Source organism: Corylus avellana, chromosome 8 (assembly GCF_965113065.1).
Source record: "Corylus avellana chromosome 8, dhCorAvel1.hap1.2, whole genome shotgun sequence".
Lineage (NCBI taxonomy): Eukaryota > Viridiplantae > Streptophyta > Magnoliopsida > Fagales > Betulaceae > Corylus > Corylus avellana.
In genome coordinates, this window is record NC_142497.1 from 4,404,320 (window position 1) to 4,511,500 (window position 107,181).

Below are 107,181 nucleotides of genomic sequence, written 5' to 3' on the forward strand. Positions count from 1 at the left end.
CAACCCTCATCGAACATAGGCTCAAATTGAGAGAGTTAGGGAGAGTTGAGCGAGACAGAGAAAGTGAGATGGTTTTGTCAGAAACAGAGGGAGCGTAAGAAAGAGATTGAGAGACAAAGGCAATGAGGGAGAGAGGATCAGAGAGAGAGAGAGGGACAAAGAGATGAGAGATTGAGAGAGAGTTACAGAGAAGGAGAGACAGAACAGAGAAGAGTGACGATGAGATTCAGAGAGATTGGAGAGTGAAAGGGAGTTGTAGAGAGAAAGAGAGACGAAGGGCGGCGCCGTGGGGCTGTGTGGAGCGGCTGATTTTAGCCCAATCCGATGGTGATCAGAATTGTAGATGGGCTCCGATTTAATTATTATTTTTTTTTTTTTTAGGAGAAGCCACCCAGGGGGTGGCGCGAGGCCACCCATGGGTGGCTGGGGTGGCCACCCCCATGGCCTAGGGGTGGCCTTGCGCCAGCCCAACCACCCATGGCCATGGAGGTGGCCTCGCGCCACCCCCAGTGGGAGGGTGTGGTGGCTCGCCGCCCTCTGGGTGGCTTCTCCTTTAAAAAAAGGCCGATTTTAAAAAATAAAAAATAAAAAGGCTGATTAACTCAGGTTGGGTTAACCAACCTCGGTTTCTTTTCATAAGAGACCGACAAGGAGAGGGCATTGCAATTCTTTTCATTTTAAAATTCTTGCCACATAGATTTTGATGGGAAAATGTGATCTTTTGATTGCATTGTAGCATTTCTTGACCAAAATGCTACTCAACAACCAAAATAATATTAAAAAATAAATAGCTTTTGCTTTTGGTGTCTTTATATTTGTAGAAAAGTTTAAGCAAATGCTAAATTTAAATTTTGATAAAGAGTTTGATAAATTATGTTTTTTGTGGATTTTATTAAAATTTTAGATAAATGTTAACTATGAAGAGCTTGATGGAGATGCTTTTAACGGGAAGAAAATGCAGAGAGAAGAAGAAGAAGAAGAAGAAGAAAGAGGTGGCATGTTGTTGGCCTTGTATGTCAAAATTGCTAGCCAAACCTAACGAATAACTGGATAAGGTAGATTCGTCAAATTAAAAGTTTGAAAAATAAAATTAAGAGTTTTTGAATTTTGATGGATGTTCTCCAAACAGTAGAAAGTTTCCTAAAAATTGAATAAACAAGGTTGTAAATTTTACATGATGTAAAAGAGCATTTACAATAGACTCTTTAAATAAAAGTTAAATTTGAAAAGAAAATTTTACTTTATCAAATTTAAAGAGCCACTTTTAAAATGAGACAAATTTCTTCCAAACTGATTGGGAGGAAATTTCATTCAACCTATTCTAATAAGAGCATCTTCAAAAGAATAGTCAAATTCCTAATAATAATAAGATCTAACTATTATGAGTGCTTTTTCGTCTTCAGCAGAATAGGCAACTTAACTTTTTCTCATTTAGTGTCTAAGAGCATCTCCATCAATAGTAGTCCGAATACCTACTGAAAAATTACAACTATCTACTTTAGCTACTACTTTTTCTCTATGATCTCTCCAACAAATTATCTATTTCTTTCACTACTTGCATTTAAATATTATTTCTCATTCTTATATCCTTGCATTTAAATGTTATATTCTTTTTTTTTTAAGTATACGTTGACATTGAAGTCATTAAATTTTTCTTCCCAAATATTATATTGAAAAATATGGAATCAATTTCAAGTATTCAATTGCCATTGAAATCATGAAGTTATTCTCAAGCATTTAAAAATAAAAAATAAAAACGTGTAATCAATAGAGGACCATGTAAACTAACAAATACAAAGCCATAAGTGTGATCAACAATAAGTATCAGAAAAGCAAAGCAACATAAAACAACCGACCAAAGCAAAAAAAAAATGAAACTAAATGGAAATATCTAAAAAAACAAAGGAATACAAGAGAAACAGGAATATCAATAAACAAAGGAACCCATTGATTTTTCGTCCATTGTTTATTATCTAGTGCGTGAAAACCTATTCACTGTTCACACTAGGTGAAAAATCTGCAACTTAGCTATTCGGTTAGAAACCAAAAATGACTCAAAATAGTCAAATCTGACTATTTTAAGTCATTTGGCTACTCTTTTGGAGATGCTTTAAATAGGTTGATTAGTTTATTCACTATTCACACTATAAACTTTTGTTATTATTTGTTCTCTCTCACTTTCTTTATTTTACTCTCTCTCTCTCCTCATCTTTTTTTTTACTTTTTCTCACACAAAATAATATTTAAAGAAAGTAAATAGTATAATAGTGAATCTGTTGAAGTGTGTATAAAAAAATGAGTAGCTAAAGTAAAAATTTGTACTTTTTCAGTAGTTATTTTGCCTACTTCAACATATTTGGGTTTCTAAAAAATTAATGTTTGAATTCTACAATAAATGACTATTAAGAATATTAAAAAAAAAAAAAAATTGTAAGAGATGACATTCGGCACTTATTAAGTTGGTTGGAAGAAATTTCCTTCAAACTGGTTTGGAGAAAATTTCCATACCTTTTAATATGAGTTAAATATTAAACTTTCTATATCTTTTTCTACTTCAGTTAAAAATTATTATTTTATTAGTTTTAAACCAATCAAGAGAGAGAAGGGTAAAAAATAAGCTGAAAAAATTATATAACTTTAGATATTTTACTCTTGAAATGTAGGGAGCATCTATGACAAGAGTTAAATATAAAGTGGAGAAGGAAGCTTGTTAAATTGACGTTTTCATTAGTTTTGTTATATATATAATTCTTTACCCACTTCAAAACATTGGAAAAATAAATTGGATTTTCTAAATAAATGACCCCGGGACGTAATCGACTTTCAAAAGGCCCATTAAGAAAAGAAAAATCACATGTTATATTATTTTTCCTATTGATTGTATCATTCAGTGAATGGTGGTTATAAAAATGTTTTCCATAGTTGATTCTACTTGATCTATAGGATTCTATGCTATTCTAATTTCTAAAGTAAAAAGAATGGTATTTTCCTTTTCAAATTTCTTTCACTTGAAAAGTAATTTGATAAATCAAAACCCAATTATATTCCTATGAATACTATAATTTTTATTACAATTTTTTTATTTTATAAATTAACGTGACATTTTACATGGCATTTATCACGTCAGTTACTAAAATGTGAACTTTCACATGACAGTCCATATAATATTTACCACATTTACAAATTAACATGATATATTTCTCTATCTCACATTCATATCTATCCATTTTTTTTCTTCAAATTTACCGTTAGATCCGTAAGACCAAAAAGATGAATGTGAGATGGATGAGAGATGAAAAATAATAGTATGTCTCATTTTCATAACGGTCTATGGACGTCAAATATTGACTTGACTACTTACAAATAAGTATACGTGTCAAAACAATTCAAACGGGTCGTATTTGAACAACTCAATACAAGTTGTTTATTAAACAGGTTATTTGAGCCACATCAATTAACTACTTATTTAAATGAGTTGTATTATAATTGATAGATTTAGGATCCGTTTGAGTTTGTACTTTCAAAAAGTGTAATTTGAAAACGTAATTTTTAAAAACAGAATTAAGCGTTTGGCAAAATCATAGTTTTGCCTTTAAAATCACATTTTAGCTTTTAAAATTTTGTATTTAAAAAAAAAAAAAACTCAAATCGAAATTTTTTAGAAACGTAATTCCAAACAAGCCTTTTTCTGCAATTTAGCTTCAAATCTGCACTTTTTACTTATGAAATCGCAATGCAAAATACCCTTTAACCCATTTAACTAAATTGATTGAACTTTAAGTTAAATAATCGAGGGGGGGTTTAATCAAAGTTAAAGATGGATTTCCTAACATCAATGAAGAAATGATTTGGCCAAAAGTGAGGGACTCAATTATTAGTGCTGGAAATTGACTAGTCGACCGGGGACAATAAGGGTAGGGGCAAGCCAAAGGCATTGGCCCGTGGCCAACGATCTTGGCAAAAATAGACAAAAGAAAAAGGAGACATTGATGCCCACAAGAACTCTCTCCTATCTCAAATTTGTCTAGCATATCTACACTCTAGCCCAACATCTTCCCCACCTTTGTTTGGCTCTCAATGTGATTGTAACTCCCACTCATCTAAGCCTCATCGCTTCGATTCAAATTCCAACATAAATAGTCTGACTTTAGTCACCTAAATAATTTTTAAAAAAAAAGAAAAAAAAGAAAGAAGTTAATTGAACCACCCTTTACGTCGTCAACCACCCCGTTGTCGTAAGGTTGGAGCGGCCTGACCACCATTTCAAAAGGTGAGGAATTTTAGTCAGCAACCCCCTTAAAGCAATTGGCCTCTAACAACTATATTTATCGAAGAGAAAGGGCATGTTTGGGTGTGCATTTTAGGAGCATAAAAATGCGTTTAACACTCAAAAAATCAGTTCAAAGAAAAAAAATATTCGTTTGGTAAAAAATTAAAAGCGTTTTTAAGCATTCAAAAAGCTTAATAAGACAAAAGCTTAAAAAATTAATAATTTTTTTTTTTAAAAAAAAGGTATTTTTTGACTTAAAGACTATTTCTCAAACGCAATTCCAAAAATATACTCTAAGAGAGTGGTCGATCATCTTCTTAAGGTAAAAGGGGTTGTTCGTCCACCCAATCATATTTATAGGGTGGCCATCCACCTTAAAAGCATAGTCCGACCACCCTTTCAAATTAAAGACCCCCTCTGGATTTCTTTCTTAAAACTAGGGCAGCAATCAAGACGTATTGTAGGGTCTACATAACATTATAACGACAATAATTTTCTCCATTCCTCAAACGTCTTACCGTTGGGCAATCACTTTGTGCCAGTAAGATCAATCACAAGAAGTACAATATCAATTTTACTGGAAAACAAAAGAAAAATAAAAAAACAATGACAATTTAAGAATCTTTTCAAACTGCATGTCACTCCTCTACCATGCATACCCACCCTTTAAATGGTGTCCAACCTACCTACATGTATATTATTGGCCTCTCTTTTTTTCTTTTTCTTTTTTTTTTTTTAAAATCAAATAAATAAGAAACTTGGGTCGAGAAAAAACTGAGATCGAATAGAAAAGAAACTTGGGTTGAGGTGAATGAAAATTAGAAAGAAAATGATAACCATTGGGAAAATACGATTTTTTTTAAATATGATTGTTAGAACAGACAAATTTTAAAAAATATGACCATTAGAAAAAGATTAAATTTTAAAAATATGGCGGTTAAGAAAAAAAAATTAAAAAAGTATGATTATTGAGTGAAAATGAATAGCTAAAATAGATGGTGAAATATAGATACTTTAAAAAAGTGAGTAGTTTCTAAGCTAAATTTGAGAGTAAATTTGCTGAGCCTGATATGAATACTTTGCCTTGAGGATAAACACGGGTGAATGTAAAGACTCTCCAACACGCAACATACTATATTATGATCTCGCTGAAAGACTCTCCGAGTATCACTCTCCCGGTCACCCTGGAGGTCTACTTTTCTCTCATTGAATTCTCAAATAAATCAAAACCATTTTCAGATTCCCCTAATCAACATTCTCTAATCACTCAAAAGAAACTCATGGAATTCTTGTACACATAAAATACGACTTTGATTAACATCCAACTTAATTAGAATGAAGATTTTCCTCTAATGAAGGCTACAAAGAACACACTACAAGTGAAAACATACTGCAAAATTCAGGTACCCTTGGCATATAGCAAGCTTTGTACAGATGAATTGAGCTAGGTCCGTACAACTTAATTCGTATGAGAAGATATTTACATTTTTGCTTTCTATATATCGGCAATTCATCAAGACAAACAGATGAGCTATGAGGATGCTTTGAATGCCTTCAAGAACACGCAAGCAATGCATATATAGGTCAGATGAGCCATGAAGAAAATAATAATCGAGAAATGTTTATTGTGTCGAACTAGTTTAAGTCTGGCATCCGCTGGCCTCTTGTTCCTGCTACATCTGGCTTCAAATCATCTCCCTGCAACACCATTGAACTTTCCCAAGCATCATTTCCAGGATCTTGAAAAGGCAAGGATCTTGTGAAAGCTATTTTTGAACCAGATAAAATGCGGTCACTAAGACCCAAAAGAGATCTAGATCTTCTAATTTCATCATCATGATCTTGTTGTGTTTGAGCTTGTGAAAGCATCTCAGATAATCTTTCCTGATCAAACCTGTCTGAATTTTCCCGAGATTTTGAACCAAAGTCATCCCCATTGGAAGTTCCCCTGTTAAAGCAAATGCTTCCCCATTGAATTTTCTCAGAAAGAGACTTCCGCCCTTTTGATTCTTTATCAACTGAAACCTTTCTTGAATCATCTTGAGCATCATCTTCATGAACATAACACCATTTATAGCTCTTGCTGGTATTGTCCATGTTTAATTCAATGGAATGAAGATCGCTTTCACCTGAGTCTTCTCCATCTGCCACTTCCCCTTCATCCTCTTCTTTCTCTGCATTTTGAGATGACCCAAAATTGATCTTCTTCAAGTAAGCCTCAAGCTCCTTGATCTTTTCAAACTTTGGAGAGGCATCAGAATTTTCTTTACCTCCTTTGGTTTTCAAGTACACCTCAAGCTCATTTCTAAGCTTTTCTACGGCAGCATTCTTCTCCTCAAATTGATACTTAGCTTCTGAGAGCTTCATCTGGACTCTCTCTTCGCGCAACACATCAGCTAGCTGAAGCATTTCCCTTTCCTTTTCCACTTCTTCCCGAACTTTTGCCGACTCTCTCTTTAGTTCTTCTACTTGAGCCCTGTCTTCACCAATACCTCTGGCTAACTCATCACAAATTTGCTCCAAAATCTCCCTTGCCCGCTTCTCCCTCTTAACCTCCTTCATTGCCTTCGACAGGGATGCTTTTGTATCTGCAAGTTCTTTACCAAGCTTCTTGTTCAATCTCTCTGTCTGTCTTCTTAGCTTCTTCTCAACCTCAAGCTCTTCTGCCATGCATGCTATGGCATCAAGAATCCTATCTCTTTCCTTCATCTTCCAGGCTGCCTTTTCTTCTGCAAAATGTTTCATGAGGTACTCAATCTCATTACGGTTAGACCTTTGTTCGCGGATCAACTGGTCCACCTGGTTGCGTGCTCGATCGAGCTCGATTCGCAGGGCCGAGAGCACCGATATTCCTGATGAAGTCTGCTCTTGAAGACCCCAAACATGATTCAGAACTTTTAGAAGCTCCTTAGATGTGTTTAGGCCATTGCTGACCTCTTTTAAACGGGTTTGGATTCCAGCTGAACATTTACGGTGAGTCTTCCCCAGAGAATGGCTTTCCATCTGCATTTGTGAAGCATATCCTTCTTACTAACAACAATCAAAGACTATTCATCCTAACATGTTATCAAGATTCAATACATATACCTCACAAATAACAAATATTGAAAGTAAGCTCTAAAATGTCACACATGTCAACATAATCAGAGAAAATTATAGAGAAAAAAAGCTTTAGAAATTGAAATGGTGGTGATACCAACTATTTCCTCTCTCTCTCTCTCTCTCTCTCTCTCTCTTTCTCTCTGCGGCTACTTTTTTCACTTCACCAGGAAAACGGTTGAAAATGACAATGCGGAGATCTGTTCAAATGGACCACTCTTAAGGAAAAAGTTTGGAGACTGACTTTGATATCTCTGTCACTTTCGTATTTATTTTCTCCAAAAAAAAAAAAAAAACAAAGAAAAAAAAAGGGCTTTTCAAAATGACACCCAACATGTCATAAATGAACAGTGTTGGTCTACCTCGATCAAACTAGCATGGCTGGTGGAGTCCAATCCTGCCAAACAATAGTCAGTCAGCTGGAGCTTGTGAGAAATGGCGGATATTCTTCTCTGCTGACTACCTCCTCCAGATCGCTCCATCCTCTGCAGAGTTTCCACAAATAGGTAAACAACAAAAGTTACTTCAATGCAACCACTGTTAAACTTCCCCAACTAATGCATTTACAAGATCCAATTGAATGGGAGAGAAAAAGAAATTAAATGCAAATCTTAATGCCAATTCCTAAATCTAAAAATCAAAGTCCAAAAGTGAAACAAAATCAACCTCTGAAATAGGACTACGACATGGATCTGACAACTGGTGGGACAATTTAGCCGCTCTCTCTCGGCTTGTAACTTCTTTCTTATGATTCTTCTCTTGCAGGGAAGGAACCTCGTTGATTTCCCACAAGGTGGCCGCCAGTTTCCTCGCGGACACCGACACTTCCTTCCCTCTGCCACCGCCACCTTTAGAAGCCGGAAGCTTGGGAAATTCTGCGTTTTCCATAGCCAACGAAGGCGATCTCGATCTCGATCTCGCGCTTGTCTTCCACGTCGGCACCTGCGTGCTCGACCCGCCTCGCTTCCCGACCAGAATCGCCCGCTTGAATCGGTATTTACGCACCAACGAAGACGACGACGACGACGAACAGCCTCGCTTTCTGATCTTGCACACCCTCCCTGTCTTTCCCTCCAAGTTGTGGTTTTGCCAAGACATTATAGGACAAAAAACAAAAAAAAAACAAAATCGTACGAGAATGTTCACCGAGAATCTTGAAGACCCAATTGTGGGATTTTCAAGATTTTCAAGATTTGGGCTGCTATTAAAAGCTTCATGGAGGGTACATTGATGCTGATCCCTTTTATGTTTGGTAAGTTCGGGGCTGTTGGTCTTGAGTTTAGCAAAGAAAAGTGGCTGTCAAAGATTCCCCCTCTGGAGCATTCGGAAGTCTTTAAAAGATCTGATGACCTTTTAACAAGTGTCAAAAATGGAATGTGGACTCGGATTTGATTGCAATGGAGGAACTTTTGCTTTGTTTCAGAAATCTTGAGAGGGAAAATACAGTGAAAAGCAGAGTGTGATGGAAAGAGAGAAAGAGATAGGTGGGGGAGGATGAGAGTCTCAGAAGCCTTCTTCTCTTCTATATACGTTCAACGTTGTTGGGTTGGTTTTAAAAGACGATAAGACGACGTGGCAGACACGTGAGCCAAAGTGCAATCAATCAGGGACGTGCATGTGATCCATGGAATTGGACGGTCAGAATCTTGACTAGGTTCTGCGTATTTTTTCTTCTTAATTAATTAATTAATTATTTATTTTGTCATGGTTTATTAATTTATTAATCCCCCTAATCTGTCACCTGGAATGTTCTTTTGGTTTTCGCCACCGCATATCTTGCAGTATTTTAATTAATAACTTGATTATTCACAAATTGGAAGAACCCCACGTTCTCATTACAACTTTACAAGGGTGAGGGAAACAGCATGGATCATACAAGTACAACGTTGAATTGTAAGAGTTTTAATGCTCTTGATTCCTCTATTAATGAGATAAGAATAATTTTCCTTCAAAAAAAAAGAACGTTAAATTGTAAAAATCAGGCAATAGAAATCAATTCATTTGTGTGCGTTACGAGACATGAACATAAGATTAAACAAATTACATTCGTCAACTTTAACTCTTTAATTTTGTACTAAGAAATTTCTTATAATTTATTTTAAATTTTAAATTTTTAAATTCAGAAATCTCAATCATTTATCTCATTTAATCGTCTAAAATAAATTATATTTCATAATTTAATGAGAAAATTATTCTCACGTTGAATTTGCATTTCGTATAACGTGCCAGGCCTTATTTTGGTAGAAAAAAAAAATATACAAATAGAGACATAATTAAGTTTCACTGTATTCATTGGTAGCCTGACAGGGATTCGGTACCAAAGCATTTATTATCGTTAAATGATACCTAACAATACGTTGAAAAAGGAAGAAGAAAAAAAAAGGACCAAAGTATATATATTGTTAATTAACTTTTTGAGTGATGAATTGGGCCAACCCGTTTTCATCTTTCTTAAACTTTAATTGCCGGGTCAAGTATGATTGCATAATGATTTAAAAGCTGAAAAGAATTATTCAAACTATATATTATAATATATACAGGAAGTTGTCTCCTAGCATATCATATCATGGTAACTCCAAGCATACAGTCAATTGTTGTCTTAAAACAAGAACAAAACAAAAACAATTAAGTACTGATACATACTTGGACGATGTTTCATCTTTCTAATTTGGTCTCATGAGTTGCATTAATTCATAATTACATTTAGATTTGGAACTTCTTTTTTTTTTTTGGTAAGTCGAACAGCATATTCTCGATTGAAAAACAAAAAGCAGTAAATTCGACGATATATCTTATATAAATATTTTAAGATTCATTTTAGATAAAATAGAGAGGATTTATTTTATGATTTAAAGTAAATTTCATATACGTAATAGTATATATGTTGCCACGCATTTAAAATTTTAATGACGTGACACCATATATACTATTAGATACAATTTATACAACAAAACAAAATATTGACCATAATGACATGACACTGTGTCATAAAACATATATAATTAGATCTAATATTTTGTGTCCTTTCAAAATCATGGTTTAACCCTATGATGTAACACCCCGCTCGAACAAGTAGCAATTGAAAATAAATCAACACAATTTAACAATTAGGAGAAGCAAGATTAGGGCAAAAAAATGTGTAGGGTCTATGATTAAGGAGAGATTAGGCATGATGAGATTGGAACGTAAAGAAAAGAAACAAAGTTTAAAACACGTAGGAAAATTTGGATAAGGTTTCACATTCAAATGTCTCGAGTCATGTTCAGACAAGACAACTCATTCGAACGAGACAACACGTTTGAATGCTATTTGAATGTGCCACGTCTTAAATAATTTTAAACTCTTGTTCGAACGAGACACAAACCGTTCAAACACAAACATTCCTCCATGCGACTTAGATGCATTCAAAATACAGAAACATGAAGGCTAGGGCTTAAAAACCCTAGCCAACCTTTTGCCCTCATTTCACACTCATCCTCTAGAGAGAGAAAGAAGAAAAGAGAAAAAAAAGGAGGAGAAATGTAACTTGGAATATCCTTGGAGCTCAAGGGGTAAGAATCTTAAACCTTTCTCTTGTTTTCATTATTGTGTGTGCATTTCTCATGTTTGGTTGTGATTATTTCCAAAATGTAGTATGTGAGTGGTTACTACTTATAGTGGTTGGGTAGAAATTTTTTTTTTTTTTAAACAAAAAAGCCAAATTTTTTACTCATCTTTCGTTCCATGATCTAGGTTATTTTATCAGAGGCGTTCATAAAAACTCATCTATGTATTTAGAGATTTGAATTGCTAATAATTTGAACCGTTCCTAAAAACGGAGGCTACAAGGTTCACCTGCTCGAAAACAACTTGTCCACCCACCCAAAACGAGTCCCTCTCAACGTCCTCCATCTTACAAATTATGGGTTTGGAGGAGTCTTAAAGTAGGGAGTAAATAAAAGTGGACCATCTTAGTGGATGCCCAATGAATCTCACTCCTTTAACTCAATCAATCAATCTCTTAGCACGAGGTGGGGCCATTGAAACCAGCTCAATCTTAGGGATTGGTTGGGGGTATCTCGTATCATCGCTGGATTTGGAACTTTTCCATAGAAACACCCACGTCCTGCTACATCCAGGCCCTACCACCTGCAATTCTTTTCCATTTGGTCACATGATCCTCCCCCTTTGCCCTTAAAAAATACACACAGAAATAGGGTGATCCATGGGCCACCCATCGTATTCAGTGTTGTTGCATTCTCTTGGATTCATGGTGGTCCATGGATCACTTGGATTTTGAGCCCTAAACAAACCCCTCAATTTCATAGCTTCTATTCAATGCATATCAAGCTGAAAATGAAAAAGGCTATGAGGAGAAAAAAAAGTTGTAGTCTTCCAGCCCCAGGTGCTCTAAAAGTGTGGTTTTAATATCTAAGTGAATGATTGAATTGTTTAAACTGTTGAGAGGTGCGGGTACCTAATTCTAACATAATTTACTCTCTATTTCAATTAAAATATTTTTTATACTGTTTGATTTCACCCGTGATTGAAATATGTCACGTATTGTTTGATCCTACAAGTGAGAAAAAATGTTAACTTTTGGAAGAATTGATGTTACATACAACAACATATAATGCATGTAATGATATTTAGTATCTTGTTATACGACTGTCATACAATTTGATAACGTAGTAGTGAAAATTAATTTTTGGACCAGCATTTGTAAAAAAAAATAAATAAATAAATAAACTCAATTGTATAACAGTTTACTAAATAATATTATTAATTCGTTTTATTGTTAAACATAATTCTAACTGATCATTTCAATAGATGTCCAAAGTGTTCAAACTCTATCTAGATCTAATTTCTACTGTGTAGTTCTCGAGTATGCCAATGCATGTGTGTACTAGACACATGTTTTTTATTTTCTCATGCAGACTTTAGATTCTTACTTTTATTTTTGAGGGACTGCTTTCGAAAAAAACGTTTTGAAATTTTATTTTTCGTTATAATTAGGATGGTAATTCATATTTGCATGTTGAATTCGAGTCGTATCAAGACATATATATAAGGCTATATAGGTTAACCATACCACGACCCATTTAATTAAATGGGTCAAATTCTTAAACTATAATTCGCTCATTGTATGTCGAATTTGTGAGTTGTGTTAAAAATTGTCAGCCGTAAATGTCGCGTATCAAGTTCAGGTCATGATAAGACATGGGTAAAAGACAATATAAATCAACATTAACTTGACCCATTTAATTAAACGATCAAACTCACCAATTCTAAGTCACTAATTTCGTGTTCGATTCGTCAAATTTGTGGGTTTTGATTACACTCGGGTTTAATAAGCAAATGTTTGTCCTCCTTCCTATTTCTTTGGCGTTCAAAGAAAAGCATTGTTTTGGTTGATCATTCATTCATGCCTCAATCATCCTTCTCCGTTCATAAATTAATCCTTTTGAAAGGCACAAAAGCAGTAAAATTGTTTGAAGAATTCAAATGAGAAGTGAGCGGGAATGGATTAATTGTTTTAGTAAAGGTGGAAAGAAGATGCATATATATATATATATATATATATATATAAATGGTAGAAACAAACAATAGACAGTTTTTCTTATGAACAGAGGGAAGAAAGTGAAAAGGTCGTTGAAATCATAAATAGATTAGACAGGTTTGGTGGGTACACAGAGAGAGAGACTTCAAAAGTACTCATCGGTCCTTCCCTTGAACCCAATTTGCCCAAAAGTAAGCACGACGAACAGTCCAAAGTGCCACGTAATCAACCACAACCTGCACACAAAACCCGATGGGTTAGATTTTTGTCAAATCAAGATAATTAATATCAATTTGGATTAGGTGTCGGAAGAAAACGATTTATATTTAATTTTTAATTTCCATAAAAAATTAAATAATAGTCGGCACAACATTGTGAGCCTTCAACCATAGTTCTAAAAGAAAAATCTCTAAATAAGTTCCACAGCGGTCCCATGGTCTAGTGGTCAGGACATTGGACTCTGAATCCAGTAACCCGAGTTCAAATCTCGGTGGGACCTTTTTTTTGTTTTCTTCTTTTTACTTTTTTCTATTTTTGGTCATTAACCAGCTTTTGTTCCCAACTTCCAAAACACTACAGCATTCAAGCCCGACCCAGCTTGACCTAGCCAATACTGGGTCGGGCTTTAATTAGCACACGTTTGGTATCTAGGAATAGGCTCAGGAATGTTCGAGTTGGGCCAATCTAGCTGCCTCAAGCCCCAACCAGAAAAAGAAAAAGCACTTTCGAAGCAAACTCTTCCTTCCTTGTAATTTGAGATATTTAAGGCATCTTTAAGCTTGCGTTTGAGAGGCTTAAAAGTACTTTTAATTTTCAAATAGTCATTTTTTTTTAAAAAAAAATACTCGTTTAATAAAAAAAATAAAAAGCTTTAAGGGTCAAAAAAACTTAAAAATGGCTAAAAAACACTTTTGGCAAAAGTTATTTTTGACTTAAAAGCTCTATTTTTCAAACATAATCTCAAATGACTTAAAAACTCTATTTTTTAAACATAATTCCAAACATGATCTTAAAAAGTTTTGGGTTTAGTTTCTTCAGCAAATTGGTAGCAAATACAAGTCTGCTCAGCAATTATCATTCAAAACTTGATCCGACATCCAACTAATTAATCGACTAGGACTCATCTTACAAATCAACCATTATATTTGCGGACTTATGTGGGGTCTACATAAGTTAATGGTGGACCATAAAAATTTATTGGTTCATCTATTATATTTATAGGAAAATATGAACAAAACATGAGAAACTTATTGGTCTTTAGCATTTCTCTTTATATTTCTCCGAAATCATTGTTCCAGTGCACCAAACCTACCCTAAATTCCACATGGCACACTTGGAAATCAATTCTTATTCTTAAGAAAATTAATACAAGCATAGAATAGTACAAATAAAATAAATAAAAAAATTAAACATAAAAAATGAAAGATTTCTATAAATTAAAAATTTAAAAGATTTAAAACAGAAGTAAAATGGAATGGTACGGCTCACCAGAACTGAGAAGTGAGAGCAGGAGGGGTGGGAAAGTGGGCGAGCTCCGTTCCAATGCTTTCAAAGAAAAGCCCCGTCAAACTCTTGCCGTCGATTGCAGGAATGCTGGATGGCGCTAACCATCCGATTAACCCAAATCCAATTACATTCAGATCCGTGCGCAGCCAATCCCTCTCAAAACTTCCCCAAATAATACAACCCAACAAAAAGTCAACCATCATCATCATCATCAAGAAAAGCCAACGGTCTTGATCAGTTAAAACCAAATCAGATTCACCCCCAGTACTACTTACCAAGTAAACTTTCCTCCCGATGCACCAGCCTGCCTCAGAGGATTCCTAACACCCACAGAAGACCTCACAAAACCTTCAAAAAAAAAAAAAAAAAAAAACTATATGTTTATACAATAAATAATAAGAATAATAATAATAATAACAATAATTATATATATATATATATATAGCACCTGAAGTGAGGCGTGTGGTCTTAGCGGCGGAGAGCCGAGAAGGGGATGACAAGGACGAGGTGCCAAGGCCTACGACGGTTGAAGCGGTGGCAAAGGTTGCAGCCATTTTTAGTAGGAGGGTTTTGGTGAAGCTGAAGAGAGTGGGGTGCTCGGAAATGTAATTGCATGGTGGTAGCTAGCCATTGGCTTTGTGGATTGTGATGGAGATTTTGTGGAGATAGATTGCATGGATGGGCTGCAGTTCAATCACATTGTGCCACGTCGGAGTTCTATGGATAAAGTGGGGTCTGCGTTTGATCTTCATACTGAGATAATGAGGGGAATATTAAGTTCACATGCCAGCGTGGCCGTGACTACTTGTAGTTAGAGTAGGGTTGAAGATATTTTTTTGAAATACTTATTTATAAAATACAAAAATTAAAAAGAAAAAAGAAAAAGAAAAAGAAAGGAATAGTGAACTTAATCTCATGAATTGTCACATTTTTTGTAATTTTCTTTAATGTCATCCGTTCCGTTAAATTCCAAAAAGATTTCCAAATACTCATTTTTTTAAAGAAAAAATATTTAAATTTTTTTGCAAAGGTTGAGGCATGATTATTTTTCCAAATACCGTTAAATTTTGACTAACAGCTTCATCTTTGCAATTTTATTTTTTTTCTTCCTAAAACAAATGGAGGTATTTTGGGAAAAGTTAACGGAGGATGAGATAACAAACAATTGAAAGATGAATACACTAAATTGAGAGAAATTGAATTTTAGATGAGACATTACAAAAGTGATGACAATTCGGGTTTAAGTGAAATTTTCTCTACTATCTTTCATCTTGATGCTCGTCTTTTTGTACTGCGGTGTAGAGATCCTCAAGAGCTTCTACCACATTTTCGACAAGCAAAATTAAATCTCCTCTAAACACCACTGTATTTCTACATAACCATATCCGTAGGTGCAATTGTGGCTACCACTTTAATATTTTTCATTTCAAGCTTTTTCCAAAGGTCCCCTATCTTTGTTTTTCTTTTCTTTTCTTTTCTTTTTTTTCTTTTTTTTCTTTTTTCTTGTAAACCGACTTTCAATAAAAACCAGACAAACCAACAAACTACAACAAGGAAGTAAACAGAAAATTACTTCAAAAAAAAAAAAACAAAAAAAAAACAAGGAAACAGAAAACTGAAATTAAGGGGGAGGTGGATCTTTGCCAATGGGGAGAGATGATTGAGAAAAAAGTAAGTGGGAATGCAGCCAGAATGAGGTCTGACCATAGCCCAATACACGACATAATAAGCGCAGAAGTTGACATTTCTCTGTATTTTTCGAGTCTCCCAATTGGAGGAGACTGGCCGGGATGAGAGAGACGGAATCAACAATGACATTTGCAGTCTCCCCTATCAACTACTAGAGAGAGTCTTCCCCCATCGATATCACATTTATTTAGTGCCTTAAAGGAAATCAGTGTCTACTATTCTAAATTCAATAGAGGTTGATATCTAATTAAAATAATTGCAGATTGTATTATAATTTCATAAAATTGCAAACAAATAAATAAATAAAAATCTATGTTTCTAGATAAGGCTATTTTGTTATTTTACTTTATGAAAGTTTCAACCAAAAGCCAATATATATTTCTCAATTGGACCAGTCTAATATTTCCCATTCATTTTTTTCTCCCATGGTCCAACTAGCTAGTTGCATGCTACAATCCGAAAAGTATCTCGTCTCACACCTTTTCTCTTAATTAGGGGCCACCTAGTCAATTCGAATAATAAATAAACAACATAAAATAAATTTTGAATGAGAAAATGTCGGATGATAACACAAATTAATGATATCTCATGTCATATTTACTCATTAGATCCCACAAAAATTCAGTGGTATATTCACCCGTTCACTGTACGGCCGGAGATAATTGAAAGATAGTTAAGAGAATAATTTTTATCATTTCTCTTTTTGGAGAAATGCCACGTACCGCATATTTATTTTATAACTATTGCATAAGACTGATCTGAAAGTCTCAATCAATATTTATTTTTTAATATTGACTAATTCAAAAATTAATTGGGACTGCTATATCAACATTGTGAGATATTTGTACAATAAAATTAGATTTCATCTCAACATATTAATACTAGAAATTCTAAATTGTATCTATGGTATTGTAATCAGTGAACAACCTGGTCTTGTCTGATATATTTTATCAATGAAGAAGATTCTGTTAATACTAGAAATTAACAGACTCAATAGTGTCAATATTTCTTCTATAATTTCAAGAACCTTATTGAAAAAATGCTCAAATTTTTGGGTATAAAATGTTAACACGTAACATATATTTAGGGTGGACTAATTCAAAGTCCAATACCCTGGTAACAATTGTCCTGGATTAGACTCGAGAGTCATCACTATATATCCTTATCCTTTATCCAAATTAAGCATTAATCTGCTGATTTTGCAGTAATTAACTACATATTGAAAAGGATATATATTGTGACTCATTAACTAATGACTCGCATATATTAATGGGTCGTGATACAGACAATGCCGGCGTGCTAAACACGCCAGGCAAAATTTATTTATTTATTAAAATATTAAAAATAAAAAAAAATTTGCCCAGCATTCTGTTTTACTTCACGCATATATTAATACATATCCTTTTCAATATGTTTTAATCAAATAATGCATGGATGTGTCTAACGAAGAAATAAACATGTACGTTTTAATTAATCAAGGGGCATGACGTTAAACAAGAAGAAGAAAGAAGAAAAATAAATTGTATGAAGTATGAAGTAAAATCAGATTTTTTTTAAAATTTTTTTTTTTTTTTTTCACAATATTTGATATTGGTTTAAGAAAATAATAAAAATTTATTATACTCTTTCTATCTAGAAATTCCAGTTCTATGCTTATAATTAATGGCTTGAAACTTAAACTTTCCCCTCGATCTACAAGAAAGACTAGTATTATTATTATACAACACTATTTTGATTAATATTTGGTAGTTGGAAGCAATAGGATTAATTCTAGGAAGTGTAATTATTATTATTTTTGTTGTGAATTACTTTGAATGTGATTCGATTCAGGGCCAGTTGGGGTTTTCAATTTTAAAATGTAAAAAAAAATTTTAATTCAATTAAACATTTAGCAAAATTACAGTTTTACCTTTAAAATTGTAGTTTATCATCAAGCAGATTTTATACGTATGGCATCTTCCAGTAAACTCAAATCCCTTTTACAGTCCAATCCACAATGAAATACTACAAATTAAATAAACTAATAAAATGGTTTATTAAATTAATGATACAATTAATGGTGAGAAAATCACCAAATGTCATCAAGATATATCTTACAATTACTGCATTAATGCATGCACTTAATAATCATTTTTCGTGAATAAATTTAATCAAATAATGAATATACTTTTTCTTTGCTGTACGTACGTACTGATATCAACTGTAATGACTGTAGAACTAACGGGTTTCCTTATCTGAACAAAACGAAGGACCAGAAGGCCACGAAAATGGTAATCCCAGTGAAAATGCATAACAAGTCCAAAGCCCTCTCGCTCTTCTGCCTTCTCTCCCTTCTCTCCCTCTTCATCTCCAAATACTCTTCGAACCTCTCTTTCCCTTCACCTCTCCTCTCCTTCTTTCTCTTCCCGGTTTCCATGGCGGCCTGCAAAATTACTAAACTGTCCCTTCCGTTCATATACTTCCCCTCCATGTCCTCCATCTGCAAGCTCACCTCCCTCACCTGCAGCTCCCCTCCCACCTTCCCCCCGCACGTGACCACCATCCCGCACTGCACCAACTCCGACGAAGTCGGGGTCATTTCGCCCGCCATGATCGTCGCGAACCGGAGCTGTATCTCGCCGGTCAACCAGTGCCGTTTCACCGACACGGGTCTCCGGCTGGACACATTCGCCGCGCAATTTCGGGCCGGGTCGATGACGATCCAGCTCAGGGTCAAGTTCTCCTCAAGGTGCTTCAGCCACGCTTCGCTCTCTCCGGCGTGTCGTATCGGCGTTCGAACGGATTCTTTCTCGTCGAGTAGGTCGACCCGGAAAGGCGAGCAGAGGAACCACTCGGTCTCGGCGTCGGACTCTTGGACTTTGGAGAAGATAAGCTCGTGCTTGTAGTGAATATCGACGGCGGATATTAGCTCCGACGGGAGAGATTGACGGTGGGAATTCTTCGGCGCCGGAGACCGGTGATCGAGGGCTGGAAATGAATCCGAGAAAAAGGAGCGGTGTCCGGATGGGAACGAGGAGATGACGTTGCAGACACGCGGGTGGTCGATAGAGGGCCACGTGGCGAAACAGATGTCCCGCCAGAGTTTTTCTTCGGTGGAGAGGGCGTGCAGTTGGGACGACGCGCACGCGACGGACGCGAGAGTGGGGCCGTCGAGTCGGGTGAGGATATGGGTCTGGATGATGTCGGGATGGACGGTCGAGATCGCAGTGCCACCGCCTTGATCGACGGTTGTGAGAGGCGCGGCTGTCGAACAAGAAGCCATAGCTGATAACTCTATTTCCAGAAATGCTTGTTTTGATTCTTTGTTTAAAGCAAACAGAGGATTTTATAGAGAGAGTCAAACTACGAAAAATAAAATGGTGTATGGATAGGAAGGAAACAGTCAAACCATGTAAGAGTCAACAATGGCTTCTACCAATTGTGCTTCAACCAACCTTTTTCTTTTCTTTTGTTAGGAAACATCCACTTTTTTTAAAAAAAAATTAATTAATTAATTATTATTTGTTTATAATTAAGTAGGAAACATCCACTTAATTTCATGCAACGATATATAACTATCAGTTTGACTTTCTAAAATTAGGAAATAAAGATATCGAGTGGAAAATAAATATAGGCTCCGTTTGTGAATTTACTTATTGGATCATCCAATATTATATTACATGGAACTTAATTAGGCTATAGCCTATTAATCTATGAAGGGAAAACAGATCTAATCGAGTACTAAAGAAGAAGAAGAAGAAGAAAAACAAATGAGGTAGGTGCACTAATATATATATATATATATATATATATATATATAAGTCGTTAGATATATATATATAATTTATTCAACATCATATCTTTATTACTAGCTAGAATCTTAGACCAAATTGCTTGAAATGAAAGGTTATAGGAGGCTATTTTTGACGATCATATAACCTTATTAAAGTAAGGCCTCTAGTCTTCTTTGGCTTAATTTCTGGAGTTTTTTTTGGGAGTTAAAAGGTGGTCCTGCTAGATTAACGTTTTCAAAATGGCTTTTTCTACTCAGGCTCAGGCTCAGGCTCAGGCCGGTAAGACAAAAAGTCGGTCGGGTTATCAATTAACTTGAGCCGCCTGCATGTGCATCCTATTATCAACTTTATTTTAGGAAGAAATTTTGTTATTATCATAATTAAAGTGACTTTAATTATCAGCTAATATATATATATGCGTGGGGCCAAGGATTTGGGATAGAGGCGACGAAAGATGTCACGTTTATTAATGCTTGGCCACAAGGTTCAACGACACAAGCAAAAAGACAGATTTTTCATGTGACAAAATAGCTAGCCGTATATTGCATCACAAAAAATGACCATGTTCATGCATGTTTCTGTCATTAACATTGGCTGCTGTGACTATAATATTAATTAATGAGTTGCTTTTATGTGACTCCCTTAATTATCTCTTAATCGATGATTAATCTATTTTGAATCTTTCTGCTGTCATGGAGAGCTAGATTGCTACGCCACGCATTATCATATCACATATATATCTCATGGCACTACCGACATAGGGTGTTAATAATTCTTGTCTTTTAATGCGTGAATAGTCTAAAATGGAGAATATTTATTTTATGGTATAAATTAAATTTTATACATCGGAGATAAAAGTCTTAAAAGAGTAGATATCAAGGGAGTCACCAATATTCTTCCACCCAAATCCAATGGTAGCCACCATGTATGGCCGGATCTTAGCGTCACCCACCATGTAAATAGGCCTAGAAACCCGTCTAGGTGTGTGTGTTCCGTTCAATTTCTCTTGGTTTCCTTTGATTTTGCAATTTCGGAGAAAAAATTAGTTTTTTTTTTTTTGGGGTTAAATCTTTGGTGTATGCGTGGTTGATGGGCTTTGAGATTGGTTGTGAGAATATGCATTCACTACAAAAAAAAACAATTTTTTTCTCACCGGAGTTTTTTGACGTGGCACTCCTAACGTGTGTTGAATGTCAGAGGCATAAGTGTCAGGAAATTTTTTTTCCTGACGTGTTACTGTTTAGCACGTCAGAATTTTCTGATGTGTCAATTTTGGCACGTCAAAAATTTCCTGACGTGTCAAAATTGACACGTCAGGAAATTTAAAAATTAATTAAAAATAATAATTTTTTTTTAATTTTTTCTGGAATTTTTTTTTTTCCAATTAAAAAATGTATTTTTTTTTTTTGGTGTAATTTATTGAGTGGTGGTTTCTCTGCACCACTCGTTTCTCTGCAGAGAAGATTTTAAAACCAAATCTGAAAAATCAAAAACCTAACAAACCCAACAAATCTTCAAAAACATAAAAAAATCTTCTTCTCTTCTCTTCTCTTCTCCTTTTTTTTTTTTTCCTTCTGCTTCTCTTCTTCTTCTCTTCTCCCTTCTTTTTCTTCTGCTTCTCTTCTTCTTCTCTTCTCCCTTTCTTTTTCTTCTTCTTTTCTCCTTTTCTTTTTCTTCTCCTTCTTCTGCTTTCTTTGATCTGCCGTGGAGAGAGAGAGGAGAGGAGAGAGAGAGTGTAGGGAAAATAAATGAGGAGAGAAGAATAAAAAGAGGAAAAAAATTGAGGGAAAATAAGGAGGAAAAAATTTCAAAAATCCACCCCTTTTTTTTTTTTTTTTTTGACGCACTATTTTTAGCACGTCAGAAAATTCTAACGTGCCAGTTGGACACGTCAGAATTTTCTGACGCGCCAAATTAGTGTGTCAGAAAATTCTGATGCACTAAATTTAGTGCGTCAGAAATTTCTTAGGCGCCAAATTTGGCGCGTCAAAAAATAGTGATTTTTTTGTAGTGATTAGGTTACTTAGGACTTCATTGCCAATTTGCCATGCATCACATTATGCATTTTATGCCCCAAAACGTACGGAAATCCCCTTTCTCACCCTCATAAATTTTGGGTTACCCGTAAAATTCATAGTGTTTTGTTAAATTTCATGCATTTGGTTGGTTGATTGATGAGAAGTGTTGTTGTTGTGGCAATGTGTGTATTTAGGCATGAAATGCCTCGATGTAGTACCATTCATGAATGGTACATTCATGTACCGTTGATTTTCTTTAATTAAGGGCTGTGATTTTGTTATTTGAGTGAGATATACCATTCATGTACTAGTTTATATAGTTTACATTAATATTTTTTCCTCAATGGTGTGATATGTTTGCTCTTGTAACTGTTGTTAAATGTACTACTTCCAGTTAATTACAAGTTAATTAAATTGAAAGTACTACAACTAACACTCTAAATTAATTACCATATTTAGTTCATATTGGTGGCATTATAGGTTACTTGCAAAAAATAACTTTGGGGTTACTCAAACCACCTCTACAATCGCAACTGTACCTACACCCCTAAGATCCCTTAGGTGGTGGCCAAACCATCCCTTGAAGCTGAGGCATAGTTTAGTCATTAAAAAAAGAGTTTGGAGGTGGTCCAACCATTCTTGCAGCTATAGGGAATGTTTCGATTATCCCATAAAACCCGTAACAAGATAGCGGAACCACCCCATCAGGGGTGATTCGACCACTCTTAGAAAAATGACATTGGGGGTGGTCAAATTGTCCCCATAGCCCTCTGGGGTGGGCCAACCATTTCTCCAACCTTGTTTTTTTTATATATATATATATATATTGTTTCCTTAGTTGGAGTATAAATTTGACATTTCAAGTATAAAAAATCGCATGTTTAAGTCACGTGCACAACATTCTGTCAATTTTAACGTCGAATATTAAAGGATCATGGAAATTGGAAGAAAAATGGTAGTTTATAGGGGTCAAATGTCACAAATAATAATTTGGGGGACTATCTGCAAATGGCTTGTTAGTTCATTGATCAGGTGTATTTCCCGGCCCTAAAATTTTATATGCTTACAATTGAGAATTGCAAAAGGCACTATATTGGCATATTGAAGCATGCATATTGAAAATGAATGATCATTCTATAATTCAAAGATGATCATTCTATAATCATTTTAGATTTAACATAAAATTTTTAATAAAGGTTTTGGATTTATCAGATATCTAATATGTAAAAGTAATTTTACATACTCAACTCATTCCATTGGGTTAATATGGCGGTAACCATCATCCATTGTATTAGACTTTATTAAAAAATGAAAAAATTCAATGGCGGATGAGCACTGCCACCAGGGACGGAGTCATAAACTATTATGGGTAGGGACCAGGAGTTAAAAAAAATTGCTGTTAGGGGCCGGTTGGCTAAATTTTTTTTTTTCTACCTTATAATATATATATTTTTTCACCTTAAAATTTTTTTTGTTGTTAGGAATTGGAGGGGGGCCATGACCAATACCAATCCCCCCTCCTTTGTCCCTGACTGCCACATCAACCCAATAGGATAAAGGTAGAAAAAGAGTTAAGCATTAAGAATTACTCAATGTGTAAGGGGTAAACTGTTCAAATTGAAAGTGAAGAGATTAAATTGACAATTACGTCAAAGTGTAATGGTAATATTTATTATTTCCTAATATGTTAATATGAAGCAACCTAATGGAAGCTTCCATGACTATCTTTTTGTTACAACTATGGGTGAAAAGGTGGGCAGTTATTAATCACCCACTAACCACTAGCGGATAACCGCTTTTGAAGGCGATTAGGAAAAATCGCTAACTGCTTAGGTGGTTACGGTTAGCGGTTTTAAGTTTTTAAAAAACCGCTCACCACCTTTATTTATATTATATAATATATATTATATTTATATATATATAAAAATACATGAAACGATATCGTTTTGGTTTTTTTCAATTTTTTTTAACTTTTTAAATTTCTTTATAAAATTTTTTCTTTAAAAAGTGGTTAGTGGTTATTACGCTAACCACCGATTAACCGTATATGCAGTTAGCGATGGTGGTTAATAAATTTTACTAACCACTTAGGTGGTTACGGTTAGCGGTTTAGCCAATACTCATTGCCTTTTCACCCATAGTTACGACTATTATCAGTAATCATTGTTCTTTTTAATGCAAATACCACCATTTTTTTATGTAGCTTCAAATATTGTCATGTAATTTTTTCTTTAAGACCTTGTTGCATGTGAATTTGTTTCTATTGATTTCAAATTCCTCTTCATAATATACAAAAATTAATTCGTTTGTTCTTTTGTTCGTTCTCTTTTAAAATAGATGTTGGTTTTTGACATGTAATTTCCACTTGTAATTTTTACCATGTATAGCCCTTCGCATAAATGAATAAAGTGATTATTTACCAATATAATACACTCCAATATTGCATGCTTATAACTTCTTTTAAACCAATAATTTCTTTTAAAATACTATTTAAATGTAGGTTATGATTAAATATGTTGTGCATTTTGGATGATACCTCTTCACTTATACTTTTACATTACTTTTTCAAGGAGTCACATATTAATTATGTAAAAAAAAACTCTTGTAAGACTTTTTGGTCCTAGCTAAAGACATTTTTTGAATAAAAAAAATATTTTCAAAAGCTACATTTCTTAAACAATTAATTTTTGAATAAGTCTTGTAAAAATAAATCCACGTACCAACTATTCATGCTATTCAATTGCGATAATGATTAAAGTATTTAATCTCAGTAAATAGTTTTTGTATTTTAGGTCCAAATAAGAGCATTTCTAGAGCAGGAGTTGAAATCTAATGGCTAGAAAATGTACCAAAAAACTTATGTTAGTGATAATGGAGTTGATTATCCTCGTAATAGTCGAAGTGCATGGCAATGACCCTGTCCCTTTCTCTCCCGACTCCCCCTCACTTCCTACCAACCTTCATGGCTTCAAATATGAAAGCTATAATCATGGGTGCCTTGAAAGCACAATTGAAAGAAGGGAAATATTACCGAGAAAAAGTGAAATGGAGGAGTGTATTACTTTTTATCTTTTTGAGTGCCTTTTTAAAAATGAAAAACATCGTAAAATTCCTGAAATCAAACGGCTCAATATAATGGGAAACTGCATAAAATTTTGTTTCAATGTATCGAAACTTGAAGGCATTCGTGTTGCACCGTGTTTATTAGATTGCTTTGAAAAGGCCACAGACATGTATTAAATGCCTATATCTAGAATTGATGAGCTTTGAGGATGGTAAAAGGTATGCAACTAGTTCTCTAGCTCTCTTTAAATAGATATGAATGCACACGTACACTTATGAAGAAAATATTGTTCTACAAAACATGCATAGAAATTTTTGGAAAGAGTTCGCATACTTATCTTAAACTACTATCTGATTATCAAGTCCCTCATAAACTATGGATTACTATTAAAAATTGTCATGTACCCATTTTGATTAGCATAAAGACAAAAATGCCCTTAACAATTTTTTAAAAAGACAAAAATACTCCTTTAAATTAAGAAGAAAAAAAAACTCGTGGGCAAGGGCAGAGGGAGGGGGGTTCGAGAGGGGTCAAATGCCCCTCATCAACTTTTAAAAACTTTTCTTACCATGGTAGAAAATCCCCTGATGCCCTAGTTGCCCACTCTCAACTGTAGATCAGGAACAATCAACACTCACTCATCAGACATTAGGAGCAAACGATTCGTATAGTGTTGGGATGTTTTAGGTTTATGTTAGATGAAAAGAGGAAGAAGACGCTGACAAATTGACAATCATATCATTTTATTTAACACACCGTTAAAATAACTCTTGCTATTTGGACTGTTTGTGGACCACAACAAATTGGAGCTTTTTTTTTTTTTACACTTGAATGGGCTTAGGAAAGAAAGAAAGAAAAAAGAAAAAGAAAAAAAAGGTCAGTGGGTTTGGTTGAGACACCAAACTCAAAATTTTTTATAAAAATCCAAATCACTAAACACTTCAAAGTTTCAAACAGCACAACACAAAATGATTAAAAACAAAAGCTTTTCTTGAAAAAAAAAAAAAAAAGGCCAAAAGTTTAGTGAATAGAAAAATTGTGAATTGCAATTTAGACTTAAATAAAATTTTATAAATATATATTTTTTGTCGCCTATTTTAATTATATGAAATATATAATTGTAATTACTTAAGATTATGAAGAAAAACAATAATTTTATTAATTAAGCTTCAATCAAATTCTAAACGAGCTTGTGTCGATGTAAATTTAACAAATATGCTAGTAGATCTTTGCTTTTAATATATATATATATATATATATATATATATATATATATATTGATTACCATCCTAGTGATAGAGATGACCAAGTCCGAAATGCACTTCTAAAAAAAGACATTGTCAACTAATTATGAATACTCGTCGAAGATAATTGAATAAAATAAAGTGTATGTTACATTTATATATTTAACAATAATTAAATTTTGTTAGTTATATTTTTTAATATTTTTCATCAATTTTTTGTTCAACTTTAATTTATTTTTCATTCATAAAAAGATTAAAAAAAAAAAATTTAACCCCTCAACTAAAATTCTAGCTCCGTCGCTAATCGTGGGTAGCTTTTCTCGATTGTAATTACATGTTTTTGGGAAACCAATCACACTTACCCATTGAGAATATACTCAAGCACTTAAGTTGGCACAAATTAAGAGATCGACACATATGGTGGCAACGTCTCACACCTTCATACAGATTCTCCAATAGAAGCTCTAGGAACGATCTTCTGACTGTCTCGAAAGTAAATCTTCCAGTCACATCAAGATCAAATCTCCTATTACTCACCATTTTGTTTTTAAATTTTTATTAAGGCCATTTTCGGCATTAGGAGGATCAACTACAATTTTCGATAATGTACAAAGATCATTAACAATAAGATAATAAGATAATAGTTTGAAAGACTTATATGTGCTTCCCCAAAATTGTCTCATACAATGCGAAAGAATACTTCATTTTTATATATTTTCATGATGGCAGTAGAAGGTTCAAAAGCAGTTTTTTTTTTTTTTTTTGGGTAAATATATTATTAGTCCCTGAGTCAATCCACCAAAACTAAAAAATCCCTAAGTTTTTTTTTTTAGACTTTTTACTCCATGCGTTAATCGAAATGCCAAATAAATCACCATCGTTAAATTTTTGTAACGCCCGTTAGTTTCAATCAAAACGTACCCTTTTTTTAAATTTAATTAATAAAAAAATTATTATGCTGAAGTGGTAAAATGATGCGTTTTGATTGAGACTAACGGGCATTACAAAAATTTAATGGTTGTAATTTATTTGGCATTTCGATTAATCCAAAAAAAAAACCTATGAATTTTTCAGTTTTGACGGGTTGACTCAGTGACTTATGATATATTTACCTTCTTTTTTTTTTTTAATTGTCCACCACATTATGACTTGCTCCCCACTCCATTTCTTGTATATTTTATACACACCAAGCTTTTCTGACTTGTTGAATTTGTATTGGTTGTTTCAAGGTGAGTAAGATGGCATTACGTGTTGGTGCACTGGATCTTGGATAGTTCGATGAATAACAACTCCTAGCGTTATTGCACATTTTATTTATGTATCGTTTGAATTATACAAATGTGTAGATGTAAAGATACTTTTACTTGATGTTTTGTTTGCATTATGGTCGTGGGCGTGATCAACTCCAAGATTGTGCTATTTTGGAGTTGTTTATGTTACTTGATTGTGTGTGGGGTGATTGAGATAATTTAAATTTTTTCTTATGTGTTTTTAGATATTGAATATTGAGACCAACGCTTATCACTTGAAATATGTATGCCTTACTATTGAAAAAACTTAACAGAAGTTATAAACACCACAAATACATAAACTTTTATCCATAAAAAATAAATAATAATAATAATAATAATTAGCTATTTAGGGTGTGTTTGAGATTGTGATTTCATAGATAAAAGTGCGATTTTAAAACAAATCGCAAAAAATGAATTATTTTGGATTACATTTTAAAAAACTTGAGATTTGAAAACCCAAATTTTAAATGCTAAATTGCAATTTTAAAGGTCAAACCGCGATTTTGCCAAACATTTAATTGTATTTTTGAAAATCACATTTTGAAATCGCTCATTTTAAAATAGTTATTTTTAAATTACACTTTTTAAAATTGCAAACCCAAACGGACCCTTAGTTTTCCTCAAAAATGTATTATATACTTTTTGTACATTATTCTCTTAAGATTTTAACTGAAATATTATCATATTTCAGTTATGATAATGTATTATAACTTATGGTCCTAGCCGAAAACAAAAGTTATTTAACTGAAATATTATCATATTTTCAAAAGCTACAATTCTTAGACAGTAAATCTTGGAAGACTAATTAATTAATGTCCCAACTATTCAAGATATTCAATTGCGATAATGATTAAAATATTTAATATCAGTAAATGATTTTTGTATTTAAAGACCAAATTAATAAGAGAATTTCTACACTTCAAAAAAAAAATACAGGAGAATTTCTAGAGTAAGAGTTGAAACCAGATGGCTATAAAATGTTTCAAAAGAGTTAGGTCGGTGATGATGGGGTTAATTATCCTCATAATAAACGAAGTGCATTGCGATAACCCGACCCCTTTCTCTCCCAATCCCCACTCACTCCCTACCAACTAATATTGGTTTGGAGTTATGTATTAGTTGTAATATTTTGTCATGCCTTTATTTAAAAGCAAAGTATATTGAAGTTAATAGAAAGGAATTTATCCATCTTACGGAAAAATGCGTAAGATTTTGTTTCGACGAAAAGGAACTTGAAGGCATCCAGATTGCACACTGTTTACTTGATTGCTTTGAAAATGACGAGAAGTGGAATAATTAAATGTCTAAATATAGAATCGATGAACTCCATGGATGGTAAAAGGTACACAACTACTTTTCTAGTGCTCTCTAAACAGCTAAGAATACATACATCCACATAAATTTTCTCATACATTGTAAAAGAACACAACATTTTTATACATTTACGGGATGATAACGTGTCAATTTCTGACACGTCATCAATTTTTATTAGTAACTTTCAATTTGTTAACCCACCACACATGTTGCTAATGACACGTTATTAATCATTATTGAAGTGTCAAGAGGCTTGACACGTCACTAACGGGCCGTTACCAAAAAATAAAAATTTTGTAGTGTGTTTAAATTTTATTTTATTTTTTTATTATTTTTTTTTTTTAATTCTCCACCACATTACGAATTGCTTCCCACTCATTTTGTTGTATAATTCATATACACCAAGCTTGACTCACTTGGATTTTATTGATGGTTTCAGGGCGAATAAGATGGCATTACATGATGGTGCGCAAGATATTGGATAGTTGGATGGATAACAACTCCTAGTCTTTGTTATAAGAATAGAGTTTTATACGAAACAATTAGTAATATTAGAATATATTAGAATATATTATATTTTATTGTGTTTATTTTTATTTAGTATTGTCTTTATTTTATTTCTTATAAGAGTTTTGATGACTCAGCTTTAGTTTATATTCCAATAATAGCTTATGACTATTGGAATTATAGTTTGCCTATTTAAAAGCCATTACGTTATGAATAAAGTAAGCAGAAAATTATTTCAAACATTGTATTTGAAAATGTTTTAGGTACTTTTCAATGAATATAAAGGGTCTAGGTTCTCTCAAAACCTAACAATTTATCTCGTTATGTGTGTGTAAAAGTATTCACGTAACATTCACGCTTTATCTAAAAATATAGTTTTTAGCATTATTCTTGAGAAAATTATGAAGGATTACCATTGCCTAAAAATAAAACAACTAGTACAATAAAAGCATGGTGTTCAAGCTTGTACCATAATTAATGATAATGAGCATAATTCTAATCACATGAAATCGAGGAGAATTCAATCATGCGATTCGAGGTAAAACTAGGTAAATCCTTTGTAAGATACATAAATTTTCCTCTCAACAACCAACGATATATTCTAACTTCATATCAGATTTTTCCTTTAAGATCCCTTCTCATCCCAATGCCCTCGATTTTTCCTCTATCAAACCCTAGTAGTCAAGGCTTTTTCCTTTGTTCATAAGTTGGTATTGGTCGTTCCAAGCACGGCAAATGGAGCGTTGATGATATTATTGACATAATATAATTGAATCTTCATCATGAATAGTAACATCAACATTTACTGAAGTAAATTTTGCCAAATACCCTTTGTGTTTATCATCATTTCCAGTCCATTCATTTTTAATTTTGTTATTGAAATCCTTGTACTAAAATATTTTCAAATAGCTTCTTCTACCATACTTCTCGTCCAATTGTTAAACTTAAAACATGCATGCATGTTTTATAAGTCCTGGTGCTAAGTAGGGGAGGATGCAGTACTATTAATTAATTATCAACAATTATGGACATCTTTGTTCTTTTATGATGATTGATCATTTAACCAATAGTGTAACGGTCCTTTAGCCACATCATATAGGTCCTCTATTATGATTGGTTAAGCTTAACTACGTCTTCTATGTTTTCTCAAAGTGTACTTTAAGCTAAAAATCAATAGGTTTTCTTGTATCTTTATTAAACACATGAAAACACTAAAACAACACAAAATCAAATAGATGACAATGCTAAGGAATTAACATATGCAAGTTAAGGGGCTTGAATGTGCAACATTTGGCGCTAATTATCAGCGACATTACACTATAGACGCTATTAAGCATCATAAGCGGCGACATGTAGCGTTGCCACTAATAATTTCTAAAAAAATCCCCAAAAAGTTTTTAGCAGCAACTTATTAGCATCGCCTCAAAAAGCGACGCTAATATTAATGTTTTACTCAATTTTTAGCGTTTAATATTAGTGGCGATTAGCGGCGACATGAAAGTCGCCGCTAATATACTATTATTAGCAGCGACAACTAGGAGTCGCCGCTAATAAATTGGCCGCTAATGAGCCAAATGCTTGTAGTGCTAGTTACAAAAAGAAAATGCTTGTGATACTACAACTTTTACAACAATTTCCTTTAAACTATCTTAATGGTAACAAAGTTAAACAAAATTTAACATGTAAATTTAATTGTTTCGGCTCTATATATTCACTTTCCAATCAAAACAAGAAAAGAAATCCTAGAATGGTTTGAAATTGCTGACAAATGGCTGCAGGCAAAGATGGTCAAAGCAGAAAGGAAGCCCCGGCAAGATAAGCAGGGATTCAAAGCTCCCCCAGCGAATCTAAAGGAGAGTAACCAAACTCCATGAAGCCAAATCTTGGAAGAGAGATTATTTAATCAAAATACCACTTATTTAAGCGAAGTGTTACACTTGTATATGCTTACCATTGAGAATTTGCAAAAGGCAATTAATATATTGGCATATTGAAGCTTATATATTGAAAAAGAATGGCTATTCAATAATCTAATATGTTTAATTTTTTTAGCATAGCCAACTTTTCCAAGCTACGAGTCACATATTAATTGTGTAAAAAACTCTTGTAAAAACTTACGGCCAAAAACAAAAGTTATTTAACGGAATATTATCATATTTTCAAAAGTTACAATTCCTAAACAATGAATTTTTTAGTAAGTCTTGGGAAGAATAAATCAATGTACCAACTATTCAAGATATTCAATTGCTATAAGGATTAAAATATTCAATATCAGTAAATAATTTTTGTATTTAAGGATCAAATAAGAGAATTTCTAGAGTTGAAATCAAATGGATAGAAAATGTTTCGAAAAGGTTATGCTGATGATGATGGAGTTGATTATCCTCGTAATAATCGAAGTGAATCGCGATAACTCGACCCCTTCGTCTCTCGATCCCCCTTCACTGCCTACCAGCTTTCGGGCCCTTGATTATGAAAGTATTTATAATCAAAACTTCCTTAAAAGCACACTTGAAAAATGTGAAAAAATGGGAGAAAAATTTCATTTGGAGATGTGTATGAGTAGTCATATTTTATACTGCCTTTATATGAAAGCAAAAGATACTGGAGTTCGTAAAAGAGAATTTACCCGTGTTACGAAAATATGCGTACACTTTTGTTTCGACAAAAAGGAACTTGAAGGCGCCCATATTGCACATTGTTTACTTGAATGCTTTGAAAAGGACAAGAAGTGGCATTAAATGTCTAAATATAGAATCGACGAGCTCCGAGGATGGTAAAAGGTACACAACTACTTCTCTAGCGCTCCCTAAATGGCCATGTATGTACATACTTACGAAGAATATATTGTTCTACGTACAATACATACATGCAAGTAAATTTTCTCATGGGTTAAATTCATTTTATCCCTTAAAGTTTCAAGAGTTTTTTAATTCGAACCTCAATGTTTAAAAATTGGTAATGTACCCCTCTAATGTTTCAAAAAATTTTAATTCAGACTTTATGTTACTAATTTCCGTCAAATTTGACTGAAATCTATGAAATTACGTAATTACCCTCAATGCTTTTTTTTAAAAAAAAAATTCCGTCCAATTAGACCTAAATTAGCAGCAGGGTCTGAATTAAAATTTTTTAAAACATTAGGAAGGCACATTGCCGATTTTTAAATATTGGGGTTTGAATTAAAAAACTTCTGAAACTTAGGGGGTAAAATGAATTTAATCCTTTTCTTGTATATTCTAAAAGAACACAACATTTTTATACATTTTCAGGATGGCAATAAAAGGAAATTCAAAATCATTTTTTTATTTTAATTCTCCACCATATTAGGACTTGCTCCCCACTCCCTTTGTTGCAAAATTTATATACACCGAGCTTATCTCACTTGTTGAATTTGTGTTGGTGGTTTCAAGGTGAACAAGAAGGCATTACATGATGGTGTGCAAGATCTTGGATAGTTGGATGGATAACAACTTTCTAGTCTTATTGCTCATTTTCTTTATTTATGTATCGCTTGAATTATAAAAATGGTAGATGTAAAAACACTTTTACTTGATTGTGTGTTTGGATTATGGTTGTGGACACAATCGACCCCAAGATTGTGCTATTTTGGAGTCGTTTATATTATTTGACTATGTGTGGCGTGATTGAGATAATTTATATTTTTTATTAAGCATTTTTAGACCTTGGATATTAAGACCCATGTTTATCATTTAAAAATAGGGTTAAATGACATCCCTAAGTTTTAACAACCTTAAGTTTCATTTTGTATCATAAATGGTACTTCTCTTATGGGTAAATACGAATATGGTACATCCGTCCATCTTTCGTCCATAAAAGTAACATAATTACACATCATACCAATCAAAACCCGCCAAGTGTCATATGTCTCAACAAAAAATTAAAGAGGCATGTTACACAACCATCTTTTTTTACAAATTCAATAGATCAATCATTAGATTTGTGAACCCCACACAAATTCAATAGTAGATTCATCCATTCACTATGGAGATGGTTAAAATAAATAAATTTGATCATTTCTCAAAATTTAAAAAATAGAAAATAGTAAAAACCAATTATCACACTGAAAATATTGGCCCAATTAAGTCTAGAAAAAAGGAAAAAAATTATAGAATCCTTTATGTTTTACGAGATTTTTACTTTTAGATTCAAAATTTTCATTTTTGTAAATTTAAGACCCCAGTTCATGTCTTTTTAAATAAAAAAAAAAATATCAAAATACAATTGTCTCTCCTATAAAAAATTAAACAAATAAAATGTATAAAATAAAATAGAAGAGAAGAGAAGAAAACTAGATCCAATCACCATTCGTGGGTTGCACGACGCTGGTTGAGTCTATACTAGGAGAGATGCAACAACCGACCACCAGTACCGCGGCTAGTTCTCATCTAGCCAAAGGTAAAAATTTGATTTTAAAAGAATTATAAAGATATTTACAAATAATTTAGGGAACATTTTGAGATAATTTTACCCTTACACCTAGCCATGGCGCGGTAGGTCTCACCCAGCCGAAGACTCAAGTCGCAATTGTTGGGCAAGTAGCCTTAACGGTGGCTGGGTGAGACCGAGCCACCATTGCTTTGGGTTATCATTAGTATCTTTATATTTGGAAAGTAGTTAAAGCAAATGTTAAATTTAATTTTGGATAAAGAGTTTGATAAATGATGTTTTATTTTTTGTGGATTTTGTTAAAATTTTAGAGAAAAGTTAAATATGAAGAGCTTGATGGAGATGTTGGAAACGAAAAAAAAAAAAAAAAAGTGAAATATGTGACGTAATATTAGTAGAAAGAAAGGAAAAAAATGCTCCATTGGTCTTTGAGGTACCTTCTATCAAATCGTTCCCTAAGGTTCAAAAGTTATCAATTTAATCAATAATATTTGAATTATTAGTATAACCCAATCAAAAGGTGACAAGTTCTTTGTTTAATAGATAATATAAAATAAAAATTGCATAGTACATTTACATGCCTAAAGTTTATCGGGGCATCTGTTTTCTTGCTGCACCTGTTTGATTGCATTGAGTTGTGTTTAAAGACGCATAGTAAGTTATAGGTAGCGTAGCGGTGGATCATTAATCCTTTGGGGCATCTGTTTTTTGACAAACTAGTGTTAGCATCTTAATGGTAAAAAATAAACAAAAAAATGACACGAACTGTTTCAGCTCTATTCACTTTCCAACCAAAACAAGAAAAGAAATCCTTGGAACGGTGTGAAATTGCTGGCAAGATTGTCAAAACAGAAGGAAGCCCTGGCAAGTGGGTCTTAAGATTGTTTGGGATCATGAGCGATCAAAAGCATTTGCATGGCTCCTTCACAGAACAATTACTCGTCACCCCATGTTGATGGTCCACCCATTCCGACTTCAACTGTGGGGGATAAATCCATTGTAGGGCTTTTTGCTTTCTTTTTCTTTACAGAGAATGTAACTAAACCACCCACCAAATTCGTGTCTTGAATAGTCTTGTCAACTATCTTCTTTTCATCGTCATATTTAGGATTTTCAGCCGTGTCAGCAGCAAAAAGATCTGCAAAAGAGGCTTCTGGATCATCAATAATATTAAGCTCACCTTGCTCCATCTTTGATATCTTCTTTAGATTCTTTACAACCTTGCCATCAACCCCCTCATGGACTGGAACTTCTTTCTTTGACAGCTTTTCATTCTTCTTCTTCTGCTTTTTCTGCCTTGATTCTTTCTCTACGTCAACATCTTTATCGAGATGATCATCTTCGCTATCCATCACATGACGTTTGGAATTCTTTTTCCTGATGACATCTCTTTTCTCTTCCTTTAGAACTTCTAGCCTGTTAGTATCATTTGTTTTAGAATCATCAACTCTCTCACTGTTCTTCTTGGTGTATTTATCGGTTGGTTTAGCATTGAATATCAGCAAGTTCGGCAGAACATTTTTGATCTGCAGTTAAGCTGCTTCAGTAAGAATCATGATAAGATGGAAAGGTTATACTTTAAATATAGATCAGGAAAGGAGGAGAAGATAGTGGGGAAGCATGAAAGGTCATTACCTTTTTTGCTAATGTATCCTTTTCAGCAGCAGGGTTTCCTTGTAGATTGAGATTTTTCAGATTAACTAATGAAGTCAGCACCTATAATTTTAGCATGTCGCTGAGATACCTGGTAAAGAGTGTTCTAGAATAGGGAAAAAAGCACGGGAAAAAAGACAACAATTACAGCTCAGTGTCTAACCTTCAGATCTGACCACCTTAAGATGACATTATTTCCCAAGTCCAAATTCTGGAGTTTTTTATTTCGAGCCAACTCATCTGGGAGAGTCTGAGCAGTTCAGAGAGGAGGAGAGAGGACAAAAAATGGATAATTTTACTGGACAAATAATCAAATATAAACTACAGCAAGAAACTAAAGATATAAACAATAAAGGAAAACAAAATAAATATGACAGAAGCAATTACATGAGAGTAACTTGAAGGATGGTTTTCACTTTGAGGAAAGCTGCTTGCAAAAGAGATAAACGAGTAAGTGGAACACATACCATGATGCCATTGTGAGCAAGTCGGAGCTCTTTCAATTCAACGCAGGACTTGAGCGAAGAGCCAATAGTCTGAAGTTGGCAATTGGCGAGAGAAAGCTGGAACCAGGAAAAACTTAAGAGCCTAAGCTATACTTGGGTGAAATTATGCTGAGGCAGAGAACTTACCTTTGTGAGAGATTTCACCTTTACCAGAGACTCACCAATTTGACTGATCGGATTTCTAGAAAGAACTGCATTATAATCACGAAGTCCAAAGAGCATTATTGATGCCGGACAATCAACAGAAATTTAGAATAGATGAGAAAGAGAAGAAAAGTAGAAGAAAGAGAGAAGCGGAGGAAAAGAAGAAAGAAGCAGGAGAAGGAAGAAAATTCAGAAGGAAAAAGACAACAAAACAGTTTAAGCTAATTACCACAGTACAAAGTTATGCTCAAATAGCATAGAGATTAAACCCTAACCCTAGATTTAGTGACACTTAAGCTGACAGCCCACTAAAATACCATAAAGCCCAAGAGTTAACATAACCAATCTGAAAAATAAATAACAAAACAAATAAAATGCAAAATAACCAAAGTGCCCATAATAACACATCCGACTCTCAATCATCTAGCAACAAACTCATCGGTTGGGCTATCCTCCAACATCGATGTCCATACACATGTGATCAATGGCCTGGGTCTGCTTCGATCTCGCCGAAGTAGACCCACCGCAGAACTGGATGACACTCGAAATTGAACCCCAACCAGCACCACGTTAGCCAAGTCCAAGCCTGAAGACGAAAGATGCTGAACCACCAAGTCCAAAGAAGCTCGCACAGCTACCAGAACTGCAGGTGAGGCCTCTGGAGAGCCATCAACCCAGGCGGAGGAGCACGGACAGCCACGACTCACACCATAGCTCTTTTTAGAAGCAAGTCGGGTCTGATGTGGACACCCCTGGATCTAAGAACACCACTTCTGACCTAGGGATAGCACCACCGGAGGAGGCAACCAGAGAAAGGGGCTCAATAAACGAGAGCAGAACACCTAAATGACCCAGGTCTAGGCCCAACTTCGACACACCGGGGTCTAGGCCTAACTTCAGAGCCCTCTTAAGAGTGGGCTTGAGAAACTGGATTGAGCCTTTTGCATACCACACTTTCAAGGCTATTTTTTGTGACTTGAAGGACTTGAGCAGAAGGCACTTAAAACCACGGCTGGGCTTAAAAAATTTAGAACCCGGCCTAAAGACTCCAACCCTTCAATCACACTCAACAACGCCTGGTCAAACTCCAATTTGATTTTCTCAAGTTGACTTCTCCATTCACATAGCAGCCCACAATTAGCCACAACAACCTTTCTTTTTGCTTCCTTACAACCCTCATCTTCCTCTTTATCAGAAGAAGGGAAAGGAGCCAAGCCTCAAACACCAAACCTCTAACCCAACGTGACAAGTTGCTCCGTACCCTCAGACCACCTCACCGGAATTTTGGCCATAACTGGGTTGCGCTCTGTCGTGCTGTACATCTTCGTCTTCCCCTTCATCCTCACCACCTCCATATAAGATCTACTACCAGCCCCAAGTGAAGCTTCCTTCCCCGACGAAAGGATCCACCACGGACCTGGTGCTGTGACATGGTGGTGGCTCCAATTCCTACCGGAGCATCAAAAAAGGCCTTCACCTTTCTTAATTCGTTGGCAAAACCACTCCAATCCCGCCCTCCACATTCCTTTGGGATCAAGATGAGACCACTTCTGCCACCCACCTCATACACTGCTACCTCCAAAAAGCAGCTTGACCCATTGGAACATCTATGAATGATGAAAGCCTTGGAGCCCTCTCTAAACGACTGGACAAACTCTGATAACTCAGTGTTACACACTAGCACCTCCATGGTGATTCTCAACCACCCAGTGCACAACTTCCCCATAAACACAACACAAGACAGCCCTCTTCTCCTTCCCTCCAACCGAAGAATCGAGGCCCCATCAGCCACTAAAAACTCGAAGGTTTTTGCTTCAACATGAACCCAACTCACAAAATCCATCTTCACCATTCACTAACACAAGTCAGCTACTCATGCACCTAACCGCATATTGAGTCAGTCAACTACCAAAAAGAACCACAAACAAAGCCGAAGACATCAACCCAGCACCCAACCGACCACCCAAGACCTTCCAAGCAGACAAACGGAAAGGCGAGAGAGGAAACTAACGGAATGCATGAAACACCCCGGTTCCATATTGGAAAGATGAAGAATAGCCCAAGTGAGTAGTTTATAAAGATAGTCATGAGTGTAAGTCTCACATTGCCTAAATGCCTAGTTACTATGTAAAACTGTGCTTTATAAGGAATTCTATGAAAGCTCCAAATTGACTAGTTCTTTTGGGGTCATAGCGCAGATGTAGCTAGCGTTTTTTCTTTGGTCATTATAACGCGCCTACACGTGCCACCACTGGACAAGGAGGGGAGAGAGAGAGAGAGAGGAAAAGTTTAAGTTGCAAGGATCCCTATAGTTACAGCATTATCATTTGAGAAGTAACATAACACAGAAACACGCAAGCTAGTCACAGTACACGGAAAGTATATGAGAGAAATCATAGACGAAAAAACTACAATCTGAAGATATAAAGATCTCCAAATTTCATAAATGAAGGGTAAAAGAAGCAATTGGAGGCCATCACCTACTCTTGAGGATTTATTATTTGGAGTTTGTTGACATTAGGAAACATCATAAGTTTGTCTTTCTTGGGCTTCTAGAGGGCCACATATGGAGCCAAACTTCCTGGCTAAATCATGGCCTTGGATTTTTTTTTTTTTTTTATATATAAATACATTTACTAGATCCTAATTTCCTCATCAACTTAGGATGACTTGAACCTGATTTTGCGTGTACAAAGTTATGCACGATTATTTCTTTATTGTCTCTATGGTTTCTCTCCAAGAATCATCATCACTAATGTTTTCCCCATTGCATTTTCACCCACAAATAAAAACAAACTAATCTAGAATAGACTTTTATAAGTTGCCATTAAAGCACAACCAAATCACAATTACCAAATATCATTTAACAAATCGTCTTATTTAGACATTAAATTTATACATGTAATATGAAGTCATACCAAGAGTATTCAAGTCCGTCATCTGATCAAGTTTGCAAATGGAGATAATCTCATTATCTGCACTACGAGAATATAAAATATTAGTAAAAAATGGGGAAAAAAACAAACACACATAAAGAATGTTCCTCATCATCTAAAAACATAAACTTTCAAACTAGTAGGGTAATGCAATGATTACACACTAGAAAGCTCACCATTCAATATCAATGCACGTAAACTCAGAAGAGATCTGACCTCATCCATTGATCTCAGCTTATTTTTGCCTGCATTTAACACCTGATTACAAAAGATGGAACAAAGTGACTTTCAGAACCTTATATAGTTCAACAACTTAAAATTAAACCAACTAAGAGGACGCTTCATGCAAACGATGTGCTCACTTGTCTCTTAAGAAGGGGGAAAAAGTATTTAAAGATTAATCGAAAATGGGTGAAAAAATACTCAACGGTTTAATCGAAAATGGGTGAACGGGTCTATTCGAATGAGCTCAACAACACTTGCTCAGGAGTACAAGAGATATTTCACACAAAATTCTACATAAAAAATGCTTCCAACTTTACCAGATTCACAGTAAATGAAGTGGAAGACTCAGAAACTTACGGTGAGTTTAGAAAGTCCTTCAATTCCTCTTAAGCTTTCCAGTTTGTTTTGTACAACTGCCAACCACTTCAAATTGACGCATTCTTTCAACCCCTGATTTATCATCATCCCAAAACTACATTAAACTTAGGCGTACATACATATTGCAAAAAAGCATATATATATAATAGGGTTCTAGAGAGGTAAACCTCGAGAGAAGTGAGATTGTTGAAGGTGACGTCGAGCCTCTCCAAGTTCTTGAAGCCGCTCAAGCATGACACCTGCCAAGTTAGAGGTTTCAATAAAAATAGCTCTATTGTTTTTAGAGAGAGAGATTGAAGCAAATGGGGAAGAGAAGAGAACGACTTCGTACATCGGAGAGAGCCTTGTAAGTGAGCTTGAGAGATGAAACGGAGTTGGGGTCGCTGGTGCTGTTGTCCTTCAAGACCTGCTCGGAGCTCAAGCGAGTCATGCTTTGGACTCTCGCGGAAAACCCTAGCTTGTCTCTGCAACAACGCTTTTGCAACCAAATCCTTCCAACTATAAACTGCGGTACGGTTTTCCGTTTTCGTTTCCGGGGCCGAAAGCCTTCAGGTGGATTGGATTGCTCACTACTCTTGGGTCGGGTTCACTGTTCACAACAACTTGTATTCTACTTTTGCTCCGACTCCGAGTTTAGTTTGGCTCCCAGAAGGTTTGGCTTAGTGGCAAGAAGCTTTGCTTAGTTAAGAGAGATGTGTTTGAGTCTCGGGCTTTACGGGTTAATTATAATTCGACTTATTTAATTAAACAGATTAATGTCTAATCCGTTAATTTTGTGTTTGATTCATGTTGAACCCTTAAGTCGTGTCAAAAATTATCTACCCTAACATATATTATTGTGCTTTCACAATTTGTCACACTATCATCAAACCCACATTAGATGTTGAAAATTGGGATTATTTATACCAATAACTGGAGTGAGAGTGATATGGTAATATGGTATCACCACACCAATACCATACCTGATCCCATACAGTCCCAGTGATTATTACCCTTGGCCTCTTATGTTTGGTTTGTGAACCATGAATATCAGAACTCCTTTCAGGACTTTGAGTAATAAGCTAATGCTACATATATAGCAGAGGTTGAAGCTGTAGAAAATATCATAAGCTTGGACCAGATTCACATTATGGAGACGGGTTCAAATAACAAATAAAATAGATGCACCAGCTTGAAAACTCCGAGGAGTTGACCTAAGTGATAAAAGCCTTGGACTCAATATCACAATCAAGTCAAAGGTTCGGGAAAAATTTCTTGAGGCCATGCCCGCGGCGAAGACATCTTGCACAAGTTCGGAGTTTGCCCTTCAGGGATATGTTAAGCGATCCTACTTTGTAAAGTTTCCCGTCATTAAAAAAAATGCACGAACTTTAAATCTTGATCATAAAATAAATTATAATTCTTGTCCGGGATAGATATCAAAGGATCTAAAAGCAAACTTCCATAAATATATCCATTCATTAAAGGAAGAATGCAACAACTAAAATTTCACCAGTTTCTTGCATCCGTGCTGACATCCTGGCTGACTATGATATCCTAACTCACATTCGCAATTCAAATTCAACAGGAGCAGCAAAAATTACCGTGCAGGTGAAAATTACAAATTTCCCCAAGCTCCAAACGCTTGAGAAACAAATACTAGCTATCAACCAAGTAAAGCCATATTCTTTGACCAAACCTTCCTTCCTGCTCATGCAAAATCGATGACAGAGAAAGTTGATCCAGCATAACTTCAAGATTCAGACTACTTTGACATCCAGGGAAATTGTTTATAATTATCATGAAATATATTTTTCCTGCTGCTCCTGAAGAAGCCTTGCTGAAGACTTTGCATCCAGATATAATGCACTCACTTCCTCAATATCCCCCTATAAATCAAACAAATATAAACAAAATTACGCATGCACTCTGGAAGGATTTTCTGCAAGCAGATATACTATCGATTAATCAAAATCACAATTACCTTGCAGATTTTGTCTCTGCCATTCATTTTTGCCATGATACTGGCAGGCGATAACAGCTGAACTGCATGCCTGAAGAAATGACACAACTGTAACTAGATACCCTTCGAGAGATGCGTCCCACAAACAGAAAATCAAAAGATTAAACCAAACCTTAAGGATGCTCGCTGCCCAATGTCCCCAAGGTAAGCCAAACTTTCGTCATCTATAACTAGGTCTTCCACACTTGCACGGAGAGCTATAATCTGCCAGGTAACAAAGACCGGCAGTATCAGAATGTGAAAACGATAACATGGTCAACAGTAGTTAAGAACTTTCAGACAATAACCTTTATCATATCAGCAACATCATAAGTCTGCGTTCGGATAATCACCAACCGGTCCAACAAGTCGACAGGTATGCCATGAGGACTTGCCATATCAGTGCCTCTGCATGGCAACATATTCATGTTCAGAAATTAGAACATCACAGTTAACTAAGTCATGTTCATGGTCCAGGTGAAAAATGCAATATTATATACCACTATAGATGTAAAAGACCAAAACAATTAAAGCATGACACAGAACAATTAACATAGCATAGTTCTTAAGATCTGTGGTTACTGCAGTACTACCAACTCTAGTATCCACTATGAGAAAAATAAGATGCAACTTACATTTCTGCCCCCAAAACCACTAAATTTAAAATAATAAGGGACCAAAATACCCATAATTACATATTGAGTACCTGAAATCAATTTCATATCGCATGTAGGTATATCTTGTATCTGATGGTTGAAAACTTGTAAAATCAGTCTCCGACCATCAAGTACTTGTAAAGAGGAAGGAATAATTTAAGACAATTCATTTTTTAAAAAAACAAAATTGACTTTTACATTGAACAATGTGGAACTACCATGGCATAGTCCCACGAAAAGGGACATGCTTCATGCTTGGACTACATGGGGATATATTTGTCTTTACATTAGATGATTCAAATAATTAACTTTATAGAAGCTATAAACAAAATCAAGCAATCTTGTGATTCGTGATCTAACAAATTTCCTTTGGCATGGATCATCTAGATGTAGGCCACATCATTTTAAACAATTCACAAACCAATGTGCCCAAAAACACATACAATACCTAATTGCTAAACTACTACTACAAAATTTCCAAGGTGTATAAGAGTTCATACCTTACGTTGCATATCCCTCTATTTGTAGCAAAGATTACTATTGGAGATAGGGAGCTCTCTAAAGCACGATTCATGTATGAAAAGCATTCCATATCCAGCATATTTACCTGCAAATCATGATTAAAATTAGATAAAACAAATAAACAAACAAAAAGCAATCATGAAATATTTAAAACATGGGAAGGGCATAATACAGAAAAGAACCTCATCAAGAAACAGAACTCCAGGGACAAGCTCCGCTACACCTTCATCAATATACCGGTTAACAACCTGTCATTAAGAAAACCATAAAAACTAACTTCAAAGCTAGATAGAAATGTAATTTGGAACTACAATAGAAGATCTCATCTGTAATACATCAGAATGGGATGAAGACAGGCACAATCAGAAGAATTTTATGTATTACTTTGAAAATAAAAGATGGACTATGTCAACATATTGGAACTTTCAAAATAATCTGCGAACGATTTTAACTTGGGAAAAGAGCTTTCCCCAAAATAATTGAAGAAATTCCTCAGGAACTTTATATTACCTCCAGACCATTCTTAGGCATCAACCCAAAGAAAATACTATATTGAACTTAATAACTGACACTAATCTATGAAGTCATACCTTGTTGATTTCCTGTCGTAACTTGTCAGTTATTTCTGTTTTCCTAGGTTTCATCATCTGACCCATTAGAGATAGTATATCTTGCCCGCCTTGAGGCCGAGCATTTGCAGCATCTAGATCATGTAGTGTTACATCCTGTTAAAAAAAATCAACCAAAAAACGAGAAAACCAAGCATCAAACTTGTGAGCTGATTATATCTAAAAAATTGTTTTGTCAGCCTTCTGATGAGGATGAAATTTCAACAATAATAAGAATCAGGATAATCTCAGAATACAAAAGAAAATTCTATCAAAACCATGAAGATATACATAGATCTGAAAGCAACTTTATATGTTAAGCCCAAAGGCTCCTTTTTTTTCTCCTGTTCTCTTTCCCTTAACATTTTTTTTTTTCTTTTTTTTTTCATTAAGCAAAATTTCAGGGTAGGACCAACCCAACTCCACCCCTCCCTTTTACCACTTAGGACAGGCCAGCAGTTACCAATCCATTTAGAAGCTCAACAACTTACTTAGCCACAACAGTTACAAGGTGATAAGTCCAACCAACTAAAAGGCATAAAATTCAAGCTGTATCATGCTTGGTGGGCTGCAGTTATCAACAGTGACTACCCACAATTGCAAGTAGGTGGAGTTTCAGCATGCTTCATCAGGAAATTTTTAAAACCCATTTCCCCCATTGGTTAAACACGTTTGCAAATAAAAAATTTATTATTTTGATGGTGTACACATTGCTCAATGGTGATAATCAGAATTGAAACATGCATTTGCTTATCAACAAGAAAGAAGAAGCTATTGCATTTACCAATCAAAAGTGCAAGTCAAAAATGAAGATGTGCAACTATCTTGAACTGGTATGGAACACAGAGTCAGGAAAAATGTCCAATACTAGGATTATAAATTAGTGTAGGACTTTAAGGAACATACAACCCACTCAAAGAACCAGCAGTTGAAGAAAAACAGACCTGAACTATCTCCTTCTTTTTGTGAACCTCTCCTTTAGGAAGTGGAACATACTCTTCTGCTTCAAGGTCAAATTCTGTTGCAAAAGCATCACTTCTGCCCACCCTCTTTACTGCTCCACTATTTGCTTCAATATATATGACGTCACCAACAGCTACCTGCAATAAGTATCAGGAAAACCAAGAGGTAAGGGATTAAACTATAATCAAATCTTCAATTACATTCCCACTTTGAGCATGCCAGACCCCAGGTTAAAAATAAAAATATATAAATAACTAAAAGGAGAAGGAAGGAGGAGAATGGGAATCAAAGTGACAACACATCAGAATGCATTGCATTAATGACCCTCAAAAGGATCAACATTAACAACCAACAGAGAAATATATATGTATATATATATATAGGAGTAAATTTTATAATACTTCACAAAGACATTATAATAAGTATATAAAAATATCAAGAATGAAAGAAGTATGTTTCTATAGTGTACAAAGAAAAGCAAAGAAATAAATAGGACCTTACCTTTTCCTTTATCAAGGCATCATAAATAGTCGGATCCAACTTCAGTTGTTTGGTTCCTTTCACAGTTTTTAATCCAATGATCACATGGCTAATGCTTTTACCATAGCCACCTGTCACGCTCTCAGTTTCTTCTGGGGAGAGTTCAGTCACCTATAATAAGACTAGCAATACATCAAGCATTGAAAAGAAAAAAGGAGGAATAAAACTAACAAGAAGTGATCATAATGACATGAGACTAATATCAAAGAAGCATTATTACAGTCACTTGCCTCTCCTTCATAGACTTCTTTATTTTCCTTGATACGTAGACCTATGGCCCGTCGAAAATTTTCCATCAAAACCTCCGTTTTCTTTACTTCTGATGAGTATACTTCTGAACCAACCATTGGGCAGAATGGAACCTGTAAATAACAAAGAAAACCGTTATTTAATTAGCCTGAAAGACCAGCAACCATCTAATATCAAAATGGGAGGAAAAAAAAAATCCCAAAAAAGCAGAACATTTTTAAAGAGCTCTCACTAAGAAACACTAAATTTTTTTTTTTTTTAACTTGAATAACTGTGAGAAGTACCTTGCTCCCGAGCTCCTGGGATATCCCAAGTGCGAGGGCTGTCTTTCCAGTACCGGGAGGTCCAGCCAGTAGAAGTGCCCGGCCAGCCATCTTCTTCTGTCGTATCATATCAACTACAAGACCAGCTGCTTCCCTTGCATCTGCCTGGCCCACAAAGCCAGCAGCCAAAGGTAACGCTCTTCCATTGGCCTGGAAAAGGATGGCACCAAAAGTCACACTTAATCAGATCGAGATCAATCCAGAAAACCAGCCATGATTTCCAACATGTATTCAAGCAATGACCCATATATGCCTCTAGCATTTGGTCTTTCCAAAAGTGACCCCTTTTTTTCAAATTTTCTGCCTATAAATAGGTCGTTACAATTAACAGCCAAAGCTCTATTCTCGTACCTTTTTTAACAAAGTGAAGGCCTTTCATCGGTTAAAGATCAAAGCAATATACAAAACACAAAGAGAGAACAAGAGAAGGAAAAAATAATCATATCTACGATCATATGCCATCAATGTATCAAGATAGTTATCAAAACCTCAAAGCACTAATCTCATCAGGCAAAAAAAAAAAAAAAAAAAAAAGAGCATCACATTCAGTGACCACATAGTTAGAATTACAACTAATAAAAACCCAAACATCAAAGTGGAAACTTTAACAATGAATATCTGCCCCGCTGAAAAATTTAGGCCCTTAGCTAATACAAAATGCATAGTAGCTAAAAAAACAAAAGTACCCAATAGATAGATTTGTAGAATCAAATGCATTTGAAGCATGCAATAAATGAAACGCGAGAGGCTAACATTTCAAATTAACCAAAAGGTCTCAAAGGCCATTAGTCTATGACCGTCTCTAAGGACAAAACAGTTTGCAACCGAATTTTATGGCTGGATTTCCAGGTTGCATGAACCTTATATGTAGATAAAGAAACAAAATTTATTACAAAGGAACCAAGAGCTGATAGGGGTATTTTGAAATATACACCCAAAGTATGTATGCAAGCTTCAAGGCGAGGTAAGCAGGAGAAAAAACTAGAATATACCAAATCAAATGCATATCAGCCCCACACACACAAAAAAAGAGCAATGCCAAAAAATATTGTGATAGAAAACCAAGGCTCAATAGTTCATCCAACAACTAAAAAGTAAAGCATAGAAAAGAAAAGGCAAACAAACACCAAATTGGACACTAAAACCTAAACCCTTGAGTTTTTTTTAGGAGCCGAAACGTTTTTCTTTTACCTTTCTTACAAAAGTTGTGACTTTTACGGCAAATTAGAGAGGAATCCTACATAGGAGAGAGAGAGAGAGAGAGAGAGAGAGAGAGTACCTCAAGGCCAAGACCTTTGATGTGAGTGTGAGTGGCGATGCGCTGCTTCTTGGTAGTGGACTGAACCTCTTCTATCCTCACTTTGTCCATCTCTCTCTCTCTCTCTCTCTCTCTTTGTGCACCTGTGTATTATTTGGTTTCCAGGAACCTGGAGCTTGAAGGCTTGAGGGTTTAAGCGGTGGAACACAGAGGCGACCTGTCGTTCAGACTGTTCTGCTCGAAAGGTCGAGCTGCGACACGACTGGGCTTAAATTTTGGGATTGTATGGCAGCTGAGCCTGTAATAGGGCGGTTTTGGATGCTTTTTAATAATGGGTTGGTCCAGTTGGGGCCGAGCCCGTAAATGGTAGGGGTATACAAAGAGGTGGTTATAACTGCTCCGCAACCGCTAATCACATATGATGGGGCGGTTAGTGATTTTAGGGATAGAAAAAGTGGTTAATAACTGCTAACCGTCTACCATTACATATATATTTTATATTAAAAATATAACATTAAAACACACCGTTTTGGTGTTAAACACCGAAAAAACGGTGTCGCTTTAAATACGAGTTAGGGATAGGGTTTCATCATATTCATTGTTTTTTTAACCATTTTGACCCAAAACTATTTAAATAAGCACAATAAAGGCCCAAAACATCGCAAAAAGCTCAAAAGCCCATATAAAAATAATTGTTATAAAACCGCAGGTTATTGGTTTAAATAATTAATAACCACTAGTTATAAAATAACTGCTAACGACCTAAGTGAAGCGGTTGCAGTTATTAAAGTCCAATAAACGCCTTAGGTGGTCGAGGTTAACGGTTTTAGCCAATAACCACTAATTACAACCGCTTGTACACCCTTAATAAATGGTGTTGACTAGTACTGGGTTTAAGTCGGTTATGGTTGCAAGGTAAGGTGCCTCCATCGGGTTGCTAGTACTTACACTTATTAATTATATTTATTTTATATTAACCGACTTGATATGTTTCAAGTTAAACCACTTAAAATACATCCCGTCAGCTAATCTAAAATAAGAATGAAAAGTAGCATTACTCTTTCTTTGTAGTGCCGGTGTGAAATTAGTGTGAAGAGTAATATTATTACTCTATAATTTGTGAATAGGTGGCATTTTCTCATAAGAGGTTTATGGCTGCCTCGATAACATATTTTTAATATGTGATATTTTTTAAACGTTTAAATGCTTAAAAAGAGCCTAAATTTCATAATTTGAGAATTTATATAATTCTTCTAAAATTAAAAATAATCCTAATCCGTGGTATGATAGTAATGATACCTCAAAGGTAGATAAAAAAAATCATATAGTTTTGGAATTGAGAATTCTACCTCTATGTTTACTTATTGATTTAATTTTATGTATTCAAATGTAAATAATAAGTTATCGAGGGCTAACTCAATCGGTTGTGAATCACGTCTAATGAAGCGAAGGTCACTAGTTCGAATTCCTCATTCCCCTTCCCTTGTGTGGACATGTAAAAAATAAAATATTTTGAAAAAAAATGTAAATAATAAAAAAGGAAAATACTACGTTTAGTGAAGCAATTAAGTAAAAATATTCCAAGAAATAATATGGGAAAAAATGATAAAAATCGTTCCCCTATTAAATTTTCTAGGCTTTTGTTTAAGAAAAATGTTTTATTCGAAGCCAGTTCCAAAAATATATATTTTCAACAAATTTTGGTGAATTAAGAGCTCCAAAATTGTCCAAAAAGGTTATAAAAAAATAATAAATAAATAAATAAAATCTACCTCCAAGAATTTAGTGTAAATAATTTATTTTGTTTGTTTTTTATTTTTATTATTATTATGTTTCCTAAGAATTTGGTGTAGATACTTGAAAGTTGAAAGGATGATGAAAAGCCAATCTCGACGGATAACGCCCTCTGCCTCACTCTCTGCCCAACCATCGACACTGAGACACTGACACTCTCTCACTACTTTATATCTCTCTTGGAAAGATATTTCCTTTCCATTGGGAGAGCCTGGGTTTTCCAATGGAGACACTTTCAAGGATCAGATGCTTCACCACCTCTTCCAACTTCCCATTTCCTAGGATTTCTCCAATTCCTCGTTCGACAGCCCCAACAGTCTCAGTCCTAAGGACAAGCACCCGTCCAGGTTAGTCTAGTGCACTTATGCTTTGTGGTAAATGATCTAACTTCCTTCGTTTCCTTTTCTGGGTATCATTGGAGATAGGACTAGGACTAATAGTTACTCATATATGATTTTTACATAGTTTAAAATCATGGTGATCATCCACAAATTTTGGGATTTGAGTAACATTTGGTACTTGTAAATGTTCGATGTTTAGGATGGTTTATTCAGACAAAGGGAATGATAAGAAAAGTTTGTATCTTGTCCAGAAAGTGTACTTTGTGGAGAAATGTGTTCGAAAATAGAAGAACGATAAGTTATGTCTAGCAGTGTGGTAAATGCTAGCTGTACCTGGTATAGAGAATATAGGAGAATACAAAACTTTGGAGATAAGAGGTACTAGGGGGAGGGTTTCCTTGCTATGGAGCTAGGGACGCTTGAGAAAATGGGTCTGGTTATGAATTATAGAAATGGTAAATTTCTAATGTGGTTATATATATTGTACAAGGACTTAGTTGATAAGAATGTGTTACCATCTAAGTGTCCCACATGGTTTATTTTTTACTTTTTTAAAAAACCATGTATATATAAGTTATTGGGCACCCTTCCATTGCAAATAGGTTTTCAAGGGTGAGTTCTATTTGGGATTTGTATCATTTGGTATCGGAACCAACAATCACGTTGAGTATGGGATCGGACACAACTTATTGAGTATGAGATCGAATGGATTGCTACTTTGTGGTCAAGTCACGGAGGGGGCGACTTATAGGTTGGATTAAAATATCTTGGTACTATGTATAGGTATAATTTTAAGTCATTGAATATTGATAGCTGAGTGGAGTCGCAAAAAAAAAAAGGGCTATCATTAGGTCAAAGTCGATAGAGTGGGCCATCATAGATGTTAGTTGCAAGGCATGGTAGTATGTTATGATGTAAGTGTCCCACATAGTTTAAATGCAATCTTAACCTTATGTATATAAGCCGGTGGACACTCTCTCTTTGCCAGTTGATTTTCAAGGATAAGTTCTACCTATGAGATTTGTATCAGAATGATTGCATTTCTAGGTGTTGGCATTGAGCCACACGTCAAAATAGACAGACCTTGTCATAGTAACTGGCATTTGGAGATGTATTCTGACTGCAAATTTTGTTGGGATGCACATACTTTCGAAGCTACTACCTATAGCGTAAGTGAAGATAAGATGCTGTTTATATCAGTCGAGTTCTTTACTTTTATTGCCTTCATAGATGAATATTACAACTACATTTATAGAGATCGAGAGTTCTTGTTATATTAAAAATTTATGTATGAATTCTGCACTGATACTGTGGAGGCTATCTTTGAGTTCTGAGACCCATGTTGCAGCTTTGATACCGAGTAAATAGTGGGGACTTGTTTCTATTTATAATACTTCATCATTCAATTTTTCCTTTCTCGCATTGAATTGCATTTTCCTTGTGTGATCATGGTTGCTAGCTGCTTTTTCACCTTTGCCAAATTCACCAAGTTACTGCAAGCTGATTGGCTTTGTTACTTTCTTGATTTCCAGTTAGTGGAGTTGTAGAAGAGGATGTTTTGCAAATGTTCTTTAAGGAGAGAAAACTAAGCGGAGATTTTATATCGAAAGCTTCTGATATATTTTGGCAGAGTGAGGTCAAGCAATTTGTTGATGCTGATGCTGTCGAACCTGCTGAAACTCCTCAACAAACAGGGCAGGTACAGTGAGAACTTTTTTTTTTTTGGTTTAATTGTGTGGGCCCCCCCCCCCACAATCCTTCTCAAAAAAAAAAAAAAAAAAGAATCGGAGAGAGTGAAGTGCTCTCTAGAGAAGAGTATATGAAAGTCTATTAAGTCAACTTGGGCATAGATATATAGATAAAAAGAACACAAATTTCTTATAATAGTGGGACCTGACGATGTTTTAGAGAAAATAAATCATCTATTATTTTTGTGCTAAAATTTTCAGCAATTTATTCCTCAATGTAGATAACTCGATAATTTGTAAGAAAATTATCTTCCATCTTGTTGCAAAGTCTTATTGTAACAATATTTATGGATGAGAATGCTTGTTCTATTGTCCCATTACTCATCATCATTCCTAGAGTCCCTCAGATTGCAAGATGAAGATTCTTTTTTTTTTTTTTTTTTAGGAATTACTTGAAATTATTGCATAAGATAATTATGTGTATTAGAGTTCTTAGAACTTGACAGGCCAAATTGAATAGCTTGGTGGAATCTCAAAGCGCAGACATGCCTCTGTTCTTTGACAATAAGTGCTTCAAGACTTCTAGACTATTCCTCCATTCTTTATCCATCTTCTTTGGAACCTTTATGATTGAGTCATTAGTTTTAAGCAAGATTTAAGTATTGAAGTTCCTGAAGCATGGTCGGATGCATATAGCTTGAAGCATAAGCCTGGTGAGAATGGCTTCTGACTACTTAAACCATTGCCAAATGTAATGAACTCAATAGAGGGAAGGAGGGTCCTTATCAAAGTGGAAAGTACTTAATTGCACTGTAGATACTTATTGCATCTTCGGGTACTTCATAAGTTCAAATTTCAGCATTATTTAGTGGGACAATCTATTGATTTTTATTTTTTTCAATCAGATCTCAAACAATTTCTCGATTTTATTAACTCAAATGTGCCTATCTACTTCAGTAGTTCTTGTCCTTGTACTCTTCTGAACTTGCTCACTTTAATTGCAAAATCTTGTTGTATTTGTATTTCAAAATTATATATGTGAACAAGCAAATTCATTCACTTTTTTAATGGCCCTTCTATTTACAGGTCTTGGAAGGGGATAATGATGGTGGGTTTTTAAAACTGTCAAGAGCCAATGAATGGGTATCAGGTGACATCTCTGCACCAGTCAATAAGAAAGCCATTGCTAAGGTACGCTTTTAGTTGGTTTTTTTTATATTGGTACTGTCGATTTATGTTTAGTAACCTCATCGACCCTCACCCTACAGCCCCTAAAAGAAAAGGAAAAAAGGAAAATGAATATAAGTAAGGAATATAAAAGGTTTGTTCAGAGAATGACGCATTTTTTTCAGTTGTTACTAAACTATATTTGCAATTACAGGCATTGAGGGATGATAGTGAAAGACGGAAGAAATTGAACCTTCTCCAATATGAAGCGGTATGATACTTTTTCTTACTCAGTATGTTCCTTGGTCTTTTATGCAAAGTCAGTGATGTGAGGTTTTCTCTATTATGGTCCCTCAATTCAATGTACTACTGCCATATTTGCTGTGTATGCTGCTGATTTTTTGTTTTTTCTGAGGGGGTGTTTTACTTTTGTGAAGTCAATGGTTCTGGGTTTTGTCTATTTTAGTTCATCAAGAGGGAAAAGGATCCTCTCCATTTCAAATCCCTTCTATTTCCTCCATTTAGTGCATTTTGAAGGGTAGTGCATTAAATGCACTACCATCATTAAAACTTTTGACAACTCTACCCTTCAAAATGCACTAAATGGAGGAAATGGAGAGGATTTGAAATGGAGAGGATCCTTTTCCCATCAAAGAGTGTGTAATGAGATTATTATGCTCACGTAAAACATGATTCGTCTTCACCGTCTATGCAGCTGAACCTTTATATTTTCTATTCTTTCCCACTTTTCTGGGGTGGGGTAGTGGAGCTGGCGGCATTTCAGTTAGGAATAATTTCAATCAATCCAAGATATGGCAAGATACATGATATGTTTTGGGTCTATTTTGGTTAGGTAATTTGTGGGTTTATATATGTGTTGTGAAGACTTGTTCTTTTCAATTAGTCAGACAATTCTGTTGAGGGGATCCAGCTTTCTGAATAACAAATGGGCAGGTAGTTGAAAATCTTTGAAAATATTGCTCATGATATATGGCATGCTCTTAGGATGAACTAAGGCATATGCATGGATACGAGTTTGTAACTTCAGTTCAAATGAGGAGATAGTGAAGTGAACTGAGAGGGATTTTGCTATAAAACTGAAGCAGGAAGGGTGAAGTTATCAAGTTAAAGTGCAAACCTTATAAGACAGCATGGTTTCTTTTAAATGGTGTTGGGTTATTAAAAGAAACTACTCACATTCTATGTCAATTTATTTATTTTATTTTATTTTTTAAAAAAAAAACTCATTAAAAATGTTAAAGTATTAATTAGATGATTAGATTTACTTATTCCTATCAGTTTAAAATTTGGGATATGTGATGATTTAATATGGTATCAAAGCAGAAGTTCTGAATTTGAACCATGACTTCACAATATACTCTTATTTTTTAATTAAATATTCCACATGTTGAGCTTCACTTGTTCAGGGAGAGTTTGAGTCCACGCATAAAAGGGAATGTTAAAGTATTAATTAAATGATTAATTTCACTCTTTCCTATCAATTTAAGCTTTTGGGATAAGTAATTATTTAACAAAAAGAGCGCATATGTGGGAGGCTAGATGTTGCAAGTTCAAATATGAGAATAGGTATCCTAAGATGGTTACTTGTGAGAGGCTGTCATGGAACACATGATGGACAATCATTTTAGGATTGATACTTGTAAATTTTCATCAATCAACAAGCCGATTTCTTTTTATGCCACTGAGTTCTATGAGCCATATTTTAAGAAAGCGTAATTGTCACATCTCTTTCCACCATCTTGACTCTTCCACCAAGTTTGTTTTTGTACCCTTTTCAATGAATTTGTGTTGTGCTCCCAAAAGATTGAATGGTCGTATACTGTCAAATTCACCTTCCTGTACAGTATACTTCTTTGCAGAAAGCTATGTGTCAACTTATTGTTGTCTGCTGAAGTTGAATAGATTGGTCTACCCATGTGCATTGTGCATGTTCACCTATATTTAACATCAATTATTGCTGTATAGGAAACTAGAGAGGGTTTTTATTATAGATACTTGTAGTTTTGGCAGTGAAGATTATTTCTGAAACACATTAGATAATATTTCTTTTAGGAGCTGCTGTTGTTATTTTCTTTCCCTAAAGAATTTCAGGATAAAAAGAATTGTTGTCAGCTGCAGAGTTTCACTTTGAGTTTTTGCTTCCTTTTACCACTTCTTTGTGTTAAAATGAAATATTATCCCAATTGCGGGGAGAAGGCTATGTTGATATGAGTTTCTTTTGAATGTGAAGTTCCTTCAATTAAGTCTCCTAATAGTAACCAGGCCCATTTTGGTTTCTATTATGTCTTTTTGGTATTCTGAATCACTTTACCATAATCACAATTCTTCAAATATTGGAGAGGATGCTGATTTTTGTGCTTTCTTTTGTAGATAAAGAGGGAGATGATGCTTTTATCTGTTGGTATTGGAACAGCATGCAGTGGGTATTGTTTGATAGTTTTCTCAGTCCAGGTAACATTTTACCATGAAGAAAAAATGAGCTATAGTTTTCGAAGTTTAGCGACACAGATGCTTCAATTCATGAGAAACAAAATTTACCATTTAACTTTGGAAGATTCCACCAAATTACACTCACCTAAAAATAAAAAATATTTACCAAACTACGCTTTTCTAGAGCTTTTATACCATGTTAGTTATGCTTTCTTTCATGTCAAAAAAAAGTTATGCTTTCTTTAACTGCTGGTAGGATTGACCATACATGAATATCTGGAATCTTACCATAGTGATTCTAACTCATCTTGCTTCTCACCTTTTCTTTTGTCCTGACAGCGACTAATTAGAGCATCTTCTGTTTTCTTGTAAACATCTCTGGAAATGTCGTTTTTTGTGCTTATAAAGAACTGATGTGCTTCTTCACTTCACAGACGGCTATTAGTTACGCGGCAGGAGTTCTTTTCAGGTATATACATTTTTTATTTATATGTTGAGATTGTTTAATTGAAGTAATGGCTTGATCAACCACAGTTCTCTGAATTCGTAATGATTCCCCAAAATTTGAATTTGACTCAAATGAAGGAAATAAGATTGATTGAAATATTTTTCTTTTGGGTGACATGTTTAACCAGATCATCTCTTCAAACATTCACATGACAGATATGGTTATTTCTCTTCCTTTGTTAAACACGTTTGCATGCATAGATTCAGTAATGTTTGGAGGTATAGATTTTCTATGGACTCATTGGCGTCTTTAGCTTCAACCTAGTTAATAAAGATTTTCTATGGACTTGTTGACTCCCTTTTCCCTTGGAAGAGCATCTGGAGGTCTAGGGCTCCTTTGAGGGTGTCTTTTTTCACTTGGACAACATCTCTAGGAAACATTCTCATGATGGACAATCTCCGCAAGCATCACATTTTAGTGATGGATTGGTGTTCTATGTATGAAAAGAGTGGGGAATCTCCTGATCACCTTTTTCTTCCCTGTGATTGCAAGATAGTTGTGGAATATGGCGTTTTAGATATTTAGAGTAAAGTGGATTATGCCCGGACGGGTGGTAAAGCTCTTGGCATGCTGGAAAAGAGGATTTTGTCGGAATGATTTAAACATTGTGTGGAATGTAATCCCTTTTTGTTTGATGTGGAGCATTTGGAGAGAAATAAATGCTCAATTTTCGAAGATTGCAAAGAGACGAGTTTGGTGTTACAACTTTGTTTTCTTAAATTACTCTTTGAGTGGAATTCCGTTAATGCCCTTTTCGATATCTCTAGCTTTATAGATTTTTGCTCTCTTATTCATCGTTCTAGATCTAGATGGGCGTCCTTCTCTTGTATATGTTCCATGTACTTGGGTTGCACCCCTGCACTTTTTAATAAATTTGTTTAGCTGAACGGAATTAATACTGTTTTCACATAATTTATCATTTCAAGAAGAAAGAAGAGAAGAAAAACTTGTTGATTTTGTTAACAATATTTTAGTACGCCATGTTATTCATGCTTATTCTTGTATTTTAACTGACATCATTTTCATTGCAGCTGCTTGTACCTTCAGCTCTTATACCAACATGCGGACACCCTATCTAGAGAAACTGTTCCACTAGTTTTCAGGCAAAAGAAGGCAAAGAAGTATGACTGAAACTTCTTTCTTGATCTATTCATCTCATTTTCCATTGTGGAACATTCTTTGTTACTGTTTTTTGGGTTAAACTAAAACATATCCCCTTTTAATTCAGAATTGGAATCAGAAGTGAGGACCTTAAGGATTCTATAGAGAAATCATTTAAAGGTAGTGGGATTGCTCTTTCATCGCCACGACTTGTGATCCCTGCCGCATTATATGGATTGTGGATCCTGTCTCATCAGTATTTTGCCAATGACTTCTTTGATTTCCAGGTAATGATTTCTAGTGTCATGAAAAGTGTCCTGATTCCCATAGCTTGACTGATCATTAAAATGCCCTTGAAGCTTAAAATAGAAAAATTCATCATTTATAGTTGCTTGTGTTCATCACAGCTTGTGCCAGCCATGTTTGGGATGTTTGTCTATAAAGCTGCTGCTCTTGTTCAAGTGTATAGAGATAATGAGGACCTGCAATTTGTCTTTCCAGAAAATGGAGATGGCTCACGTGACTAAAATATTGATAATCTTAAATTTTTGAAAAGAAGGGTTGGATGCTTTGCAGAAGTCAACTGTCGAACAGGTTATGAGTTGAACTTCCTTTGCAAGTCTACATATGTTGAATTCAGTAACCAGATTCAAATGAGGAAAGCAACTTCAAGATGTCCAAAGTGAAATGACATATTTTGTGGAGCTGGTGTAGGTGGGTTGGCCTGTTCATATTGATAGGAAGAGATAAATTTAATTATCTAATTTATATTTTAATACTTCTCCTCACATCTTAATAAGTGAGGCATAATACGATAAATATTTAATTGTAATTGGGGGTGAATGATGTAGAGAAGGTTTGAATTCAGGATCTTTGGCTTTAATATCATGTTAAATCGTTACTTATTCAAAAAGCTTAAGCTTATAAGAAATGATAAATTTAATTATTTAATTAATGTTATAATATTGCCTCGTCACGTGTGGGATCAAAATCACCCTTACTAAATGAGGTTTAACACGTGAGATATTTTAATTGAAATTGGAGGTGAATGATTAATATAAGGTTTGAATTCAAAACATCTACTCTAATATTAGATTAAATCACTATTTATCTCAAAATCTTAAGGTAATAGAAATAATGAATTTTATAATTTAATTTATATTTTAATAGGTAAAACCTGCCCACTTGGGGTAATACTTCAGTAGCACATCATTGTGAAGATTGTTGATGTTAGAATCTGTCATGATTGTGTGATATTTGATTAATTGTGTCAAACATTCTTTCACATAAGTGTCAAATAGCTTTCCCTATAATCATTCAAGACTAAAAAAGAAAAGAAAGAAATTTTTCCTATAATTCGATGGAATCTTATTAATTGTGTTAGACATTCTTGTTTGGCATCACTCAAGAGGGGTCAGGAGTAGATGGTAAAAACCGCAGACGCTCCCTCAATATCAATCTAGTCATAGTTTAACACCAACCTCACCAAGGACTCTAATCACATCCAAACGAATTGATAAGCCTACAACCTCAAACGCTTTTCATTGAAAGATTTGAACTTAAGATCTAGCCCCACCAAGACAACACAAGTGCCACTAGACCACACCACACCCTGGTGTGGTCGATCCTAACAAATTGGAATTGTTTTGTTGACAACAAATTACAAAGAAATGGATCATATACTAAGATGTTGGTGTTTATGCTTCTTAGATGCACAAATAATTATCTGAATTCTACTACCTAAATAATACATTTATATAAAAAAAAAATAATAATAATAATTAGACCTAGAACTTAACCAAGCCTAATTAGGATTTATTGTGCGAGGCCAAAAATTAATTCTCGGGACCACTTAATATAAAAATACTAACTTTATGGAAGTTCTAAACAAATTTTGGACCCTTGAACCTAACCAAATTTGTTGGTTTGGTTCCATGGCTATTTTTTTTTTCTACCTATTTTTCAATGTTTGATACAATTGAAAATCTTGATGAGACTCAAAACATTTTGGGTTGATCAATAAAACTTCATTTTAAATTGTGTAAAATGAATTTTTTATTTTATTTTATTTTTAAAAACCACTTTTTGAGTTTGAACTTTTTTTTTTTTTTAATACACGGTATCTGACTTTTTTTTGCATGTTTTTTTTTTTTTTTTTTTTGACATATTCGCACAAAAGGAAATGAGATGATTCGAATTAGTGATATTCGCTTCATTAAGCGTGGTTCAATTGAGCTACTTATTGAGGACCGCATGCGTTTTTACTCACTATTCATTTTCTGCTGCCGCCGTCAATAATTTTTTTTTACGAATTAAACGCTAAAAAAGGTATTTTCAGCTGAAATTATTATTATTTTTTTAAAAAAATATTTTAGCTTACATTTATTTACGACTTAATTGATAATTGAATACCCTCTCTCAAAGTTCCGAACTTCCCAGTGAGAGTCACTCCACTGGAAACAAACTCTCTCTCTCTCTCTCTCTCTCGCCGACCAGTCGCGCGCACGCTCTCACTGTCTTTCAATTTGGTCTCTTACGTCCCCAAATACATGATATATATATTTGGCCCAGATCAACAGGCTTAGCCAGCGATCCCGAAGTCCCCAAACCCTAGATCCCCTCCATTGCTATGGGTCCACGAAAAGCTGGAGAGCGCGAAATGCTGGAGTCGGTGTACTCGATGATCGCGCTCGTCTTCGTGCTAGTGGCGTGCGTCGAGCTCTGCGACGCCGCCACCGTCGTCGACGTCTACCGGCTCATCCAATACGACATCTCCGGCGTCCCCTTCGGATCTCGCCTCGCCGCCCTCAACCACCACGCTGGCTCTCTCCACTTCGCTCCTGGCGCCGATCTCTCCCGCACCGTGCTCATCATCCCCGTCCGTGACCTCGACATCTCCTTCGTCAAAGGTACGTACAAAGTTTTCCAATTTTTCTGGACATCAAGTACGGTTTTTAGAAACGATTTATGGTTTCTGAATGCTTGAGTGGCTCTTAGCTGTTTTGACTTTCCATTTGAGTTGCTCTATTAGGTAATATTTTGTTCAATATTTGAAAATTATAGCTTCTTAGGTGGTCGTTAAGTCTATACTGAAGATTATTTATATGAGAACTCTTTAAGACTATTAGCTTCAAATAATTTACTCAACTAGAAGGAGAAGCAAGAGCAATTAAAGATTGTGGAGTTTGAGCAATGAACTCTAGCTGTGACGGCATCTTCTTTCTCGCAGGAACGGGTTGAGGGTAAATTTGTGGATTCCAAGGCCCACTGGTGTTGTGTAACTTACCGATTCAAAAAATAAAATATTGTGGAGTGTGATACACTCCAATTCTTAGCTGGATGAAATGCTTCATTCGATGGGTTTTGCAAGTTTTGGTAGGATGTCCTTTTGGTGTTTGACCTGACTTTTTATTTTTATTTTTTATTAATAAGTAATCGAGATATCATTAAAAATGTAAGGCACCCCATGTACACAAAGAAGAATACAAAAGAAATCACCTAACTAGTAGGGGCAAAAAAAAAGAAGAAAATCATATTAAATAATCACCAAATGAGATGTTATCAAAAGTGTCTTACCTGACTTTTAATGTCATATATATGTAAAAGAACCATTGGAGATTTTTTTTGGAGTTGATTTTCCTTTTATCCTTTTCTCTTCTCTTTAGGTACCTTAGCTTGAAGATAATTATGCTTTGCTGGAGTATTTGTCAAGGAAAATACATACTAGATTAAGTCAATCACTAATAGTCCTTTTAGGATATTTTAGGACAGTTGAAGTGCTAGAATTGGCAAAGTATTTAGGTCTTAGAAGAGGGAATTTCTTGGTAAAAGTGAATATTCACTTTTTTGGGTGGTTACCTAAGCTTTTGGTTTTTTTTTTTTTTTTGTTTGATAAGTAATGTTATGCATATTAAAAAACGCAAAGAGGCACAACCCTAGTACACAGGAAGTATTCAAGAGAATGCCTAAAAACAAAAAACAAAAAAAAACCGAAAAAAAACAAAAAGAGAAACCCCGAAAAGAGAAATGCCAAGACATCCACAACAGAACCTTAAACCCCAAAGAAGCCCTAAACCCGCAAAAATAGTCCTGCCTTTACCCTGACTAGAGCCACTGCCTCTAGCTTCAAAGTTAATGGAGCATTCCAAATTTTTAAGCTCTTTAATGGAGCATTCCAATTCCCATTCAAAGTTAAAGGCATATAGCCTAAGCTTTTTACTTCTTAAAAGCTTCTTACAAAACCATTGATGGTTTTCGTTTCCCTTGGAAAAGTGTTTAGTGAGCTAAGGTTCCGTTGAGGGTGGCATTTTTTGGTTGGTTGGCAGCCCTAGGAAATATCTTTACCATGGGCAATCTTCAAAAGCAGCACATCATTGTGTTTGATTGGTGTTGTTTGTGTAAAAAGGAATTGGGAGTCTATGGATCATCTTTTGCTTCATTGTGAGGTTGCTTGTGCCACATGGAATGTTTTCTTCTATCGATTTTGGTTGTCTTGAGTCATCCCTAGACAAGTAGTCCATTTGTATGCTTGTTGATTGACTACTGGCAACACTCAGAGTACTGTTGTGTGAAAGATGGTGCTTTTGTGCCTCTAATGGTGTCTATTGAGAGAAAGGAATGATATAAGCTTTGAGAACTGTAAAAAAACTTTGGAGAAGATTAAGTCTTTATTTTTCAACACATTTTATCTTTGAATATTTGCTTTTGTTTCTCTTTTGGTGATTAATCATCATGATTCTCTTGTTCTTCTAACTAGGTGATTTCTCTTGTATACTTCCTGTGTACCTGGCAACGCCTTATGCTTTTAGTGATATTACAATTACTTATAAAAAGAAAAAAGGCTTTTATCATACTTCAAGTTGGGTTCTTATATGGTACTTCTGTTGTCGCATTTTAAAAATGACTCGACAATATTCATCTCCAGTTCCATTTGCATCTAAGTTGAATGTTTCCCACTTTGTTTCTTTACTTCCTGATCAAGATTACCATTTTTTTGACAACCATATTGCAGAATATATCACACAAAGACAGCCTCTGGGGGGCCTATTGTTTTTGCTTCCCCAGATGTTTAACTTTGAAAATAGAGATGACACAAAGAGTAGTCATGTAAATCAAGGAGAGCTTTTGAAGACTGTGGTAGCAGAACTTGAACAGCTACTTATACATGCCAAAATTCCTGTGAGTGGAACCAGTATGATTTTTATAGGCACTAGAGTTACTGTTGCTGCTATTTATGTTTTACATCTCTCATTTACTGGTTCTTGATGCCTATATATATAACTAATAAGTTTGACCTTTGCTTAGTGCTGTTTTTTTGGGTTCTCTATTGCTTAATAACTATTTCTGTAGCGCCTTTTTTTTTTTTAAAAAAAAAAGAAAATTGTTTTTGGTTATAGAAACTTTAATCCATCTCAGCCAGTAACTTTTTGAATCCACTCAACATGCCGGCTTGGTGATAGGTTGGTTTCATTGGGGTTGGTTCAAAATCAATTGGGTTGGTTGGATGGTCCAGCTGCAGCGATGATGCAGTGGTGGCAATTGGGCTGGTCAATGCTGAAGGGTTTGAGAGTGGGAGTGAGAGAGATGAGAATCTCTCCCTGTCTACATGGCTTCTTTTGTAGATCCCAGCCAACATCAACAACAACCCATCCCCTCCTTTGACATGCTTACACGCAGAATTGCTTCAAACGTATAAAACTATCCCCACAACCACCATCTATTCACTCTTGTGCACCTACCTCCCAAAACCCTCCCCCATCTGCTGGGTTTCACCACTCACATAGATTCTAAGGACATTAATATGCAAAACCAAACACTAATTTAAAGAGATATGGTTGGTAACTCAAAGTGCTTTTGGATTGTCTGGGATTGATGAGCTGGCCCTAGGCATCTCACCAAGGAGGGTGCTCCTAGTGCTGGCTTCTTGTGGGAGTCTCGAGCATTGTTTGCTATGCTGCATGCCCTGGTCTTGAAGTAGAATGGAGGGGAAGTGAGAAATTGAGATGAGAGGAGGGAGTGAGAAATTAGGGAAAACTGGTATATGTAGATACGTTGGGTTTGGTTGTGTATAGACTGTTTTGAAAATCACAACCTGCCAACCAAACCGACCTGCTCATTTTATGCCATCTTCTACCTGAACTTATCCGAAGCCCTCACATAAACTGATTGGATTAGTGCTGGTCGCTGTGGTTTGGGTGGGTTAGGGAGTTTTGAATCTCTGACTTTCCTCAACTGAAGTCATTGAGCTCATAAACAGTCTTATAGAGATTTCATTCCTTATTATATGATGGATGCTTGACGACCACACAGTACTCCTATAGAGAGTTTGATTTACCAATATGCTCCTACTGATTTCAACAACAAGGCTATACCTTTTCTACTGCATTTTTGGGTAAGTGATGTACTGTGCTTTTGATATATCTACCACCATGCTATGAGTTCTTGGTGATGGAAAGTTTGATACTCAGATATTTGAGGCTATGCTTGGTAGGAAAGATTGAAAAGGGAGAAGAATGAGAATATATAAACTGGTTGCTTTGGTAGGAGAGATGGAAAACTAGAAGAATAGAGAAAAAGTGTCTTTTCTCTTTTTTGAAGAGAGCTAGACATGGAAAATGGGTTTACTTTGATAGTGAAGGGATGAGACAGAGAAAAAGCATTTTATACTTGAGTACCATTATCTCCTTAGGGATTAATTGTCTTTTTACTATTAGAGGAAATAATATGTTGAAAAGAAACTTTGAACCAATATCTTAGTTCACAGTTTTGCAAATATTTTGGGGAATAAGATATGGTGGGCCCAAGGAGGAGGATGCCTTTTCCTCCTTTTTTTTTTTCCTTCTACTAAATGGGAGAAAATGATAATACATTTTTCCTGTTCGTTCTTCCAATTTCCTTCTTACCAAGCGGATCTGGTTTATTAAATCATACATTTTAAAAAATTTATTGCAGAAGTTATTAACATAATGAACTTGAAGTTTGCTTAGCATTTTCAAAAATGAAACTTTCATGTTGCATGGTTCTCAAGCTCTTTGCAGTACTAATTTACATTCCTCTTCCGAGAACTAAGTATCTTCTATTTGTATATTTTTGCAGTATCCTGTGTATTTTGCTTTTGAGGATGATGATATTGATGCTGTTTTGGCTGATGTCAAGAGGAATGATGCCATTGGTCAGCCTGCTACTGCTACTACTGGCGGGTATAGTTGCTATCTGTTCTTGAACATTTCACCACTTTTAGTGCTACTGGGATTCACATTGCCTGAATATGTTTTTTTGATCTATTTGAGTGAGAAATACGTGCAACTGATTTCCTCAATCTCCTCGGTGAAAATATAAGATATAGACAATTACTTCTGTTTTTCTTCTTACATTGTAGTGACCTAATATCATCTTGTTACAGAAAAAAAGGGATAAGGGGGCTTGGCAACATAACCATGTTTGTAGAAGCCAGTTTTTAACCTTAACATAATGATTTAGTCCAGGGAATCTGCCCTGATTTCTTACCTATCACCTTCCATAAACGAAGGGAGGAAGAGGCTGTGACAGTGTGTAGAATCAGCATTTTTCTCAATTCTAAATGCCCAAAAATCTCTATGTGAATCATGCCCTCTTCTTGTGGATAAAATTTTCAATGACGAGCATTGAGTTGTTCTTGCGTTTTGGTTCATTTTGCCTTTTGAAGCTTACCGAAATTTCTGCTGATTTAGTCATTGCTACTTCTCTTGTTATAATGTGTCTATTAAACAGTTAATATGATTTCATATGTATTTTTTTTTATAAGTAATTGTCACATATCAATAAAAGTGTAAGGCACCCCTAGGTATATCGGAAGTACCTAGCTAAAAGGAGTAAAAAGAACAAGGAGATAACTATAACTAATCGTCAAATGAGAAACATAAGCAGTTGTCCAAAGATACAAGGTTTTGAATAATAAGGACTAAATCTCTTCCAATGTCTTCCCTTGGTCCTCAAAACTTCTATCATTCATTTCCTTCCCTAAACAGCATTAAAAAAACTAGGCACCATCTTCTAAACAACATCACTCCGCGGACTTTAGGTAGTCCACCAACAAGCATACAAGTTGACAACGCATCTAGGCATAACCCAAGATAATCTCAAATGACTAAAAAAGGTAATCCAAATGGCATAAGTGATAAGTTATGTCACAGTGAAGAAGAAGATGGTTCACGGACTTCCCATTCCTCTTGCACGTGCAACATCTATCCACCACAAATGACGAGCCATATTGAATGTTTAATAACTCTAGATTTGATGTCATTGTCAGCAATGCTTGTTACAATATACTTGTGGTTTTCCTAGTTTTTTTGAATTGTCATTGCATGTGTTTGATCTCAACTTTGCTCATAAAATATTGCAGATTCAAGCTTGTCGTCTCAGCATCAGAGCCTAAGAAACTTGCTTCTCCCACCATCACAAACATTCAGGTCCGTATTCAACCTTTGCTTATCCCATTTGGGAATACTAAAATAATAATGTAAGTGAGAGAAGCACTTTGTGATGAACGCCCTTGAATTAGCAATTTGAGGTCCATTAAGTCCTTAGGACCTTCATTAAATTCTGCCACACCCTTTGCTTTTTACTCCTTCTTCTTCCTTTTTTTTTTTTTTTTTTTCCTAATCACTCTTTGCTGTTTACTTTTTTTTTGATAAGTAAGTAGCTGACTTTATTAAAAGCGTAGGCGCCCCGAAGTACACTGGAAGTATACAAGGAAGATCACCTAACTAGAAAGGGAAAAACGTACAAGGAAATCATTATAGCTAATCGAAACCGGAAAAACAAACGCTACAGTCCAAAGATACAGAGTATGAAAACAATAGGATAAAAAGTCCTCGAAAGACCTCTCCACGTCCTCGAAGCACCTATTATTTCTCTCTCTCCATAAACACCAAAAAAAGCAAGTAGGCACCATCTTCCAGACTGCAGCACTCCCCTCCCTTCCTGCAGACCACCAACATGCTAGCAACTCGAAAACCCGACCAGGCATCACCCATGATAACCCAAAACGGCCAAAAAAGGCACTCCATTGTTTACTTCATTGTGTGATATCTGTCGAAGTCATATTGGATTATCTGAAATTAAGTATTATAAAATGTCAGACTAATGTATCATAAGTTCTTCAAAGGATTGCACTATGGAGGTGCAACTTGAGGCATGTTTTTGGTTTGAAAGTGGACATTGCATATTAAGAATTTAATTGGGAAGTGCATTTTGGGGTGTACAAAATTTCATGTGCTCTTGGTTTTCTTGAACTTGTACTTCAATTGAATATTTTCTTCAATTGGTTACAGGGATGGTTGCCAGGACTGAAAACAGATGGCGATGCAAGTCAACTTCCAACCATTGCTATAGTAGCATCATATGATACATTTGGGGCGGCTCCTGTATGTTATTTTATTAAATTTAATCAATGAAATCAACTTCTATGAGCTGTATAAAGGTGCGATAAAATTCATATTTGTAGGCATTGTCAGTGGGAAGCGATAGCAATGGAAGTGGCATTGTGGCACTTCTTGAAATAGCTAGGCTATTCTCTATTCTTTATTCAAATCCTAAGACAAGAGGAAGATATAATTTACTTTTTGGGCTAACCTCTGGAGGACCTTACAACTACAATGGAACTCAAAAGGTGCTTATCTTCTCTTGAATGATTATAATTTTTGTTGTCCCTTTTACCTTTTTACATTTCTCGTTAAGTTACTCTTGCCTTTCCCAGTGGCTTCGGAGCTTTGATCAACGTTTGCGTGAGGGTATTGACTATGCTATTTGCTTAAATAGCATTGGTTCATGGGATAATGAATTATGGATTCATGTGTCTAAACCTCCAGAAAACGCCTACATAAAGCAAATATTTGAAGTAAGCTACTTTAGTTTCACATAATGCTTTTTGAAGTGTTATCATATTACTTTTTGTGCTGTTTTATGATTGGATTTCAGTGTAGGGTTTCTCTAATGTAGCAGAAGAGTTGGGCTTTGAAGTTGGTTTGAAGCACAAGAAGATAAATATTTCAAATCCTCGAGTAAGTAGATCTACCTGAAAGTTTGAACTACTTACATTATTGTTCAAAGAGATAAGTATTTATTCCTGCATTTAGACCGAATCTTTTCATGATACTGGTTTGAGAAAAATCACAAACTTAGTGTTACTAGGAAAAGTTATTTCAAGTGGTAACGGCCTTGGTCATGGTGGCATTCCATCAGGTCTAAGGTTTGAATCCTTTTGGGTGCAAACAATTCCTTGGGCTAGCCTGCTGGCGAAGTCGGAGTATTACCTGATCCGTGTGGAGGGGGCACTTTACACGGGTCCAAGGTTTACTCAACAGAGGTGGGTATCCGAAGTGGTCTTGCCTTGGAGGCGGTTCTCGTTATCAAAAAAAAGTTATATTGATTATTGAGATAATTGTTCTAGTCTGATTTTGACATGTATTCTTTGCAACTTGCTGTTGCAATGTTTGGTTTTTGTGGTAATTGAAATGTTCATTGTGAAATCACCAATCCAGGAATACAGTTTAGTAGAAAGTTGGAATTAGGCTGTAAGATATGGGCAGTGATGCCCGTCTGGGCTATTATTATTTTGTCACTTCTACACGCAAGGTTGGTTGAGAAACTTTTTAATGCAGAAACTTAGCATATGCTTTTATTATAATGTCGACATCATTGCTTGTTGGTGTACTGCTGATAGAACTCAGAGCGTTGTTGTATGAAAGATGGTGCATTTTTGCCTCTTGTGGTGCCTTTGGAGGGAAAGGAATGATAGAAATTTTGAGGACTGCGAGAGAACATTAGAGGAGCTTTAGTCCTTTTTCTTTCATACTCTTGTTTCTTTGGTCAGCTGCATTTATTTCTCCCTTGGTGCTCAGTTATCATGATTTTCTTGTTTTTCTTTTTTCCTAGTTAGCTAGGTGTTTTCTCTAGTATACTTTCTGTGTACCTTGGAGCACCTTGCGCTTTTAAAGATGTTTCGGTTACTTATCAAAAAAATAATGTCGACATGATGTTGGTTTTGAAGTACCATGATTTTTTAATATAGTATAGTTTACAAGTTCAGAAAATTAATTGAGTTTGTTATGAAATTAACATTTTGATATTCAATCTCTCTTCTCTATAGTTATTCACAAGTGTATAAGTAAATGGGTTTTTTTCATTTTCTTTCTTTTTATTTTATAAGTAATCGAAAAATTTATTAAAAGCGTAAGGCACCTTAAGTAAACAGGAAGTTACAAAAGGAAGCACCTAACTAGAACGAGCACCCCAACCCCCCCAAAAAAAAAAAAAAAAAAAAAAAAACCCCAAAACCCTAACAGAATCAACCAAGAAAGACCCCCACATTCTCCACCACCCTAAAGTCCCACAACAACCACCTGAAGCCCCACTAAAGACACTCCATAAACAACGTACAATGCAAAAGACATGAACCTTGCCTTTTCCACGACTAGAAGACTCGTGCTGCCTGTTCTAAGTCACTAGCCTTCCATTTTTTTTTTCATAATGAAGCTACTCGATTTCTGAGTGTACTGTGTTTTAATGGAAAAATAAATGAAATGTATAAGCTTCTGTGCCCTCAAGTTGTGCCTAGATTCTACTGTTGGGCCCGGTGATAAAGCTGTTTACCTGCTATAGGTAGCTTGGGAGCATGAACAGTTTTCAAGGCTGAGAGTTACTGCTGCCACCCTTTCAGAACTCCTTACGGCACCTGAACTGTTGGAAAGGACTGGAGGATTGGTTGATAGCAGGTAATGCTTTTGATGCAAAATCATCTTGAATTTATTGCTATATCTGTTCCATTTAGAGGGCCATATGCTGAGAGCTTGATGTTCTGCAGACACTTTGTGAATGAAACTGCAATTGTCAGAAGCGTCAAATTAGTTGCAGAGAGTCTTGCGGTAAGGTTGCCTTGAGATACACTTTTCTGATGTTTCCATTAAATCAGTCAAAAACATGCATTCTTACACTTTGTCTTATCATGTTGTAGTGTTTCCTATGAATTACTTTAAGGAGCTTGAAAACTTACCAATGTCTTTGAGAGTTTGAAATGTAAAAGAGAGCTATTTGGAGTCAGCTTTTGTACCCATGCAATTGTTTTACATGTCGCAGCCTGTATCACATGGACACCTGTAGGAATTTTTCAATGACACTAAATAGGTGTAACCATACATGTGTTGGGTATATCTTCCTAGTTTACTGGAAGAAAGATGTGTATACCAACTCCTATGTTCAAGAAAGGAAGAGAGCACACTCATTTGAAATGATGATATTTTGGTGTGAGTTTGATATGCATATAGAGCCGATTTGTAAACTGAGTTATGTATGCAAAACATGCTATATTGAACTGAAACTTAAATCTGTCATGGGAATTTAAAAGCAAAATTGAACCTGTCGGAACGCGTCTTATCATAGAATATAGGATTTAGATGGATCCTTATTATATTTTGTTGCGTGACATGCATGCCTACTTGTGGTAATGTAATGTAGTTTTAGAACAAATATGTAATATTGAGTTCTAATGAAGGCTACAAATTTATGGCTATTGTAGCATACTTGAAATCTGTGATTTTTCTTTGAGCTGCATAGAAACCTCTGTTAATTAAATGGTTGACCCATGTAACAAGAACATTGACATGGCATCCTTATCTTCAAGATAAGCGTTTGACATGAAGAATTCTAGAATCCGAATTGCAATTATAGAGTAGTCATTGAAATGACTATTCATGTATGATGTAGAAAATAGGTTATATAATTGATGTCTTCTTGTTATATAGATTCTAATGATGCTTTTGTACTTAAATGTTGGGTGAAAGAGACGGACAGATATTGGTCTAAAATGGAAGTTGCATATTTATGATGGATAACTATATGAAATTTACCATGATTTTTGATCTGCTCGGTTGGTCATATTCAAAGAGGTAAATTGCATGAATATAATTTAACTGACAGAATGTGGTCATTCACCAAGATTGAGGTCAAACACGTCCAGAATTCTTGATTAATTGTCAGCATCATAATTCATAAGTGTAATCAGTATGATTGCTTATTTGCTATTCATAAGAATTTGAAGTTATAAGAATATTTATTTGATTGTTACTAACTTGTGTGTTTAGATACTTAATATCCAACAATCTTATGTTTGTTCACTTGACTTTACAGCTCGTAGTTGTCTGATCTCTAATGCTGTATTTTCCTCTATTTTATGTAGAGGCATATCTATGGCCACCAGGGAAAGAACATCCAAATCTTTGCAGATGACAGTGTTTTGGCTGTCAATCCTTCTTATATACGATCATGGTTGGATCTTTTGTCACGGACGCCTAGAGTGGCACCTTTCCTCTCAAAGAATGACCCATTTATCATGGCATTAAAAAAGGTTCTCAACTATTTTATGCATTTCTTTTCATTGCATGTTATGGTTTTCCCTTGAATTGTCTGTTAGTTCTTTTATAGCAATGCTTTTCACTTGAAAGATTATGCTGAAATTTATAAGCTATGTTTTTACATGTTTATCTTATTGTTCCCGGATTATAACTGAAGACTATAAAGTCTATTTGTTTTCATGTTTGGTTCCAACGCAATTTACAGACCTTAAAATTGGGTATTGTGCTTAGAAACATCAAATAATTTCTGTTGTTGACAATGCCTGCCTTAACCTCACAAAGAGGGGAGAGGAAAATTGTTGAATCTTATTACAGCAGTTCAGAGTCAGTGTTACAATGCTGATGGTGTTTTCTTGTTTTCACATATTTTTTGATAAATTCTCAATACATTCTGATGTAAAGTGCCTCTGTTTCAGTGGCAAGTACTACGAAATGATTGACAGATATATTTAGGTGAAAAGCTAGGGAAACGCAGCATGCAGTGTGCTTTGGGGTGTGGCTGGGTTGTGTTGTGGATTTAGAGTGTGCCTTTACGTTAACCTAAGACTGGGTTACTGGAAAAAAGAAAAAAAGAAGAAGAAGAAAATACTAAAAACTGTTATTTTCAGTGATAAACATCTCTTCTAGTTCCTTCAATTTAATCCATAACTTCAATTTGTTGCAGGAATTAGAAGATCATACTAATGAGGTGAATGTGCAACATGAAGTGCTTGATGGGATGTTCACTTTCTATGATTCGACTAAAGCCAGACTTAACATATATCAGGTAATCATAAGTTAGTTTTCTGTTTTTCTTTGTGCTGGATATAAATGTGCGCCATTACCATCTTTATTTGTAGAGATTTATACTCAGCACAGTTTCATAGATCACTTTATTGAATAATGTGATAAATTTCTGTTCTCCTTGGGGAACTTAATTCTCTTTGATGAGTCAGGCCCTCCAAATATCTTTATGCCTTATTTTTTTACACTCTACAATCTGAATTATTTGTCTGCATGACATTCAGTTTTTTACCCCATTGTCTCCTACATCGAGATTATACGAAGAAAATATATTTATTTTAGAAATGATCATTTATGAATCTATTGATTCGTTTATTTGGTTTTCATTGGCTTGAAAGATAATCAGTTCCTTTGTTATTACAGGTAGCTAGTGTAACGTTCGACTTGCTGTTGCTTCTAGTGTTGGGATCGTATTTGATAGTGCTATTCAGTTTTCTTGTCATCACTACTAGGGTATTTTCTTTGAATCCAAATTCATGTGTTATAATCTATTATCTTCTTTTTACAATTTACTTCCCCCTCGCATACTAAAATTGTTGATGATGGCATCAAACAGGGTCTTGATGACCTAATCAGTTTATTTCGACGACCTCCCTCTCGCAAGGTGAAAACGGCTTAGATGATGGGTGAAGACTGAAGGGAGTATAATTTAAGGACTTTCTTGGTTTGGCAGTGAATTTTTCTCGTGTAGCTTAAATTGAAATCACAATGGAGGATTGGTTGGTGATCCACTGTTAATTACTCCTAATGTTACGAGGGAAGATCTTCATGTTTTATTTTTGCAAAAAATGAGGACCATCATTGTACGAGAAAAATTTTGTGAGATTCATTTTTTATCCACGTGTTATTGCCAACTTCGCGAAGGAGCAAAAGAAACTGTGTTCAAATGCATGCTTATTATATCTGGTTTAGCAAAATATCTATAATCCTAATTCTTCACTCAATAGAACCTGTGATTCTTTACAGCAACGATATTCTTCACATTTATTTATCACAATTATATCATATTAGCTGATGTGACGTGTTTTAAGAAAATTTTCAACGTTCTCATACCAGTCACTTAAAACATATAATGTCAGCCGGTCTGATAAACGGTTGTGTGAAGAATAGCTTCTCTCTTTTAAGACGCTCTAGGGTTTGGACTTTCCAACTCAAGTGGCTTTAAACAAGTACTCCCAAGACAATCATACTTTTTATACGATGGTATCTCAACAGCTCTCTAAAACAAATTGAAGCTACAAAACGGGAAATTACACAGGAACTAAAATCCTGTCATCATAATTTGACAATTTTTTATCCATCTAGAATGTGGGGTTACGACTGTAGCAACTTCCATAAAGTAATGAGGTATATAAGTGGTCTCAACTTCAAAAAAACTCTTATCCTTCGAGTAGCGTCTTGCCATCTCCTAAAGCCGCTTTGCTCCCCTCATCAGAGAAGCAAACATGAGGAGGAAGCGCTTCCTCCACTTCTCCCCCTCTCTACCCTTTGCACTCTCTTTTCCTCTTTTTTTCTCCCTTTGTGGGAATATGAAAGATTTACTGTTACCCGCTCACCTCTATCATGCACACTCTTCTACTGGCTTCCCCACCCCCAAATCCACCATGTGTAACTAGCCAGACACTCCAATTATGCGTGGGCCCTACGCGCCACCATCTTTACAGGGGCGTGAAGCACAACGCCACCCTCTTGGTGGTTTCTGTCTCTAGTTCTTCCCTACAAGAGCTCGTCTCCCATCTCCTTCATCAATTGCCTCATCACAGTCATCGCCAGAGCACCATTTGGTCAGTGTTTTAATCATCATGCTACATCACATACCACTTTCACAATGTCCCTCTCCTTGGCCTTTTGGTCAAAGAACTATGGGATCAAATCTATTTGAATCCAATTTTCGTTTTATTGATAGTTTAAATTTCTCGCACTGTAATAGCTGTCTGTAAGGAGTTTGTCGGGTTCCCGGCCTCTCCTTGTAGTTTTCTTTATCATAATGGTTAAGTTGCTCAAAAAAAGACAAAAATAAGTCTGAACCCAAACCATCTTTTTTGACTTTGCAATCCCACTTAAACAGTATAATGTGAATTTCGTCAGCAATATAAATTTGCTGCAACTGTTCTGTCAGTAGAAACTTGGATGCAAAGAACAACCATAGAGAGCAAAACTCAGAGCAGAGAGTTATTATCCACCTGGAAACACTCCTGACTAGCAAACTCATTGTCCTAAGAACTCAAAGGCAAGCTATGCCAACTAGCAGGGGAAAAATAACTAACAAAATCATTCAACTCTTTACAGTGGTTTCGTCATGACGCCATATATGTTTTGCTGCGATTTGCATCTTCCACAGGATAAATATGTGCCATCAAATGCTAAATAAAACTCAATGGAAAGAGTTGGTTTTGAAAGGGATATCCGGCCTATTGAAGCAAGAAAAGTAAACATGCTAAAAATAAAATTATCTAATCCATTCATGCAGCCTTTCAAAATATTAAAAATAAAATAAAATAAAATAAAAATAAATAAATTAAAGGGTAGTATCAGCTATTTGCCGGCTCCGGGGGTCCTCTTGCTATTGGCATACCAGAATTGAAATGCCTACTGGGCCTTGCATTGTCCACAAAAACGACACGTCCATCTAGCAACTGCAAAGTATTCGACTTTCATTTTTGCTATTTCACAATTTTGGGTCGGAATTTTTTTTTTTAAAAAAAAAAAGGAAAAAGAAAGAAAGGAGATAAGTAATCTTGCCTTCCCATTCATGTCCATCAACGCCTTCTGGGCTTCATCCTCTTTAGCAAAAGTCACATACCCATAACCTTTTGATCTGTTTCTGACTTTATCCATTACTATGTTAGCTGGAAAAGGAGAAGAGCTGAGTGTCTAAAGATTATTAATAAGGAAGAAGATATTGATGCTCGGAACAGAAGTTACCTTCAGTAACTTCACCAAATTTTGAAAACGCTTCGGCTAATGTCTCTTCTGTGGTGGAGAACGATATATCTGCAACAAATTCATGAGTGATGTCAATGGTGAAAGAGTTATGAAAGTTGGGTGTGTCAAATAGCCCAAGAGTCAAAAACAGAGTATGCTGGTATCATCTACTTAAGAGTATATATCTGTGGTCTAAATACCCTACATAATTGAATGTAATATACATTCGTACATGTGCATGTGGCACAGGTGTGTTTCTTATGACTCCCTCAAAATATCCACAGACAAGTCCTCTTTTCCAAATTTGAATAATGCAATAGTGTAGCTACTTGAAGAATCAAATTCAAGTAAGCTCACAGGGAGTTCAACCATTAGTACAGCGTTGATCACTAAACAAACCATATGCTCTATGCGGCTTATAACTAATTCGAAAATGGCTTTAAGCAGATAAACACTTTGTGTGCATCCCTCAACGGATCAAAGATGCTTATAATGAGAAATCCGCCTAAATGGGTAGACTAGGCTGTCTCACTTCTTACGAAAATTTTAGGTATCAATATCACTGAAAAATTCCTATCTGAAAAAATTTGTCAAGTATTTAAATCACTACTCCTGAAGCATTCTAATGGTGCTTACTTCTGATTGAGGTTGAACCATTGTAAACTTCAAGCATTCAATTTCGGTCATCAGATTGGTAAGACCATGAATTAATAGTGTAACCTCAGCAGAGGGAAGAACAAAAGTCTGTAGTACAATCACCAAATAACTCTACCAATGAATTGAAAGCAATGGTTTTGAAGACCTGGAATCGTTCCCTATGGCGGTACGTAAACAAATAAAGAACTCATTAATCTATTAGGAACATAACACACCCCTTTTCCTTTATCCTAGAACACTAGAAACCCTTTTTTATTGAGGGTTATAATTACCCTTCCGTCTGATTTCTAAAACCCTTCTCATTTCTAACATAAAATCCATAAAATTGACTTTTTTTTTTTCTTTTTTTTTTTTTTAAAAAAAAAAAGAAGGTAAAAGAATCTGTTCAAAAAAAGCTAGATTATAGATCTACTAGGAATTCTTTCATCAGGATTCTAATCCGTAAAAGCTGCTACACTTCTTTTCATTCATTTTACAATTGGACAGGACCCATGCCCAATCTGATGGAACAGGGCTTTCATTTAAAGTGTAATTTGACACTTCCTGTTTTACAATATCATTCAAAATCATAATAAGAACAATCAGATTGATCGACCTACCTTATTTTCATTTTATCCTTCTACCTTATCACCCAACTTGAATCACAAGCAAAATCACCGGGACATCGAACAAAATTTGCAAATAATATACGCAGTGGACAAAGCTTTCCGGTTAACATTATAGACAGACTTACAACAGTATCAACCCAAAAGAACTTTCATATGGATATATTACATATGCAATGGAATATAACTTGTATCAACTGCTTGCTGATTCTCAAGTGGTCGCGTATAATTCTCAAGAACATTTCAGAGCTTCATTACCAATTTACCTAGCAATACTATTTAAATGTCGAAGAATGAATACTAATACACTGTTTGGAGACTGAGAAATCCCTTTTTTCGTATTTTTCTTTTATAAGATTTTGCAAAGTTACGATATTAACTACTCAATAAAGCCGAATAGTTTTGTTAGGGAAGTAGTTGATTTCTTCAAGATCTCAGTTAGGTGGAAAAATGTTATGATTCTAGATTTCAATCCCTTTTCTTTTTCAAAACTTTATCACTAACCAAACGGAGCCTATACCAGGAAACCTTAACACACACAGCGAGAGAGAGAGGTAGTACCTTTGACGAAAAGCTTGGAAGCAATTCCTCTGAAGAAGATGAGCTGAGCTGGATAAATTTTAGGGCTTGGATGAGAGATATATCTGTGCAGGTTTTGAGACATTCCCCTTATAGCCGCCATGAGAGAGAGAGAGAGAGAGCAAGCAAAGCCTAGCTCTGTTAAGGCTGTTTGTGCGACTCCGTCAAGCAGAAAGAAGTTTAGGGGCCATTTTGTTGAAATATCAAGTTCTGGGCTTATAATTGGAAATATGGAAACTTGGGGGGTCTAAACTTGGACCAAAAGATCAACAAATTCTCAAAAAAGTTATTAAAGATGATGAAATTAAATTTGAAAATTAGATAATAATGATGATAATAGTAATAACAAATAATAATAATAATAATAATGGTGGTCCGATATCCTACAATTATTACTAATATTTATTATATTAGTAAGCTTATTTAGAAAATTTGGAAGATATTGATCCACGAAATAAGTGATGGTAAAAACAAATTTTGATAGTGCTAACAACTAAAATATAATTTATTAAGAATTTAAATAAAATTCTATCTTAAGGTTTTATGTTGAAATGTTATCTGGATATATTTTAAGAAAATAGTTTACGATTAACGTTAGCTTGAAAGTTTGGGGGTGGCTGAACCACTCCAATGGTCGAAAGAGGTGGTTCAGCCACTCAAAACTTACACGTGCAATCAGTTTATCTCTCTTATGTGCTATTGCAATACAAATAGTTCTTTTTTTTTTTTAATAAACTACAATGATAAGAACTTTTGCACTCCATGCAATACCCAAGTTATTGCACGGAATCTCAATCCAAAAAGAAAAATGAATTGGTAAAATGATCTTTCATAATGTAAGAAACATGCTTATAAAAGAAAACAAACCACAGTTAATTTCATGTGTGCTAACTGGAATTACTTCTTCTTCTTCTTTTTTTCATTTTTTTTTTTCATTGCTAACTTGAATTATTGATCTCCACTATATCATTAGGCTAATAAGACATACATAGAGGATGTTTGGCTTTGCGTTTCATCAAACTTACTTTTATCATCCAAAAAGTGCTTTCAAAGAAAATGTGTCGTTTGGGTTTTTCCTAACAATACTATTAAGAGATTAAGGACAATTTTTTTTCTTTTTCTTCTGAATTTGTTGATTTTTCTGATTTTTTTAATCATTTTCCAATTTATTATTATTATTATTATTATTATTATTATTTTAGGGGTAATTGTCATTTTCTTGCACAAAAAAGGAGACATTGCAACCCCAATCATAGTTTGGAGGAAAGTTCATTAAAAGACATTGCAAATTGCTTAATAATTAGAGGGTAAATGTAATTCTCTGCCTTTTTCCTAAATACTTTCATTTATTTCCAAAGCACCAGGTCAATTTCTTTCAGGATGTTGTTCACTTTAGTGACAAGGTCATTGTGAATAATCTTAACATCCTTCACAATAATTTCCATTATTTAGCCAGAGGGTTATGAAACACTCAAACCACAAGAGGCGGAGAGCATATCCAGAATGCTAATGCACAAGGAAATCTCCTCAGAAACTGACTGTGCACTAGCATATTCAGAATGTTGATCAATATCTGAGCACCTGTTTGTTAGCATTGGAGCCCTTGGTTCCCTCAAAATAACAGTCAAATCTATCTCTCTTTTCCTTGAGTCCTTTTTGCCTAATTCAAGAGGAAGAGAAAGGAATCATTCTCATTAACACAGCTTGGCAATTCAAACAAAAGGTTGAATCTGTCTTTTTCCTTGGATCTTTCTGTCTAGTTCATGATAGGAAAAGGAAAGAATAGCTCTCATAACTCGGTTATACCAAGACTTAAATGTGATGTACAAGTTTATCAGCTTCACATACCATTGAAAATCAGAATACTTGCAATATTAACAAAACGTACTATCATTAGAAAGGTGATCAGAGATAAATAATGCTATACAGGTCTTCATATCTTACATGCACTTCCAGCTAAAAAAACAAAAACAAAAGAAAAGAAAAGAACCACATAATAAACAAAATTCCAGCATCGCCATCGCACTGCCTCTTCAAATGGGTCATGATTGGTGTGCATTCAGAAGAGCTCGACAAACCATGTCAATGAATTGATTGTCCTACCACATATGCAAGCTGATCAGATGAGACCGAAAAAGCAACTGAACCCAAGAGGATTAGGCCAAGTAAATGTGATGGGATCGGGTGCTATTAACTGCTCATATTGTATGCAATACAGGCAATAAATGTGAGAGGGAAATGGGCCTCACACCTCTTTGGGCAGGTGAGTAGATTGTCCAAGCAAGTACGGAACCCACATCCCCTATCACATTAGTTACTCATATTGAGAAAATAGCAGTTCCGTGTGCAACAAATGCTAGTAACAGGGTATGTCTTGAATAAAAGGCATGAAAAGTCCAATAAGCAGAAAACTGGTTGTATGCCAGCTCAATCCAGTTTCTTTGAATACTAATATTCTGAAAGCCTATATGCAGTTGTCTATGCAATGCCTTTATTGGGAAAAAAAAATGTAGTAATCAAACTTATTTCCAATACTACATAGTATTTCTAGCATCCGGGGAGACCACCCCTATTGAGATGTGACAGTACATATTATATTTATATCCATATAATTAACTTCCAATTATTTATTTAATCACAAAAGTCGAAGTTATTCAGTACAAAAAAATGTCCAGAAAGCATTTGATAGCAAATTCATAATAATCTATTAGCATCTTAGCTGTCAAAGAAGTGAAGTGATTTGATGCAAAGACAAAATGCATGATTATCTTGTTAATAATATCTTCTTAAAACAGAAATTATAATTGCAACCGCCAGAAGTATGTGATAGCTGAAAAACAAGCTTCAAACATTTTAGTAACTAGAAAAACTAACCTGAACAAGCACAAGAAGTGCATCTCGGACTTTATCTCGGTTAATAACTGGTCCGTAGTTTGGGGTTAGAACAGAAACAGGAGTAAGAGATGGTGGTGGGGTGGGAGGTGGAAAAGGTTGTAACAAAGGAGCACCATATGGGCGTTGTAGATTTGCCCCAGGATGAAGTGGAGGAGCAGTAGGTATGGATGAGGAGACAGGTGGCATCATCATTGCAGAGGAGGAAGGAGGAGGAACAAAAAATGAAGAGGGCTTTACAAGATTAGTGATCTGGCTGCTGTTGTTGTTGGATTCAGGGGTATCAAGGAGAGGCATTAAAGGAGTAGATGATGCCAAAGGAGGAGATGGTATTTGCAATGTTGGCACGGTGGGAGAGGCAACACTTGCTGGATGGGAAGGTGGAGGACCGACTGTTGCAGAGGACTGGAAAGGTCCAGTCATTGCTGTATTTGAAACATTCCCAATAGCCATAGCTGCCTGCAATAAGGAAATCAATAGACTCAGTTTTGCTCAAATAGAAAGAAAATACAAATTACTTTTCCTTCCAGGGTAGTAAAACAGAAGTTGAACAGTAAATCTATAAAAATAATAGAATCAGTGTACCATCCAGTACGGATATGAAGAATGTCATCTACTTGAACATTAAAGAATCCCTTTTGGGTAATGCACAGAAAAGTTGAATACAAAAAAGCTTGCTGTAACATAGTGTCATACTTCCACATATCTCTAGATAGAAGTTCCTTCTAGCAATTTTTTTTTTTTAAAAAAAAAATTGTCTTATTGCAGAATTCCATCAATATGCCAAAAAACTGATCTACACCCTATGTAGCTAGGACTGCGCAACTTAGTTGTCATACCCTGTGTTAGCATGGGGCCAGTGTCCGACCTCTAGCTTAAACTAGGACACTTTTTTATCTCACCTACAGCAAGAAGCTCTCCTTGGAAAGAGGAGAAAATTTTCACAATGACCTTAGGATGTCAGTCTACGGAAAAGAACCAAGAAGAGGAATTTTATACCAATGGCTGAAGTGAAAATTGTAGACACTATATTGATATCTATTCTTGAAAATGAAGAACAGATATCACTGAATGATGAGAATGCTACAGTTAATCATGAGGTTTGATCTCAGGTGCAAACATAATAAAATGCCATGAAAAATTTCCAGAACCAGATAACATTGTCCAAAAGACTACATTTTACATACACTGAAGAAGTTCACAAAGGAAGGGTCATCAGGAACATCTGTAACATTGGAGGCAATTGATGGTGGCTCCAGTGGACCATCCATAACTGCCATAGTTGGGACTGCTTCCAGTTCCTCAAATTCACTGCAGTGAAACACAACAAAACATTATTTCTTGAATTTTTATAATAATCAGGATGCATCACAGACAATGACAGACAGAAAACGAATGTACGTAGAGCGAGTCAGCCAGAGATACGTCTTTTAACACACTAAAAACGAAGAACAAATGGAAGTTTTCATTGGACTTCCAGATCATGAGAACATCATGAAGTTATTCATTCACATTTGAAAAGATATAAAACTTTAAAAGTTAAGTTCGACTTCAAAATCCTGGTTATTACATTCCAAAGAAAGAAAAAAATATAATAATTTCAGGTCAGAAAAATCTAGCTAGGAAACTTGAAAATAAGAAGGAAGTAATGCCACAGATGAAGAATCTCAGCAACAATTAGAAAAAATGCAGATGCAAATGCAACTCTATCAGAATGAAATTATGGCAATTTAAAAGAAAAAGAAATAAGGAAGCTCAAATGTGAAACAGAAGAAATGGAAAGTAAAAGCACAAATGTTTTCTACAATTTGTTCTTGTTCAATTGAATACACAATTGACAAAATCATTCAAGAATCATTATAAATGAAATGACATTGTAGAAGAGCCCATAACACCGCCACATAGGCCATGATATAGATAAAAAATGGTAGTTACTCGAATAAATTTTTTTCATGATTTCAAATTTATAAGTACTAAAAGATCATCATGCTTTCTTACTTCAGACTTCAGAAAATATAAACAGCTACAGAATGGAATTTCCAATCATTACCTTTTATTTGAAGACACCTTTGACTTTTGAGGCACCTTGGAGTATGCATTAAGTATCCTGCAAGCATAAAAGAAAGTAAATGATGAAAAAAATAAAGAATATAGTTGTTGAGAATGAAAATACGCATGGAGACGATTCTATACATCACAAGTTTTTGTCAAATGGATAATATGCATAAATTTCAGTAACCCACGCAAACATATCTAACAATGCAAGTCTGGAGTCCCTCTGAATTATAAAAAGGTATCCAGAACCAAATGCAAAAAAGGCTCTTCGGACATTTAATCGACTTATTAATTATTGCAACTGTTATTCTACAAAACATAGATATGGATACAGTAACACCCAAATATACTGTATGACAAGGATAAGATTAAACAGGAATATGCTAATATATAATTTCAAGAAAATGTGTGTGCATGCTCGTAGCAAAAGTATGAGTTAGATAAATTTTCATATAAATATATCTTGATATGTCGATTTAATCGTGTGTGGAATTGCTCATTTTTAAATTATTTAAAATATATTTCACGTACCCTTCCGATGTTTTTATCCATAAATTATGTTTTATTCTATAGTTACGAGGGTCATATGTATCCGATACTTATGCAACAAGGAGTAACTTGTTTATACATTTATGCATTGCTTCATATCAGGAAGCATCCAGAAAGTAACATATGCAACACAGATACAAGGATACAACTCCTTACAGAAGTATCTGTGCAGCATAGCTATTATACGTACATTCGCATTTAAAAATATATATGATAAATAGACACCAATGAATTCAACCATACTAGGTAATCAGAATTCAGAAAGAAGGCATGCTACAATTACTTCTTAAAGAGTTATTTGTAAACATACAAGCCATCTAATCCTTTTAAATCAAGTTCATTAATAATCTACATTAAGTTGTATCTCAGATCCATCAAATAGAACAAATCAGATGTGTACAGCACCTTTATACATAGGACTGAATGCCTAGCATTGTCAACCATCTACTTCCTTTAGCCTCTTCTAGCAATGTTGGATTTACATTTTCATGCCAAGCCACAAGATCAACAGTTCACAGGCTGGTAAAGAGAGCTGTTAATGAAAATGAAACTTTAGAAATTTTCTAGCTCGGTTTGCCACTCACAAGCTTCCAAGTATGGACGTTATCCAGAATTTTATTCTCTCCACAAAACTAGCAATTTATTTGTGAAACCTTAAACAAATTACTATAAATTCAGAACTATATAGATGTGCATTAACAGGATAAGTAGGAAATATCCCAAATTCAGTAGCCAACCCATAACAATTACAAAATTAAGAAATATGAAAGACCGAATGTTTTGAAATAAAGCATTCCACTTTTTACTGAACCGAACAACTATTTGAAATATCTCCTTACTGCATTTTTCATAAGGACAGCTCAATGCAATAAAATCCCAACACACCAAGTCATCACAAAAGTCATCCCACCAAAGTAGAAGACCCTTGGCATATCTATTGATTCAACACACTCCAAATAAGTAGGGATTGCTGAGTGAAATCAGACATGTGCACATTAAATATCCTAATCAACTACTTGTCAAAAATATCCTAATCAACGACTTGTCAAAAATATCCTAATCAACTTGCCTGAAGTGCACAAATAAAAAAGGTCCACCTTCATTGCAATTTGGCAAATAGGTGCCCAATCGCCCACAAAATTACATTGGAATGACCTAAGAAAAGATCCCCCCCCCCCAAAAAAAAAAAAAAACGTTTTCCAATCATTCAAGTGATTTTGTTCCAAAATCACAATGATCATAAAATTACTGGGAACATGCTCTAAACAGAACTCCATAATTTTTCTTTTTTGAAAGTATGCCTAAGATCTACCATCCCACAACAATGCTCCAAATCACGTCAATGATTTGACCTTACACTGCACACCACACAGTTACATTCAAGAAAGATCCTACAGCCTTGCCATCTTCCTGTTCAGATGTCACATATGAATGCCTAAGCTCATTGCACTTTGCCATGTTTCTTTGGCCCAACATAGCTCTTCCATTACTGATCAACAGACACACCTATTTCAATTGCACATTCTGAGTCACTTATGACTTCATAAATCACTCCTACTGTCATGATACCCAAAAAACCCTCTCTCCATCACAGGCATAAACACTCTAATCAACCAAATGATTTTAGTTCTCATGCCAACTCACCCATGAAAAGAAAATACATATACCTCTACCTTCAATCATTTTCAACCAATAGCCACAGAGAAAGGAATCAGCAGCTGAGTTGTATAAAGAACACAGTGTCAGTCAAATGTCTCACTTAACATATATCACATTACTCAAGGTGACACGTTTCCTCTTTACACTCTCCACCAAACAGATCCAAGATGGATAATACTAAAAGAATAGGCTCCAAGAAAACAAGATACATCACCATACGGCCTACTTTGCAACCTAGACTGAGTACAAAATTATGAAGCTACACAAATATAAGAACCCCACACTTTCGCTCTTGATTCGATATGTAATAGGCAAATTAGCTTTTTACACACTGTGAGCCAACATGTAACCGACAATCACAATCACAGCCTATTAATTTTTTTGATAAGTAACATAAAATATATGAAATTAATATGGTATTTTATTTTATAAAATACGAAAGTGTGGTATAACTCACACTTTAATATGGTATTTTATTTTATAAAACATATGAAATTAACATAAAATATAATTAAAAGTATACAGAGAGAATGAATAAACACTAAATACATCCTATACCGTCTAGAAGGATGCTTGTGAATTAAATATAGAAACATGGCCAACAACTGCCAAACTTTGAATATCAATACAAAGATTGCAACAGGTCACACTCAGGATAACCAGCATTCAGCACAACATAATGACAAAGGATCCTAGTAAAATTGCTTTGACCTCCCTAATCTTCGATGGAATGCAAACAGTTGCTCTGCTATTTATAATAGGAAAAAAATGCACCAAATAAAGACTTGGAGGGTGGAAAACAGAAAAGATGATCTAATGGTCTTGCATATCTCCACACTCTCACACGAAAGAAGAGTTGCAACAAAACATGCAAGACAATACTGGCGTCCAATGGAAGTGCAATGGTTCCTCCAAAGAGCATGGAATGATGGAACAATTTAAGGGCAAATCCCTTATTTTACGCAACAATTACACAAAGGTCCAATAAAAATGTGGGAAGGTATGGGTGAAGAATTCAAATTTTACTTGGTAAATGGGTCCAAGGTGTGTTCTCCGAATTCTGAGGGGGTTTTGGGGGTCCAAAATTTTCTTATGGTCAACCGAGCTCTTCTAGGTAAGTGGTTATTGTGCTCCGCTTATGAGAGAGAGGTTCTATAAAGATTGGTATTGGACTTTAAATATGATAGTCCGTAAGATAGATGGTGTTCTAATGAGGTTAATGGGTCGTATAGGGTTGGTATATGGAAATATATAAGGAGGGATAGGGGGAGTTTTCAAGATATACTAGATCTGAGGTGGATGAAGACTCCAAGATTAGTTTTTGGCAAAACGTGTGATTTGGGGACCAGTCCCTTAAGGTAGGGTTTCCAGAGTTATTCAGTACTGCTTGCTTTAGTTATCAAAAAAGTGTTGCTTGCTTTAATGATGCTTCTGTGGCAGATTATCTATAGTTATCTAATGCCTCTATTCAATGGAACGACAATTTTATAAGAGTGGCACAAGATTGGAAGATGGAACTCTTTACTCCACTTTTCAATCAAGTATATTTTGTCAGAATGAGACGGGGTGGTGAAGATAGGCTTTTTTAGACCCCTTCCAAGAGAGGGTAGTTTGATATAAGATTGTTCTAATGTCACTTCCCGATGAGTATGGAGGAGTATTTGGCGTAATAAGCCCATTGAGAGAGGCCTTCTTTGCTTGGTCGGTCATTTAAGGTAAGATCCTCACTATAAATAACTTAAGGAAGCGGCATATCATTGTGGTAGATTGGTGCTACACGTGCAAGAAGAATGGGAAAACTGTTGACCATGTTTTACTCCATTGCGAGACAGCTAGTGCCTTATAGAACTCTATTTTTAGTCTTTTTGTATTAGTGTGGATCATGCCTCGTCAAGTGATCCCGTATTGTTTAATGTGGTATATCTAGAGAGAGAGAAATTATCGAAAGCTTTTAAGATATTGAGAGGGAGGTGGCAGGATTAAAGGCCTTCTTCTTCAATACCCTATACCACTATATGGTTGCCTATGATTGTTCTCATATTCTAATTTACAGAACTTTCTTAATCTTTTTTCCTTTTACATGTTTTTCTTGTATACTTCCTAGGGGCACCTTTTTTTGCGTTTTTAATGAATTTTGTTTACTTATCAAAAAAATGCCATACTTCAGAAATAGACACAACATTTCAGAAGTATAAATAACTATCAATTATTTCATATTAACAAAACACTACGAGATTAAGAATTCTGTAGGAACTGAGACCATGGGAAAACAACATTACCTGCTGAAAAGATTTGCAACCTCTTCACATTCCCGTGCATTATAGAACCAAATACCATTCACTTCTTGTGCAGCATTTCGATATAATAAATACGGAACCTGGACTTCATACTCAAAATCTCCCAACAGATTTTCCACCAGATTATCTGTTTGTATCAACAAACCGACGTTCTTTAGTTCAAACAAATCGATAAAACACATATACATGCTACACAAAAGGGATCTAAGAACTCCGAACCAATTTGTTAGTAGCAACATGTGAAATTTAATTCTACTTAAGAGCAACACTGAAAATATGCATAATTACATCCAATATTCAATATGAACCACCAAGTCAATGCACTTATATTTCTAGCTCTTAGATTTTTAGGGTAGAATCAATTGGCCCTCCACCTTGAATTCATGTACTTACAATGAAGAACAAGAAGCAGAACATGGGGTGCCAATATTGCTACCTAACATTTTAAAACAAAAGTAGGCAAACAAACCAGAATGGCATAAAGGCGAAGCTGAGAAAATATATTAGAAATGGAATTACTTTGGCACGCCCAAGCCAATGCCATACAACAATCTAAAAACTTGAATCACCGCAAAAAACAACTATATGAATGATATCGCATATGACAAGTTATACATAACAATTAGACGTAAGATTAAGAAAAAAAGGCTACCAAAAAAATAAGGAATTCAATAGATATATCAGGAACTAGAGCAGCAAAGAAAGGCACCAACCCGTATTGCGTCGATTCATCACAATAAACTGAAAACGAGGTTGCGTGTTCCTGAAATAACAGCAAAAAGCTCTTCACAATCAACACTCCAGAAAGGATCAATTCCCAAAATTTATACAATTACACTCTATACCAATAAGAAATCTTACCTCTTGACGACGAAGAGAGATCCCTCAACGTCCTTGCGGCTCTGCAAATGAATCGAAAACAGAGAGAAACAAAATAAAACAATCAGGGAATGCGAAAATGAAGAATTCTTCAGGTTTCAGCAAGAGAGAGAGTGGGAGGCGAACCCATTGGCTGAGGTCGATGTTGAACTCGTAGAAGGTGACGTGAGCAGCAGTGATGAGGATCTCCTCGACGAAGGGGTCGATTCGCTGGAGAACGGTGAGGTTGAGGAGCTTCGTGCTCTGCTGGTCCAGATTTGGCATCAGCTTCCCGCTCTGCGACATTTTCTTCTTTTTCTCTTTCAATTTCGATACGGTGCTCCTCACCCAACTCGAACCCTAGAATTTTTGCGGGACCTGACAGTGATTCACGTCGAAGCTGAAGAAGAGTCTCCGGGTCGCCAACACCACCACTCAGCTTGTTTCACAAGATTCTACTGGAGTGACCATAATACCCTTCTAACCAATACCAAACGATCCAAACTTTCGTCGGACACGACAAGCAAGCGAAGTGTTCAATCTTGCTTCTTTGTGTCAATCACCTCTTGGGCTTTTTCTTTCTTTTTTTTATTTATTTATTTATTCGAAGTAGATTTTTTTTCAACTTTTTAATACTGGAAAAAATAATATATACTAATTATAATTCAAGGAAATGTGACTATTTTTTATACTAAATGGGGTTTCCTTTGAGAGTCATTTGTTTGTATGAATTGACAATTCTAGATTATATAATATGAAATATTTTGAAGCGTTTAAGTATCTTGTAAATTAATATTTCAGTTTTTGTCACGTAGAACTGTCACGTTAGTTTGTATGGAATTGTAATAATATTCCAATGATTGTCCAAAATATTAAATCTACTATTAATTAGTAGCTGTAATGAAAGGATCAAATTAATTATCCTGTAATTAGTCTAAATAATTGATAGAAAAAATTATTAATGAGAATTATTTATCAATTAATTTTCTCTATTACATTAATTGCCATTGCTTAAGAAAGGAGGATGGTTTTTATGAATAGGAGGATTCCTCCTAATTTGAAATAGGTGCATCACTGCCATCGCTTAAGAAAGGAATGCAAGAGAACATAAAAAGAGCAATAAAGAAACGAAAAAATAAAAAATAAAAATCAGAGTTTGAATAAAATCATTTAAGGGTAATGATTTGAACAGAATTTAATGTTAAAGAGTTGGACGATCTTGAGGGAAAGAAAAACGTACATATTTTAGAAATAAAACTAATAAGATCGAGTAACGCGAACAGTTAATGACGTTAATGACGTGCATGTGTTTCATCATCTTCTTATATATGATAAGCGCCCGTTTGATATTTGTGTGTCAAATTCAAATTGTATAAAAGCATTAATATAAAGTTAAATAAATAATTTATAATCCGACCAATTTAATTAAACAAAATAAACTCTTAAACCTTAATACATGGCGTAACCTAACCAAGACCAATTATCATTGTGATTGGAACAAGCATTTCTTAGTAAAAGTAAGAAATATCAATTTATTGCTGTAAACTCTCTATGAAGAAGAAATTATAAAAAATAAAATTGACAACACATTTTGTGCACACTTAATATTATATTTCTCATTTAGGTCATTAAGCTTATTATACCCAATTATATTTCTCATTTGTTAACTTTATTTGAAAACAATAAAAATAGATGAGACAGACCTGTGCACAAAAGACATGAATACAACTTGATTTACTTAAAACTAGCCCTACAATCTCTTATTAATCATTTGATAAAAGCTAATCTAACACTCGGAACAGTTTTGCTTTCATCAAGTATTTTTCCCATATTAACTAGTGCAATGATTCCGTATTGGGTCTTAGACCACTCGAGAGTAGAGTTTTAAGTACATTTTATTGATGAAGCCTCAGATAACATAAATAAGGCTCACAGCCCGCAGGCCTCTGTTTATAGAAATGGTTTCTTAAACCAGTAAATGCAGCAGCCAGTGTGTTGGTTTGGAAACTCATTATTCAGTTGCCTTGCCTTTGCGCCTGCTGCTGCTGCTTGTTTCCAACAAGAAACAAACCATGGAATCCACATCATCCCCAAATATGCTGTAGGCCTCGATCACCTGCAAATAGCTGAACCCCATTGACAGAACCATCTGCATGCTGCTGCTGCTAAGGACAGATTCTTGTAAACCACCTTCCAACTTGGTCTCACGGCCTGGTGAAACAGTTAGCAACACATTCTCAGTCAAACTAACAACCAAGTTTCAGCATGGGAAAAAAGGAGGCAGTTAATCATATATAGTAATTCAAGAGTGAAGATTCTTGAATAAACTTACTAGCGCCAGAAGATGATGGTTCAGCACTAGAAGTGGAAGATTCTCTACGGCCAAGATGCTGCTTGTATGAGTCATCTGCAACATACTCGGCCCGAGAAGCTTCCATCACCATGCGCTCAATTTCCTTCTCAGTGAGCTCAAGATCAGAGTAGAATCGCCCCTCGGCTAGAAGTGCCTGTCAGTATAAAAGAATATGTTACTGTCAAACATTTCCATATCAGTATAAAAGAATATGTTACTGTCAAACATTTCCATATACATCATCCTGCATGACAATCACGATACTTACATTATCAATCTGTTGGTCTTGCTGAGCTTTAATAGCTGCCTTGACTTGATCCTTGTCAACATTTCTCTGCATAAGAAACAAAGATACTGCCATTTATGAGCCAATCAACACAAACATAGACAGGCATGCAGAAAAAGTAGGAAAAAGGAAAGGAAAGAAACCCAATTGCTAAATAATGTGATACAAGAAACAAGGTTGTGTACACAAATAGCTAAACCTTTTGAAAACACTAATGAGTGCATTTAATTTGCAAACACAAGAAAACTATTTGTGCTTCCTCCCCTCTTAATTCCAGGTTCAGTGTAAATAAAACTTATGGCATCAGCATATAATATGAAACAAAAAATTGAACTAAAGACAAATACAATGCGTAGCACATCCCCATACCCCATGAAGACAGCTAAATCCAAGTCCTGCACCAATAGTCAAACGGCGAGGGTCAACAAGAGAGTTGTAATGATTCCCATGATGATAGCTCAGTCGAATGGGAGGTGTGTCAGTGTCGTAACTTCCATGAAATATGTTGATAGGCTCTGCTATTTAACATAGAAAAACGATAAATAAATAAAACGATGCAAAACAGAAAAATAGAACGAAAGAATGTCAATATCATTATTCACATTGAGTGGAGCAATACCTGTGCTATAGGAATAAATATGGATAGGCCGATTATACATTTCGCATAAAGCTTGGATCTCCACATTGTTTCCATAGACCTGCCCCACCCCAAGAAAATACATATTCACATCCACAAGAAAAGAAAAGAGGACCTTTAATGTGGAAGTCATGAATGTCTATGCTAAACTTAGATTATATTAATTTGCCAGCTTAGATTGAAAGAGGAACTTGATTCTAATGTATCTGTCTTAGAAAAGAGACCGAGTGACATGGGATGTTCCAGTCATAATACTGTGAATCATTTTCGAATCATTAGTGTCCATTAATATTCCAGTCATCCAATTTCAATTCAGCTATTGTTCTTGTACTACTTGCATTACTCATGAGGACAGAAGAAAAATGTTAGGAATCAATATTTTATCCATATTTGGCCATCCCATCTTACAAATTAACCATTAGATTTGTAGACTCCACATAAATTAATAGTAGACCCTACAAATCTAATGGTTGATCTATTGAATTTATAAAAGAATATGGGCCAAATATGAGGAACTTATTGACCCCTAACATTTCTCAAGACAGAATAAAGCCAAAACTTGAGTTGAAAGTTCTATATTACTGTGAAAAGCATTTGCAAACTGCTATAATCTTTTCCAAGTTGATGGACTAAGCCACTTTTTCCATAAGAAACACCCCAAACCCCCCCCAACCCATAAAAAATAAAATAAAATTCGAAGAAGCAATAATTCATATTGTGACTCAAGGAACACAAGATAACAAGGAGAGCATCCCGTGTGATGAGAAAATTCTCCAAAGATCATAAATTTTGAACCTTGAAGGAATTAACAACTACTTTTTTTTCTTTCTTTTTCTTCATCAGCCTCTGAATCTTTGAACTCAGAACTAGAAAAACAAACAACTAACCACCAAGCCACAGAAGGTTCTAAGGTATAAACACCTACTTGAATTGCAATATTGCATACCTTGTCTCTTCTCTTCCTCTTACAATAAGAAGTAAAGCCTTCTGTTATAAACTGAGAGAAGTGGTCTCTTTCCCGCTCCTGAATCAAGTAAAAACTGGGGAGTATAAAACTCTGCTTCATGTAATAAAATAAAAATAAAAAATAAAAAATAAAAATCTACAATAGCTACAAACTCCAAATCCCTAGGAAGTTTGCACCTTAAAGTACCGCAAGCAGAAAGCAAAATTACAAACATATGGTTAAGCACACCTAGAGGTGCATAACAAATGTAAACAGTCTTGCAATGTTTAAACCAAACATTATCAATACCAGTACAATAACAGCAACAACTAAAATGAAGGAAAAAAGGAGAGAAATCCTGTTGCACGTAGTTAAGTTTAATTGCCTGTTCTGCACATACTTACAACAGAAGTCACTTTATATTGCAGCTATCATTAACGATTACCCCCAGTCCCCAACCTCAAAACACCAAAAAAAAATGTTACAGGAAGCACCTGAAATACAAATCAAATTGATCCCAAACATTGACTGCCTGATACGAATGTGTGGCATAGGTGTCATAAAACGGTTTTCCTCAGTACATGTAGATAAAAGAGTACGGTTTATACCATGATAAACAGCATATAAATTTCAGTTTGAACACTAGTTGACAAAGCAGGGTGTATTGACCCAGAGACAAAGTGCAATACGCATGTAGGAACCTTAGAACCAAGACCAGAAGGAACACTTTTGAGTGTGTGTGGAGAGAGAGAGAGAGAGAGAGCAAAACGATGAAAATGAGGCCACCTTAGTAAAGCTTCTCTGAGAATTTAGCTGGGAATTTAGCACAAGCAAGGTCCGGTAGCAGTATTTTTCATTTATAATAAGAAATTGACACAGAAATAATAAGCACTTGGAAATAAGAGGAAGATGCTCATGGCGTTGAACATGGACCTCTTCCTCACTACATCCACTTGCTTGCATGGAAAAAACCAAGGCTCCAACTTTGATATAAAAAGCAAACAATCCCCAACTAATTGATTGGTGTCGGTGTTCAACATAGAAAGGCATCTCTTGCCTTTCGAATTAGACCAAGAATTTTATTTTCACAAACAGTTCTTGCCTTAAAGTTGAGGACAGTATATTTTATCTTACTTGTCATCCTTACTATTTCGGGTCCACAAAAGTAATGTAATATTCTTTCCCCTTAACTTTCTTTTCTTCTCTTTAACTCTCTAATCATCTTCTCCATGTTCAGGACACATACGGTATTGTATCTCACCTATGGCAGATCACATAATGTTGAGATGCCCACTAATAGAAGATCTAATGACTCAACCAACCAAACAAAGTGTGACAATCATTGAAAACAACAAGGACCACATACAACTCTAATTTAATGGCGTGTGGTCAGCTAAGGGATAATCTGTTCAATGTTGTCTTACATGCAAATATTCTCCAAGATAAAACCAAATCATAGTGCCTTCTTTCATGATTCTTCTAAGATGTTTCAAAATTCTTTCTGTTATTTGTATCATTACACTAAATAACCAGCTAGATTGGTATTTCATAAAATGACCATGTAGCTTCTTTGGAAGCAGTAAGCTTAATAGATTTTCCTCGGTGCATAAACAACATATTTCCAAGATGAACTTCCCAATAAAAATTTGCATCATCTTACCATATAATCTATGCACATTTGTCTGATTAAATCATATGCTTCCGAGTCCCCATAAACTTGATCTGCCACAGCGCGAAAGAGACAATTCCCATCCTCCAGCATTTTTTTGACTTCTAAACCTTTTGCCCTTCTAATGTCAATTTCAAATTGCCGCTCTCTTTCCTGAAATAGATAAATAGGGCAATTTACAACATTAAATCTCATGTAAACAAGTTGCATTACAAGTTCAATACAGAAAATGCAACCCACTGAGCCTCGTATAAAGACTGGAAAAAAAAAAAAAAAAAAAAAAAAAGACCACTTCAAGTTCTCTTTTTTTAATAAGTAAAACCACTTAAAAGTTCTCTAAGAAACATAGAATGATGCAACTAGATAAAATGAATAGCTCCTAACGGTTTCAGTGATAAACTAGTCAGGAATTGTAACGTTCTAGATAGATTAGAATTGGGCTCGCACAAGTAATTCAAAATGGATGTATAATTAGTTAAAAGAAAGCTCTACTTTCAAGACACCTAAAAAGTTCAAGATGGTTAATATGGTTGGGCTGCAAAATATGCAAACTCCAATTGCAGTTGTCCCACTATAGATTGGCATAAAAACACATACACACAAACAGAAAAAGAACAACTAAGACACATATCTTAATGTGATGATGAGTAGTAGTACTCCATTCAATGCTTTGTTGGTTCAATTCAAATGAGGAAAAGATGATCTGCAAGACAAGAAGAAAGACATGGAACCCTTGTCTACCCTGTAGTTTCTTGGTAGGACTAATAAAGTTAGCAACTTACTATGTCATCATAAGAGGAAACAAAGCAAGGGTTTTGCTCATCAGCGCTATTATAACCCTCGTTTTCACCATGAGACCTGGGAGAAGAGGGCCGTGAACAAGTGGGTGAAGTCCTTGTTGAAACAACAGGCCAGGCAACTGCTCTTCTGGATGACCCAATCCGCACAGCATTTGAATTTCCTGAGACAACTCTCCTAGAATTTGAGTTTCCTGCAGAAGGTTTCGGGGGTGGGACAGGTGGAGGAGGTGGCTGTGAACTCCCGCTATCTGACGGCGCAGAATTCGCACTTGAGCCCTCAGTTTCAACTGCAAGCCTCTCTGAAATTCTCAACCCACCCATCCCTTTCATCAACTCTCCCGGACCCACGATTTCATCAGTATCAACGTTTTGGCTATCGTTAATTTCATCACTTGAACTCCCATTCTGATCATTATCAAAGCTTTCCATCAAAAGATCATCACCTTTTGCCACCTTATTATCACTACTTCCACATAACTCCAAAAGTTCATCCACCACAGCTTGTTCTTGCACCTCCTCTCCAATTTCCTCATCTTTCACAGCTGAAAGAACCTGAGGAGTTGTAACCTGTGGCTCTGCCCGAGCGGAAGAAGACCCAGGAAAAGTAGAATTACGGCTCGGGTTCGAAGAAGAGCCGCTGCCAGATCCTCGCTGAACCAAAATCCGAGTCATTTTTTAATCGTCCTGAACCAAACCCTAGCTCGAGCCTCCCAGAATCCAAACTTAGAGACTGAAAACCCAACTCATCGGTTTGTCACGCGTTCTTGCCTTGGGCGCAGTCACGCCAATCCCTTGGCTGAATGATTTTTTCCAGCCGAGTGCCTTCTGCTCCTCGCGAAACGATCTCTGCATTCCCCTGACAATTCTCATGAGACCCAGACCTCGAACTTTAAACAACAAAACCCTCTTAAGTTGTCGAATTTACCAGGAAAATCCCAAAAGATTGACCTTCACAAAGCTCAAGCTGCAATCAACACCACACAATTCCAAAGAAAATCAATAAAAGACCAAGACAAATAAAAATTGCAGCTTTCTCTGCCAAATCTCTAGCAGATTACACTATCAAACTTAAAATTTTCATTATTTTGGCTTCCATGCTTACAGAAATGCTCTCTTTAGTGCACCTAATTTCACTACATGACTTTCTTTGCGTGATTTTTTCCATTCTATCAAGAAGATAAGACAAACAACAGACACACAAAACTCAAAACATTTCACTCTAATTTCTTGTTCATTTCCTACAGTCGCTCAGCAAATCTAATCAAAGGCGTACCGATGAAAGATCAAACAGACCAAAACGAAGCCAAAGCTCAAAAGAAAACAAAAAGATGATCGAGGAAGCCCTAAAGTTGACTCAGCACGAGTCCGGGCGACTCACCTGGAAAAGAGAGAGAGAGAGAGAAAGAAAGAAACGAAAACCTCGAACAAGAGCGTTGGTCCGAGATCTGCAAAAGCTGCGAAACGTTTCGTGTCAATTGGGGTGGTCGCAAGAAACGAATTTTATGTAAATAATTTATTAGGGTTTTATTTTTGGTAAGGAAAAAGCACCGAAAAGGAGTCTGAGGAGTATGTTTCAGAGAGAGAAACGGGAGGCTCTGTTTTAAATAGCGGGTGAAAGAGACGAGGCCATGTGACGTGGAATTCAGGAGCGACGGCCAGTCGAATCGGGGCGGCGTGCACGTGGCGTGATCATGACGGTCCGTGGCACGCTTGAGATGGATGAGCTCGAGAGGTAAAAAGCAGTGGCTGTGATTGGATAGGCGTACGTGCGCGGGTGCGTGTTAAGTGGTCACTACTTCTCCCCACGCCCACTTGTTTTCTGTCAGTGTGTTCCAGACCGATTGATTCCTTGCTTTACTTCCTCCTCTCAACTCGGTTTCTTCTGGAATTACCAACGTGCCCCTTAATTAATAAATAAGTAATCAACTAAAAATTTATTTTAGCCTTTAATGCTACGATCTTGAATTGGATAGGAGTCGATTCTTTTTATGCCCTTATTATGTTTATGTAGCGTGATCCTATTATTTTTCGAGAAATTTAGCAGTAAATTATAAAAGGAGTAAAGCAGACAAATGACGTGATAATGAAAAATTAGTCTTTAATTTTTTATTTTTTTTTTTACTAGTGTTGATCTAAATACTGATTCTTACAGTTGTATTATCAAATTATATGGCAATCGTATAACAATATATTATATAATATTATTCGTTACAAAATTAGGTTTACCAACTAATTTACTAAGCAATTATACATTATGCTATTAGCATTACATGACAAAATTAGGTGCCTCTACCATCTAATTTACAGATTGCTTAGTTCAAATCATCTTCTAGACTATAGGCAAATCTTAAAAAATGTAGAGGACAACTACAAGTTTTATTAAAAATGCATGTGAAAATTCATAGATTGAGGTGAAATAATTTCCTACAACTAAATTTAAATAAAAGCTATCTAAAATTGTTATCATCAATGGAATATGATAGTTGGATTGAGATACATGATAATTAGGCACCAAATTGTTAGTAATTTAGGTTTAGTGGTCGAGTAGCTCAAAATTTATTTGAGCATATAGGTCACATACATACTCTTTTACAACAACTACTCAAACTGCCAGGGATTTAAACAACTAATTGTTGTTGATCCAAACCCACGATAGTTTTATTAAAAAGAGAAATGCTTGACTTCATTAAAAAATTCATCTTTTAGCCATTTTAATCTTAGGTGGCATGACCCATTTTAAAATTAATAGATTTTAAAAAATAAATTAATATATTTCTAAAAAATAGGTCATGCCACCTAAGATTAAAATGGCCAAAATATGGACTTTTTAATGAAACCAAGCATTTCTCTATTAAAAATGCATGTGAAAATTCATAGATTGAGGTGTAAGAATTTCCTACAACTAAATTTAAATGAAAGCTGTCAAAAATTGTTAATCATCAATGGAATATAGTAGTTGGATTGAGATACATGATAATTAGGTACCAAATTGTTAGTAATTTAGGGTAGGTGGCTGAGTAGCCCAAAATTTATTGGACATATAGGTCACATATTGCAACTACTCAAACTGCCAGCGATTTTAAATAACTAATTGTTGTTGATCCAAACCCATGATAGTTTGTACTTGCTTAGTGAGAAATTCAATTTTGATCAAATGATGATTTTAATAACCGCATCATTCTTAGAGGGACTCAAGAGGAATAGAAGAGAGACTTATAGAATTACTCATTGATTTCAAATAATGTGAACAAGAACTTAAGGTCGGTTAGCGAACCGCCCCGCTCTAGGTGATTAGCGGTTTTTTATAACCGCCTACCAAAGCCAGCAAGAACTAAGACAAGTTGAAACTTCCCACAAGGGCCTTTTTCAAGTTACCCATCTTGACTTGGTTCTTGGGATCAATTTTTCCCCAACACTGAGGATTGAAGCAATATCCTCGGAGCTTTGTCCATTGACAGAGGTAGGCCATTAGCAGCTCATGTCACCCCAGTCGGTCCCTAGTTTAGATCATCATTCTAATTAATTGTGTTTTTTGTCCATATGATGATAAAGCACCTAATTAGTATCTAATAGTCTCTGTACAGTGGCCAAAGAATTTATCAAACAGAATGGAAGAGTCAATTCTTTTATTATGTAAGATTCAATAAATTAGGCTGGGGAAATAAATAGAACTTCAAGTTGCCGAATGCCTAGTAAGGGTAGAGTCAGAATTTTGGTTCACATCGGACACCATTAACAAAATATTAAAGAATATAATTAACAAAATAAATTAAAAATTTAACAAAATTGCAATTATATATTTGAATATTTCTTACAAAGACTAAAAGATATACTAGTAGATTTGTTAAATCTCGACACAAGCTCGTTTAGGATTCGACCAATGCTCAACAAAATCATTATTCTCCAAAATTTTAAGCAACTACAATTATATATTTCATATAATTAAAATGCATATAAAAATTAATACATTATCACAAAATGTCAACATAATCCAAATAATTTCTAACAATTTACTGCTCGGATAGGTGGGTCTCTCATAAGAACTTTCTCACATTTGTAACAAAATTGGTGAAATCTCTATCCGCGTCATCACATAATAGAAAAGAGAAGAGAAGAAAGAAAGAGAGACAATCAACAACGGAAAGCCGATTTCAATAAAGAAGTGCACTGCACGACCAAAATATAGAAAGACTTTGGCATTGAATAACCAATTTATTTACAAACATATTGTCACCACAACATATCTCTTAATCAAAACCACCTATAAATAGGACTTTTAGTAGAGGTGCAAAAAAGACATGCTTGTTTCTCTTCCTATTTTACAAGCCGCAATAATACAAGAAGCCTTTTTATTCTGCATACTTCAATAGTCCATGGGGAGAAAGAATCGTATTCAAAAGCTATGAATGCTTGTAACTGTAGTTCCTATACGTGCTAGTGAAGAAACCCAATTTTTCAATGGCTACACCTTTTTAAGCAACAATTGAATAGTGTGCTTACAACAACAAATTATGGGTTTTCTATGGCCGCAATCTCCATCCGCGTGCAGCAAGTGCTTCATGCACCTGCCTAGCTGCTTCTGCAGTATCATTAAGAGGCGGATAGCTCCAGCTCTCTGATATCTGAAGATTAAAACAGACACCAAGGTATAGTCAATCAAAGGAGAAGATGTTGGATTCTAGCTACTCCTTCAGAAATAGTCACATAAAAGTTCGCCAAATTACATCTTTCTTTGATTAACATGGTGGAGAAAATATTAATGAGGCCAATAGCCGCAAGAAAGTTGCCAGAAAAAACTTCCAATCAAATTTCTAAAGGAAAAAAATAAATAAATAAGGAGAAAATAGCAGTCATTCTTGTGGCCCACTGGTCATCATGTGAGGAAGTTTAAACACAAAGACAGCATTTCATCAAGCAGGTTGGCATGAGATTAAAAAAAACAGACGTGAAAGTCTGCTATATAATGTGATTGGATTTATATTGACTTACATCCTCAGATCCTGTAAATGGCCGAACTACTCCTCGTTCCCTCAAGGATTTATGGAAATCTGATAATTTCCACGTACAACGCTCGCCTCCTATAACATATACAGGCTTCCTGCAAAACAAAATTGGAATCATTTATATGTGCAGACTAAAAAAATTTATATATTCCGGACCGGAAAGTAAATCAATATGTATCAATAATAGAAGTAAGCCCTCATAAGCATACCCAGTACTGCAAGCCTCACTTATCAGACTGACTGAATCTGCCGTGACAACAAAAGCATCAGCCCAAGCAAGATGCCCCATATGCATGTTTGGATCTGAAGAAAGCCACACATAAGTCCTGGTTTAACCACTTATTCCTCATAAAATTGGATTTCAAATCAATAATTACCTTGACCATCCCAAATGTAAGCTTTTGGATTATTTCCAAGCTCCTTGGTTATGACATAAGATACCTGTTGGTGAAATGCACAAGGAATTAGAGTGCCACTCAATATAAAATATTTATTAGAAACTTGGTGTCTGCAGGGAGTACCTTTTCAGGAGTCCTATCTGAGAAAGATATTCTGACGCTCCCACAACTTACAAGAACACTGAGCAGACAGGTTATTAACTGCTTTGCAAGGTCCGCACCATATCGACAGTGGCCTATATAAGTGATTGGGATGAAGAAATGAATTATATTATATTTCACATACTTCATCAGCCAAATTTTTCTAGTCGGGCCTCTCAGTCCGTTATTATACCCCAAGAAGTAGAAAGAATTATAATCCCCATCCTGCCTAAAAGTCTAAGAATTCACTGATAGTTCAAATCGATTCATATACTGGGTTGACTGATCACTTTTACATTTAAAAATTTTTTATATGGTCCTTTCATGAAAAACAACAATAACAAGAAAAGTGAAGATTGAGAACATTACTCTAATAATCAACAAAAATCAAACAATGATCGAAAGCTAAAGAAAGAGACTTGACATGCATTTAATTGGCGAAAGTGACAAGCCATTATTGACAATACAAGTCAATTTAGTAAGTGAGAAGTCATAGTTAAAAAGCATATGTTGTAGTCCCTGATGACAGGAAAACAATATTGCACATATTGTTATAGGTATCACCAACCTCCTCAATCTTCCACTATATAAATTAAATTTTCTCTCAAAAATATCTAAAGACCCATAAAAACTAACACCCTTGACGTTGATACCCTTGATAAGTGCACTAATGACTGACCAACCCCCATTGGCAAAACACAAGCGCACCCCAAAGAAACAGAGATCATATTTCTAATTCTAGCAAAATAAACAGATAAACAATTAGACTTGTCCTACGGGGCTATCCAGGATTAACTGACTCCACTTGAGTAAAATTATAACCAAAATAACAGTGTTATAATATAGGCATTAACAAAAGAGAAGCTCAGTTTTTCTCAACATCTAGCCCTCACAATTCATTGATATATATAGGAACAAATACAATATTCTCGAATGCAGACACCTGACCATTAGGACAACTCATAAAGACACCTCATATGGGCACCTCACCACCTTCTAGAATAAGTACACTCCCCTTTTTCTCTTAACACCCCCTCTCAAGCTGAAGCATATATATCATCATATAAGCCCAGCTTAGAACAAACAAACTTAACTTATTACGGCACAAAGATTTAGTAAGAGCATTAGTAAGTTGATTTCTTGACTTTACGAATGCCATAGATATATCTCCACTCAAGATCTTTTCTAGAATGAAATGACAATCAACCTCAATATGCTTAGTGCTTTCATGAAACAGAAGCAGTATCTAGAGTCGCTTCATTATCACGAAACAATGGAATTGGAATAGGAGCTAGAAGACAAATTTCCTGAAAAAAATGTTATAACCATGTTAGTTCACTTGCAGCATGAGCCATTGCTCTATACTCATTTCTACACCAGATCGTGGTATTTCAGTCTGCTTGTTACTTTTCCTTGTGACTAGATTACCTCATAAGAATGTACGGTACCCTGTAGTAGATCTTCTATCTAAGGGAGAACTTGCCCAATCTACATAAATGAAACCTTCTACCTTGAGATGTTCATTTCACTTATACAATACACCAAGACTAGGAGCCCTCTTGAGGTAACAAATAATACAAGTAACATCCTAAAGTGGGACTCTAGGAGTCTCTAGGAATTGATTCACTACACTGACTGTTAAGAGATATCTAGTCTAGTAACTATAAGATAATTCAGCTATCCAAATAGCCGACAGTATCAACTGGTAACTTCAAATAATTCCCCCTCGTCTTTCAAAAGTTTATGATTTGGATCCATAGGAACATCAACAAGTCATGCACCCAGCAGGTCAATTTCATCTAACAAATCAAGAACATATTTTCACTGCGAGAGATTAATACCTGCCCGAGACTTTGCAACCTCAATACCAAAAATCCAATTTTTTTTAAGTAATCGAAATATTATTAAAAGCGCAATGCGCACAAAAATCCAATTATACACACCTGAAGTTTGATCAGGCCCTATATCTATAAATACACACAGATAAATAAATACAGACACATATATACATAAAATACACATGGTCATATAAAAAAACATAATAAAATTGTCTAGAACACGAGGTCCTTTACTACATTAAATGTGTTAGGCATTTCTTTGCAGGGGAAACCAGCCCCAAAGTTATCAATGAATCAACATTGCATGATACATCGCTGAATTTCCAATTGTATGCAGACAAACCATTGTTGAGTATTTACTTGTTTGTAGATCTACATGTTCAAATACAAATAACATAATAAAATGGTCTAGACCATGGTTCTTTAATATATTAAAATGTGTTAGGTATTTCTTTGCAGGGGAAACCAGCCCCCAAAGTAATCAAATGAATCAAACATTGCATGATACATCTGTGAATTTCAATTGTACACTTGAGTATTTACTTGTTTGTATCAGTCTGCAATAGAACTCTTTTTTTCAGTTAATGTATGTTAGGACTTGCTTAAGCATGAAATCCCTAAGCTTTTTAAACCAAGTAAAAATCTGAAGAAAATTGAAAGTTTAGCCATTAAAACTAAAAAAGTAAAAAGTATACACAGGCTTTGCAGAATCACATTCACCATCTGATAGTGCTGATACAGTCATACAGACTAAGTCAGACCAGCACCGAACAGACACTTGGAAGATCCTTAAATGACCCCCATGTATCAATAAATGTTGGCCGATATGCCACCAATATGCATATGGAATAATGTAATTATACCATGATAATAAGTAGAGGTTTCATGATCAACTAAATAATCGTTTGTTAAATCTGGCAAACTTTTTCTCCTTAATAAGGGTTTCTCCTTGTATACTTCCTTTGTACTACAGCTACACCCCTCTGTGCTATTATAATGAAATTGCATTACTATATATATATATATAAACTGACAAACTCCAACAAGTATGGGTGTGCGGCGGAGTATATGATAGATCGGAATAGCCAGACTGCCAGCTAGCATTCTTGTAAAGTCACTTAGTTTTTGACTATTTGGACTATAACAAAGCACCAGGCTCTCCAGCCGATGTCATAAGAGGCTTTCACTTTTGGTAGCTTTATGGCAGGTAGCTGTTTCCAACACAAGATAGTTGCACTCTGCTCTAGGTTACCCTCCCCTAGCTAATCCTTTCCATGGCCACTCTCACTCTAGGCAACTAGTCTGGTGGCATGCAGCCATTTCACCTTGTAATGGCTGTGATTCTTCCAGGTAGCCTTAAAATCCCTTTCTATGATTCGAACAGGGAACATGGACTATGCCCCTATACTAGATGTTTGTGTCCTTGACTACCATGTCAAAAGTATATGACTAATGGAATACATAACATATCTGCTAACTACTACCAAAATACAAATAGTCAAGGAGAATGATCTAACCCAAAATGAATTTGATCTTATAATTGAAAAGGATACCGAGCACGCAATTCTTAAAATCAAATACAGAGTGAGACACAACAAAATTGTAGAACTAAGTATATAAAGAAGTTACGTGTAGGTCCTCCGATGTTGACAACTAGAAGGGGCTTTGGCAGGGGTGAAAACTCATCATGCCACGCACTAGCTGCACTACGAAGAGCAGCAGAATCTATTTGATGCAGAGCTCCCACAGTGAGGACCTGAATTCAAAAGTTCTTAGCATAGACTAACAACCCAGTAATAGATGAGGCTAATATTAAAGCATGGACGTTTCTCAAATAAAGCAAACTTTCGCACGCAATGTATAGTCATGCTACATACCACATGTCTGTCAGGAGGGTCACGCGGAGTTATCCACCTACGAAGAAACTTGGGAACCTGCTCCTGTGCGTGAGGAGTCAAAGGATAATAATCATGATGAGGAGTAATCACCAAGTCAAACCTATCCAAATTTGACCTTGGATGTTGTATCTGCAAGACAAAATCCAAAATGATGAGCAAAATCAGAAATCTATATATCATGCAAAAAAATATTAGAGTACTTAAAAAATAAAATCCTTGCTCACAACAATAAGCACAGAAACACAAAATTTGTTTTTGACAAATAATTGTATATCATTAATAAAGTGTAGAGGAGCATAACCCTAGTACACAGAAACACAAAAATTTCACCAAACTAAAATTGAACTTTAGATTACAGGGAAGAAAGAAGACATTGAACATAGGCTACACTAAAAAGTGTTCAAAACAGCATCATGCTAATTTCTTTCATATCAAGTATACTGATAGCATGTAATTTGAAATTACCACTAGCCAAAATCTAGTAAAAATTAACACCAGCACAAAGGCTCTTGAACCAAATAGAAGGAAAGTAGGAAGTAAAAATGAAAATTTTCATCGTAAGCCCAAATTAGGAAATACACCGACTCATGACCAAAAGGGGCTTAGGGGGACATCTTGATACAAGAAGCATTTCAAGAATCCACGTCCCTCTGCATCCGAGTTAGTAAGTCTTGGAACTAGAAGGAAAGAAACATTCAATTTCTTAACTAAGTCAACTTCTTCCTTAAGCGCATCTAAAAGACTTTAGCATCTAATAAAATGAAAAATATGCCCTCAAACAATGAAACTATATTCAAGAAACCATCTTATGTTTAACCACCCAAGTCCAAAGATGCCACTTCTTTGAATAAAAGCAAAATAATAAGAAAATTAGGTCCTGTAAACAAACCTGAACAACAAAAACATTTTGTGATGCTACACGTTTTATGGAACTTGCAATAGATATGGTATCTCTACCAGAAGCAACCACCAATAAAGGCCCATCCCTGAAAAAAATAATTATGAAATCAATCTCATATGCAGTATTGAGGTACAAGAACTTATAACTGATATCATTAAATGAAAGGAGCTGGATTTCACTTAATAAAATTGCACTTCAATGCGTTAAAAATGTATTTGCAGGATAGTGTTACAAATATACATATCTATACTCAGACAAATTGAGGAATGCCCCATACTCTATGGACATATTTCCTTTCAAACAAGTAAAGTACATCACTCCTTTTGCTCTTCTTCTTCTTTTTTTTTTTTTTTTTTTTTTTTAGACACATTAATTACATTATATACTATGAAGTTTATTAAAACCATACCATTTTACTTAGAAACAAGTAACTCTGAAAAATGAATGTAACCATGCAAGACATTCAGGCTCTGCTAGAAAAATTCAAACTGCAATGAAGTTTATCCATGACTGTACATTTACTTTTTGCCAAAAAATTAAGCTAATGTAACTTAAAGAAGGTTAATGGACTGCTTCTTACTAAACTCCACTTGACTGATTTGAACATGTAGGAATACATCCCAAGGAAAGTAACTTTTGAGCTTGTCCCAAAAATAAAGTACTAAGGCGAAGGAAGCCACATTACTTGTGCTCTCCAAGGGGCTACAGAGATTAAATTTGAGTTTTTTTTCCTCCCTAAAAAATAACAATTATATGCACAAGATTAAATTCCCAGAATTTAGTAAAATACGGGGGCCCTGCTTTCCAGCCGCAGGGAGGGGGTGCGAGGGGAGCAGATTGAAAAGGAATAAAATATAACTTTGTGTGGAAATCCTTATACATTGTTTCAGACAAACATAAAGTGAGGAACAAATAACCAGACTCAGACTAACGTACCATATATCATTCAACCAAGAACTGTTTAATCTATAGACAAAAAAGTGGTCTTCATTACTTCAGGTCACAACCAAAAGCAACTTTCACGTAATAGATGGTCCATTGGAAACATATTTCTTGACGTAGCATATATCGTACTTGAGAAAATGAATAATATATTAATCGATCATAGCTGCTTCTTTTTTTTTTTATAAGTAATCAAAACCTCATTAAAAAATGCAAAGGCTCAACTCAGGTGCACAAGAAGTATCCAAGAGATTGATTTATTTGTCACATAGTCAAAACTAAGATCCTTAATTGTCAATTACAAACTCAGGTCCTTATCTGTCATGAGGCCAAAACTAGGAGGGTATGGAGCAATTTTCCTATAATTTAATCCGACGGTCTCTCAATGAACAGTCTGGTTACAAAATTTGAACACAAGGTTTCTCCAAGTTTAAAATGTTGAGCAATAATAAATTTTTTTTGATGAATAAAGGAAATTTACGGAAATAAATTGAGGAATACTAAATAACACTGGTTTTGTAAACAAATGTCAGTAAAGAAATGTACTTTTCATATGTCTCGCGAGCCATGGCAACAATCTGCTTTGCATCGGCTTCTAAAACAGACAACAAGCCTACGCGGCCACCACCGTTTTCGGAAGGCAGAGGCGCAAGTTTCTTCCCCCGGGATGTCAACAAAACTATCTGCTTTATGAGATAATCCAACTTCTTGTGAAGTGAAACTGGCAGCCAATGCAGCCACTCATTTATTCCTCCTCTTGGCCTTGTTACCCGCTGCGTACACAATATGCAATCAATCAAACTCCAAAAGAAACTGCTTCTGGCCACCATATGATCAAAAACTAATAGCGCTAGATTCATTACTATTTCATTGGTGAGATTTGAACCTAACACAAAATTGTTGCTATTATGTATTGTGGCCTATTTCAATGATCGAAATTCTTAGGTTCGAAGAAGGAACTTACGTATAAGACGTGCTTGTCAGCGAGGCCAAGGGCGCGAACCAAACCCAAGCTCTGGTTCTCGGAGCCGGGGAATCCGGTTCCAATGACGACGGCGCGGCGGACGGTGGCGCCGGAGAAGCCGACTTCGAAGATATCGGTCACGCCGCCGCCGAAGGTGGGGCTCGGCGGCTCCGGAAGCCGTATCGGCTTCATAGTCTTGTCCCGGTACGGATTGGAACCCTAGCTTGAAGTGTACCAATTGAACCGTAACGAGACAACGAAAGTGAAAGAAGGAATTGATGCGATTAATCGAGGTTTAACGGATGGGAAGAACTTTTGGTTGATAGCAAAGGAAAGTAACGCAGCAAAATTAGTTTACGGGAAGGAGAAAACGCCCATGGAAGATCCAACTCAAATATATCGGTATATATATATATATATATATATATATATTTGTCATTTTTAATTATTTTATGACGGGGAACCTTTTACTCTAAGGTCACTTTGTTTACTCACTCATGTAAGGTAAATCGAAACATACGCCTCGCACACCTTTTAGCATGGACCGGTTGAGTCAGGGGCTTTGCCCGGGAGGCTGGCCTCAAGAGACAGATTGTACTCAGTGAATTTCAAACTTGAGATTATGAGGAAGCACTCACGGCTCATTTGATAAAAAAAAAAATTTAGATGGCGCTTTTTTGTTGTTGTTGTGATGTACCGTCTGTTTGAAATTGCGTTTGACAAATAGAGCTTTTAAGTCAAAAAGACGCTTTTGGGCAAATGCTTCATTTTTAAGTTTTTGCTAAAAGTGCGTTTGAGTCATTTTTAGGCTTTTTGGACCCTTAAAACTTAAAAGTGCTTTTAATTTTTTTTACCAAACAAGTATTTTTTTCTTCAAACGGATTTCTTTGAGTGTTAAAAGCACTTTTATGCCTCTCAAACGCAATCCCAAACAGGCCCAAAAGAGTTTGATACCATAGAAATGATGAGTCATGCATATATCTAGTGTGTTGACCCTACTTTTCTCTCAAAATCAACCTCAACATTCTTACTTTTTACATCACATAAATCACTTTTTATTACTATTCAAATAAAAAAATTACTACAAAATATATATATATATATATATATATATATATATATATATATATATTTTCACTTTTTCATACAAAACATTCTTACCTTTTTTTTTTTTTTTTTTTTTTACATTAATCAAATCTGTTACGGTTCTAATCCACTCAATTTTTCAAGGTCTTTTGGCAAACACACCCGCATGAAAAGAAAATTTATAAAAATAACACTATTCAAATAAATATATGTATGAAGAACTCCACCACAAAATCCCTACATTGATGTACAGTTTGAAGTTTCATGCTTTCTCATTGCCCATTTTCACATGTTTTCTCTTCCAAGAATGAATCATAACTAATGATTCCTGCGATCAATTAGTATTTATTTCTTTCTTTCATGAGAAAATGTTAAATAAGGCAACAAATTAGCACAAGAGCCACTCGACTTCTCGAATATTAGTAGATGAATAATGTTACACTTATTCTCACTTTTCCACACTTATTTTTTCTTAAACCTTTTTGTCTTAGAAGAAGTGTATTGACGTGGTAACAGACTCACAGATGAAGAGAAATTGTTAGGTATAAAAGTGAAGTACCTGATTGGATATATGCTAATTAATATACCAAACCCATGAGTTTAAACTTTTGATTAAAGGAATGTTTGAGACGTATGTCTCACAACATTAAAAATTTGGTGAATTTGTGAAAACCAAAAGCATAATTAAGGTTTTGTCTCCTTTTAATTTTATTCTTTTTGGAAATCTAGTAAACTTGTTCTATTGTGGTTGCTAGGTAAGTGATGTTCTAACATACACACTCAATGTTCTAATATCATCAAGTCCAAACCTATAAACTTAAGGGTTTTGGTTGATTGATGTCCGAACATACTATATTATAATCTTATTGAAACATTTCCCCAAGGCATCTATCTCCTCAATAAGTATTATCCTAGGCAATTGTGTCGTGTGACAAGTTGATAATGATGGTCCTCTTTAGCAATTAGAGTAGAGAGTGTGTGTATGCTTGGATGGTGGGTTTCTTTTGTAGTTTGAGCAATGACAAGGTGTATGGCATAGACAACCCCATAAAACCCACACAAATGATCTTAGGAAACTTCCATCCTAGGAGAAGTGTAATGATGGGGTAATGGGTATTCACACAATTACCTAAAGTCAGTAGCCAAAATGACATTTCATTTGAAAATTATGAAAAGAGTAATGCTATATATTACACTTTCATTTCATTGGATTGATGTGGCAGTATCTCTTAGCTCTTGTATCAGCTCTTATTATTAAAAAAAAAAAAAAAAAAAAATCAAACCAGAAGAACCGGAGTGGGATGAAAGGTGTAGTAGATAGCATTTCTCTTATGGAAAACATCCAACTAGCTCTAGATATATTAATTATGCCATAACTTTATCTAACCTACTTGTCAAATTTTTAGGCAGGGATTATTTAAGAGATGTCAGAATGATTCTATGGTGTAATCAATGATAGTTTCTTAAATGAAGTTATTGTGCTAAGAAAGAATTTCCAACAAAAGAGTGATTGGATAACTGATATAGAATGTTTCCCATATATTAATGAAGTCAAACTTTTAGGCAGAGGTATTATTTATGATGATTTTTTTTTTAGAGAAGATGTTAGGATGATTTATGGTGTAATCAATGATAGTTTCTTAAAATGAAGCAGAAATTATCACGACCAGCTAGCCTTTGCTATGGTTGAATCTTTGCAGGTGAGAGAATTTAAGGCACAGACAAGGAATTCTTCCTCTTGCAGATTTAATATGAGCAAAAAAGACCCTTATAGAAAACCTCTCTGAAAATGATAATTGGAAAAAATATATCTATCACACAATTAAAATCGAAATTAAGGAGTCACAGGACACTTGTGTAAACCAAGAAACAATCTATGACAGGAGGTGGAAAGCCTTGGCAGAAGATCCTTAATAAGTCCAGAAACTTGTTGACACCTATTTGTAACGGCCACCATTAAAGCTGCAATGCACTAAACTCCTCCATAAATTGAGCTCAGATCTTGAACACACCCACCCTTGAGATGGCCATTAGTCTTGCAAGCAGAGCCTATAGCTGCATTTTAGTATAAAAGTTATGATGAGAGTCTCAGAATCTGCTCTAAGCTCATGCCTAAGCTTGTTACTGCTTGTTTTAACCAGTGTTCATGCCAATGAAATCAAGCCAGCTTGGTTATCCCCTCCACCGGGATATGGCTATCCTAGCCCACCACCAGCACCTTCTGTCCATGGAGCTCCGCCTCCATCACATCAGCCGTTGCCACCAAAGCATAAATGGCCTCCTAGAAAGCCACCTTGTGCATCACCACCACCAACACATAAGCCTTCTCCTCCAGTGAGTGCACCACCTGTTCAA

The 107,181-nt window shown here is 35.3% G+C and overlaps 11 protein-coding genes and 1 non-coding gene across 18 annotated transcripts; 3 read left to right on the forward strand and 9 right to left on the reverse strand.

Annotated features, from left to right (window-relative positions):
- Positions 1–5,658: 5,658 nt before the first annotated feature.
- Positions 5,659–8,870, reverse strand: LOC132164434 (trichohyalin-like protein). The gene is made up of 3 exons (XM_059574946.2): positions 8,036–8,870; positions 7,732–7,854; positions 5,659–7,273 (listed from the first exon to the last, which is right to left on the reverse strand). The coding sequence occupies exons 1-3, from the start codon at positions 8,465–8,467 to the stop codon at positions 5,906–5,908; spliced, it is 1,923 nt and encodes a 640-aa protein (XP_059430929.1). The 5' UTR covers positions 8,468–8,870; the 3' UTR covers positions 5,659–5,905.
- Positions 8,871–12,985: 4,115 nt separating this feature from the next.
- On the reverse strand, positions 12,986–15,033 carry PSAO (photosystem I subunit O). Its single transcript, XM_059574526.2, has 4 exons — positions 14,863–15,033; positions 14,690–14,762; positions 14,397–14,576; positions 12,986–13,144 (listed from the first exon to the last, which is right to left on the reverse strand). Exons 1-4 carry the CDS (start codon positions 14,966–14,968, stop codon positions 13,054–13,056), a joined length of 450 nt encoding a protein of 149 aa, XP_059430509.1. The 5' UTR covers positions 14,969–15,033; the 3' UTR covers positions 12,986–13,053.
- TRNAQ-CUG (transfer RNA glutamine (anticodon CUG)) lies at positions 13,336–13,407 on the forward strand. The gene has a single exon. It is a non-coding gene; the product is annotated as a tRNA-Gln (tRNA).
- Positions 15,034–18,119: 3,086 nt separating the features above from the next.
- Positions 18,120–19,464, reverse strand: LOC132164452 (F-box family protein). The gene has a single exon (XM_059574968.2). The coding sequence runs from the start codon at positions 19,363–19,365 to the stop codon at positions 18,334–18,336; it is 1,032 nt and encodes a 343-aa protein (XP_059430951.2). The 5' UTR covers positions 19,366–19,464; the 3' UTR covers positions 18,120–18,333.
- A 14,916-nt stretch (positions 19,465–34,380) lies between these two features.
- LOC132164605 (Leucine-rich repeat (LRR) family protein) lies at positions 34,381–40,226 on the reverse strand. Of its 2 annotated transcripts, XM_088519315.1 has the most exons (11): positions 39,899–40,226; positions 39,735–39,806; positions 39,547–39,639; positions 39,141–39,222; positions 38,947–39,003; positions 36,011–36,075; positions 35,846–35,941; positions 35,542–35,628; positions 35,361–35,441; positions 34,778–35,251; positions 34,381–34,704 (listed from the first exon to the last, which is right to left on the reverse strand). In XM_088519315.1, exons 1-11 carry the CDS (start codon positions 39,995–39,997, stop codon positions 34,627–34,629), a joined length of 1,284 nt encoding a protein of 427 aa, XP_088375441.1. In that variant the 5' UTR covers positions 39,998–40,226; the 3' UTR covers positions 34,381–34,626. The 2 variants fall into 2 exon arrangements, with proteins under 2 accessions (XP_088375441.1, XP_059431125.2); XM_059575142.2 differs by having other exon boundaries at positions 34,381–35,251; positions 39,899–40,225.
- A 769-nt stretch (positions 40,227–40,995) lies between these two features.
- Positions 40,996–46,960, reverse strand: RIN1 (P-loop containing nucleoside triphosphate hydrolases superfamily protein). Its single transcript, XM_059575274.2, has 12 exons — positions 46,689–46,960; positions 45,371–45,559; positions 45,068–45,199; positions 44,799–44,948; positions 44,279–44,434; positions 43,317–43,451; positions 42,909–42,974; positions 42,705–42,811; positions 41,857–41,956; positions 41,682–41,773; positions 41,531–41,600; positions 40,996–41,435 (listed from the first exon to the last, which is right to left on the reverse strand). Exons 1-12 carry the CDS (start codon positions 46,776–46,778, stop codon positions 41,346–41,348), a joined length of 1,377 nt encoding a protein of 458 aa, XP_059431257.1. The 5' UTR covers positions 46,779–46,960; the 3' UTR covers positions 40,996–41,345.
- A 1,589-nt stretch (positions 46,961–48,549) lies between these two features.
- LOC132163919 (NF-kappa-B inhibitor-like protein) lies at positions 48,550–56,616 on the forward strand. 2 transcript variants are annotated; one of them, XM_088518846.1, is made up of 9 exons: positions 48,550–48,808; positions 50,335–50,501; positions 51,577–51,681; positions 51,872–51,928; positions 54,049–54,129; positions 54,543–54,577; positions 55,648–55,737; positions 55,845–56,004; positions 56,125–56,616. In XM_088518846.1, exons 1-9 carry the CDS (start codon positions 48,685–48,687, stop codon positions 56,242–56,244), a joined length of 939 nt encoding a protein of 312 aa, XP_088374972.1. In that variant the 5' UTR covers positions 48,550–48,684; the 3' UTR covers positions 56,245–56,616. The 2 variants fall into 2 exon arrangements, with proteins under 2 accessions (XP_088374972.1, XP_088374973.1); XM_088518847.1 differs by lacking the exon at positions 48,550–48,808 and adding an exon at positions 49,648–49,971.
- A 1,538-nt stretch (positions 56,617–58,154) lies between these two features.
- Positions 58,155–70,745, forward strand: LOC132163459 (M28 Zn-peptidase nicastrin). The gene is made up of 14 exons (XM_059573757.2): positions 58,155–58,626; positions 60,729–60,895; positions 62,813–62,916; positions 64,098–64,164; positions 65,029–65,121; positions 65,202–65,366; positions 65,454–65,594; positions 65,680–65,757; positions 67,358–67,470; positions 67,560–67,620; positions 68,931–69,098; positions 69,770–69,871; positions 70,252–70,341; positions 70,445–70,745. The coding sequence occupies exons 1-14, from the start codon at positions 58,347–58,349 to the stop codon at positions 70,505–70,507; spliced, it is 1,692 nt and encodes a 563-aa protein (XP_059429740.2). The 5' UTR covers positions 58,155–58,346; the 3' UTR covers positions 70,508–70,745.
- A 1,166-nt stretch (positions 70,746–71,911) lies between these two features.
- Positions 71,912–74,830, reverse strand: LOC132164252 (small RNA-binding protein 11, chloroplastic). Its single transcript, XM_059574723.2, has 4 exons — positions 74,637–74,830; positions 72,814–72,882; positions 72,631–72,737; positions 71,912–72,524 (listed from the first exon to the last, which is right to left on the reverse strand). The coding sequence occupies exons 1-4, from the start codon at positions 74,755–74,757 to the stop codon at positions 72,420–72,422; spliced, it is 402 nt and encodes a 133-aa protein (XP_059430706.2). The 5' UTR covers positions 74,758–74,830; the 3' UTR covers positions 71,912–72,419.
- Positions 74,831–76,365: 1,535 nt separating this feature from the next.
- On the reverse strand, positions 76,366–85,491 carry DCP1 (decapping 1). The gene is made up of 8 exons (XM_059575036.2): positions 85,112–85,491; positions 84,968–85,008; positions 84,820–84,869; positions 84,089–84,233; positions 79,597–79,653; positions 78,734–78,857; positions 77,529–78,005; positions 76,366–76,753 (listed from the first exon to the last, which is right to left on the reverse strand). Exons 1-8 carry the CDS (start codon positions 85,268–85,270, stop codon positions 76,697–76,699), a joined length of 1,110 nt encoding a protein of 369 aa, XP_059431019.2. The 5' UTR covers positions 85,271–85,491; the 3' UTR covers positions 76,366–76,696.
- A 1,350-nt stretch (positions 85,492–86,841) lies between these two features.
- On the reverse strand, positions 86,842–93,345 carry OTLD1 (OTU-like cysteine protease family protein). 5 transcript variants are annotated; one of them, XM_059573657.2, is made up of 10 exons: positions 93,075–93,345; positions 92,581–92,619; positions 91,638–92,501; positions 90,847–91,008; positions 89,187–89,264; positions 88,223–88,301; positions 87,973–88,121; positions 87,586–87,651; positions 87,297–87,471; positions 86,842–87,175 (listed from the first exon to the last, which is right to left on the reverse strand). In XM_059573657.2, exons 3-10 carry the CDS (start codon positions 92,325–92,327, stop codon positions 86,976–86,978), a joined length of 1,599 nt encoding a protein of 532 aa, XP_059429640.2. In that variant the 5' UTR covers positions 92,328–92,501; positions 92,581–92,619; positions 93,075–93,345; the 3' UTR covers positions 86,842–86,975. The 5 variants fall into 5 exon arrangements, with proteins under 5 accessions (XP_059429640.2, XP_059429639.2, XP_059429636.2 ...); XM_059573656.2 differs by having other exon boundaries at positions 93,034–93,345; XM_059573653.2 differs by having other exon boundaries at positions 91,638–92,619.
- A 2,491-nt stretch (positions 93,346–95,836) lies between these two features.
- On the reverse strand, positions 95,837–104,129 carry ELM1 (fission ELM1-like protein (DUF1022)). The gene is made up of 10 exons (XM_059574480.2): positions 103,741–104,129; positions 103,323–103,549; positions 101,823–101,919; positions 100,913–101,062; positions 100,665–100,791; positions 97,180–97,292; positions 97,036–97,099; positions 96,868–96,961; positions 96,645–96,753; positions 95,837–96,277 (listed from the first exon to the last, which is right to left on the reverse strand). The coding sequence occupies exons 1-10, from the start codon at positions 103,930–103,932 to the stop codon at positions 96,176–96,178; spliced, it is 1,275 nt and encodes a 424-aa protein (XP_059430463.1). The 5' UTR covers positions 103,933–104,129; the 3' UTR covers positions 95,837–96,175.
- Between the last annotated feature and the right edge of the window lie 3,052 nt (positions 104,130–107,181).

What these genes read in the sequence shown, in the direction of transcription:
- LOC132164434 (XM_059574946.2), bottom strand. Translation starts at nt 8,467, where the DNA reads ATGTCTTGGCAAAACCACAACTTGGAGGGAAAGACAGGGAGGGTGTGC. An exon ending in GTCGTAGTCCTATTTCAGAG is followed by an intron (nt 7,855 to 8,035) that starts GTTGATTTTGTT and finishes GAAACTCTGCAG; the next exon opens with AGGATGGAGCGATCTGGAGG. An exon ending in GCCATGCTAGTTTGATCGAG is followed by an intron (nt 7,274 to 7,731) that starts GTAGACCAACAC and finishes TCACAAATGCAG; the next exon opens with ATGGAAAGCCATTCTCTGGG.
- PSAO (XM_059574526.2), bottom strand. Translation starts at nt 14,968, where the DNA reads ATGGCTGCAACCTTTGCCACCGCTTCAACCGTCGTAGGCCTTGGCACC. An exon ending in GACCACACGCCTCACTTCAG is followed by an intron (nt 14,763 to 14,862) that starts GTGCTATATATA and finishes TTTTTTTTGAAG; the next exon opens with GTTTTGTGAGGTCTTCTGTG. An exon ending in TCGGGAGGAAAGTTTACTTG is followed by an intron (nt 14,577 to 14,689) that starts GTAAGTAGTACT and finishes TATTTGGGGAAG; the next exon opens with TTTTGAGAGGGATTGGCTGC.
- LOC132164452 (XM_059574968.2), bottom strand. Translation starts at nt 19,365, where the DNA reads ATGGCTTCTTGTTCGACAGCCGCGCCTCTCACAACCGTCGATCAAGGC.
- LOC132164605 (XM_059575142.2), bottom strand. Translation starts at nt 39,997, where the DNA reads ATGACTCGCTTGAGCTCCGAGCAGGTCTTGAAGGACAACAGCACCAGC. An exon ending in ACAATCTCACTTCTCTCGAG is followed by an intron (nt 39,640 to 39,734) that starts GTTTACCTCTCT and finishes ATGATAAATCAG; the next exon opens with GGGTTGAAAGAATGCGTCAA. An exon ending in TAAGGTGGTCAGATCTGAAG is followed by an intron (nt 35,442 to 35,541) that starts GTTAGACACTGA and finishes CTAAAATTATAG; the next exon opens with GTGCTGACTTCATTAGTTAA.
- RIN1 (XM_059575274.2), bottom strand. Translation starts at nt 46,778, where the DNA reads ATGGACAAAGTGAGGATAGAAGAGGTTCAGTCCACTACCAAGAAGCAG. An exon ending in CCCAGGAGCTCGGGAGCAAG is followed by an intron (nt 45,200 to 45,370) that starts GTACTTCTCACA and finishes TGTTATTTACAG; the next exon opens with GTTCCATTCTGCCCAATGGT. An exon ending in AAGAAGTCTATGAAGGAGAG is followed by an intron (nt 44,949 to 45,067) that starts GCAAGTGACTGT and finishes GTCTTATTATAG; the next exon opens with GTGACTGAACTCTCCCCAGA.
- LOC132163919 (XM_088518846.1), top strand. Translation starts at nt 48,685, where the DNA reads ATGGAGACACTTTCAAGGATCAGATGCTTCACCACCTCTTCCAACTTC. An exon ending in ATAAGAAAGCCATTGCTAAG is followed by an intron (nt 51,682 to 51,871) that starts GTACGCTTTTAG and finishes TTGCAATTACAG; the next exon opens with GCATTGAGGGATGATAGTGA. An exon ending in TGATAGTTTTCTCAGTCCAG is followed by an intron (nt 54,130 to 54,542) that starts GTAACATTTTAC and finishes TTCACTTCACAG; the next exon opens with ACGGCTATTAGTTACGCGGC.
- LOC132163459 (XM_059573757.2), top strand. Translation starts at nt 58,347, where the DNA reads ATGGGTCCACGAAAAGCTGGAGAGCGCGAAATGCTGGAGTCGGTGTAC. An exon ending in TAAATATTTCAAATCCTCGA is followed by an intron (nt 65,758 to 67,357) that starts GTAAGTAGATCT and finishes TACCTGCTATAG; the next exon opens with GTAGCTTGGGAGCATGAACA. An exon ending in TTATCATGGCATTAAAAAAG is followed by an intron (nt 69,099 to 69,769) that starts GTTCTCAACTAT and finishes AATTTGTTGCAG; the next exon opens with GAATTAGAAGATCATACTAA.
- LOC132164252 (XM_059574723.2), bottom strand. Translation starts at nt 74,757, where the DNA reads ATGGCGGCTATAAGGGGAATGTCTCAAAACCTGCACAGATATATCTCT. An exon ending in ATTTGGTGAAGTTACTGAAG is followed by an intron (nt 72,738 to 72,813) that starts GTAACTTCTGTT and finishes CTCCTTTTCCAG; the next exon opens with CTAACATAGTAATGGATAAA. An exon ending in TGATGGACATGAATGGGAAG is followed by an intron (nt 72,525 to 72,630) that starts GCAAGATTACTT and finishes AATACTTTGCAG; the next exon opens with TTGCTAGATGGACGTGTCGT.
- DCP1 (XM_059575036.2), bottom strand. Translation starts at nt 85,270, where the DNA reads ATGTCGCAGAGCGGGAAGCTGATGCCAAATCTGGACCAGCAGAGCACG. An exon ending in TCTCTCTTCGTCGTCAAGAG is followed by an intron (nt 84,870 to 84,967) that starts GTAAGATTTCTT and finishes CTGTTATTTCAG; the next exon opens with GAACACGCAACCTCGTTTTC. An exon ending in GATGAATCGACGCAATACGG is followed by an intron (nt 84,234 to 84,819) that starts GTTGGTGCCTTT and finishes TGATACAAACAG; the next exon opens with ATAATCTGGTGGAAAATCTG.
- OTLD1 (XM_059573657.2), bottom strand. Translation starts at nt 92,327, where the DNA reads ATGACTCGGATTTTGGTTCAGCGAGGATCTGGCAGCGGCTCTTCTTCG. An exon ending in TATTTATTCCTATAGCACAG is followed by an intron (nt 88,122 to 88,222) that starts GTATTGCTCCAC and finishes TATGTTAAATAG; the next exon opens with CAGAGCCTATCAACATATTT. An exon ending in AAGACCAACAGATTGATAAT is followed by an intron (nt 87,472 to 87,585) that starts GTAAGTATCGTG and finishes TTATACTGACAG; the next exon opens with GCACTTCTAGCCGAGGGGCG.
- ELM1 (XM_059574480.2), bottom strand. Translation starts at nt 103,932, where the DNA reads ATGAAGCCGATACGGCTTCCGGAGCCGCCGAGCCCCACCTTCGGCGGC. An exon ending in ACCCTCCTGACAGACATGTG is followed by an intron (nt 100,792 to 100,912) that starts GTATGTAGCATG and finishes TTTTGAATTCAG; the next exon opens with GTCCTCACTGTGGGAGCTCT. An exon ending in AGTGAGGCTTGCAGTACTGG is followed by an intron (nt 96,754 to 96,867) that starts GTATGCTTATGA and finishes TTTGTTTTGCAG; the next exon opens with GAAGCCTGTATATGTTATAG.